The 144,179-nt window shown below is 42.9% G+C and overlaps 1 protein-coding gene across 1 annotated transcript; it reads right to left on the bottom strand.

Moving 5' to 3' along the window:
* Window positions 1–67,901: 67,901 nt before the first annotated feature.
* LOC126252694 (zinc carboxypeptidase-like) lies at window positions 67,902–133,788 on the bottom strand. The gene is made up of 10 exons (XM_049953598.1): window positions 133,613–133,788; window positions 118,931–119,090; window positions 112,415–112,551; window positions 110,722–110,797; window positions 99,955–100,099; window positions 90,769–90,929; window positions 88,267–88,351; window positions 80,827–81,029; window positions 75,265–75,349; window positions 67,902–68,148 (listed from the first exon to the last, which is right to left on the bottom strand). The coding sequence occupies exons 1-10, from the start codon at window positions 133,786–133,788 to the stop codon at window positions 67,946–67,948; spliced, it is 1,431 nt and encodes a 476-aa protein (XP_049809555.1). The 3' UTR covers window positions 67,902–67,945.
* Window positions 133,789–144,179: the final 10,391 nt, after the last annotated feature.

Raw genomic sequence — 144,179 nt, 5'->3', positions numbered from 1 at the left:
AGTTTTTTTGTTTGATGCTGCTTTCGTAAAATATTTGGCCCGGACACTATCACTGGACCACCCTGTATACATATAAAGCTAAATACTGTATATACAGGAACATTTAAACTATAGAAAGCAAGCAAGTATACACATAGTCAAAAATAAAATAGAGGTGCAAACATATGAGTATCTAATTGTTCAACTCACACCATCGCAGCTGGGAATAATCTGAGCAGGTTCACCATGTCACCTAGGCTCCTTTTCGGCACTCTAGATCAATATACCCCGACAGGTCGAAGAAACCCTCAGTATTTTGGTACACTCAATATCTCGTAGCGATTGCCATGACATACCATCCGCAAGCACTCTGTAACTGAAAGTCGGCGGCCTCCTAACACTCAGTAATTCCAGTTATTTTATCAGATGACCATATACATGTTTTGTCATTCAACTCTTCGCGACACCCTTTTGTTTTTTCAACAATACATGACTTATTAGACTGGACCTGCTGAATCAGTTGTAAAAATGAGTTTAAAGAAATACAACGTTTCACTTTCACAGATATAACAAATCCTGAGACGTAGAGTGAAAAAAAGTGGCAAATAGTTTCGGAATTCGTCGTCCACACCACATAGAGACAAGTTTCCTAAAAGGTATCATAAGGAGGGTAGAAGTGGGAAGATGAATTCCCGCATCTTGCAGAAAGCTTATTGAAATGACTTATTGTTAGTCAATCTATTTGACAAAACACATCCGTCGCTGTTTGTTTCGGCATTGATGAAATCGCCACTTGTTGAGGATGACTCGCTAGTTTAACAAAACGTTAAATTAGTTTTTATGACGTTTTGTGGAGAAAATGCGAGCTTTGTTGATACAGCTTGTACAGGACGGAAGAATGAAAGAAACCAAAATTTTTATTTGTATACTCGGAAATTTTCATATGTCCCTCGTTATTCCGTCTGTATGATACCATAACTACCAGTAAGTACTGTAGGGATTTTGATACGGTTTTCACCAGTAGTCATACTGGTTCACGAGGAAGATTTGTTTATGTAATTTAATGTTTATAGTAATGATTTACGTCTAACATACGTACTTCTATCAGTTCCATATGCATCTGGCATTTGAAGTGACGTGTGTAATATATGAACTGTTTCTGTCCCATATATAACCGGCATTTTGAGTGACATCTCGTGGCAGTGACGAGAACTATGATTAGATCAGCTAGAGAGAAGGCGGGAAAAGCAGCAAACATCAGCCGCAGCTCCAGACAGCAGCGTAGCTTGATAGAATCTACACGTTAGTTGAAATCCTTCTCCAGTTTTTCTGTCTTTATATGAAGGCTAATCCCAGAAACTACTGTGGGGATTTTGATGTGGTTTTCTGTAACTGACTGATCCATGAGGCAGTTCTGCGAATATTACTGTGTGCACAGTGGGACAAATAAAAGTTGACCGGAGAACAGCGTTCCAGGGTACAAAGAAACACAGAAGAGGAAAGGAAGAATGATACTAGCCTACCTATAGCAGATGTTGAATGTGACCATCATCATCTCTTGGTACTTTTGGGTCTTGATCAGCAAGTTGCTGAAGACGGATCGAAGCTGGACTGCTGGAACTGCTACAATCTTGTCCGAAATGTTCTACTGCAGCTCGTAAAGACTATGAGGGTTGTTGCGATACACCTTAGACTTGATGGCTCCTCCTAGAGAGTAATCGCACTCTGACAGATCAAGTGACCTGGGTGGCTAGCTAGGGCCGCAACCAGACTGATCTCTGTCAATAGTTCTGTCAGGCATGAAGACCCTCTAACTGGGCTCCAACGTTCGGCCGGCTGTATGGGCAGTTTCTCCATCATGTTTGAAGTAACTATAGGTTATTGTGCGAGGTTATGTGGAAACATTCACGTTCAATCGTATCGACTCGTCCAGGTCACTTTTATTCGCCCTGCCCTGAATTATAAACAAGTCGTCCAACCATGGTACTTACTGCTAGCGCTGGGAAGCTGGAACCGGTAGCTAGTTTTGAATACATAACTACCGTCATAGGCGTCCGCAAGGGGCGTCGAGAGTGGGCACTCTGACCCTATTGGACTCTGGAGCACAGAGATTTTATTCATTGTGGGATTCTTGTGAACATTTCATACATGTCAGTCCTCTGAGATACATTGAGTTTACTGTGTCACCCAAAAAATTTAGTTCTTGTGGCATGGCACGTCTGGCCAACTAATTTACATCAAAACTGAGTATTTTTCCCTACTCGCCTCTCTCCCCAACGCTACCTGTTGTATAAATACAACAATCATGAATTTATTTATTTACTTAGTACCCATTTTATCACATTCATGATATTGGAGTTGTCGACAAACAAACTGGTACAAAATTTTACATATTTCCATTTACATACAAAATAAAGTCACATACAACTAGTAATATTTCCTCAAGGATAGATGATTTCTTATCAACACATCTTCATGACTAAAGTGACATGAACAGTTTTGTACATAATATGGCATAAGAAAATATAATTTTGTACATACATGTAGAGAAAAGAGAGATATTGCTGAAAAATTACTGAAACACCTTATCACCGTGGTCGACTTTACTAAAGTATTAAATATTGTTGTTAAATAGGCATAATAACATGTAAGACAGGCACGTAATTACATACAAGAGTACATTAGTGAAAGGAGCTTAATTTTACATAGGAATACTTTGATAATTATACATTTTTGTTTAGATATATTCTGAGGCAGAACCTACAGATTTGAGAAAAATTCTAGACTGTTGAAGCTGCTATTTATTGGAGGATTATTTAGTTCTTTTTTAATTATATGAATGTTTGGTACTTTTTGGGCGTTATTTGGCAATGTGTTGCAAATATTTTTGGTCTGTAAATTACACTGTCCCGATAAATTCATTTTCTGTGTGCATCCCTATGACAGTCATCCCTATTTCTTGTTTGATAATCATGAATCTCACTGTACAATGCTGAAAACTCTCTGTGGCTCTTAATGAAAGCTATACATTCAAATATAAATATAAATGGTAGGGTCAGGATTTTTAATTCCTTAGAAATGCCTCTACATGGTTCTCTGTAAGCCACATCCTTTGGTAATCTAACAGCTTTCTTTTGAAGTTTAAAGGACTGTTTGAAAAAGAGGTATTTCTCCAAAATATTATGCCATACCTTAGCAGACTATGCACGTAGGTATAATAATCACTTAACTTTGTTCCAGCATTACAGCAATCTTTCAGGATTCTTAATATGTAACAACAATTACTTAGCTTTCTGTTGAGCATTTCTTCATGTTTCCATCTTAGATGTTCATCCACCCATAGTCCTAAAATTTTTATGTGGTTCTTTCACTGAATTTGGCTACTCCCTAATGTAAACTTTACATTGGTCCTATTTTTGTTCCTTATATGATTGAAGTTAATCCATATAGTTTTCTTGTGATTAACAATCAGACAGTTAGCTTTACATTTTCTATTTTCCAGCTGTTTCTACAGTTTTGTCAGTTTTTGTTGCAATTCATCATCCTTTTATTTTCTTTTATAAAAAAGCTGGGATTATCAGCAAATAATACAGTATCAGCAGTTGTAAATTGCTGTGATAGGTCATTAATAAAATTCAAGAACATTAAGGACATCCCACAATTAATGGTTTTATATTCGGTGTGGAACACATTACCACCAAGAAAAATTTGCACTCTTTGTTTCCTATCAGATAAATATGACTTGAACAACTCACAAGGAATATTAGATTTTTGAAAATTTTGAAAACATAGTCAGCAATCATAAGAGTAGTTAAAATTGAAGTTTAATTGTTTTAAATTTTAATTTCACAGGGTACAACTCAGAAATGACAACTGTATGGTTTTAAAGGTAAGGTTCAAAAACAACCCACAAATTAGTTCATGGTCCTACATAGGTTTGTAAACATGTTTTAGGAAATCGAAGAGAACTGTTTATGTTTATCTACCTTTTCTGGAACCATTCTGTGCATTTACAAGACCTTTGTTTTTGTTTAGGAATTCTAGGAGTTTACCATATTTTTTTCTTTCAATTATCTTTGAAAATACTGGTAATAATGACAATGGCCTAAAATTTCCAATATCAAACTTGTAACCACTTTCATAAACTGGTAATACTGTTGACAGCTTAAGTTTACTTGGAAACACCCCAGTTGTAAAGGAATTATTGATTATGTCCAAGTCTCAAACCCAGAAGAATTTTATTGATTGTGACAACAGCTGCAGAAGCCTACGTTTACACATGCTGGAGAGTAAATTATCGATTGCAAGTTCTGTATATGTGGATTTTATTACATCCATCACAGCTACTGGTTAGGAATGTTTGTGTTGATACATATCTGCTTCAGAAATCTATTTCTGCCATCTTCCCCTAAAACCTAAGCCTTTTGAGCGCAATCCATGTATTGGGTCCTCCTAGGTATCAAATTATGGAAATAAGTAACCCATACTACCTTGATCATCTTTTTTAGATTTCTAGTATTAGCCCTTAAGGCTAAGCCATAATACATCTGAAGCCTATCTCTTTCACCATCTGCTAGCCTTCCCTTTCCTTTGATTGTTTTCCCATCTGACAGCCTCTTTCCTGATAGCTCTTGTTGTAGTTTTTGCATTCCATCAAAAGCAGCAACAGCACCTTTACGCTTGTCATTAGGAGAAATGCATTCCTTTGCAGCTTTTATCATAGAATCATCAGAAACATCTTTCAGAACCTTTAAGATTATACTGTTATATATACAAAACTTAGCAAGAGGAACTTACCACTAACTGGTTATCAGTTCAGTAGTAGTTAAACATTTCAATAAACTTTACAGGCGGCAAAAGTAATCAATATATCTCCATTACATGTCATTTGACTCAGAAAAGAGTTCTCTGTAACACCGATCAAAATTGAAAATTCGTATTTTATGGCTATTTTCATGTCCTTCCCACCTTCCTATCAATTTTGGCGAGGAATCTTGAAGGATAAACACCAGGAATATTTCAAGGTATTTGCTATTCCTTCATCTCATCATGTTTAAAATTAAATACTGGTAAGGCTAGGTAGCCAATACTTTCAAGTCTCTGATATATCTAACGTGGCTTGTTAACTTTTGATTTATTATTACAGAATATTTTGTACATCCAAAAATCTTAAAATGCAGTGTTAATGTCAAATTTCGTTTACTGATTCCAAAATTATTTCATTTATTTATTTTTTTCGAAGAGCAGTCAAACAGATTCCATATTGCACTTTGCAAACTCTGAAAACATGTTTATGTTTGAGACTAATGCTCACGCCACCTGATGAATGAAGTTCTGTTTTATGGAGAATATGGAGCCAGCTTCGTGACAGGATTCTGGACTCCCTACTAGACAGAACTCAGCATCACATTCTTAACAAGGTGAAAGTTTCTTATATGAAAGTAGTTAGTTACTTAGTTTCATGTTCGATAGTTCATTTCTACATTTAATGATAATTATGTGAAATGAGTCATTTTATACTCACATTATACGAAGACCTCAGCTGTAAACAAAAGTAAGGGACAAGATGGTTGTTTTGATAAATTGCATAGTAAAGTTTCAATAATATCTCATAAATATGATATTTCAAGTATAGCTGTTGTGACTTTCTTATTCAGATAAGTAATTTTTTTAAATATTTTTAAAATTGTTAATTCTAAGCAGAACTGTATTCTTGAAAGTACGTCAATTTTTTGCATACTGATTATTCCTAACAGAGTTCCCATCGAGTTACAACTGTTTTGTTGCTGTACAAGTTAACTAAACATTGCAAAATCTCTCAAAAATACAAGTTTAAAAGTTCCAGATTGTTTTAGTTTATGCTACTAAGAGAGGTATTACCAAGTTTAGAAGTAATGAAGTAAAACATCCTGAGAAAGTGGTCTATGATATTGAGGCTGTACCTTAACATTTCTGCCATCACACTGTCACAGTAGTCAAATAAACAATGGAAAGGGATATTATTTATTTCCTTGATGATTTATTCACATTTAACTGATTAGCAACAGCTTCTGAAACGAATTTTTGTGCAGATCGTCCCTGAAAAGTATTCTCCTGGCATGAACCCCACACGTTACTATGATTAGCAGCCATATTTTTGGCACTAACAACTTTTTACATTCACATATCTGACAAAATTATTGTTAGTGAAATTATAATATCAGAGATGGAGCTGCCTTTTCTCGCTTCATCGCAAATTTGTCGACTTATATAAATAAAGCACATTACATACCATGTTTTACGTGCGATAACTCTGCTCCTCATTCGTTATCCCTTACCATTATTTACAGCTGAGGTCTTCATATATAAATATGGCTAAACGCTATTTTACCACAATTTACACATTACAAAAATACCCAAAACGGATTGTTGTAGGACCGTTACTGGTCCCATTGTGTATTGATGATTTGTGTACAATGCCAGAAAAACACAATGCTAAAGTTATAGCGAAATGCAGAATGATCTGAGGGGATCGATGCTTCGGGCAGGGGCCAGCTGTAGTCCGTCAACGTAACCAAATACCATTATTGTTCGATTAGGCACTTGGAAATAAATCGCTGAAAAAAGTATGTCATAAAGTATCGAATAACACGCGTCTAAAGTGACGTAAAATAGAACGACCCTATAAAATTAAATATAGGGAAAACAGATGCCGTGCTGATCTTATCAGAAATCCTTTTTACTTTTCTTATTTTTTTATCTGTCTTCCTCCGAATGGTTTGGTGTGGCCTGCCACGACTTCCTCTTTTCTGCACTTCAAAGTAGCAATTATAACCACTGTACCCGCTTATTTGATGGAATGTCCCAGATGAGGTCTTCTTCTACAGTTACTGCGATGTATAGCTCCCATTATTATTCGTATCTTGGAAGTTACTTCGTGATCTCTTAACAGATACTGTCACTCTGTCCATTTTTCTAGTTAGTCTTTTTCCGCATATTCAATTTCCCGCCTCCTCAGTTCTTATCAGTCCACTTAATTTTCAGTGTACTTCTGTAACGCCGTAATATAAACGCTCTAATTCGATTTACTGACAGTCCATGATTCACTTCCATAGAATACTGTGCTCTAAACATATATTTTCCGAAATTTCTTACTCAAATTAAGATCTATGTTTGATATTAGCGGACTCCTTTTAGCAAGGAATGTCCTTTTTGCCTAAGGTAGTCAGCTTTTTATATGTTTCTTGCTTTCCCCGTCATGCTTCATTTTGTTTTAATTTTTACTTGCAAGGTAGCAAATTTCCTTCGTCTACTTTGTGGTCCTTAATTTTGATATAAGGGTTATCGCTAGTCCTTCTGCTGTTAGTTCTCATTAGTCTACTATTGTCTTCCTTCGCTTTACTCTCAGTCCATAATGTGTGTCTACTAGAATGCTCATTCAATTGAACAGGGTCTGCAGTTCTTTCTCACTTTCACTGAACGCAGTAATGTCACCACCCAATCTTATCAGGATATCCTTTAACCCTGAGTTTTAAGCCTACTTATGAATTGTTTTTCTTTCTTTCGTCAATGGTTATTGGATGTACATTTATTCTTGTATGTATAGTTTATTACGTTTCATCTTCTGTAGCTTTTATCTATCTTTCTGAGCATTTCAGGCATCTAGCGCAATTTTACGATGACGAATGCTGGTTCTAGTTCTAAAAAGCCCACAAGGTGCCTTGATTTTTTTAAAAGTCTTATCTGTATTAATAACGTAAGAAATGCCTTCTTTCTTGTCAGCAACTTAATTAGCTGCTAAGCTAACTATGCAGTAGTTCTCGCACTGGTCTACCTTTGCTGTCTTTGTAATTATATGGCTGGTTTCAATGCTAAAGTCCGATGGTGTATCTGCAGTCTCTTGGATTCTACGCACTAACCTGAATGTTAATTTAGTCGTCATTTCCCAAAATTATTTTAGAAATTTCGATGTAATATTTGCATCCTTTCTTCTTTGTTAGTTCGCATGTATCCCCAAGCTCTGCCATATTGAGGTGCTAATACCGGTTCCCTTATGCCTTCTAAATCGACATCCACTTCTTCTTCTATCGCATCAGAGGCCAGTTTTATGGAATTGGAATCTACCCACGAAAGAAATACCTTACAAACCAGCTCGACCGATTGTTTCTATTTTACCGTGGCAGTGCTATGGTTACATTCAAATCAGCCGACGAGAATTCATTCACTTACATAAGCTGGATGCAAGCGTTCTGGAAATTACATCGCACTGGTGCGAAATTTAGAAAATTATTCTTTGATATGAAACGGGAATGCCAATCCACGGGACGATTTCACGCTTATCTGTATCCTTTCAGCCATACTTGGAACTTTCCTAATAGGTAGGCCATGGGTATCTCCATTGCAGGCACTTACCTGTTTACTTGTTATATGACGATACTTACAATAGCTCACTATGATGCGGCATACATTACTAGATGTATAAAAATTACGTATATTCTTATGTAATATATTAGGGAGCTTACCAGGAGTTGTGTCTAATTTCTATTTAGTTTTCTTTTCCGGGAATGACGATTGCACTTGGAGAAGAGCAGACGTATTGCGAGAGAAATTAAATCTTTTAGAGACATTGTTGAGCTGCTGTTGGGGACATCTTGTATCATTCTTAAAGCTACGAGTTATTGACTCATGTTATATTATCAGAGTTAGCGCTTCTATATGTTAATAGTTTCAAAATATAGATTGTCGTGTCAATTTTGAGTTGACGGAACTCAAGTACTTTTTAGTGGTATAGTTGGTAAGTCGTGTGGATTGATGGTGTGTGGATGCTACAAAAGAAACCGTATCACACGGTCCTGTGCTAATTTGCAGAAGAGCTTTTTTCCCGTTTTTCACCTCTTTATAAAGCACTAATTTACTGGATGACTATCATCCACAGTCTGTCGAAATACTCATCGTTTCATACGGATGATTCCATGTGGCGCGCAAACATCAGAAATAATTTCAGAGATAACCCCAGATAAGACGCTGCATCATCGCAAGGAAGTTGACCAGCACTGTAAATCTTCTGATTAACGTGACTCAAGATAGGTTTAATAATTTTACACTAAGCTATACATACGTGTGCCTACCTAAGATGCAAGTGATAGACATTACTCACAAGGTTAATGTAAATAAGAGTTTTATGTGATTCTGGACCATTCTAACAGGATTTATCTTCAATATTAATTAAAGACTATTGCTTTGTTACATCACTTGTTAATTGTCAGATGTGAAAAACATATACACGCTACACCCTTGGTAGCTTGGGAGTAACAGTTAATGAATACACACATTCTCAGAAACAGTGTCTCTGTTGCAACAGACGTATACCACATGCTGGTCGATAGAAAAGGTTCGTTACTACAGTGTACACACACATACATATTCTGTAATGTTTTACTAACTGTCCATCACAATGGGAACAGATAGATGGATATTAACAACAAAGCCACCCATAACGTCGCATTACGTTTTGACATAGCTATGTAGCCTCCTGCACACCATCTGAAGATGAGCCTGGAAAAGTTCAGAAACCAGTTCATAGAATAAATAACTATTTCAAAAACAAAAGTGGCAGTAGTGGAGCCAGGCAGTTTCTGGGACAGGTTGCATTGTTGACAGATTTCTCCAAGATGGCGGACCGAAGATGGCAGCCACAGATGTGGCAATGTTGCACTGATGTAATGGTGGGAAAATAAAATTTTGGTGGCAAAAAGGGCAACTGGGGTACCTCCATTCACTTATTTCCCTCCTGAACTGCCCCCACTCCTATGATGTCGCCAACCCCCTCTGCCCCTATGGAAATGGTAGGAATTTAAAAAAAGAGTGAGAATTTCAAATTTTGTGTGTTTACCTTGAGGTTCAGAGTCCAACTTAGTTCACAATCCTACCATGGAAGGACGCTGTTGGTCCTTCCCACTTCTTCTCTCTCCTTCCTCCTTCCTACACTCTCTATTCTGCACTTGTCAGGAAACTTCAATCTGCACTGAGCTGACAGACAGGATGGATGTAAGTATGATGTGTGATGTATTCAGTGGAAGAGATGTTGGTTTTGCACAAAGAAGAGGTCAACAGCTATATTACTTGTAATGAAGAAGCTGAGGACTGTGTTGATAGCTCCTGGCGCAATGCTTGGGAAGCAGAGATATTGGATTAGATTAAGAATACGTTTTATCAAATAATGAAGATGCAGTGGGATGGACTGAAGTTACATTTCGCAACTCATGCTGATAGATGCTTGTGCTGTAACTGTAGACCTTTCATGAAAAGCTCAGTTGGTCTTCCAAAGAACATGAGGCAAAACGCTCATCTGCTCTGGGGTAGGCATCTTGCTCTAAATGTGTTCAATTGAGGAGATGCTGGTGACAAGCAAGGAGGATTTTAATAAATGTACTACATGTAAGCACACAGTTGAGGACTGGATCCATAGCTCCCTACATGAGGACTGTATAACGGATGGGCATAAGAAGAACACCTTTCAGCAAATAACAGTGATGAATCACAATGGGTTGACGATGCATTTTGCAATCCATGCAGATAGCTGCATATGCTATAACTATCTACATTTTTTGAAATGCCCCATCAATATGTCTAAGAGATGAATGTGTGTGTGTTCTTCACCAACAATCCAAGGCCGAATGAGGTAGTTTACAAAACTCCTGCAGTGATTGCTTGAAGTGGGATATGCTCACCCAGTACTTCCTCTCAAGGAACTAATATGAATGGAGCATTCCCCTCTCCACACCTGAAAATTGCCGGGAGCCAATAGGAATGCAGGAATTCTACATCCAGTCACATAATCATGATGACAGGGATGATACAAGGCAAATGTGGCAGTCCACCAGTGTAGTAGTAGTAGCCATGAAATGTCAAAGTAGGATCCTCATTTGCCTCCATCTTGCAGAATAAATGGAATAGTGAGTACTCATTACATGTCTTTGCTACTATTACCACATGTAGTGATTCTCTGTTCAACTCCATGTCTTTGTCTGTGGAAGCTTACTGTTTATTTGACTTCTTTGTTCAGTGGGTTCCTGCATCTCCAGACCAGCACTAGCATACACCAGTTTGTTGAAACTTTTGGCAACCTCTGCTGTTGCCTGCCAGCAGTGGCAGCCAACAACTTGTCAGCCCCTGCAGCAACATCAGACCCTTTGGGATCTGCAGCTCCATGGGATGCTGTAGCGCACCTGGCTAGCATGTTACAGCAGGAGGAGTTGGTGTTATTCATCCCACTTGCTGATTTGTGTAATGGAGACACCCAGCAAGTCTCTGAATCTCTAAAAAAAAAAAAGTGTGCTGGTTGTCCTATTCTACACAGTGCAGATCACTATTGGTCTTCAACTTATGATCCATCCCAGAAGATTCCTGTGTTACTGCAAGGACAGGCTGTAGATGTGTTAGATGAGAAACTGCCAGTTCTTCCTAATGCTCTAATGCTATTCCATTCAAGTTATATTGTAACAGCCAGTGACTCAAAGCCCTTAAATATTGGTATAGAAGCATCAATTGATAGTGACTGGTGTGTTGTGTTAAGTATTGAAAATGCACTGAGAGGTGTTAAAGTGAGGTTTACCACAGAGTATGATCCATCTCACTCTCCCCTGGAGATTTGCTGTGGAGGCCTGATGCTATCCATAAACATCACTGTATGATAGCACTGCACTCAATTTGAGATCAGATAGTCAGTCCATTTATTTACAGTACTCTACCATGACAAACTTATTCAGCCTAGATATGGTGCTTTTCATTGTGTTGTGTTCAAAGTGCATATAAAAACATTATGAACTATCTCCATACATCTAGTGTGTGTGTAGATGATATAGAACACTGTATCAAAATGAGACCAAAAGAAAAAGCTAAAGTAATACCCATCAGTTTGAGGGAAACACACGCTGAATTCAGTGCATACAAGAAACCGCTTTTTGCTAAATACTCTACTAGTTTGAAGAAAAAGCCAGTGGATTTTGCTGATGCACTGCATCCTGTGTACAAGAACTGATGTGTAAATAAAATATATTATCATAAACCTCTTGATTTTCTTACTTCATTACCTTGTCATTATAATTTAGCCATTGGTTGGTAAGGTGCTGATTGCACTACAGTGTCTACATATATTATTACAAGCACTTTGTCTATAAAAACACATTTCCGCCAATAGCTGATGTAGCCAGTATCAGGGCAGGGTGGGTTAAGCATCAGAACTTCGTTGTAAGTGACTGGTCACATGTGATAGAAAACCAGAAGAAGAAGAAGAAGAAGAATGGGATACTCCTCTCTGATAATACACAAGCAATAATTGTAGATCCATCCAGTTGCATCAAGACAAATGTTATCATGTCACTGGAATCTGATTTGAGCATGTATGTACATTTTCAAAAACACTGTTTCATCACAGGTACCAGTTGCTGCAAAAGATAATACAAGTTGTTAGTCGTGTAACATACATGGCATTCAATCAAAGCAGTGAAATCCCTCCACCAGAAAAAGTAAAACCAAACACCTTTTTCAGATTTGATTATGTCGCTGTGGGAAACCAGGATTAAATTCTACGATTTTTCTGCTTTGGTCGTAATATGGGTGTTCACGTATTTTATTTGAGTGACACATGTTCCAGAATCCTGTCACAGTTTGTGAGGGATAATACGAGGGCTATCCACAAAGTACATTACGTTTTGGAATTAAAAATAAATAAAGTATTGGAAATTTTTTTTTATATACAGATGAAAACCACACTTAAATACTACTTTTCTACACAGTTGCCATTTAAATCAAGGCACTTATCGTAGCGATGGACTAGCTTGGAAATTCCTTCGTCGTAATATTCGGCCGCCTGCGCCTTCAACCACGTGGTTACCTCTTCTTGAAGCTGTGCGTCGTCATCAAAACGCTGCATAGCCAACCACTTCTTCATTGCTGGGAATAAGTGGAAGTCTCTCATTGCCAGGTCGGGACTGTACGGCGGATGAGGAAACAACTCCCACTTAAAAGATTCGAGAAATTCACGAGTGGCATTTGCCGTGTGGGCCCGGGCGTTGTCGTGAATCTGCAAGATCTTTGAGCACAACTTTCCCCTGCACTTGTTTTGTATTGCTCTTCTGAGGTCGTGCAGAGTTTGGCAATACCTTTGAGAGTTTATTGTAGTGCCTCTTTCCAGGAAATCCACAAAAATCACTCCTTTTCTGTCCCAAAAGACAGTCGCCATCACCTTCCTTGCCGACATTGTCTGCATGCATTTCTTGGGTTTTTGGGGGGAAGTGGTGTGCCCCCACTGCATTGACTGCAATTTTGTCTCGCAGTTCACATGCTTAACCCATGTTTCGTCACTAGTAACGATGCGATCGAGTAATGAGTCGCCATCTTTCTCGTAAGCGTCCAAAAACGTTAACGCTGCAGCCATTCGCTGATTTTTGTGAATCTCTGTCAAGATTTTTGGTATCCATCTTGCACAAAACTTGTGGTAACCAAGCTTTTCGGTAATGATTTCGTGCAACAAACTTCGTGAAATTTGTGGAAAACTCATAGAGAGTTCCGTTATTGTGAAATTACGGTTTTCACGGACCGCGGCATCGACTTTTTCGACAAGTTCGGCAGTCACTATGCTGGGTCTTCCACTTCGCTCTTCGTCGTGAACGTTAGTTCGGCCATTTTTAAATTTTATGACCCATTGACGCACTCCACCTTTAGTGATTATGTTGTCCCCATACACTTCACAAAGTTGCCGATAGATTTCTATCGGTGTACAGTTTTTTTGCAGTCAGAAACCTTATTACAGCACGCACTTCACACTTCGCAGCATTTTCAATGAACGCTGACATTTCAAACTGTCACAGTAACTCAACGGAGTACAGCACGAACCTCTCACTAGCACGGCAGGATGCCAACTGAGCGGCGGAATGCCATGACACCCAGATGGCCGCGCTAGCCCCGCCCCTAACGGACACAAACGAAAACGTAATGTACTTTGTGGATAGCCCTCGTACAAAGCTCGTACAAAGCTCATTATCACATTCAAAGAAGACAATTTGAATTTAAAGTACATTTATCAAACGTATGTACGAACTGATGTATCATTCATTGGATTTGTAAAGATATGTGGAGACTACTGGAATCACACACACTATGGGTTTATATAGCTATGAAAGAAGTCGTTGAATTAGTATACATCACCCCATGCACTAGTTTGCGTTCGTGCCAGGCATTCTACCTGAGATGATGAGTATACACAGACAGAGAATTCGTCTATACATAGAAGAAAAAAATCGAATATAAAGAAGGGACCTAGAGACATATGCCCAGACCCTTTTGATGCTGATTAACAACTTAGATGCTGAAGTTATTCCACTTGAAAAGTAAGTAAACGACGTTACTGTAAAGTCTGAAGTAACTGAAAAGAAAGTACATGACATAACTGTAAAGTTGATAGAATTGGGGAAATGTATATAAGGTCCAATCTCTGAAGCAGTCCACTCAGTGCATAACAAGATGTTGACTAAGCATAAGGTCGTCACTGCATAGAAAGCAGTTCGAGAGAAGTAAAGTCTGCTAAGGCTAGGGAAACTGGATCAGTAGCATACACTGATAGAAACCTATAAACCAGCTAAAAAATCTTTCGATGAACTCTCAGCAAAATTACATCCCCAAGTTTAAAAGAAAAACCAATACAGTTAGGTGATAGAGAATTTCAGAGAAAATTTTGGAAATTTGAGGTAAGTTCCTATGGGACCAAACTGGTCAAGGCCATTGGTCCCTAGGCTTACACACTACTTAATCTAACTTAAACTAAAGTACGCTATGGACAACAGACACACCCATGCCCGAGAGAGGATTTGAACCTCCGATGGGGGAGGATTTCAGAGAACAACTGGTCTAATGAACATCATTTTCCTGAATCCCCCGAAAACTGTAACTTATTCACCTAAAGATCTGGAGATGTATGGTGAAATGCTGCAAATGACTGGTGTACATAGGAAAGCAGGAAACTGACACAGTGCAAAATACAACACCAACATAAGACCTATATTAGATGCTGTATATAGCATTGGTGATGGTACTGACATCCAGCTTCAAAGAGTCAGCAGTCAATCCCCACAGTGTATATACTACGATGCTCTCAATGAGCTAATAGATCGATTACAACTGCTCATGGCGTCAGCTGCTGCTGATAATTCTGCTCATTTGAATGAGGTTATTTCAATAATTTTTGAGCTTAGAGAGAGAGGTATGATCGAATAAGAATGGAGACAGTATTTCGATAACTGCACAAAACAGCACATATAACACACCCTCAAAGACATGTTATGATTGAAAATTTGGATGACTTATGGCAGGCTGATCTTGTACATTTGAGGTAAATTGCACATGCCAGTAATTGATTCAAATACGTTATAATTGTCATTTATATATATATTCTAAGTTCTCATGGGAATTACATGTTAAAACAAAAGCAGGGAGGGATCCTGCACATGTGTTTGAGTGTTTGTTGCAGACAGAGACGAGTCGATGTCTGAACAGTCTTCAAACTGATCATGGTGGAACATTTTACAATAGGTATTTCAAGACCGTGATGCAGCAGTATGGAATACACCACTACTCAATATTCACTCACCTGAAGGCGAGCATCATGGAACGCCTGAACAGAACAATAAAAGATCAAATGTGGATGCATCTGAGTTGGTTAAAGCACCCAGGGTTTTGCCAATATCCAAGACATCAGGTGGAATTATCCCCCTTCCTCATTCCTGCCCTCTTATGGCTCTCAGAGATGGGCTCACTGGATGGTGGTGCTGCAGCTATTGCCAGAAGAGTCAAGAACACATAGAACACACAGGAGCAGCTAGGGGTGGCAAGGAAACAGAACTGCACGATGGAAGCAGCAGCCATCAGAAAAGGGCTGTGACTGAAACCATATAAGAAAGGATTAGGTGCCTTCATAAACAAAAAAAGAAAAAAAAGCCCGTAGCCATCCTGCCTGATGCACCGCTTACAAATACATATCTTCTCAAGTTCGTTGGGAAAAAATTCAGCATTACAAGATACCGCAGCATTCCAAGATTCAGCAGTGTGTTTATGTGGGACACATTACCAATGACTATGTAGAAATCCAGGGAGTGTGTGATTGTAAATTTCGGTGTTGCTTGAAGACCTGTAATTCACAGAGTGGCGTATGTTAAGAAAAATACACACAACGTCTACTATTTCGACTCATCTGGAGGCCTGCAACCACCAGACGAGTTGCAACGATACTTCAGCAATAGTAAATGCATGTTCTAGAATGTTCATTGCTACCAAAACTTTAATACTTACCTGTGCAGACATCTACTAATTATGTTCCTCGTAACATTTATGAACAAGGATATATAAGGAAGTTCATTAAGCATCCACTCATTAGTTGAGGTTCAAGTGCAATGTCGTATACTTTGACTGCAAAAGACAAATCGTCTGTATTAGGCGAAAAATTGCTTCTCACCGATTGATTTAAGCAATGGAGAGTGGAGTATTGCATTGATTGGACTTTGTGGAAATAGAGCCAGGTGCATACAATATTGATGATTTAAAGAGATTGTGTAGCATGTAAATATCAATACATTTAAAGCTGAAATAAAGACAGCGAATTCTACAATTGGCTTTAACTAGGGAGGTTTAGTAGGATGACTACTGGGTGTCACAAAAGGATAGGTTTTGAAGAAGGATCCTAATAAATTTTACAGAGATGCTCAGTTGGTAAAGTCAACAATAGACTGATTCATGCAATTTACGGATTCTTCCCATCAGTTGGATCTGGGTATAAGATTAGTAACAACCCTACCAACTATATATGGCTCCCAGTAACAGATCAGATATTGGTCTATCTGGAATTGTGTATTGTGGACCGGGGTAATCAGGTTGTCGACTTCCGCGGTGAGGAAACCATTGTATGACGACGTCTAAAGCAGAACTACCAGTGACATCGAATCAGCAGAGGCCAGGAGTGACCTTCAACTGGTTAGGACTTGCAGTGGACCCGTCCCCCAGCCCTTAGTGAGAACAAAGATACCACCTTGCCTGGGACACTGGAAGTGGCAAGTGATCTTCAACCAGCTGAGACTTGAGGTATGTCAGCGGTCAGAAACCAACGATGGGGGTAATATATAAAACCAACATGCGTATTCTACGTCATGAATACTTCTCACATGAACCTTATGCTTCAGTTCATTTAGCAAAAACGATGAAATTAGGATTGTCATCCAGTATCAAGACGCTTTAATCTTCCCACGAAGGAGTTTCATATATCTTGATGGTGCTGCTACAGTAGGATCAAAGCTTAAATGTAATATTTTAGAGTTCCTGTTTCAAGAGATACAGTACGAATTTAATGGGGTCGAGATCGAACATGCATGCAATTTAGGCACAGCGTCAACTCTTAAAACGTACGTCTCTGCTTCTCCCGCAGGTTTAAACGGCTTACAAAATGCCGGATGGTTCATAGATGGGCCAGTGGGTAGAACAGTTGAAGAGCCCGGGAGATTTACTGCATATATATGTCTAAAAATTCTGATTATGGGATACTTTGAAGATATGCAACGACTTATTTTGAATGCTAAACAGAAATGTATTCTGGTATGGGGTATGGAGTGCAATAGATAACAATTCGTACATTCAGGGAGCACAAGAGGAGTACGAGATTACCACCAACAAAGTAATATAAAAATGACACATATCACTATATTTGATGAGCAGCATTTGAAGCTTTTAAAAGTTCTGAATGCAGGTGTATTTCTATCGTTATCTTTCCATTCATGGCAGCTTTTTGAATACCCAGTTCTACCTACTGCAAGCAGACAAACATGGGCTATTAAAACCTCTGCTCAATTGGAGACGCCTAGATTCATCATACGTGCGTTCCAGACTAACAAAAGAGGGAATATAGTAAATGATTCCACCAAATTTGATAATTGTGGGTTAAGAAACGCAAGAGCCTACCTAAACTCTGAATTCTACGACTACAATAATTTACACCTGCTGTGGAAAGAAAATGTATACAAAATTGTTAAGGCTTTCGTGGCCACTTGTTGACAAACTGCCTATTGGCTTCTGTCTCGGGTTCTTCGGCCGACGTTCATCTAATGATTTTTCTGACGTTTCGCCAGCACGAGTGGCTGGCATTGTCAAAGCTTCACCCTCCATTGCCGGTGGTGAACTGGAGGCGAGCTCGCGGCCGCAGACTATATGTACCTGGCGCGCCAACGTCCGAGGGCTTCTCCGCGGTCATTTCCGGTGCGGTTCTCCTCTTGCTACCTGCGACGATCGTTCGCTGCAGTACGGGAAGCCAGGATCCGTTTACCTTAAGGCTTTCCTCTTTCTTGTTGAAACTGTTCGCGTGTTTTTGGATTTCTACAGCTTCTCTGAACAAGCGCGTGTGATAGTGCTTCTCTACAGCCAGAACTTCCGTGTCGGCGAATTTAATTACGTGGTCGGTCTCATTCAGTGCGTGCTCTGCCACGGCCGATTTCTCCACCTGCCCCAACCTGCAATGTCGCTTATGCTCTTTGATCCTGGTGTTAATGGATCGTCCAGTCATTCCGACATAAACTTTTCCGCATGTGCAAGGTATACGGTATATTCCCGACATTGCAAGTGGGTCTCTTTTCTCCTTCCTTGTCGGTTTGAAAATCGTCTTTACGCCGTGTTTGCGCAATATATGGCCGATTCTGTCCGTCACTCTGGGAATGTATGGCAGAAAGGCCGTACCCGACATTTCTTTTTCTGGTTCCTTACTTCGCCGAGTGTTTGGCTCTGTTACACTTCTAATGTAATTTGTGGAGTACCCATTGCTCCTCAGAACAGTTTCCAGGTGTTGCATTTCTCGTCTGAGGTGTTGAGGCTCACATATTCGTCCTGCTCTCGTTACGAGCGTACTAATCATGCCTCTTTTCTGGCTCGGGTGGTGGTTTGACAGTTTGTGCAGGTATCGGTCCGTGTGTGTCGGTTTTCGATACACGCTGTGTCCCAGGTTTTCACCGTCCCTTGTGACCAGCACATCTAGAAATGGCAGTTTCCTGTCCTTTTCTACCTCCATGGTAAATGTTATGTTGGCATGGAGGCTGTTCAAGTGTCTCAGGAATTCACCGAGCTGTTCTTCACCATGGCTCCACACCACGAAAGTATCATCGACGTACCTGTACCACACCTTAGGTTTGCAAGTCGCCGCGTCCAGTGCCTGTGCTTCGAATTGTTCCATGAAGAAGTTGGCAACCACTGGACTGAGAGGACTACCCATGGCGACGCCTTCCAGCTGTTCGTAGAAATCGCCATTCCACGTGAAATAGCTCGTGGTGAGACATGCATGGAAGAGCTTTTTGATGTCTTGCGGGAACATGGAACCGATGTGCTCCAGAGCGTCGCTGAGTGGCACTTTCGTAAATAAAGAAACAACATCAAAACTGACCAGGATGTCGTTTGGCGCAAGTTTCAGTTTCTTCAGCTTCTCAATGAAATGTCCTGAGTCCTTAATGTATGTGTCGGTCTTTCCCACGTGTGGCTGGAGCAGAGAGGCCAAGTGTTTCGCCAGTTTATACGTTGGTGAGCCAGGAGCGCTAACGATCGGTCTCAGTGGAACGTTGTTCTTATGGATCTTGGGTAATCCATACAGCCGAGGTGGTAGGGCTTCTGTGTTGCGCAGGTTTCTCTGTATGTCCGCCGGCAGAGAAGACGCCTTGATTAATCGATTCGTATTCCGAGTGATACGCTGCGTCGGATCTGCGCTTAGTTTTCGGTACGTCGTCGGATCTAATAGGTCTCGGATCTTTTGCACATAATCTTCGGTCTTCGTTACGCCGGTCGCATTCCCCTTATCGGCAGGCAGTACCAATATACTCTTGTCGGCGTTGAGATTCTTAATGGCTTGTACCTCTTCTTTCTTCAGGTTGCAAGCTGGTGGTTTTGCTCGGCGCAGTATCCTGGCTGTTTCAGTGCGTATTTCCTCTGCCCTTTCACAAGGAAGGGTACGAATGGCTGCTTCGGTGTTGGCAATGATGTCCTCCATAGGTATAGTTCTCGGGATGATAGCGAAATTCCCTCCTTTTTGAAGGACTGACACTTCCTCTTCGGTCAATTGTCGCATTCCACAGTGGCATCAAAAGGTGTGAACATCACTGCAGACGTTCAGCGTTTCCCTAATGAAAGGCATTGACAGTTCATATTTGAGGATGTTACATTCGTAGCATACACAGAAGATGCTGGCATAATAGAGACATACTCAGCACTTATTGCATCACTGAGGTATTTCAAAAATGTGAAGTGTTTTAAAACAAGGACGAGAGTAAAGTGACTAAACATTTCTGCCACGGAATTCACTGGGATGATCCTGGCATACCCTAAAAAGATATGGTGACACTGCTTCGATTATTTGACCATATGGATACCATTATCTACGTCAAAGGCGGGAAGAAGGTCACGTGGATACGTCGAATCTTCAACTTTGCTGCTATTCAGGACCTGGAACTCTACAGATGCCCAGCTTTCCATCGACTCAGGAAGAAGTCATTGTGTGAAATTAGTGCTGTGACTGCTTATGAAAATGTAAAATTACTTTCAAGCTGGAGGATAAATTAATGAATTTTTACCTCAGAATCTGTATGTACTTCATTTCTTTCACGCTTTACCCAGATACCATGTCTGTAGTTCTATTCAAGTACAGGAGATATAATTTTAGACATGTTTGCTATACTTCTTTCGAAGTGGACATGGTCATGTGCCACCTGCTTCCACACGAAACGTGAGCAGTGAGATAGGCCTAAACCCATGCAACCATCACACATACTTCGTTATTCTCCATCTTAAACTTCACCTCCTTAATAGGAGCCACGTTCATAATTAATGTCACTTCTCTTCTTTACATCCTTTATGCATACATGTAGGATACAACAAAGACATATGGTAAGTAATTTTTTTTTGCTTATTCCATCTTATAGATACAATTTGTTCTTGATATACAACTTAGTTCTTGAGATACAATTTGGTTCTTCTAGACATGGACATAGATGCATGTCAATGCTCAGTAATACAGTCTGGGTCTTTATAAACATTAGTTCCTGAGATACAATTCATAGACAGAATTAGTTTCATGTGATACAATTTAGTTCTTTTTTGGGAATAAGATACAGTTTTGATATTTTGTGAAACAGTAACAATTTGGTTCTTTTAGAAAACAGATACTTTCATTTTTTACAATCAAGCAGATGTATTTTTTCCCTGAAACGAGTACTATCATCAATAATAACTATAGCCTACAGTCCAGGCAGTTTCGAGCAATATGACAATTTTTTTTGATGGACTATTATATCCATGAATGTAATAGAAGCACTGGATGTATCCAAAACATATGTAAATTACATTGAACTGGGAAAAAGAAACACTAAGAATTGATCGGACTGGGATGGCTAGTAGCAGGTGAAACACAAAAACTAGACTAGTTATATATGTGCATGGAACACATTTTTATATGACGTGCTGTCAGACAGTTTACGAAAATGAAATACATTTCAGTTCTTTTTTTCATACAGGTATTTTTTTTACAATTTTTTTGCAGTTCTATTATTTTTTTCTGTATAGACACACCTGAACTATACACAAGGCACACATGGTGTGCAGGCAAAGTGTGACACATATGGTGTGCATGAAAAAAGAAATATTAACACTGTGCTGTGGACATGTAAAAAATTTTTGCAGTACAGCACACACATTGTACAATCTATTACTATTTACACATTACGGTAAACAGGTCATACTATTCAACAGACATTAATTTCTCTTACTGACGTGAACAGTACGAGTACAGGCGGGCTACATCTCCAGCCTAAAAAATGTCCCACTTATTGTCATGAGGCAATACGCCGATTTTAGACGGAAGCACAGAGTACATCTTGTGCCCTCGTAACTGAATACTAGTTTGCCACAGCTGTGGTGGAGCATCACAGGCACCACCATGTAAGAGGTCCATGATTAAGTAATTTGTTGCTAGCGCACTAGAGCAGATGTAATTTCGGTAGATTGCTCACGATCTGCCTGCGATATGTAAGCTATAAGAGAATCTCAGACCAAAGAGCAGTGTTGTCAGCAGTAGGAACTGTGTAGCAGTTGTAGTAGTAGTACTAGTAGTAGTAGCTAGCGAGCAGTCGTGTGTATGGAGTTGGCTGGGCCGGTGGTGGGGAGCGATGGCGGTGCCTGAGCGATGTAGTATAAGGTAAAAGCAGCCTCCCGCATACGTACAACCGTTACATCAAGTCCCATGTAAATGTTTTTTTTAATATCTTAATAATAATCTTTCTTATAAAAATTAACTTTTGACAATCATTGATCTCAATTTAAAGCATTTACTAATTTCTCCAATCCATGGTCATCCCGATTATTGTAAATAAAAATCAGTTGTTTCCTTTTATACATGACAAATCTATCGGCCAGCATTGCACCGGGCTGTGCCAGAAAAATTTCTTATGGGAGCAGATATATATGCGTTATCCGGCGACCTTATTGAGGTAAGAATTTTCATTTCATTCAGTATGATCTTTCAGGGCCATGACGCAGCACTGCTGACGTCCAAATTTACCAGTTTAAATTCACAGTCAATTATTGAAAGGTTAAATATGAGTCAAATTTTTTATTGGGAGGTTACGCTGAATGTGAATGATAATAATTTATTATTTTTACGGTGGGGAGGTTACAACCAGACAGGCATCTCAATTAATCTTCACTTATGAGGGCCCTTGACGCAACATGTGCGATACACATATATCTTGGATCTTAAACCTACAAATTCTGCAATCGGTGAACCATTTGCCTCGTCTTTCATTAGACTAATAACCTTCTTCTTCTGCAGAACAATACCATAAGGATTACCAGGCATGAATGATGATGTGTCAAGTTCATCGCCATAGTACCTAATTATCGCATATCGATTGCAGCTCAACACCCAATGGATGAAACTATCTGCATCCATATAAAGTAACTTTGGACTAGCGAAATGAGTTTTTGGAAACTCATAATGAAAGTGGTACATGTGTAGTTTCGATAGGTCTAGTGCACAAATCCCCACGTAGAGAGCTTTTGCGAACGTGACTGTAACCTTCGCCACCTCCACAGTGACAAAGTTCTTATTGAATATGGTGACCCACTTGAAATTTGGTCTGACAATGCATTTCAGTACGCCATAACGCCCATTCATTCGGTTCTAATATGAATATCGTTGCGGTTTCTTAAATTATATATACTTTTACCGAAAATCACATTATTTATTAATTTAAAAAACTTTTCAAAGTCACATGTCGGAGAAGCTCTCTGTCTTGTATTCAAATCAATGTACTCTTTCAACCAGGGGGACTGCTCGCAGGAGATAGCGCACATAATTCCAGAGAGAATCATCCATAACTGAAGACATACAGTTATGAATAAAGTACCTCTGCTTGCCTCCCAGAATTGTCATCAGCTTTGGGATGGAAGCTGTGCCTCACAAAGCTAGTCATACTGGACATAGCAGCAAATCAGCATGTGCACCATGTAAAGTAATAGGGTATGTGAAGTCCTACATCAGAATCATTTGTCATACCACTTTTTTTAAATACCTCACTTAATCTTTTGAGATTTTCTTTGGGCACCCATTGAAACCCACCAATTGGCAGTGACTGTTGCATGTCGTGCCCATATAAGTCATACACATCCAAGTACATGATATATCAAGACTCATTGGATGTGTTGAACATCTCACCCCCCTGCAGGTTATTTTCCTTGGTCTGTCTATGGACATACTGGCAAAGTCCCCCACAGATCCCTCGCTCAAAGAAAAGAAGCATGTCTACATCAGTCACTATCTCGATGGTTTTGTTCATTTTCTTGAGCATTGCGTCCAAAGACAATCCCGGTGCTGTGTAATAAACGGCAGGATCGAGTTTGTATATGGTCACACAGACAGTCTGGAATTTCTCTAAAACGTCCGCAAGGAAACGTACGTCCGTGTCCATGCACAGTTTTGCTTAATGGCCCAAAGTTTGGATATTAAATTCCTGCCAGAATATCACAGCAAGTTCATACTCAGCATCCGTCATGGGGTCGCCCGAGAGAGTACTGGAGAATGCAGCTATGTTGGTAAGTCTTGTTTCGTCGAGTTTTGCCATACTACCCAGATAATCATATGGGAAAATCCTCTTCCTGTTTACAAGCTGGTACATTTCCTTGTCAGAAAATGCATATTGGATAATATGCATATCCTTCGGAGGTAGAGTCTCTACAAGTTTCTGGAGTGGTTCTTGCATAACACGCAGCGAGTTGGACGAGTGAAGCGTAATTCTAGGCGTCATTCATTTAATTCAGTCACTTGCTCAACAAGAAGTTGAGCATCATACCTACTGAAATTATGAAGAAAGCGAGTAAGTGTTGTGGTGATTGATACTTCAAGTTGCATGTATTGTGAGCTGCACCGCGAAATTTCCCCATAAGATGACAGTGCTCCTAACGAGGAGTCTAACAGCAATCCGCAAATATGACAGTCAACCGTGTGTTGTATGTGTCAATATTCTCTTGCAATTCGGTCGTGGGAATGTTGGTGCTGTAAAGCGGGTCAACCTCCTATGACAGTTTCTCGAGCTCAGTGAGCAATCAAACCACAGGATTCCCCCGACATATGATCTGTGGCAGCTGAGATTGAAATCAAAGTTACATACTACCTGGTATGCCACCACATAGAGTACGTGTTTCTCAGTGAAGGTCACATGAGAGGCTGTAGGATCCCCTTCACATCGTGTCCCAAGAGTGAGTAGGCACTCAAAGTCAGCATACATTACAAAGGGACATCGCTCCTGGTGATGGTGGTTATTAAACTTTAAAAATTGGTTTTTTGCTATCGGTATTTGAACCCTTACCACGTCCACCGAAGAGCAACAACAGCATGTTCTGCTGACGACTCACTTGAGGAAAAGAAGTTGAGGCACCAGTAGCAAACATGCTTTTTATTCTTGTGTTTATTCTGTTGGGAGGAAAGGAGTCAGGACATCCTTGACTTACATACAGTGTTGACCTTCATTCTCATCTGAGATTAGCAGCATGTTAACATGCAGCTAATGCTGACCTGTAAAATCGGACAAATGGAGGGCTCTGACGACTTTTGTGGGTGACTACACTGTTGTTATCATGTGGCTTGTTTTTCAGGCCAAAATTGGTAACTGAAATAATCTCATTTTGATTCTTGAATCTGGATACATCCTAAAGTTTTATGGGGAAATCAGTACCACCAAAGTTGTAATACCCATGAACAGTATCAAATGCATTGTATGTTTTAGGATGCTCCAGATGTAGATTATAATTTATTTCACAAGCAAGGACTGGCCGCGTGAAACAGGCCTTGTCTGTTTTATTCTGAACATTAACACATGGCTTCTTGTCAGCTATATCTTTTGGTAACTTGATATAGCTGGACCCTCACGTATTGGGAGGTGTGTCACAGAACGACTTAGTGATTACGGTGCTCTGTGACATCCGCCATTTTCCCTCCAAAGATATGCAATATTTTTTTCTCTTAGAGGGCACCTTCCTCTTTGGGAGGATGTGATAGTTTCCAGCATAGTATGGCACCGCATTTCACGGAGGGATATCACGGATCATTTACGAGATCAATGATCTCTCTCTTCACTACAGGGCGGTACGCTACAGGAAACTTGTATCACCTTTTTTCCACCCCTCCTGATTCTTAATCCTTGTAAACAAGATGCTCTCATCAAATGCGTCCTCAATTACTGTGTAGTATAGCTGTGGCATGACTGTCTGGAATGACGTTTTTAATTGATGTCCTGTAATAAGGCAGTGGAGGGGACAGCTACTAGCCATATCACTATTAATACCACTACTACTACTAATACTACATCTAACCAAAGGCAATGGTGATGGCGATGGAGTAGGACGCTGGTGTGGAGAACTGGCACCCTAGCCTGGTCAGAGCAAACAGCCAGGTTGCAAAGATGCCGTCCATTGTGACTGCAGTTGTGGGCTGCAGCGTCACTGTTTCTCTGGCTGGTGGGGTGTGGACCAGTCCATGCTGGGTTCAGCAAGCTGCACACGCATCGCCCACACAGGGGTCTAATGCGGAGGTAGCCTGCTACCAGATACTGCTGGCTGACTAACTGTAGAATGAAAAAGTACATTAATTAAAAACATAGATGCATCGTCTGTAGAAGGAGGAAGAAAAATGCATTAATTAAAAAAAAAACACAGATACCACAAAGAGAGAACATGTGTGAATATAATAATTTACATGAGTCAGCAGCCCTCCTAATGTCATCGTTTCGGTGCCAGGAGGCGATCATCTCCCCCAAATCATCAGGCACTGCATGGCTCTAATCAGGTAGCAGCAACAGATAAAGTGGTGTTACTCTCTGCACATTGTTATTATCAGCAGCAGGTATGTGTAGTGCTAATTTTTAATATCACTGCAGTTCTCGTTTTTGTTTTAACACCCCATAATTTCGATGCATACATTACTTTAGAGGGTTCTTTCAGTTATAGTTTTAGATTGAGTCTTTTTTCCACCTATTCACAAGTGGAGCAGAGAGATTTATTTAGACCTGTAGGTGAAGGAAGCATCCTATGTACTGTTAGTATTTATTCTGAGTCTGCCTGCTACTATTTTCGAGTGGTATTATGTATTTTTTCCAGCAGGATAACACCAGTTATATAACATCATTAATTTTGAGCCATGTTACGATTTTAGGCACCCATTGTGTAGCACTATAGGTATAGACGTGTAATTAAGAGCGATCTTTACTTCAGTTTCTTATCAAAAACAAATAAAGTACACTAACCTAACTTCCTTTCCTACAGCTCAGCACAGTCTGACCGTTTGCCGCCATTTGCAGGGTAAGGGTGTTGTTGCAGGAGGGTGGCATTATAGGAGTGGGAGCAAGGGTAGGGGGAGTTATTTTAGTGGATGTACTCCAGTTGCCCCATTTCCCACCAAAAACAGAATTTCCCACCATGATGTCAGTGTGGCCTTTGCCACATTTACGACCGCCATCTTGTATCAGCCATATTGTGTAAATATCACAACAATGCAAGCTGTCCGAGAAACCACATATCCTCACTACTAGTGACCAGTTGTATTTCTCTGTATTTGTACATGTAAGTTATTCCCTGATGTCTTAGTAGAAGTTCTATCATACTGTCCCTTCTCCTTTTCAGTGTTTTCCATATACTCCTTCCTCACTTATTCTACAGAAAAGTTCCACATTACTTACATTATCAGTCCACCCAATTCTCATCATTTTATGTAGCACCACATCTCAAATGGTTCTTTCCCTTCTGATCCAGTTTTCCCACAGTCCATGTCTCACTACTACACAGTGATGTGCTCTAAATGTACATTTTCAGAAATGTCTCCTTCAAATTAAGACCTGTGTTTGATACTAGTAGAGTTCTCTCGCTCAGGTATTCCTAAACTTCATCTACTTCATGATCATCAATTACTATGTTAAGTTTTTCCCTGTTCTCATTTCTGCAATTTGTCATTACTTTCGTCTTTCTTCGATTTACTCACTCCATATTCTGTACTCGTTAAACTGTTCATTCCATTCAACAGATCCTGTGATTGTTCAAAAAGGGTTCAAATGGCTCTGAGCACTATGGGACTCAACTGCTGTGGTCATAAGTCCCCTAGAACTTAGAACTATTTAAACCTAACTAACCTAAGGACAGCACACAACACCCAGCCATCACGAGGCAGAGAAAATCCCTGACCCCGCCGGGAATCGAACCCGGGAACCCGGGCGTGGGAAGCGAGAACGCTACCGCACGACCACGAGATGCGGGCCTTGTGATTGTTCTTCACTTTCACCGAGAATAGCAATGCCACCAACAAACCTTAGTACTGATATCCTTTCCTCTTGAATTTTAGTGCCGCTCTTTAACCTTTCTTTTATTTCCGTCATTGCTTCTTCGATGTATGAATTGAACATTAGGGGCGAAAAACTACATTCCTGTCTTACATCCTTCTTAATGCGTGCTGTTCTTTCTTGGTCGTCCCCTCTTAATGATCCTTCTCGGTTCTTCTACATATTGTGTATTGCCCGTCTTTCCCAATAGCTTGTCCATATTTTTGTCAGGATTTCGAACATTTTGCGCCATTTTACATTGTCAGGAACTTTTTACAGGCCGACAAATCCTATGAATATGTCTTGATTTTTCTTAATTTCTGATTCCATTATCAACAACCTCTCTCGTGTCTTTATCTTTCCTAAAGCCAAAGTTGATCGTCATGCAACAGGTACTCAGTTTTCTTTTCTATTCCTCTGTATATTATTCTAGTCAGCAACTTGGATGCGTTAGCTGTTAAACTGATAAAGCGGTAATTCTCGCTCTTGCCGGCTGTTGCAACATTGTGAATTGTTTGTATAATTTTTTTCTGGAAGTCTGATGGTATATCGCCAGTCTCAAATTCCACACACCAACGTGAACAACCGTTTTGTTATCATTTCCCCCGATGATTTTAGAAATTCCGATGGAATGTTATGTATTCCTTCTGCCTTATTGGATCGTTAATCACCCAGAGCTCTTTTAAATTAATGATTCTAGTATCGGATCCCCTATCTCTTTCCTATAGATTCCTGTTTTTTCTTCTATCACATCACCATATAAGTCCTCCCCTCATAGAAGCCCTCAGCGTACTCTTTGCACCTATCCGCTCTCTCCTCTGCGTTTAACTGTGCACTTTAATGTTATCGCCCTAGCTTTTAATTTTACCAGAGTTGTTTTGACTTTTCTATTTGCTGAGTCAGTCCATCCAGCAATCATTTCTTTTCGGATTTCTTCGGGTATTTTACGTAGCATTTTCACCTTAGCTTTCCTGCAACTACTGTTTATTTCATTCCTAAGTGACTCGTATTTCTGTATTACTGAATTTCCCAGAATTTTATTGTACTTCCTTCTTTTGTCGATCAACTGGCTGTTGTTTCCTCGCAATTACCGTTCTTGTACCTACGTTTTTCTCTCCAACTTCGGTGATTTCTCTTAGTAGAGTTGTCCAATCCTCTTGAACTGAACTGCCTGCATCTACATCTACATTTATACTCCGCAAACCACCCAACGGCGTGTGGCGGAGGGCACTTTACGTGCCACTGTCATTACCTCCCTTTCCTGTTCCAGTCACGTATGGTTCGCGGGAAGAACGACTGCCGGAAAGCCTCCGTGCGCGCTCGAATCTCTCTAATTTTACATTCGTGATCTCCTCGGGAGGTATAAGTAGGGGGAAGCAGTATATTCGATACCTCATCCGGAAACGCACCCTCTCGAAACCTGGACACCGCGATGCAGAGCGCTTCTCTTGCAGTCTGCTACTTGAGTTTGCTAAACATCTCCGTAACGTTATCACGCTTACCAAATAACCCTGTGAGGAAACGCGCCGCTCTTATTTGGATCTTCTCTATCTCCTCTGTCAACCCGACCTGGTACGGATCCCACACTGACGAGCAATACTCAAGTATAGGACGAACGAGTGTTTTGTAAGCCACCTCCTTTGTTGATGGACTACCTTTTCTAAGGACTCTCCCAATGAATCTGAACCTGGCATCCGCCTTACCAACAATTAATTTTATATGATCATTCCATTTCAAATCGTTCCGCACACATACTCCCAGATATTTTACAGAAGTAACTGCTACCAGTGTTTGTTCCGCTATCATATGATCATACAACAAAGGATCCTTCATTCTATGTATGTTAAGGTTCAGTTGCTACTCCATGCACCATGTGACTGTCCGCTGCAGATCTTCCTGCATTTCGCTGCAATTTTCTAATGCTGCAACTTCTCTGTATACTACAGCATCATCCGCGAAAAGCCGCATGGAACTTGCGACACTATCTACTAGGTCATTTATATATATTGAAACTGCGTTAACCTCTTTTGATGCTAGACAATGTCAGGATGAGCATTACTGCAAAGGACATTTGATTCTAAAGCATTATGTCAGGGTGAGAAACACTAAATAAATTACTTTTTCTCTCTTAACAACATGTGAGCAGGGTGGGTTCTTCCTTGGCTCGGGTATGAGGTAGAATGAAACAGCATTTTTACATAAGATAACTTTTATTGAAAGATTTTTACAGTGGTTTCCTTACTGGATTGTTCTGGCTGGGAGAGCGGCAGCTGTGTCGTTTTCGAAGCCTTCTGCTGCGGCAGCGGCGGCGTCTGATTACGCCTGGCGGTGTGTATCTCGTGTCGCCGTTTCGTCCAGTAGACCTGGAGACGCGCCCCGTTCAGCTGCGTGTGTTGTGCGTCGGCCAGCGGAGCGGCGCAGCGGGGGAAGGCCAGTGTCCCGGACTCGAACAACGGACTCCAGCTTGCCAGTCTTCGGCTGTCCGATCTTCATCCCAGCTCACAGGTGACTGCTGATGTGAGGCCGTCTCCTTCCCGTCCCCACGAATCACCCAAGTACGTAAAAGTCAGTCCTCAAATACCTCCTAACTTCTGTCTTGCTCTTCCATTACAGCGGCGGACTTTGTGCTTCTGTGTACGATGTAGTCTCTTCCTGCATGATGGTCTTCAGCACCGAAACTGAACTGAAAACTACTACTGTCGGACCCACTGCGTCTCGCGTATTTATTCACTTCACTTCACTGGAGGTGAACAACTTCACGGTCATTGCCTCTTTTGTCACGTTGAAAAGCTTCTCGAAGAATCTTCTTAACGTCGGTCATTGGCTCTTGGAATGTAGGCGAGGGCCTTTGATCACATGTGACAATTGAGAAACACGTGAGCCAGTCGGGCGATGCCCTGGCGGCTGAATCGACAGTGTCCGCTTACGTGGGGAGGGCGATGGCTTCTCCTGGCTCTGAGAACTATGGGACTTAACATCTATGGTCATCAGTCCCCTAGAAATTAGAACTACTGAAACCTAACTAACCTAAGGACATCACACAACACCCAGTCATCACGAGGCAGAGAAAATCCCTGACCCCGCCGGGAATCGAACCCGGGAACCCGGGCGTGGGAAGCGAGAGCGCTACCGCACGACCGGCTTCTCCTGAACGTGCTGACTTGCAAGCGCCGGTCGTTGCACTGCTGCTCTGCCCGCTGTCTGCCAGTGTGTAATTCTTATAAATTAAACTAAGTTTGTCATTTATTTTCTGATTTCTACTTCACTTCACATTGATTTCTCTAATTTATTTACCTATCTTAAGTACCACTCAACAATATTGTGAAAAGCAATGGTCCCATAACACTCACCTGTGGCATGGCAGAGGTTACTTTAACGTCTGTAGACGTCTCTCCATTGAGAACAACATGTTGTGTTCTGTTTGCTAAAAACTCTTCAATCCAGCCACACAGCTGATCTGATATTCCGTAGGCTCCCACTTTATCAGGCGACAGTGCAGAACTGTATTGAACGCCTTCCGGAAGTCAAGGAAAATGGCATCTACCTGGGAGACTGTATCTAATATTTTCTGGGTCTCATGAACAAATAAAGTGAGTTGGGACTCACACGATCGCTGTTTCCGGAATCCATGTTGATTCCTACAGAGTAGATTCTGGGTTTCCAGAAATGACATGATACGCGAGCAAAACACATGCTCTAAAATTCTACAACAGATCTATGTCAGAGATATAGGTCTATAGTTTTGCGCATCTGCTCGACGACCCTTCTTGAAGACTGGGACTACCTGTGCTCTTTTCCAATGATTTGGAACCTTCCGTTCCTCTAGAGACTTGCGGTGCACGGCTGTTAGAAGGGGGGCAAGTTCTTTCGCGTACTCTGTGTAGAATCGAATTGGTATCCCGTCAGGTCCAGTGGACTTTCCTCTGTTGAGTGATTTCAGTTGCTTTTCTATTCCTTGGACACTTATTTCGATGCCAGCCATTTTTTCGTTTGTGCGAGGATTTAGAGAAGGGACTGCAGTGCGGTCTTCCTCTGTGAAACATGTAACAAGTCCGATTTACGTATCCCGCTCGATCGGGATCTGAATAGCAGCCCAAATAAATATTAATTAATGTGACCGTGTACCTAAGGGGGCTGGCAATCGGATTTGACTGCTACGGAGTTGTTACATTCCATTTTGTCCTTCTCAAATGCTGTAATAATGAAATGTCTGGTGACAAGAAGAACGCCAACACAGCTTCAGTAATCAGGACCTATATTCGTCTCAAAAACACAAGAAAAAGGAGACAGCCACTGCCTTCGTCATACATAATTAATTACGGCTAATCTCAGCACAGGCCTCTTCGTTATTCATTATTGTCACACGCAAATTCAATCACTGCAATGCAACACTGCAATCCAACACTGCAATCCAACACTGCAATCCAAATGATGCCGGCGCGGTAGACGCGAAACCAAAAATATCGGCACAAAAATATCACTGATCACTCTAGTAATTATACATCTTCACTTTCCCGTATTATTCTAACACAAAGGGGTTAAACCGCGGCGATGGCCACTCCCTTTGCCGGTCAGCCTTGTATTACCGCAACAGGCCTCCGCACGGCTCGGCCCGCAACCTGGGAACTGACTCAACTTTACACTCGCTCTCGCAACACGACACACTATCGATTGTTTGCCCCATCGACCTGTACCGAGTGCAAACTTATAGTAAGGGCCTACGGACCCCTTACATACAGCTTTGGAAAAAGGTGTTCAGTATTTCAGCTTTACTCGTGTCATCCTCTGTTTCAATGCCATCATCGTCCCATTGTGTCTGGATATGCTGTTTCGAGCCACTTACTGATTTAACGTAAGACCAGAACTTCCTAGTATTTTCTGTCAAGTCGGTACATAGAATTTTACTTTCGAATTCACTGAACGTTTCACGCATAGCCCTCCTTACGCTAACTTTGACATGGTTTAGCTCCTGTTTGTCTGAGAGGTTTTGGCTGCGTTTAAACTTGCAGTGAAGCTCTCTTTGCTTTCGCAGTAGTTTCCTAACTTTGTTGTTGAACCACGGTGGGTTTTTCCCGCCCCTCACAGTTTTACTCGGCACGTACCTGTCTAAAACGCATTTTACGATTGCCTTGAACTTTTTCCATAAACACTCAACATTATCAGTGTCGGAACAGAAATTTTCGTTTTGATCTGTTAGGTAGTCTGAAATCTGCCTTCTATTACTCTTGCTAACCAGATAAACCTCCCTCCCTTTTTTTATTTTCCTATTTACTTCCATATTCAGGGAAGCTGCAACAGCCTTATGATCACTGATTCCCTGTTCTGCACATACAGAGTCGAAAAGTTCGGGTCTGTTTGTTATCAGTAGGTCCAAGATGTTATCTCCACGAGTCGGTTCTCTGTTTAATGGCTCGAGGTAATTTTCGGATAGTGCACTCAGTATAATGTCACTCGATGCTCTGTCGCTACCACCCGTCCTAAACATCTGAGTGTCCCAGTCTATATCTGGTAAATTAAAATTTCCACCTAAGACTACAACATGCTGAGAAAATTTATGTGAAATGTACTCCAGATTTTCTCTCAGTTGTTCTGCCACTAATGCTGCTGAGTTGGGAGGTCGGTAAAAGGAGCCAATTATTAACCTAGCTCGGCTGTTGAGTGTAACCTCCACCCATAATAATTCATAGGAACTATCCACTTCTACTTCACTACAGGATAAACTACTACTAACAGCGACAAACACGCCACCACTGGTTGCATGCAATCTATCCTTTCTATACACCGTCTGTGCCTTTGTAAAAATTTCGGCAGAATTTATCTCTGGCTTCAACCAGCCTTCCGTACCTATAACGATTTCAGCTTTGGTGCTTTCTATTAGCGCTTGAAGCTCCGGTACTTTACCAACGCAGCTTCGACAGTTTACAATTACAATACCGATTGCTGTTTGGTCCCCGCATGTCCTGACTTTGCCCCACACGCTTTGAGGCTGTTGCCCTTTCTGTACTTGCCCGAGGCCATCTAACCTAAAAAAACCGCCCAGTCCACGCCACACAACCCCTGCTACTCGTGTAGCCGCCTGCTGTGTGTAGTGGACTCCTGACCTATCCAGCGGAATCCGAAACCCCACCACCCAATGGCGCAAGTGAAGGAATCTGCAGCCCACACGGTCGCATAACCGTCTCAGCCTCTGATTCAGACCCTCCACTGGGCTCTGTACCAAAGGTCCGCAGTCAGTCCTGTCGACGATGCTGCAGATGGTGAGCTCTGCTTTCATCCTGCTAGCGAGACTGGCGGTCTTCACCAAATCAGATAGCCGACGGAAACCAGAGAGGATTTCCTCTGATCCATAGCGACACACATCATTGGTGCCGACATGAGCGACCACCTGCAGATGGGTGCACCCTTTACCCTTCATGGCATCCGGAAGGACCCTTTCCACATCTGGAATGACTCCCCCCCCCCCCCCCCCCCCCCGGTATGGACACAGAGTGCAAATCGGTATTCTTCCCCTCCCTTGCAGCCATATCCCTAAGAGGCCCCATTACGCTCCTGACGTTGGAGCTCCCAACTACCAGTAAGCCCACCATCTGCGACCGCCCGGCTCTTGCAGACTGAGGGGCAACCTCTGGATCAGGACAAGCAGCCATGTCCAGCTGAAGATCAGTATCAGCAGGAGACCCTGAAACCGGTTCGTCAGACAAACTGGAGAGGCCTTCCGTTCAGCCCTCCAGAATGTCTTTCGCCCCCTGCCACACCTCGAGACGACCTCCCACTCTACCACCAGTGAGGGATCAGCCTCAATGTGGGCAGTATCCCGGGCAGCCACAGTCGTAGTCCGATTGGGGGATGGGTGGGACGAGCTGGCCGTCCCCGACAAACCCCCACCCGGACCCCCACAGTGACGCCCCTTGGCAACAGCCTCAAGCTGTGTGACTGAAGCCAACACTTCCTGAAGCTGGTAGCAAAGGGATGCCAACACAGCCCGCATCCGAACACAGCAGTCGCAGTCCCTATCCATTGTTGTGCAAAGAACGTCTGAACTAATCGACAGAGAGCACAAACAATTCGACACAAAATTTAAACGGTTATTAAAATACAAGATTGCCTAGTAAATGTAGTAATGCTGCTACTTGCGCATTGCTGACACACTGCTCGGCGGCAGAAGCAGACTACACGATTTTCACTATTCAGGTACTAAAACGCGATGCTACAACTTTCAAATACTATAATACTCCCGAAATTTATGAATTAAACAATGCAGTGTACGACTTGCTGCTGGCAGCTGCTTATCCAACAGCGGCAGGGAGCACACTGACTGTGACCAACCGACACTGGCCGTTCAAAACAAAAACAGAAGACAGACGACTACGCGAATTTACACTATCAGGTACTAAAGCGCGATGCTACAACTCTCAAATACTATAATACGCTCGAAATTTATGAATTAAACAATGCAAGTACCCAAAAACACGCAAAGAAATTAAGAATTATACTATGTAACATATAAGTGAGCTAAGAGTATACGACTTGCTGCTGGCAGCTGCTTATCCAACGGCGGCTGGGAGCATTGAGCTTCTCACTTCTATAGTCTCAGAGAACTCATTCTTTAGTACTTGCGTATCCCACTTCTTTGCATATTTATTCTTCCTGACTACTGTCTTAAATTTCAGCTTGCTGTTTATAGAGCCGAGTCTCTATCTGCCCCCAGATTAATCTTACAGTTCAATATTTTATTTCTGAATCTCAGCCTATGATGTAATATAACTTAAATCTTTTCTAAGTATTCCGCCTTCTCTTGTGATTCATGAACAGAGTATTCGCTATTACAATCTGAAATTTATTGCAGAACTCAATTAGTCTTTCTCCTCTCTCATTCCTACCATCAGTCGCATACTTTCCCGTAACCCTTTCTTCTATTCCTTCTCCTACAACCACATTCCAGTCCTCCATGACAATTAGATTTTTATCTCCATTTGCATACTGAATTACTTCGTCAGTATCGCCAAACACTTTCTCTATCTCTTCGTATTCTGCCTGCGACGTCGGCATGTGTACTTGAGCTACCGTTGTCGTTCTTGGTTTGTTCTCGAGTCTGATGAGGACATCCCTTCACTATACTGTCCACCGTACCTCATTCTCTGTGTTACCTTCCGAATTCCACCCCCGTTATAGGATTTCCTGCTGTTGTTAATATTACCTTACACACATCTGACCAGAAATCTTCGTCATCTTTCAATTTCACTTTAATGACTCTCGCTATAGATCGACCCTTAGCACTGCCGTTTTCAGATTTTCCGTCTTCCCTAGCACGTTCAAATTTCTGACATTCCAGGCCCCAACTCGTAGAACGTTATCCTTTCGTTGCTTATTCAATATTTCTCTCACGGTCATCTCCCCCTTGGCTGTCCCCCCCAGAGATCCGAATGGGGGACTAGCCCTGAATCGTTTGCCGGAGGAGAGATCATCATGACACTTTTTCAATTAGAGACCGCCTGTCTGTGGATGCAAAGTACGTGTCTTCAATACAGTGGATTTCATTGCCTTCTGAATACTCATGCCGTCGATCATCGCTGATTCTTCCACCTTTTGGGATAGTTTTCCAGTTTCTCAGTCAAAATATATCCTTGTAACACGGCCGTTTACATTACACGTTGATACAGAACGCGTCTTTATATCAATTAACTACAATGTGCACTTAAACACACACACACACACACACACACACACACACACATATATATATATATATATATATATATATATATATATATATATATATATATACCAGGTGTCCCTTCTTAGAGTCGTCAGGAACATTTTCAATCTTTGTTTTGTTTCCCTTTACAGGCAAAATGATTTTTAAAGCAAGATTTTATGTGCTCATTGGATAGGGCGGTCTCAATTTAATCTAGTGCGACATTTGTTTTATCTATATGTATTGACAGGGACAGTAAACCACGAAGAATAACCAGTATTCTAGCATCGACTGAGCAGCACTGCTGCATGTTGATCAGCGAGGGCCAGGGCTATACTGTCGCTACTGGAGTGGTCTTTATTCTTCGTGTTTCGCTGTCCCTGTTAATTAATATTGATTAAACGAATATAGAACTATACCAATTCTGGACCGTTCAATCTAGTGGGTCCATAGAAATCCTTTTGTTTGTAGTGGGAAACAAACCGACACTTCCCGTCGACGCCAGGCGTCGCATGAATGACTGATCAGCAGCATTTGTTTATGCTGACTCCAGCTGCACGTTACAAATAGGAAATTTTCTATGTTGCAAAAACATTTATTACGCAAAATTAATATCAATTTAATCATCTCATTTTAATCATAACAGTTTAAAGCCGTTCTTGTTATCACTCACTACCGGTACAGAATGTGTCGAATATTTTTTATAGAAATAAGTTATGCAACAGCTACTAATCACTAAACTCATGATTGTTGAACGCTAGATTACGAAACTCTCGTGAAATTTACCATCGCAGCACGGTATAAGACAGGACAGTTTGTACTTAATTTGGTTTGTAAACATACCATTGGAGACCTAACTGCTCTTTGTCATCAGTTCAGTAGTTTCTGGTTGTTTCACAGATAAACTTACTACATAGACGCCGTACCCTCAACGTATTGTCTACTGACGAAATAGCTGGATGTTGTTATGCCTGCTTTGAATGATGTACACCGCATATAATCCATACTGCACAATAAAGTCTAAGAGTAGATCTGCGCACAAATATTATTGTAAAGAATGTTACCGAATGGTGTTTCATGAAATATCGTCCTGAATAGCAGAGCAGGCATTGCCTGCAGGCGGAACGACTGTTAATTCAAAGTTTTTGAAAAAAGCCACTAGCAGCACTTAGTATTTTTTATTTACCGGTTACGCTCATCAAATGAATGACAGCATTATCAGAAAATCCAGTTGAAAGTTGACTGTAATTTAATCTTTTGCGCTGTGTATGTTATCATTTAATATTGTACTTTAAACGTACTTTAAACGCAAGTTTAATAACTATTGTACAGCCAGTTTAATCTTTACAGCCGTCAGCCAACATTAAATGTAGTCTTTAGTGCTGTCAACCTACTTTAAACTGTGTGTTCTAATGATGCTATCTCCCATTTGAAGAGCGAAACCGGTAAATAAAAAGAACTAAGTGCGATTTGTGGCTCTTTTCAAAAACTTAGCGTTCTGTAGTTCTTCTTCGTAGGAGTATTATCTCATTTCAGTTGCGACATTCGGAGCTTCACTAACCGGAAGTTGAATTTCAGTAGTCATTTACTGCATCTTGTTTCAATTAGTTTCTCTAATCCAGAACGTAAGATATGAATATGACTAATTTCATCTTTAAATGATATAAAACTGGTTTTATATCAATTACTCCAGGATTTTTAATCCTTATTCCTATGGCCAAGATGTACATTTTTTTTCTGTTGGCACATTGTGAGGATGTCAGCTGATGCTAGGCTTCTTTGATGGTGTTTCATTCTGGATCAGGTGATAAACCAATGAGTGTTTATGCGACAATGTGTTCACTGAGTAGATTAAACAAAAGTTTCTAATCGCCCGTAAAGGAAATATTCATTTTCAAAGCCCAAGACCATGTCTTCAAATTCGCCGTGTGATGAAGAGTTCCGTAAAGCCGGTGTAAGGTTATCACATCTCCTTCCCTCCCCAACGCGCATACACGATTTGTGAAAGACTGTAAAAGAACATACTGCAACAACCTATCATCAAGCTTGGTACACACATCTGGCCATCACTGTCAGTATGGTAACACTACAAGGAAAAAGAATTCGAATTGTAGTCGCGGCGCGGTTCCGCGACGGTTTTTCATCGGTTGATGCAGAACAGTTTGTATGTACAGGATGCTATCTATGCTGACTACGTAGCCGGTCTCTGTGGAAACAAAATGTATAAACACAGGTAAGCATTATTTAAACTTTTATAGGTTTGTTGTCGATTTTTCGACCACAAAACGTAGGGCGCAATTTCTCATTGATTTACATTTTGATTTAGCCCTTATGGCTCCAGCACATCAGTGAGATGGTTTTGTGATTGGAAAAGTAGCCACAATGTAGTTAGCTAAATTCTCAACAGATAGTAGGATCACATTGTCATTGTGGTTGAAAAATCGACCACAGAATGTTGCCGACCGCGTCAGAGGCATTTAATAGCCTTTGTTACTTTGCAGGCAAGCTTGTTGTTATTACGTAAATTGTACCCACTGCAGTCATTCTCTAGAGATTTGTCTTTGGAAAAGTGTCAATAGTGTCTTGAAACCGAAAGTTAGTAGTCTTGAAATAATCGATTTGCAGTTACACTGTTTAGCTAGCGTTTCATTACAGGCTGTCTGTTTTTTTAAACTGTGATCCAGGAAGGTGTAGTCATCATTTTCATAGTTACTTTTTGGTAAGTGAAATGTTGAAAGCACATCATAGAACTTGACATACAGCCAGTAACTTTTCCGCTTTTCGAGTAGTATGCACATTTGGCATGCTGCAGTACAGAATTGGACATCCAACATTTTCTTCTGCTTGGCGTCAAGACGATTTGCTTTGAAGTAATTCGTACTTACGAAATATCTATCGCAGCTGCATCTACTATGTACTATATGAGCGTTCAATGTTTTATGGTTATTATTTTCTTTTGTGGCCTGTAAAGAGTGCATTAGCGTAATTTCTTTTTTAGTGAAATGGCTAGACAAAGACTGAACGAAGCAGAGATACTGCAGATTCTTCAAGATTTATGTGTCATGTTTCTTGGGATGATTCTAAGTATGGGGGTGATACAGATGCAGAAGATTCACGGATTCATCCTGAACCCAGGACCAGTCAGTGCCTCTCTGACACAGTTCATCCTGTGCAAGGTGGCAGTTCGGCAGAGGAATTAGACTTCAGTGACAGTACCTGTGATAAACGTGAAGAACCTGCAGTTATTACTCAGCCTCCACATTCTTCGACAAGTTCTGCTACTCATTCAGATAGTGACTGAGAGACTGATGGTACAGCAATAACACAGGGAAATATCAGCTCAGTAACTGCGGAGGTGAACCAAGGAAATTCAGTGACAGTGTTTATAATGAATGTTTTGGGCCAAATGTTCCAGTAAATTTAAGTTCTCCATCTGAGATATATTCACTGTTTTTTTTCTGACACTTCTCTCAGTTTCATAGTTGCTCAATCCAACATGTATGCAATTCAGAGAAGAGCAGCTCTCAATCTGAACTTAGAGGAGCTGAAAGCTTTTAGTGGTATACTAAATATAATGTGATTCCATTCTCTTCCAAGCATTCGCCAGTATTGATCAACTCACACCAACTTTCACGGACCGAGAATTGCAAATATAATGTCACTCAAACGATGTCTAAAAATTATTCGTTATTTGCATCTAAATGACGATGGAAAGATGCGCAGAAAGGCGCTCCAGGCTATGACAAACTTTGTAAAGCAAGACCACTTTTGAATCTTGTGAATGAAGTTTTGAGAGCATCATTCAGTCCAAGTAAATTCCTTTCAGCAGATGAAAGTAAGATAGCATTCAAAGGCAGGACCTCTCTCAAGCAGTACATGCCGCTCAAACCAATAAAGCGTGGCTACAAAGTTTTTGCTATACGCTGCTCTGTAACAGGATACATGTTGAACTTTCAGACTTATGAAAGAAAGACTGATGAACTTAATACACCCTGGGAGAGAAAGTTGTATTGTCACTTTCATCATCATTCCAACATCATGGATACTGTTTGTTTTACGATCGTTTTTTCTTTAGCTTCCCTCTCCTACCGAAGTTGTTGCAGAAAGGTATTTTTTCGGGTGTGGGACGATTTTATCTTCGAGGAGATATCTCCCAAAGTGAATTCTTTCAACCGATAAAGAATTTAGTATGAGGAAATCTGACTTCGCTATGTCAGGAGATGTGTCTGTAACAAAATGGAAAGACAGGTGTACTAAGTCAGTCATTGCTGCAAGCAGTAATGCACAATCCTACTGAGAAAACGTTTGTTACACGTCGTGACAAGAAGCGGAGGAAGCAAATGATCCCTTGCCCTCAAGCCATTGCTGATAACAACCGCTATATGGGGGGTGTAGAAGGATTTGACCAGCATCATGTATCCTACAATGTAGCATAGGAGTCTAGGCGTGGCTAGATGAAAATTTTTTATTACTTTATAGATGCGGCAATAGTGAATGCCTATGTTCTGTACAAGGAAACTAGCCATGCACAGCAAACAGCAGTTACATTTAATATTCCGGAGCATATTGGCAAATGATCTAAAAGGTAGTTTTTGTTCCAAATCAATGACGGCAACTATATCACATCCAAAAGTCCTTATTAGTAAGAATAAATCACACATCACTTCCAAGGTCAGCTTGTCTCCTACCACTGCAGCACACATACCTGTGAAACATACTTCAAGGAGGTGCGCAATGTTCAGTACCCGAGCAAAACCAAAAAGAAGTTCTCTTAATTGTAGTTCCTGCACGGTAGTACTTTTGCAAGCAATGCTTTGCATCATTTCACGGTATGAAATGATTGAGTGTTATTGGATGCACTTTGCTTCGTTATCAAAATAATTTTGAAAGATGGATATGCTTACACAATTTAGTTAGAAAGGTAAAATTTTTATTTTCAATAGAAAAATTGTTTTGAAAATGTGAAGTTTGTTCGAAGTATTTGTTTTAACGTCAAACCCAGGAATAAAATTGTTTACCTCCTTCAAGATATGAATTTTTCTATATATGAGCTAAATTTATGAGTCTAAAGATTGTGGTCGCAAAATCAACCACAAAAAATTCAGGTAATGTATGTGACCTTAAATGGATCGTAGCCTACTTTTAGCCAAGCAAAGAAATTCGTAAAAATTTCTTTTTTGTTTCTCAGTGCAGAAAGCTATATTTCCTGTTTCCATGTGTAAATAGAAGCTTCGTAATGTTCGTGTCTGCTGCTTTGAAGGAAAAAATTGCTGTGTTCTGTAAAGGGTTAAGGAAGCCCGTGGAAAATATAATTAGATACTGAGCATTCTGTTGTTCTCAGCCCAAACTTTCCGCAAAATTTAGTCTGTTGTCGGGTTAACATTCTTCTTTACAACAACGTAGCTAGAGCAAAAATTCATTCGAAAGGTTTTTTTTTCTCTTTATTTCTTTTTGCTGTTGACAGACGACGTTGAAATACAGGGTGACCGAACACAGACTGAAAGCACAGTAGTTATTAACACGTAGTCGTGATCTGCTCCTCTGCCACCAGCCACCGATGCGGAGTACAGCGCCTCGCCGCGGCCGCGGATGATATTAACTCCACGGCAACACATCTCGGTAGACGCTTGCCGCGCCACATATTGACAGTTTTTGTAACTAATTGCGTACGCCATTTCAGCTTAGCGTATACAAACCGCAGATAATTTTTTAATTCTTCGAATGCCACTGTTACAGGTCATTTATTGATTATCAGGTCTGGAACATCGCCAGTAGTTTCCTGTTTTCATAACGACGTCGGGCCTTAGGTGGTAGTAATTAATTCAAATTCTAAAATTCTACCTTAAATCTAATGATGGTTCTACAAAATTGACATATTTCTTTGACTTTCTTCGTCGAAAATCTAATGATTTATAAAAATATACATATCTAGAAATAAACTGTAAGTTGTAAAACTTTAAGTTGTAATGAGGTCGATAAGAATGTCTCGCTACCAGCCCATTGCTACAGTATTCTCCATCGGTTACAGTGACAGACTGTCCCATTTTCTTCATCTTTCTCATAATTCAGTGATTTTGTTATTGTTGTAATTGTGACCAATATACAGGGAAGTCATTCTTCACGTTGACTATTGAGTCATTCTCATGTTTGTTTCCTGCACTGAAGGTATTTTTATATTATTTTTTCCTCTACTATCACCCTGTAAATAGCGATCATTGAGTCTGACTGATAAGTTGCGCTTCCTATTTAGCTAGATTTTTGGTGCCATATTCTGTCCCAACCTCTGATATACTAGATGTGAGATAATACCGAGTTATATGTCACTGCAACAAAATGGTTCAAATGACCCAGAGCACTATGGGACTTAACACCTGAGGTCATCAGTCCCCTAGAAAATAGAACTACTTAAACCCAGCTAACGTAAGGACATCACACACATCCATGCCCGAGGCAGGATTCGAACCTGCGACCGTAGCGGTGCCGCGGTTCCAGGCAGAAGCGCCTAGAACCGCTCGGCCACACCGGCGGGCCAATGCAACAGGAAATGTTATTTACAAATGGAAAAACTGGTAATATAAACCAACTACTTTCGCTAAAGCACAACTTAACAGTTTTATAATGTGAAGGTCCTTACTTAACAACCGAAGCTCTGATGATGAAGTTGTGACTTTGAAATGTAGGAGAACTCGGGGCGGAACGGGATACTTTATGTTTAACAATTTGTATAAAATAAGGAAACACAAGGAAACACTTCTTAAAGTTATAAAAAAACACCTTGTAGTGTAACCTAATGTACCTTATTTTAAAATCACTTAAAACAATACATTTTGCATTTTTTTACAATTTTTCAAAGAAAGTCTTGCATACTTCCCGTTCCGCCCCACCCACGGGGCAGAATGGGATAACGTTATTTTTTGTTAAATTATTGCATAAACGTTGAATTTGAATTACGAATATCGTATTAAACTATGACAAAATGTTGTGTAAAAAGCAATTCAGACTAAGGAATGTGTAATTTAAACAATTAAAAAGTCATTCTTCCAAATAAGAAAATATTTTAATGTCATTCTGAAAATTGTACAATGGTTCATGGTGTGGGTTCCTGTAGTCATGTCCTAGTTCATGAACCACGGGCAACGAATGAGTGGCCAAGTAAGTGGTCCCGACAGTCGGGATACCTGTTACTTTTGAATAAGGCTGGGCATCTCGGACATATTCTGAGTCGTGGTCACCTTTGTGCTCATTCGGCAAAGACTACCAAATCCACCGGTTAGTCCCTCAACCGTTAGGGGTAAAACCCAATGGGACTCGGGGCAAGTAAGGCTAGCAACCTGCTTCCCTGGTACTTTAAAGATGATGCTGGCAACAATCAGAGCAAAATGCCTCGGACCTTTGGAGGTGACGGAGTCCCACCTCTAACTGACAAACCAGGAACTCCTAAGATACGACTTGGCAGACAAATGGTAATGAGATGGGGAGCTATTAATATCAATGGGGGCTACTAAGTAAGATGGGGCTGGACGTTTTAGCTGTTAGTGACATTCGGGTAAGGGGTGAGAAAGAAGAGGAAGTGGGAGAATACAAGGTCTACCTGTCAGGAGTCAAAGCATGAATAGCACAATGGGGTGTAGGGCTTTACATCAGGAAAGAAATGGAACCCAGCGTAGCTGCAATAAGGTATGTAAACGAACGACTGATGTGGATAGATTTGACAGTGTCTAGCAAGAAAATTAGGATTGTGTCAGTATATTCGCAATGTGAAGGGACAGATTAATATAAGATGGATAGTTTTTATGAGGCACTCAATGATGTAGATGTTAGAATAAAAGACAAGGACAGTGTTCTGCTCGTGGGTGATTTTAACGCCAGGATTGGAAATCGAACAGAAGGGTATGAAAAGGTTATGGGTAAATTTGGAGAGGATATGGAGGCCAACAGGAACGGGAAACAACTCTTGGATTTCTGTGCCAGTATGGGCTTAGTAATCACAAACTCCTTTTTTAAACATAAGAACATTCACCGGTATACTTGGGAAGGCAGGGGAACCAGATCTGTCATTGACTATATAATAACAAATCAGGAATTCAGAAAGGCTGTGAGGGACACACGTGTATTCAGGGGATTCTTTGATGACACTGATCATCATTTAATCTGCAGTGAAATTGGGATTGTGAGGCCGAAAGTGCAGGAGGTCAGGTCCATATGTAGGAGGATAAGAGTGGAGAAACTTCAGGCACAAGTACATAACAGCGATCTCAGAAAGGTACCAGTTAGTTGATTGTAGTCAATTACAGTCATTGGAAAAGGAATGGACAAGGTACAGGGACACAGTACTAGAAGTGGCTAAAGAATGTCTTGGAAGAGTAGTGTGTAAAAGTAGGATGAAGCAAACAGCTTGGTGGAATGACACAGTCAAGGCAGCCTGTAAAAGGAAAAAGAAGGCGTATCAAAAATGGCTACATACTAGAACTCAGGTAGACAGAGAAAGTTATGTTGAAGAAAGAAACAAAGCCAAACAGATAATTGCAGCATGCAAGAAGAAATCTTGGGAAGACTTTGGAAACAGGTTGGAGACTATGGGTCAAGCTGCTGGAAAACCATTCTGGAGTGTAATTAGCAGTCTTCGAAAGGGAGGTAAGAAGGAAATGACAAGTATTTTGGACAGGTCAGGAAAACTGCTGGTGAATCCTGTGGATGCCCTGGGCAGATGGAGGGAATATTTTGAAGAGTTGCTCAATGTAGGTGAAAATACGATCAGTAATGTTTCAGATTTCGAGGTAGAATGGGATAGGAATGATGATGGAAATAGGATCACATTTGAGGAAGTGGAGAAAATGGTCAATAGATTGCAGTGCAATAAAGCAGCTGGGGTGGATGAAATTAAGTCGGAACTTATCAAATAAAGTGGAATGTCAGGTCTTAAATGGTTACACAGGATAACTGAAATGGCGTGGGAGTCGGGACAGGTTCCATCAGACTGGACAAAAGCAGTAATCACACCAATCTTTAAACATGGAAACAGAAAAGATTGTAACAACTACAGAGGTATCTCTCTAATCAGCGTTGTGGGTAAAATCTTCTCAGGTATTGTTGAAAGGAAAGTGCGAATATTAGTTGAGGACCAGTTGGATGAAAATCAGTGTGGGTTTAGGCCTCTTAGAGGTTGTCAGGACCAGATCTTTAGCTTACGGCAAATAATGGAGAAGTGTTATGAGTGGAACAGGGAATTGTATCTATGCCTTATAGATATAGAAAAGGCATATGACCGGGTTACTAGGAGGAAGTTATTGTCTGTTCTACGAGATTATGGAATAGGAGGCAAACTTTTGCAAGCAATTAAAGGTCTTTACATGGATAGTCAGGCAGCAGTTAGAGTTGACGGTAAATTGTATTCATGGTTCAGAGTAGTTTCAGGGGTAAGACAAGGCTGCAACCTGTCTCCACTGTTGTTCATATTATTTAAGGATCATATGTTGAAAACAATAGACTGGCTGGGTGAGATTAAGATATGTGAACACAAAATAAGCAGTCTTGCATATGCGGATGTGATGGCAGATTCGATTGAAAGTTTGCAAAGTAATATTTCAGAGCTAGATCAGAAATGTAAGGACTATGGTATGAAGATTAGTATCTTCAAAACGAAAGTAGTGTCAGTGGGAAAGAAATATAAACGGATTGAGTGCCAAATAGGAGGAATAAAGTTAGAACAGGTGGACGGTTTCAAGTACTTAGGATGCATATTCTCACAGGATGGCAACATAGTGAAAGAACTGGAAGCGAGGTGTAGCAAAGCTAATGCAGTGAGCGCTCAGCTACGATCTACTCTCTTCTGCAAGAAGGAAGTCAGTACCAAGACTAAGTTATCTGTGCACCGTTCAATCTTTCGACCAACTTTGTTGTATGGAAGCGAAAGCTGGGTGGATTCAGGTTACCTTATCAACAAGGTTGAGGTTACGGATATGAAAGTAGCTAGGATGATTGCAGGTACTAGTAGATGGGAACAATGGCAGGAGGGTGTCCACAATGAGGAAGTCAAATAAAAACTGGGAATGAACTCTATAGATGTAGCAGTCAGGGCGAACAGGCTTAGATGGTGGGGTCATGTTACACGCATGGGAGAAGCAAGGTTGCACAAGAGACTCATGGGTTCAGCAGTAGAGGGTAGGAGGAGTCGGGGTAGACCAAGGAGAAGGTACCTGGATTCGGTTAAGAACGATTTTGAAGTAATAGGCTTAACATCAGACGAGGCACCAATGTTAGCACTGAATAGGGGATCATGGAGGAATTTTATAAGGGGGCTATGCTCCAGACTGAACGCTGAAAGGCATAGTCAGTCTTAAATGATGATGATGATGATGGAAATAACCACCAAACCACTAACTACTAATCCTTTCGACAATAGTCGCAAATGAGTATTTCCTCTTCATCTTCGCTGTCTATGCCAGCACATGAATTGCGTGCCCACTTGAAACATCTCTGGCATGCGACCCAGCCCTCATTAGAAACGGAGTAGAAGTCCCCACAGTAGAGACACTCAGCATCCTCTCTCTCCGATTCTCTCTTCTCCATCAGCTTCTTCCTTTCATTTTTATTAAGGTCTTCTTTGATTTCCTCTGTTTTTTTTTTTTTTTTTTGGTGTACAGTTTGATATTTTTGCCTTATGTTGCATTCCACCTGACGTCTCTGTCCTGACATTGCCGTCATATTTGTGCACTCTCCTTCTTTCTGTAGGCCTACTCCACGTGCGACAGCATTCAGCAGTTCCTCTTATAAGGAGAATCTGTTAATACGACGGTTTTTCCTTTTCGTCTTGTAGTCCGCCGAGTATTTTGGCAGATTAATGGGATTGGAATGACAGCCTCGGGCGATATCTGGAAAGCTGACTTGTTCGGCGAACATAGCTGGTTGGGAGAGTCTGGCATCCATGAACATCCAGCCTGGGGGTCAGTGATTGAGCCTTGGTCAGTCTTAGTCGTAGGCTTATTAATGGCAAGTTCAGTAGACACTGGAGAGCCTGTAATCAATGTTTTAGATTGCCTATCTGTAGAGTTTGTAGTCGGACTTTCGCGGTTGTTGAAGTGAATATCTGTTGGCGCTGATGAGAGGTCTGCGTCTGAAAACACATTCAGGTTAGACGGCCATATTCCAGTTCTCTTAAAGCCATTTACAGCCGTCGGCATCGTTGCAGCACGTAAAAACGCGGCCCCAAATAGCGATGATATTTGGAAAAGAGTGACAACTTTTCCTGGATGGCTCCGTAGCCATTATTTTATCTCTTCACTGTAATAACAACTCAGGAGCTTGAAAAACGTTACGTTCAGGGGTTGTAATTTATGTGAAGTGTGTGGCGGTAAACAAAGGAAGACTACACCACTGTCTCTAGCCATATCAAGCAGCTCCAGGTTTTTAGTGCGAGTTGAATGTCCATCAACAATTAGAAGCACAGGTGATTCTTTCGTGGCCTTAGAAAATACTAGAAATAATTCGCTAGTGATCCACGCTTAGGGGTGAACTTCAGACCAGCCTCCTGGAGGCAATCCAAGCTCAAATTCTTGTTTCTTCTTCTTCCTTGAAAAGATAAGCATGGGCGGCATGTATAACACAGATGCAGACATACAGATGACTGCTGTAACGGTTTCTCCACTTTCTGAAGATGTTATTGTTCGTAGTTGCCTTTTTCTCTTCAGTGTTATTATTTTCGACTGACTTTTAGGATTAACTGTCAAGCCACTTTCATCACAGTTGAACATTTTGTCAGCAGTAAGCTTTTACTTATCAATAACATTATTGAGAAGAGAGTTAAACTGTGAAACTGCTACTTTGTTGAATCCCATTGCTCGAGTACCAGAAGTATTTTCTGGCTTGCGAAAAGACAGTGTAGGATGCCTCGTAATAAATCCTTTAACCCAGACTTGTACAGCTTGACAAGTTTGTTCGTCAAATCTGTGTGGTAAGCCATTTCTTTTGGCTAGTTGATAGGCTAGTGATCTGAGATCTTTCATTGTTAGACCAAAACGTCTGCTTTCCATTGACTTGAGATATGTTACCAGCTCATGTTCTTGTTCTGCAGTGAACACCTTTTTAAATTTCCCATCTGATTTGTCAATTATGTAGTCAGGATTATTCGTAGCTTTACGCACATATTTACAATGTTGATTTCAGTACGCTGAACTGCTTAGATGCTTTTAAAAATCCCATTTGCGAAGATGAAACGGCTGAAACTGCCATTTCCATCGCTTTTACGTCCCATTGCTGTCTATCAGTCTTTTTCACGTACGTTCGCACCATCTGGAACAGCAAGGGGGAAAGAAAAAAGAACATAGTTTGCTTTCTACTTGCATCAAAATATGACGGGGCAGAACGGGACACTATCCCATTCTGCTCTGTCCTGTTCTGCCCGAAGAGCACTTTTGACGTTAACAACTTTTATTGAGTGTAATAAATAACGTATTTAAAGGCATTAAATAACTAAAGTATAACAAATGTCATGCACTTTTTAAGGGAATGTTTCGTTTTAGGGTATACAATTAACAGCTTACCTGGTGTTGAAATTCACCAAACGTTAGAACAACGCAAGCGGTAATGTGTCGGACAACAGTTCACTTAGATCTCGCACTTCAAAGTAAATCAAAAAGGCTCTCTGACTTCCCTTCCATTCGGAGAAATAGTTACATGCCCATACAACAGGTTGCAGCACTGTCCAGTGTAGAAAAGAGCAATTTCCCATTGTGCCCCACTATCCCGTTCTCCCCCGAGTTCCTCTACTTTGACGTAAAACCGCTATTAAGAAGACAATACTGTAGACGGTTTTCATTATTATCTTTTAACTTTTCCATTCATTTCACTGTCTACATTTGCTCAATAGTAGCCTCTGTGGTTGTCGTGAAAAATTATTTATGAATTCTTGAAATTTCGTTCAGAAAAAGAAACTTTTTTATTTTGAATTTCAGACGATAGTTTCGATTCCGTTACAGGCAATGGTATACACTGATCTCTACACACTTTCTCTGACATCCAAGGTAATTCTTTAAGGAGAGATCATACTTCGGAAGCTGATGCATTGACATACTCCAAACACGAAGTATTTTTTTATTTCGCAAACATTAAAAATAATTTGTTTGATGCAAATTTTTCTCACTGTCTATGGATTCAGTATTCCACTGAACACTCAGGTCGACCTTTTCTATATCTAATTGGAGAATAAATCTATCACACTGGGGACCGTAATTCAAAGAACTGAAATATCCACTGAGAAGTGTAGCAGTAACTTCTGAACACCCTATGCTTTTGTTGATTTAAACTTTTCTGTGGTAAGGTGTTTTATGTGCCTACAGACTCTGTTTTTTAATGAGAGAAGTTTCAATTTCCTTTCTAGCCTCCAGGTTTTTTAAAATCGGTATTGCACCATTATTGTTGGAAGTGGAAAGAGAACGAAACGCTTTTTCTCTCCATCCACAGAATCGTGTGTAGAGATGGCGTGTTAGTTCACCTGAAACTTTCTCTTTTGCGATATGCGGAATGATGTTAGATACTGCACCACGGAATTATGAATGAGATGCAATTACTGCGTGATCAAGAACCCCCGATTTTGTTCTACTAGTGGGAAAATGGGTTCTAGATTCCAGATTTTGAGGCCATTATGTTCCATCTGTTTGCGACATTCTATATACTTCTGATATACTCAATTATTATTATGGAAATATTGTTTACGGACTTGTAAACAAGAAGCTGTCAGACTTGACTTCCTCCTGAGATGCTCATCTTGTGGCTATCGCTCACTTTTTGTGCGTGTTTGCTTCCTAACACACTGAGGTGACAAAAGTCATAGGATATCTCCTAACATCATGTCGGACCCCCTTTTTCTCGGCCTAGAGTGACAACTCGGCATAGCATGCACTCAACAAGTCATTGGGAGTCCTCTGTGGAAATACTGAACCATGCTGCCTCTAAAGCCGTCCATAACTGCGGAAGTGTTGACAGTGCAGGATTATGTGCATGAAATGACCTCTCTATTATGTCCCGTAAATGTTCAGTGGGTTTCATATCGGGCGATATGCGTCGCCAGATCATTCGCTCGAATTGTCCAGAATGTTCTTCAAACCAAAGGCTAAGAGTTGTGGCCCGGTGACAATTCCATCGTAGTTTGGGAACTTGAAGTCCATAAATAGCTGCAAATGGTCTCCAAGTAGCCGAACGTAACCATTCACAGTCAATCGGTTCAACTGGACCAGAGGACTCAGTCCATTCCATGTAAACACAGCCCACACCGTTATGGAGCACCTCCTGCTTGCAGGATGCCTTGTTGACAAATTACGCCCATGGTTTCGTGGGCTCTGCGCCACACTCGAACTCTACCATCAACGATGTGAATCTTCAGGTTTTGGCGGCGCAAAGACTGTTCCATTTAGTTTCGGGTGTGCAGCCGCAAGAAATCTCCTTCTTCTTCTAATATTTCGGCTGTATAACGTTCAGCCATCTTCAGAGTGAGCCGCAAGACTGCCGCTCCAGTGCTCGCTTCGTCCCTTTATACTGTTGTACCGCGCGACTGCGCATGCGGCCACAGATGCAAATGCGCCAGAGACGTTGGTCGGCGGCAGAGACGTGCATAATGCGCGAGTTGTATCCATGACTCCGCAGTTGATCCGTGTTGGCATATCGATATATCATTGTGAGCTGCACTGTGACGACGTCTTTCCGAGTTTATTTACAGCAAGTGCCGGATTCCATGATTTATCAAGATTGAAACCACTATCTCTATTAATTGAATTCGCCGTCAAGCGGATTTCAATTGCCTCCTTCACTATCGAGTCGCAAAAGGATGATGTAGTTGCCAAAATTTCGACGTTGTCATACAACATACTGTGACCATTATCAATACAGTGCTCTGCCACTGCCGACTTGTTAGGTTGTAAAAGTCGTGTGTACCTCCGGTGTTGTGTACATCTTTCTTGGACTGTACGAGTTGTTTGTCCGATGTAAGAAAGGCCACATTCACATGGAATTTTGTAAACTCCAGATTTTCGGAGCAGCAAATCATCTTTGACGGAGCCCACGAGTGCAGCTGTCTTGGGTGGAGGACGAAAAATCACTTTTGCTTTGTGTCTGCCGAGAATGCGTCCTATTTTTTATTAGAGGCTACCCACATATGGCAGGAAGGCCATCGATTTAAAGGTTTCTTCATCTTCTTCTGCTTCCTTTGTGGCTTCTTTCGGTTTCATTTTCAGTGCCCTCTGTATTTGTTGTGGAGAGTACCCATTGTCTTCAAACACTCTTTGCAAGTGGGAAAGTTCATCTTGCAGACTGCTTTCGTCAGATATAATATGCGCTCTGTGAGTCAAAGTTCGGAGAACACTCATTGTCTGGGCAGGATGGTGGCAGCTATTTGCACGTAAATACAGATCGGTGTGCGTCGGCTTTCCATACAATATAAAGGGACGAAGCGAGCACTGGAGCGGCAGTCTTGCGGCTCACTCTGAAGATGGATGAACGTTATACAGCCGAAATATTAGAAGAAGAAGGAGATTTCTTGCGGCTGCACACCCGAAACTTAATGGTATCTACCATCAGCTCTTACCAACTGAAATCGGGACTCATCTGACGAGGCTACGGTTTTTCAGTGGCCTAGGGCCCAACCGATATGGTCACGAGTCCAGGAGAAGCGCTGCGGGCGATGTGCTGTTTAGCAAAGGCTCTCTGCCCCCATAAACCATTAACGGCAAATTTTGTCCACTGTCTTAACCGATACGTTTGTCGTACGTCCCACGTTTATTCCTGCAGTTATTTCAAGCAGTGTTGCTTGTCTTAGCACTGACAAAAACCATTGGTCTCGGCCGTTAAATAACTTGTCCGTGGTGAGAGGTAATGCCTAAAATCTGGTCTGCTCGGCTGGGCACTGTGTATCTCGGAATATTGAATTCCCTAACAAAGATTTCCGAAATGGAATGTGCCATACGTCTGTCTCCAACTAACATTCCGTGTTCAGAGTCCGTTAGTTTCCCTCGTGAGGCCATAATCACACTGTAAACCTTTATGCATGAATTACGTGAGTACAAAGGACAGCTCCGACAATGCACAGCCGTTTCATACCCTGCGCACACGATATTACCACCATCTGTATACGAACATATCGCTATTCCGTCACTTTCGTCAGCAAAGATAAATTCTTCTAGTGAAAATGAATGACGTGTAGAGAGGGCCTCCCAGCGGGTTGACAAGATCGTATAGTGCAAATCTTTTGAGGTGACGCCACTTCGATGACTTGTGCGTCGATGAGGATGAAATGATGATGATGACGACGACGACATAAACCCCAGCCCCTAAGCGGAGACAATCTCCAACCCAGTCGGAAATCGAACCCGGGCGCACGGCATGACAAACTGGCGCGCTGTCCACTCAGCTACGGTGCAACATCCGAATACGTTTCTGTGAAGTTTCAACATCGTCAGGAGATTCATTTCCCTTCTGTCAAATAACATGTAAAGAAATTTTGCATCATAATACACGCAGTTATTAAGGCTATAGTGTTTACAATTATAATAAACAGAAAAATACTAAGAGAATAAATAGGTATCTTACTACCATATACTGACGTTTGTATGCCTGTCTGAAATTTATAACATAGCTGATTTTTTGTTCTAGCTTGTTATCTGCAATTAATGAGGATTTTTCAATGGTGTGTTACATATATTTACCAAACCGTTGGGTTCAAAATGGTTCTGAGCACTATGGGACTTAACATCTATGGTCATCAGTCCCCTAGAACTTAGAACTACTCAAACCTAACTAACCTAAGGACATCACACAACACCCAGTCATCACGAGGCAGAGAAAATCCCTGACCCCGCCGGGAATCGAACCCGGGAACCCGGGCGCGGGAAGCGAGAACGCTACCGTACGACCACGAGCTGCGGACCAAACCGTTGGGCCCAAAATGAAAAAGAATAGCTTCTTTTCCTGCTTTACTAATGTTAGGCTACATTACTGTTATTATATTACATGCTAGTGTCAACGATGGCTTGCCTTTTATTCGTTAACTATCGTTTGTTAGGTTAAACTAATATTTCTCGAAAATTTTCATTATGAATGATATTTGTAAATCGGCGAGTGCTCCTAAGAGGTTGTGTCCCTTTAAATAATTACGTTAAAATATTTAATTTCCGCTTTACGGTAACAATACCACATTGTTGTGACAGACTACTATCTTCCGAAACATTTTACCAGTAGTTAGTGGCTTCTGCGACTTTTTGAGTTCACATATATTTTAGTCTCGCGCAGCGACGTTTTTAAGTGTAATTGTTGTGAGAAGCTATATTTTACAAAAATCTTAGGCAGTTCGAGAGTTAAAAAAGCACTTTGTGTTAACCTTTTTTTTTTTTAAATATAGGATGGGGCCCCTCCACGCCCGCACCAACGTGGTGACCAACACAAAAGTTTTACTGTCACCTCCGTAAGCATGTTAGTTTTGAATCAGGCGTCACAGGATGCAGGCTGTGATGTTATCCATGCGTCTGGGTAAGACTACTCATTAACATGGTCCATCAGGAGATAGTAGTGGTCGAAAACGATCGAAGGGTAGCGGTTTTAAGAGCAGAGGAAAAAAAGTGCCAAGGCCAGCGCCAAGGGAAAAAAACCTCTGCGACAGTAGGACGGGTGGTAAGGGCAGTAGCGGCTTGCTAGCTGCGACAGAGCATGCAAGGTGAGGGGGGTTAGCGTGAGGTATCGTGCAACGTTACCTATGTACTGCGTGGTTGTTAGCTGGGGCAGTCCGGTGCTGCGGCTGGGCTCGCTTGTAGTCTCCTGGGCCGGCCGCGGTGGCTTACTCCCTGTAACATAAAAACTCGGCGCGGCAGGGCGGCGACGCTTCTGCGATGAAGACCGGCCTACTGGCTCCTCGACCCCTTGCGGGGCCCGGTCCCGTAGCAGTCGGCGTCGCCAGCGGCTCCTCTGCGACGGCGGTTGTCTTCTTCTTCTTTGCGCCTCTCACCCGCGCTGCTGCTGGAACAAGAGCTGGGATAGGCGCGCGAACGTCCTTCTGCGAGGTCGCAGGAGTGTTCGCAGGTACGACTGCGCTGAGGCCTTGGGCGAAAACTGCTCGCAGTTGCCTCAAGGCCTCTTCCTTCTCTGCAGCCACGGCGGCTGCGAAGGCAGCCCTCTCCGCCGCCATGACGGCTTTGAGGGCTGCTGTGGCCTCCTTCACGGCGGTGCCGAGTTGGAGGTCACATCTCTTCGCAGGAAGGCGAGCTGCGTCCTGGCTGCCCGTTTCCGAGCGGCCGTCCCTGCCCCTGGCAGGTGGAACTGCTGCTGCGCCGTCCCTTAGCTGCGCCGGGCTGTTCTGCGCCCTACGCCGTTTCCGGCGTCGTCTTCTCTTCTGCTGCTGCGTCGGTGCGGCCGCGGCCGCTTCGCCGCCCCCGGCACGGCTGCGGCTTGAGAAAGCCGAACAGCCGCGCCAACTGGCGACGTGCGGGCCGCCACACCGGACACATGTCGGCAGAGCGTTGCTGCCGCGGTCGCAGGCGCGGCTGTCGTGCTCACCTGAGCACTTGACGCACCGCGCCGCGTTGCGGCAATACTTCGCAACATGGCCCTCGCCCTGGCACCTGAAGCACTGGGGCTGAGGATCCATGGCGGTCGGGAGAGCCTCCGTCGTAACCGGGAAGCCCAGCAACTTCCGCAAGTCGAAGATGTCACTCCCGCCGTCGACCGTTTGCACGGTCACGGCATAGAGCGGCGCCCTCTTCCTGTTGGTTCGGTTGTGCAACCTTGCGGCTGCACTACCAAACCCGGCTCGCAGCAGCCCTTCCCGGACCGCTGCCTCATCACAGCACCAAGGCAACCCCCTGAGGAGTGCCTTAGTCGTCTTCACCCTTCCTACGGAAGGTGCCTTCTCACGCGCCGGCGGCGCGTCGACGATGTGGTCGGCCACTGCGACCTTGATCGCCCTGTGGTCGGCCACGTTTGCGGCTCGAACGCAGATCAGCGAGTCTGTATCGACAGACTCGTAGACCACCTCGTTCTGAGCGCAGCTCGTCATGGTGTCGAACAGCGCTGTCCACCCGCCTTTGCACTTGACGTACAAAGGGGGGACAGGCCGCGACTCGTCTTCTCTGGAGTTCCTTGCACGGTCGGCAGACTCAGTGAGTTGCACAACCGAAGGACCCATCGTAGCGGCAGGTTTCCTCTGCGTACGCTTCTTTCCCATGCTGCGAGGCGCGGAACACGACAATTTGCACGCGTTGTCAAAACAACGCACGACAATTTGCTCTCCGCAGCGCCCACAGCACAGAAAACCTCTTCTCGAGCTCTCAACGGCCGAGTAAGCGAAGCGCGCAACACCAGCGATGCGCTCACCTCGCCAGCTCAGGCCGCTCTCACGGGGGTTGTGTTAACCTTATAATTCGTAACTTTAATATAGTTGTTATCGTGCAGATCAGCGTCTGTGTAAACGGCCGCACACATGAGCGACAGATCGCAGCTATTTGTCGCAAGCAGTGTCGCGTGCAGTCGGGCGCTCGCTTCGACACCGCAACACACGAGTGACTTGCCAAGCAATTTCTGCCAGTGTTACCAACACTGCTGTGGCGAGAAGTGCTGCATGGAACATGAACTGGTATTTTTAGCAGCAGCGGTAGTTGATCTCCGCAAATGCCTGCCACAATACTTTTTCCTTAAAAAAAAGGCGAAATGTAATTTATTAAACTTGTTTTGAAATGCTTTTCTTGGGATCTGCATGCTACTTTACAGAACATATTACATTTTTCACTGACGCCAAGTGGCTTGCGTACGTCTTTCCAGTGTGCTAATTCAATTCATTTTTCATTTATTAGTCCTTAATTCGTTTTTAATTCATTAGTTTTATAGTTTACCAACAAATATTTACATAATTCGTTTTGTAATCTCGATCTACCTTTAGAAATGTTGTCAATATCAGCACTGCTGATTACAATAACTCTTGTCTGTATGCGGGATAGATGGTTTATATGAAATGACAAGGGACGTGAGTGTAGATTATAATAAATTTACTTAAAATGCGAACATTTTAGGTTAGGCTTTACCGCGACTGTTATTGACATTACATGAAACATCAGTCACTGTTTATTTATCTCCAAAAAGCATTTCAAACGTTTAAACCTCCATCATCAGGTGGATTTACGTTTGTTAGTATGATATTTGTGCGTGTGTTGTATTACGACTTTTTGAAGGAACTTCTGGCACTGTCTAGTGGAGAACACAAACCACTGTTTTGTCAACCATGTTCTGGAATAGTGTTTTGTTTTCTCCACTAGACAGTGCCAGAAGTTCCTCCAAAAAATCGTAACACAACGCACACACTAATGTCACACTAACAAATGTAAATCCTCCTGATGATGGAGGTTTAAACCTTTGAAACGCGTCGTGGAGGTAAATAAACAGTGACTGGTAGCAGCAAACTTGTTGTTTCATTTAATAATAATAAATTTGCCTTAAACATTTAGATTAAAATCTCCACTTAATGTTGCGGAACATCGTTCTGTTTAGAAATTATAAACCTTGATAATGCGTGTAGTTGTTTCACGAATAACCCTAATCATCAGATGGATGATTCAGTGTATCGTTAATACTGCTTTGAACTTCCCATCACTTCCACTTCTACATCACGAGCACCAAAATGCTAATCACTGCACAGTCGGAGGATGTTAACGTTTTTATATTTGTATTACTTCTTAACACAAATTGCAACTCCGGCCTCCACTTGTCACAGTGGTTCGTGCTCCCTGAACATAAATTATAATTTAAAATTCATACTCAACGTGGGCAGCACGAAGCGAAGCAAAGCTACACAACCACACTTAGTGATTTGACAAATGAGTCGCGGTCAGGCAGCCATATTGCTACACATCGCATGTGATTCTTCAGATCGCAAGAGAATCCTGAGAGATCAGCGATCGATCACTGGGGTCTACATCTTGCCCACACACGTGAGACTTCCGGACAAATCGGTACACAGCGCGTAATCTTTTAAATGTCTCATCCCCAAACCACAACAACTAGAGAACATTCCACTGACGGGTGCAGAACCCATTTATTGCGTTTTTCAAGATTACTTTCTGTGTGGAATTACATTTTCTACACGCATTTCTCCCAATATTTGGATGTAACCTCTGAAGATAAATAATACTAGTCTTGAGAATTCTGTTAGTCTACAGAAAGTTCAGTTTAAATAGAAACAATTTCATTGCGTTTTTCCAACTCGATAATTTATTACACTACATTACCAGATACTAACATATGAAAAAAGTCACAGTCAGTGATTAGGAGACCTTCGGCAGCCCTGCATCAGATGGCTAATTACAGTGTGTTTGTTGTTGAGTCTTTCAATGAGTCAGAAATCGAACTGAGTCAAAAATTGAATTTTCCAGCTAAGTGTATGACCGTTCAAGATCCAGCTAGCTGAGCTCAATGTGATATTCAATACTCGGCATATCTACTGCACGTATTATTCACTCCTGAAACCCTAACAGTTGTCACAAACTTAAAAATTATCCGTTTCTCGAGTGTGACGTAGCGATTATTATCCATTATCAGCAATAATTATTTGCATTCAAACACACTGATAGTACTCTTCAGATGGTTGACTGCAAATAATTATTACTGGAGCCAGATAAACACATGGAATTACGAGTATAACAATATGGGGCAGTTATTTTTAACTTGTCAAATACGATTGTATTAGCCAAAATGGCGATCTACGCGGTGGTACCCGAAATTTTTCGAAATTTGAATTTTGCGTGCAATATCTTACGACTACACTGATATACGACTGTTTGTTTCCCCAAACATTCATCTTGAACCGGTGTGGGAGGTGGCTTCCAACAGAGTGGTTTGCTTAGTTGACCGTCGTGTTTCCGTGAGTTGGCGATTTTGCTGTGGTTTACGTCAAAAAGCAGTGCGTTTCTATAAAGTTTTATTTGGAACTTGGAAAACCCGCTGCAGAAAGGCACCAAATTTCGAAGCAAGCATGTCAAGACAACGTCCTAGGTCACTTCCAAATACGGGCCAACAGCAACTGATGACGACCGTTCTGGTAAACCGCCAACTGATACCACACTAGAAAAGAGTTAGAAAGTGAGGGATCCGACTCTGCAAGATCGTAGAAGACTGTCCAAGACTTCTGCAACAAGTCTGTGATCCTGAGGCAACAATCGTCGTAATGCAAGAGTCTTTATTCACCTCGGCCAAAGACAGCTCTACAAATCGAGAGTAACTTTAAGTCCATGTTATTTTTTTTTCATCTTCAACGTATATACCGATGGGGCTGCTTGCAAAGATTTCGTTCCCTCTCATCAGACAGTCAATAAAGAGTTATAGCGCGACATTCTAAGACATTTGAAGTAGCAGATGAGGATAAAAAGTCTGAGAAGTGGGATGGGGGCAACTGAGTTCTCAGTGATGACAATGCATGATTGCATATAGCCTACATTATACATGAATTTATGATTAAAAACAAGGTAACAGTTTTTCCTCCTCGCTTTACTCATTAGAATTCTGCTCCTTTGATCTCTTCCGCTTACCAGTGATGGAAATCAAGTTGAAGTGGGAAGGTCCAGGCGGAATCGCTGAATTCACTACATACCGTAAGAAAGAAAATCTTCCATGATGGCAGAAGTGTTGGATAGGTGTATTTGCTTCCAAGGGGGACTGCTTTGAAGTTGATGATGAAGAATAAGAGATGTAATAATTTTAATTAATATATATCTGGAACTTCTGGATACTACCTCGTGGTAAGAGAGTCTTCACTATTTCCGATCTGATTATGTAAGTGCAGAAAAGTTGTGGAATGTTTTTAAAGAGATAGTATCGACAACAATTGAGAGATATACCACATAAATTAATAAGTGATGGTACTGATCCCCCACGGTACACAAAACGGGTCAGATCGTTGTTGTAGAAGAAAGCATGCCAAGTTTAAAAGAACGCAAAATCCCCAAGATTGGCAAAGTTTTACAGAAGTTCGAAATATGGCGCGTACTTCAATGCGAGATGCTTTTAATAATTTCCACAACGAAATTCTGTCTCGAAATCTGGCAGAAAACCCAAAGAGATTCTGGTCATACATAAAGCACACCAGTCGCAAGACGCAATCAATACCTTGACTGCGCGATAACAACGGTGAAGTCACTGATGACAGTGCCACTAAAGCAGAGTTATTAAACACGGTTTTCCGAAACTCCTTCACCAAAGAAGACGAAGTAAATATTCCCGAATTCCAATCAAGAACAACTGCCAAGATGAGAAACATAGAAGTAGATATTCTCAGTGTAACAAAGTAGCTTAAATCACTTAATAAAGGCAAGGTCTCCGGTCCAGATCGTATACCAGCCAGGTTCCTCTCAGAGTATGCTGATGCAATAGCTCCATATTTAGCAATTATATACAACCACTCGCTCACAGAAAGATACGTACCTAAAGACTGGAAAATTGCTCAAGTCACACCAATACCCAAAAAGGGAAGTAGGAGTAATCCGCTGAATTACAGGCCTATATCACTAACGTCGATTTGCAGTAGGGTTTTAGAATATATACTGCATTCGAACATTATGAAGTACCTCGAAGAAAACGATTTATTGACATATAGTCAGCAAGGATTCCGAAAATATCGTTCTTGTGAAACACAACTAGCTCTTTATACTCATGAAGTAATAAATGCTATCGACAGGGGATGTCAAATTGATTCCATATTTTTAGATTTCCAGAAGGCTTTCGACACCGTTCCTCACAAGCGTCTTCTAACCAAACTGCGTGCCTACGGAGTATGGCCTCAGTTGTGCGACTGGATTCGTGATTTCCTGTCAGAATGGTCACAGTTCGTAGTAACAGACGGAAAGTCGTCGAGTAAAACAGAAGTAATATCCGGCGTTCCCCAAGGAAGTGTTATAGGACCTCTATTGTTCCTGATCTATATTAACGACATAGGAGCCAATCTGAGTAGCCGTCTTAGATTGTCTGCTGATGATGCTATCATTTACCGTCTTGTAAAGACATCAGATGATCAAAACGACTTGCAAAATGATTTAGATAAGATATATGTATGGTGCGAAAAGTGGCAATTGACCCTGAATAAAGAAAAATGCGAAGTTATTCATATGAGTACTAAAAGAAATCAGCTAAATTTCGATTACGCGATAAGTCACACAAATCTGAGGGCTGTAAATTCAACTAAATACTTAGGGATTACAATTACAAATAATCTAAATTGGAACGATTACATAGATAATATTGTGGGTAGAGCAAACCAAAGACTGCGATTCATTGGCAGAACACTTAGAAGGGGCAACAGGTCTACCAAAGAGGCTCCTTACACTGCGCTTGTCTGCCCTATTCTGGAGTATTGCTGTGCGGTGTGGGATCCGCATCAGGTGGGACTGACGGATGACATCGAAAAAGTACAAAGAAGGGCAGCTCGTTTTGTATTATCGCGAAATAGGAGAGATAGTGTCACAGGCACTATACTTAAATTGGAGCAGCAATCATTAAAACAAAGGCGTTTTTCGTTGTGACGGGATCATCTCATGAAATTTCAATCACCAGTTTTCTCCTCCGATTGCGAAAACGTTCTGTTGGCACCCACCTACATAGGGAGAAATGATCATCACGATAAAATAAGAGAAATCAGGGCTCGCACGGATAAATTTAAGTGCTCGTTTTTCCCGCTTGCCGTTCGAGAGTGGAACGGTAGAGAGACAGCATGAAGGTGGTTCATTGAACCCTCTGCCAGGCACTTTATTGTGAATAGCAGAGTAATCACGTAGATTTAGATGTAGATGGTACTCCAACGGGCACCAATTGTAACTAGAAAGAAACAATAATGGAATTTTAGAAAACAGCTGTTGCTGCTATCTACCTATACCGAAATTAGCACTATGCAATAAACGAAGAATCCATACTGTAGAAGTAAGATTTTTAGTTTAGTTTTGTGTACACAAGAAGAGGAAGAGTGAAAAAAACGTGAGACGGACGCAGTTGAACATCCTGAGCTGAGGAGAAAATATTGTAAATTATTAAACAACTCATGGAACGGCGCACGGCGGACGGAAGATTATGCACATGGCCACCAAAGTGAAAAAAGCGTTGCCAGAGCAAATGGCACACAAATGCAACTGCTGTAAAACTGTGCTTGCAACGAAACTTTTGTCTCTATTGCAACGGACCTTTCGTGTTTGTACTTGATGGAAGAACAAAAATAGGAAGAAGACGCTATAATGGCGTCATTCTGTTGTAGATTTTCTTTGGTTTCTTTTAATCACTCAACCTAATGTAAAAACGGTTACCAGGAGGCACTATCGTGTAAAAATCTATATGTTATTTCGAAATGTTACAGACAGCTCCACCGTGAAAGGACTGCACTCACTGCAGGATACACTACAACTGTTGGGGAGTACATAAACTAATGTTCTAGTTGAAAGCATGTCCGTTGATCAGACGAGGTAAATTAATCTGAAGAATGGTGATTTCTAACGATAATTTTTAACATTTTTATGCAGCGACAGCAACTGATATTGTTTATATAAGAATATACATAAGAATATATTTCTAATGAACCTAACTAGGTACACAATGGGAATGAGTTTACTGCGTCATAGTGAAAAGTGCAGCATGTGTTTGTACTAACCTCATAACCTGGCCGGATTAGTTTGCCAGCCTAAAATCAGGTCAGACCTACAGTTACGGCTGGGTCAGCCCCATGCACTGAGCTATGGGCCGCGTACATCGCAGTACGCACTGAATGAATGGGAAGGTCATTTCTGTAGCCGTGCTCTGTTCAGTAAATAACTGAACGCTGCCTCCTGAGAATACGTGGTGGCTGACTCACAGATAACAAAATTTTAACTGTGCTTTCGAAATTCTGTTCGGGGATCTTTGCCTGCTGATGATACATTTCTGATCTCGACAGCGAAATGCCATTGTCGGCCAAAGAGATGGACAGTAAAACCGACTTCTAAAAGTACATCTACGGCTACGTCCATGCTCTGCAAACCACGTTTTCTTACCGTTCCACTCTTGTATTGAGAGAAGGGAGAGTAGCTGCTTAAACGAATTATGCGTGCTTTAATTAGTCTTACCTTGTCTTCGCGGTCCCTACGGGAGTGGTACGAATGAAATTGTAATGTATTCTTAGTGTCCTCACGTAATATGAATTGGACTGTCATGTATTCCTAGTGTCCTCACGCACTGCGGGCTGCTAAAACGCAGAGCGTAGGCTGTTACTGGGTAAATATTTTATGGAACATTGTCCTAGGGTAAACAGCGTTCTAAGGTATGTCAATAAAATTTTCTAAAAACAGTCTTGAACGTATAAATATTTTATGTAAACTGATATTGGTTTCGATGTATTATACTTAGCTCGTCTTCAGACCTTGTACTCCATGTTGGTGGCAGGAGCTAGGCTGGCTGGGCAGGCTGCTCTAGAAAGCAGTCGATTACATGACGAAATAAATCTCGGGTGAACAGACTGGTATTAGTGTGCATACAGACTTCCAAATACTGGGACTGTGTCATCAAAGAAGCCATAGAGATCAGAGTAAGAGAGCCACAACTAAATGGTGACAGCGGTTACATCCTTAGCAAGGCGTGGGAAGCCGCGATCACCCGGATTAGGAAGAAAAAGGATATTTCCCAGAGTGTACCGACTTCGGGGGAGGAGGGAATAATTACGAGAGCGGTGCCGGCAGACCCTCCTGAACGAGAAGACCTAGGACGCAGCGCCCAGACGGCGGGAGAACGGACGCTGTACCTGGACCGCGCCGACTCATAGGAAGCGTCTGAGGGAGGAGCGGGAGGGAGACTGTCCTATATATACCTGGCGCCGGCCCACCGCCGGTCAGTACATCAGCGCACCTGATGATGGCAACGTGGTCGATTGCCGAAATATTGTGTCCTATGCACACTCATACCAGGCTGTTCACCCGAGATTTATTTCGTAGTAAAATACGCCTGGAGAAATTGAAGAATCACAGTCGATTACATCTCTCTAGAGCAACCTGCTCAGTCAGCCCATCTTCTGTCACCATCATGGAGTACAAGGTCTGAAGACGATCAAAGTATAACAGATCGAAACCTGTCGCCAGTTTCAATATAATATTTATGCGATCAAGAGTGTTTGTAGCAAAATTTTATTGTTATTGGGTAGTTGGACTCAATATTCAAGCGTCTGCCAATTCATCTTCTTCAACAATTCTGTGACGCTCTACCACTGATTAAAGAAACGTGTGATTATTAATGTTGCTAAAGGTCTTTCCGCAATGGTAACTTCGGTTCTTGTCTGATCAACGAAGTTAAGCGCTGAGCGGCTCGGCTATAACTTGGATGGATGGTCGTCCGAATCTGCCGTGCTCTGTTGCCAACCGAAGTGCACTCAGCTCTTGTGAGGCCAACTGAGGAGCCAGTTGACTGTGAAGTAGCGGCTCAGTTCAAGAGAACTGACAACGGCCGGATGCGCGGTGTGCCGGCCGCTGTAGCCGAGCGGTTCTAGGCGCTTCAGTCCGGAACCGCGCTGCTGCTACGGTCGCAGATTCGAATCCCGCCTCAGGCATGGATGTGTGATATCCTTAGGTTAGTTAGGTTTCAGTAGTTCTAAGCCTAGGGGACTGATGATCTCAGATGTTAAGTCTCATAGTGCTTAGAGTCATTTGAACCATTTGATTTGAAGCGCGGTGTATGACCACATGCCCATCTGTTTCCGCATCCAATGATGCCGATCGGCTTCGGATGACAATGTGGTCGGTCGGTACCGTTGGGAATTCCGAGGCCTGTTCGGACGGAAAGAGAGAGAGATTACTAAAGCTGACCATCGTTGTATACGTTCCTGCTAGTCCTGTGCCTTATGGGTCCCATACGGTTGTGCAAAATTCTAGGGTAGGCCGTAGGAGTGTTTTGTAAGCAACCTCATTTATAGGCTGAATGCAGTTTCCCAACATCCTAGCAATGGACCGAAGTCTGCCATGTGTTCCCTATATGATCATTCCATACAATACGCTCATAATTTGTTACATTCGATTATTTGCATGGTTTGACTAATTCCAGTTATGACTCACTGTTTTTTTAGTTATAGGATAAATACTACATTTCTGTATTTACATGCACGAACATTAAATCAATTCTCGATTTTTAGCAACACTTTGCACTATCATCAAAGTCTGCTACGACATTTGTGGAGCCTTTTTTCAGATAGTACTTCAGTATAGATAACTCTATCATTTTCAAAAAGCCAGAGGTTGACGTTACTATAGTCTGCCAGCTCATTAATATACAGCATGAGCATCAAGGGGTCCGAAACACATCCCTGTGGCACGCCTGAAGTTACTTCAACATCGTCAAAGACTTTCCACCCAAGATAAAATGCCACGCCCTCCCTATCTAGAAATCGTCAATCCAGCAACAAATTCCGCTTGATAGCCTATACGATCATAATAAGCGTAGGAATGGTACTGAGTCAAATGTTTTTCGAAATAAATAGTGCCTCCTTCTGATTGCCTTGATCCGTGGCTCTTATGATGACATGGGAGAAATGAACAATGAACAACGGTTCCGGAATCCACGCTGGTTGCCATGAAGGAGAAGGAGGTAATTCTGTCCGAGGTACCTCTCCACATTTCAACTCAGAATATACTCAAAGACTGTAGGGTAGTTTGGCGAGTCAATACTGCTACGTAACTTGAAGAAATTTACGAACCGTATGTTCTTTATTTACCGCCAAAATAATTATCCCGTAAAGAATGTCACACATTGTTCGACCATCTTGATAACAAGAGAATTTATCACTTCTTTCAGCTTTGCCATATTTCAGACTGTTCACGTTGTACCCGAACCCAGAAGCAGGTTACAACTAACATTCTAGAAAAACGTCAAAAGCGTGTCCTTATGTCGTCCTGAGTTGTAGACAGCCGCTTGTAGTCGGTCTTCCGTCACTTTGGTAGTCAATCAGTCTGTCGAAAGTTGTGTCTGAGGTGAAATTAGTATGGGAGTTGTTCCGTCTTTTGCGACACTATGCAGTTTTATTTTGAGCAGACGCGTGTTGCATTACCTAAAGCATATTTAGTGGCCGCTGTAAAATTGTGGTTTTGTTTTCAAATCGGTTTAACGAGATCATAAACAGATCTCACGTTTAAAATTACTTTTATTATTCACATTTTACTGCCCCTGCAATATGTTTAAGCGTTCTTCTATACACAAGCGTTAGATCTTTAGCACAATGCACTCAACTGACGCAAAATGTTTTCTCGCTAGCATGTTTTTATATACCCACATTAACATCGTGTGGATCGCGCGGAATGTCTGCTGTGTATTTCTATGTTTTCAACTCGTGTTTGTGTGTGTGTGTGTGTGTGTGTGTGTGTGTGACCGATCTGTAAGCAATAACGCAGTTGCCACAGTATCCACTGATGATGCTTCAATTAGAGCAACACGCGTCTGCTTCGAATAAGACTATATACAGTCGCAAAAGATGGAATAACTCCCATATTACTAGTAAAACTGCGCCTGGAGAAAAAAGGTCACAAAAACAGAACGACAACATGGATGTGTCTGGGGGAACCTACAGCTAATTCTGCACTCCCCTTCACAAACTGTGATTTGAATAACTTTGTGATTTACATTTCATCGAGTCGAGTGGTGGGGGCCAGCCACCAGCCAATCACAGTCTTTCTACAGCGGTAGGAGCTTCCTGTATTAAAGGACGTCAGGTTTGCGACCCATCGACAACGATATCGTTAGAACCAAAGTGCTCTCTCAGATTATGGAAACGGCAAGAAGGGATCAAAATATGTCGTTTTCAAAGCAACCAGCGCCTTCAGGGAAGTACCGGGAAACCCAAATACGAACCATTGTCCTGGCGAATAAGAGCCCACAGTGGTAACTGGCTCGGCTCCTGTCAAGAGGAGCATCTTTAGTTACTGGTCGGTAGTATCCACTGGGAACGACACGGAGATAGCTCTGTCAGAATATCCGTTATCACAGAGTTTGGGCCGCTATCTGATAGACTCAGTCGTGCAGTGACTCGTTGATCAGGTGAGAGTAGGTACCCGCTGGGGAAGTCGTCTAAAATGTGAAGCAATCTAGTACCACGGTTCCTTTAGGAATACAATGCAACTCCTTGGCAGATACACGCTGGTTATTCCTAGAACTGTGTCAAACTGCCATGCCTCAAGTTCCTAGGATGATGGGCAATCTCAGGCAGTGTAACATGTGTGGTACGGGCAGAGTCCAAGCGTCCTCGTCGGTTACGCGTCCATCATGGTGAGAGAAGCCATACTAACGTGAGAAATAATATATTCATGGGTTTGACGGCTAATTTCTCGAGGAAACTTGGATATAACTGGACTAAATCCTGGCGAGCCAGAGAGAACAAGGCTTCGACAGTTGGCAGGTCTGGTCAACTACATTCTGTAGCCATTTAAAGGACAAAAATGGTTCAAATTGCTCTGAGCACTATGGGACTTAACATCTGAGTTCATCAGTCCCACAGAACTTATAACTACTTAAACCTAACTAACCTATGGACATCATACACAGCTATGCCCGAGGCAGGATTCGAACCTGCGACCGTAGCAGTCGCGCGGTTCCGGACTGAAGCGCCGAGTGCCGCTCGGCCACCGCGGCCGGCATTTAAAGTGCACAGTGCGACAGCTATAGAAGCTGAGTTACATAAACGCAAAGGGGCAGTTTGACTTGGCAGAAGTGGGGACCTCTCCACGCTGGGTCCACACAGGCACCGGCTACGGTGTATCCAGGCGGCTGTGGCTAAGTGGGCTCCTCCAACTGGAGTGTCAATCTCATTTTTAGGGATAGTTTCCATATTGGTAGCTGATGAAGCTGCCAGTAGATGAAAGCATAGACCTAACACCAGGCCAGAGAACTAAAGACAAGTAATGTGTTGTGCACGCCATGCAATAGCGAATACCAGGTCTGTGTAGTAACTGAAACAGACCTTAAGCCCATAAACCTATTTATACGTTCGAACATCCACACCACTAGGGTGGGCTCAAGTTCCAGACTGACCAGCCATATTCACTGTCGGGTGTAGGCTAAACCAGGTTATTAGGCAGTTATTATGACGCCCATGTAATATTACGATTATTTATATATTAGTTATATATTGGCGAGATTATTCCCACCACTTCTGAGGAGTTGCCGGCGAGGATGCTTGTCCACATGTTGCAAAGTCAGACTTGTGCAGTTGAGAACTGGTTTAGCATGCCATCAGTCCTCAACACTCTCGAGTATTTGTCATTATACAGAGCCTGTCGTAAGAGATAAGGGCGTCAGAAATGCCAAACACAAGTGTGCTTAAGAAAGACCGTTTATTGTACAAAGTTCACACGTAGACGGAAAGCTGCTACGAGCGGTCACGCTGGACGAGCGCGAGCACGTCGTTGAGGACGGAGAGGACGCTGTCGAAGGTCTCCTCGCTGGTGGGGACGATCTGGTCTGCGGGCAGCAGGTGGCCGAACTCGCCCGTGTCTCGCAGCTCCCACGCGAACGGGAACCGCTTGCCCTGCACCCCCATCAGCCAGTCGATGCTGCTGCCGGCAGCCGGGTCTGAGGCAGAAGAGCGTCTCTCACTCACTTTACAAGTTTCTCTACGGTATCATGTTCAAGTAAACCGTCAGGAAGAATTCATTAGTATAGAAGTTTACACACGAAAAGCACAAAATTTCATCATTAGACTACTGCTGACTGTATCCATAAAAGACCAAACAGTACTGGGACCAGCTTCGACAGGATATTATACGTGGAGACTGAGGTGCAAGACCATAGAAAATGACATCTTTGACAGTGCAATTGTAACATAATTGAAAGCATAGAAGCCAAACAGTAAACAAGTGTGAAAGAGACATACCATAAAACAATAAGCCTAAACTTAGACAAAACAGTGCTCTGTGTGTGTGTGGGGGGGGGGGGGGGGTGAGAGAGAGAGAGAGAGAGAGAGATTCAAATGGTTCAAATGGCTCTGAGCACTATGGGACTCAACATCTTAGGTCATAAGTCCCCTAGAACTTAGAACTACTTAAACCTAACTAACCTAAGGACATCACACACACCCATGCCCGAGGCAGGAATCGAACCTGCGACCGTAGCAGTCCCGCGGTTCCGGACTGCAGCGCCAGAACCGCTAGACCATTGCGGCCGGCAGAGAGAGATTGTTGAGGAGAAAGAAGAGGACGACAATATGGGGAAATAATTATATTCAACAAAGAGCAGAGGTACATGTGGACAAAATAACAGAACAGCCCATACAAAAATTCAAATTAAATTGTTAATATCATTAAAACAAAGTAAAATAAATACAAGAATATTGGAGAAAAGCCTGAAAAGGAATAACACATGGAAGGTGATGCAAAAACAGAGTAAACGGTAACACTAATAACTATTACACGTTAATATTGTATGCACAATGTTTAGACGACCGAATCAGTCGTCTTCTTCAGGTACTGCGAGATTTGCTGTTATGTATACTCGCTGTCTGGACTCCAACAGATGTAGCACTTGAAGAAGGCTATTGGGTCGGTCGTCGAAGTATTGTGCATAAGTTTTAAAAAACAACTTGGCAGAACACCCGGAAGATCATTTATCAGTCAAGCTGAGAAAACTTGACGTGACATGGACACAACAAGTCTTTAGAAGTCCCCTGCAGAAATACTGAACCATGCTGCCCCTATAGCCTCCCATAAGTGCGAAAGTGCTGCCGGAACAGGATTTTCTACATGAACTGACCTCTCGATTATGTAGCATAAATGTTCTATGGGATTCACGACTGGCGACCTGAGTGGCCAAATCATTCGCTCGAACAGTCCAAAATGACCTTCAAACCAATCGCCAACAATTGTGGCCCGCTGACAATTCCATCGTTGTTTGGGAACATGAAGTACATGAATAGCTGCAAATGGTCTCCAAGTAGTCGAACATAACCATTTTCAGTCAATGATCGTTTCAGTCCGTCAGGGGACCCATTTCATTCCATATAAACACAGCCCACACCATTATGGTGCCACCATCACGTTGCAAAGTGCTTTGTTAAAAATTTGGGTCCATGGCTTCGTGGCGTCTTCGGCACTCTCTATCTCTCCCATTAGCTCTTACCAACTCAAATCGGACCACGGTTTTCTAGTCGTCTAGTGTCCAACCGATGTGGTCACAAGCACAGGAGAGGCGCTGCAGACAATGTCGTGATGTTAACAAAAGCACTCGCGTCTATAGTCTGCTGCCATAGCCCATCAACGCCAGATTTCACCGCACTGTCCTAACGGATACTTTCGTCGTACGTCACACGTTCATTTCTGCGGTTATTTCATTCAGTGTTGCTTGTCTGTTAGCACTGACAAATTTACGCAAACGCCGTTGCTCTCGGTCATTAAGTGAAAGCCGTCGGCCACTGCGTTGTCCACGGTGAAATGTAATGCCAGACATTTGGTATTTTCGGCACACTCTTGATGCTGTAGATCTCGGAATACTGAATTCCGTAACGATTTCCGAAAGCGAATGTCCCGTACGTCTACCTCCGACGACTGTTCCGCGTCCAAATCTGTTTACTCTCTGTCGCGCAGTCACAATCCCGTCGGAAACCTTTTCACTTGAATCGTCTGAGTGCAAATGACAGCTCCAGCAATGCACTGCCCTTTTATACCTCGTGTACACGATACTACTGCCATCTGTATATGTACATATCGCTATCCTATGACTTTTATCACCCCAGTTTATAACGATTTGGAATACACTGACGGCCGGCCGGAGTGGCCGAGCGGCTCTAGGCGCTACAGTCTGGAACCGCGCGAACGCTACGGTCGCAGGTTCGAATCCTGCCTCGGGCATGGATGTGTGTGATGTATTTAGGTTAGTTAGGTTTAAGTAGTTCTAAGTTCTAGGGGACTGATGACCTCAGAAGTTAAGTCCCATAGTGCTCATAACCATTTGAACCATTTTGAATACATTGACGTGCCGGGCGGAGTGACCGAGCGGTTCTAGGCGCTTCAGTCTGGAACCGCACGACCGCTACGGTCGCAGGTTCGAATCCCGCCTCGGGCATGGATGTGTGTGGTGTCCTTAGGTTAGTTAGGTTTAAGTAGTTCTAAGGTCTAGGGGACCGATGACCTTAGATATTAAGTCCCATAGTGCTCAGAGCCATTTGAACCATTTGAATGCATTGACAGTTGCAATAAAATAAATAAATACAAGGTGAAATGGAGGCATAGAATTTGACACAAAGCGTGGGAAGAATTGAAGACATGTTGGGCTTAAGTGATGTTGAGACAGGGGAAGAATTAAGCTATGTTTGGTCATGTAACATTAAATGAGGGTTGCGTGTGTCAGATGTTTATTGATCTCCAGGGCTTCGTATAGAATCAGTTTTCACCCTTTGCTCGCCAGGAAGAGGACAATGGACTGTGGCTAACAGCTGCGGCTGTCACTCAGTGCATGCTCGGCACAGGTGTAGTCAGAATTAACGACCCCGAACTACGTCCACGGTCAGCCGTTCTTTCTGCTCTGACGCATGTAAAACGTATTACAGTCAAGATGAACAATTTTATATGCGCCACTGTCCTGTATTAATTGGTTCTTTTTTGTTGAAAATATACTGGGCTGTTGTTTTTCCCAAATAGTAGGAATCTTCAAACACGCATGATTGCAGTGTTTTAGCTACAATCTGTGACACTTTTAGGTATGAGCTAATACATCACCTTTTAAAAACACTGAAAGAAACAGCTGAGGAAGCATAAAGGAAGACTGTCGCTTAGTTTTCGCTTCTTGTGTTACGTGTGGCCAATCATGGCTAGTTTATAGCCCACGGTTGTCAAAAAGATGGCTCTGAGCACTATGGGACTTAACATCTGAGGTCATCAGTCCCCTAGAAGCAGGTCGCTTGCAAGGCCTCAATAACCAGTGTGTCCGTCTTTGATACGGATAGCAGTGGGGAACCATAGTGGCGTGAAAACAATGAGGTCTTGGTAGGTCTCTGGAGGGAGCTGACACCACATCTGCACACACACACACACACACACACACACACACACACACACACACACACACACGTCACCTAATTCCTGTAAACTCGGTGGGGGGGATGAGGTCTGACGTCATGCACAATCACATCTCAGATGTGATCGCCCCAGATCAAATCTGGCGAGTTGGGGGGCCAGAACGTCAATGGGAACTCGGCACTGTATTCGTTGAACCACCCCCATGACACTCCCGGCCTTGTTACATGGCGCATTGCCACCTTGAAAAATACCACTGGCGTCTGGTTCAAATGGTTCAAATGGCTCTATGCACAATGGGACTTAACATCTGAGATCATCAGTCCCCTGGACTTAGAACTACTTAAACCTAACTAACCTAAGGACATCACACACATCCATGCCCGAGGCAGGATTCGAACCTGCGACCGTAGCGGTCACGCGGTTCCAAACTGAAGCACCACGGTTGTCGGAATAAATTTCATACTGTCTAGTTCTCCTTGGAAATCTTCTTAGGACACGAACTGACATGAGATGGTGCACCAGTGAATGGAGTGCTGCTTGTTTGTGAATGACTGGGTGTTGAGGGCAAGAAAGTATTAGACAAAGCTGTCAGCAGTTACAGTTTTCCTATATATTTTGCCTTTGGCGCCTCTGTTCCATTCACTGACAACTTTGTGAAATCTAAATTAAACAGTCAATATCTGCATCGGACGCTTCAGATGTTTCGCTAAAGTGTTTCACTTTTCTAAGACTGTTATTACAGTTATAATTATTACCATTATTACTATTATTATATTTATTTTCAAATCAATTTTTTTTTTCATTTGTTGGATATGAGATGCACTCCGGGATTTTTCCAGTTCAGACACAGACATCTTGGAACAACGAAAAGACGCTGTAATGAGTACTATGTAGAAGAAGAATGGGTAGCTTTGAGGGATGAAGTAGTGAAGGCAGCAGAGGATCAAGTACGTAAAAAGACGAGGGCTAGTAGAAACCCTTGGGTAACAGAAGAAATATTGAATTTAATTGATGAAAGGAGAAAATATAAAAATGCGGTAAATGAAGCAGGCAAAAGGGAATACAAACGTCTCAAAAATGAGATCGACAGGAAGTGCAAAATGGCTAAGCAGGGATGGCTAGAGGACAAATGTAAGGATGTGGAGGCTTATCTCACTAGGGGTAAGATAGATACTGCCTACAGGAAAATTAAGAGACCTTTGGAGATAAGAGAACCACTTGTATGAACATCAAGAGCTCAGATGGAAACCCAGTTCTAAGCAAAGAAGGGAAAGCAGAAAGGTGGAAGGAGTATATAGAGGGTCTATACAAGGGCGATGTACTTAAGGACAATATTATGGAAATGGAAGAGGATGTAGATGAAGATGAAATGGGAGATACGATACTGCATGAAGGGTTTGACAGAGCACTGAAAGACCTGAGTCGAAACAAGGCCCCCGGAGTAGACAACATTCCATCGGAACTACTGACGGCCTTGGGAGAGCCAGTCCTGACAAAACTCTACAATCTGGTGAGCAAGATGTATGAAACAGGCGAAATACCCTCAGACTTCAAGAAGAATATAATAATTCCAATCCCAAAGAAAGCAGGTGTTGACAGATGTGAGAATTACCGAACAATCAGTTTAATAAGCCACAGCTGCAAAATACTAACACGAATTCTTTACAGACGAATGGAAAAACTAGTAGAAGCCGACCTCGGGGAAGATCAGTTTGGATTCCGTAGAAATACTTGAACACGTGAGGCAATACTGACCTTACGAATTATCTTAGAACAAAGATTAAGGAAAGGCAAACCTACGTTTCTAGCATTTGTAGACTTAGAGAAAGCTTTTGACAATGTTGACTGGAATACTCTCTTTCAAATTCTAAAGGTGGCAGGGGTAAAATACAGGGAGCGAAAGGCTATTTACAATTTGTACAGAAACCAGATGGCAGTTATAAGAGTCGAGGGACATGAAAGGGAAGCAGTGGTTGGGAAGGGAGTAAGACAGGGTTGTAGCCTCTCCCCGATGTTATTCAATGTGTATATTGAGCAAGCAGTAAAGGAAACAAAAGAAAAATTCGGAGTAGGTATTAAAATCCATGGAGAAGAAATAAAAACTTTGAGGTTCGCCGATGATATTGTAATTCTGTCAGAGACAGCAAAGGACTTGGAAGAGCAGTTGAACGGAATGGATGGTGTCTTGAAGGGAGGATATAAGATGAACATCAACAAAAGCAAAACGAGGATAATGGAATGTTGTCGAAGTAAGTCGGGTGATGCTGAGGGTATTAGATTAGGAAATGAGACACTTAAAGTAGTAAAGGGGTTTTGCTATTTGGGGAGCAAAATAACTGATGATGGTCGAAGTAGAGAAGATATAAAATGTAGACTGGCAATGGCAAGGAAAGCGTTTCTGAACAAGAGAAATTTGTTAACATCGAGTATAGATTTAAGTGTCAGGAAGTCATTTCTGAAAGTATTTGTATGGAGTGTAGCCATGTATGGAAGTGAAACATGGACGGAAAATAGTTTGGACAAGAAGAGAATAGAAGCTTTCGAAATGTGGTGCTACAGAAGAATGCTGAAGATTAGATGGGTAGATCACATAACTAATGAGGAGGTACTGAATAGGATTGGGGAGAAGAGGAGTTTGTGGCACAACTTGACCAGAAGAAGGGATCGGTTGGTAGGACATGTTCTGAGGCATCAAAGGATCACCAGTTTAGTATTGGAGGGCAGCGTGGAGGGTAAAAATCGTAGGGGGAGACCAAGAGATGAATACACTAAGCAGATTCAGAAGGATGTAGGTTGCAGTAGGTACTGGGAGATGAAGAAGCTTGCACAGGATAGGGTAGCATGGAGAGCTGCATCAAACCAGTCTCAGGACTGAAGACCACAACAACAACAACAAATGAGTACTGATTTAAAGACAACTAATTTCCGTCAAGCGACCATCTTCAAGACATGGTTTAACCCTACACAAGCTCAAGGAAAATTCCTTGGCGTAAATTATGTGTTTATTTGGTTGCAGCATCTGACACATAAACTAGCTACCAGTCTCCTCAGATGTAGTTCCAGTGATTTAAATAAATACGTAATACTTTTTCTCATGAGACGTGCAATTCCAAAGAATAATACGCCTGCATTTTCATTGCCGAATAATAATTCATATTAATCTAATTTTTAATCTTATGGTATTGCGAATTTCAGTATTGAGGAGAGATGGAAAGAAGAAGCCTGCTGTCCAGTCACGGGCTATGTTGCCGCGTTTCTTGCAGGCACTGAATGATTCTGGAGTGAGGAGTATCGCATATACGTCTTCTTAGCCGATTATGTACAATAGGTTGTGTTTCAGGAACAGTGAATAGCACTTAAATATTACAGGAAGGTTAAATGTCTTTCAAAGATGCTGTAAGGAGACGGGTGACTATGTGTCGCATCTTTCTCAAATTAAACCTGTAAGTATGTGAATGACTATATGTATGAATTATATAATTTTTGTTGTTCCTAAGTTGTAATACTACGACATATCCGATATCCCTGTAAAAGTGATCTACGGATGAATAAAACTGCTTCTGCTAAAACTATTATTAAAGCTACTACTTATCTTTTTGAACTGATATCTTTTTAGTTGCAATGGCTTTTGTTATTGGTACGCAGTATATTGTTGCATCAGAATGGTGTTGGTACTCACAGATAGTGTCCACAATGCTGCCGTATGTGAACTGGGTGCCGTATCTTGAAGCCAGAACCTCTGCAGCCCTACCCGCTATTTCAAGCTGGAAGAAAGCGGAAACATTGGTATGAATCATTTTTACTTTAGAAGACAGACTGAAGAAAGGTAAACCTACGTTTACAGCATCTGTAGATTTTGCTAGTGTATACTGGAATACTCTCTTTGCAACTTTGAGCACAGTATGGCTAAAACAAAGAGAGCGGAAGATTATCTACAACTTGCCCAGAAACCAGACTGGTATTATACGAATCGAAGGGCACGAAATAAAAGAGTTAGTTGGGAGTGAGACAAGGCTGTAGCCTCTGCCCGATGTTAACTAAACTGTACAGCTAGCAAACAATACAAGAAACCACGCAGGAAATTGGAAAAAGAATTGAAGTTCAGGAAAAAATAAATAAAAACTTCACAGTTTGCCAATAATACTGTAATTCTATCAGAGACGGCAAAGGATTTGCAATAGCATTGTAAATGGAAGCACAGTGCGTTGTAAATAAGGTATAAAATGAGTATCAATGAAAGAAAAACGAGAGTTGTGTAGTCGAATTATAAGGGCGATCAAAAAGTTCCCGTTCGAGGGCGTTGCTGCACCGTACATGCAACGTAGTGCTACTCCGATGCGCGTGTATAAGCAACAACACTTAGGCAAAAGGTTAGTGCAGCATTTGTGCCCCCGGCCGAGCGGTTCTAGGCACTTCAGTCTGGAAGCCCGCGACCCTACGGTCACAGGTTCGAATCCTACCTCGAGCATGGATGTGTGTGATGTCCTTCGGTTAGTTAGGTTTAAGTAGTTCGAAGTTCTAGGGGACTGATGACCTCAGATGTTAAGTCCCATAGTGCTTAGAGCCATTTTAACCATTTTTTTGCAGCATTTGTGCCTTTCATACGTGCGTGCAGTAAATGTGGAATCGTGATTATGCCGAAGTTATTACCAAATGCATCCAAAGAGAACCAACGACGTGTTATTTTTTATGGGCTGCCAAAGGACAAACACCGGCAGACATCCATCAGAGAAAGAAGAATGTGTACGGGGCAGCATGTCCGTAGAAAACGGCCGTTGTGGAAATGTGCGGCAAGTACCGTGCTGGATGTTGCTGCTGCGTGATAACGCACGTTCCCGTACCGCAAAGTTAAGCCAACTCGTTGGAGGCACTGGAACACCTGCTCTATAGCCCTGGTCTCTCCCAGGCAATTATCACCCCTTCGGTCCGTTAAAGGTCTTGAAGGATCGGCTACTCCTTGCGGAAGAGGATGTACAGCAAGCAGGTCGCTTGCAAGGCCTCAATAACCAGTGTGTCCGTCTTTGACACGGATAACAGTGGGGAACCATAGTGGCGTGAAAACAATGAGGTCTTGGTAGGTCTCTGGAGGGAGCTGACACCACATCTGCACACACACACACACACACACACGTCACCCAATTCCTGTAAACTCGGGGGGGGGGGGGGGGGGATGAGGTCTGACGTCATGCACAATCACATCTCAGACTCAGATGTGTTCGTCCCAGATCAAATCTGGCGAGTTGGGGGGCCAGAACGTCAATGGGAACTCGGCACTGTATTCGTTGAACCACCCCCATCACACTCCCGGCCTTGTTACATGGCGCATTGCCACCTTGAAAAATACCACTGGCGTCTGGTTCAAATGGTTCAAATGGCTCTAAGCACAATGGGACTTAACATCTGAGGTCATCAGTCCCCTGGACTTAAAACTACTTAAACCTAACTAACCTAAGGACATCACACACATCCATGCCCGAGCCCGGATTCGAACCTGGGACCGTAGCAACAGCGCGGTTCCGGACTGAAGCGCCTAGAACAGCTCGGCCACAGCGGCCGACTGCTGTCGGGAAACACGATCGTCACGAAGGGATATATGTGGTCTGCAACCGATGTACGATACTCCTCGGCCGTCATGGTGCCTAGCACGAGCTCCGCCGTAATCAAATTGCGTGCATATGGAGTATCGTCTCAGTTGTGTGACTGTATTCGTGATTTCCTCCAAGAGAGGTCAGTTCGCAGTGATAGACGGTAAATCATCGAGTAGAAAAGAAGTGATATCTGGCGTTCCGCAAGGTAGTTTCATAGGCCCTCTGCTGTTCTCGATTTACAGAAATGATCTAGGTGATAATCTGAGCAGCCCCCTTAGAGTGTTTGCAGATGACGCTGTAATTTACCGTCAGTAAAAACATCAGACGATCAATTCCAATTAAAAAATGATCTAGAGAGAATTTCTATATGGTGCGAAAAGTGGCAATTGGCACTAACCAATGAAAAGTGCGAGTTCATCAACATCGTTACTAAAAGAAAACCGATAAACTTTGGTCCGCAGCTCGTGGTCGTGCGGTAGCGTTCTCGCTTCCCACGCCCGGGTTCCCGGGTTCGATTCCCGGCGGGGTGAGGGATTTTCTCTGCCTCGTGATGACTGGGTGTTGTGTGATGTCCTTAGGTTAGTTAGGTTTAGGTAGTTCTTAGTTCTAGGGGACTGATGACCATAGATGTTAAGTGCCATAGTGCTCAGAGCCATTTGAACCATTTGATAAATTTTGGGTATACGATAAATCGCACAAATCTAAGGGCTGTCAATTCGACTAAATACCTAGGAAATACAATTACGAGCAACTTAAATTGGGAATACCACATAGATAACATCGTGGGGAAGGCGAAAGAAAGACTGAGCTTTGTTGGCAGAACACTTAGAAGATGCGACAAACCCACTAAAGGGACAGCCTATATTACATTTGTCCGTCCTCTGCTGGAATATTGCTGCGCGGTGTGGGATCCTTACCAGGTAGGATTGACGGAGGACATCGAAAAAGTGCAAAGAAGGGCAGCTCGTTTCGTGTTATCACGCAATAGGTGTGAGAGTGTAACAGATACGATACGCGAGTTTGGGGTGGCAGTCACTGAAACAAAGGCGGTCTTCTTTGCGTCGAGATCTATTTACAAAATTTCAATCACCAACTTTCTCTTCCGAATGCAAAAATATTTTGTTGACACCCACCTAAGTAGGGAAAAATGATCATCATAATAAAATAAGAGAAATCAGAGCTCGAACAGAAAGATTTAGGTGTTCCTTTTTCCCACGCGCCCTTCGGGAGTGGAATGGTAGAGAAGTAATATGAAAATGGCTCGATGAACCCTCTGCCAGTGTGAATTGCAGAGTAACCATGTGGATGTAGATGTAGACATGAATATTCCCCAGAGCATAATGGAGCCGCCGCCAGCTTGTGTGTGCCGAGCAATACAGGTGACAAGGAGCCGTATCCCTGGAAGACGGCGGTTACGCTCCCTCCCATCGGCTGATGAAAAAGGCATCGGGATTCACCAGACCGTGCAACGCTCTGCCACTGCGCCCAAAGTCCAGTGCCGATGGTCACGTGCCCGTTTCAGCAGTAGTTGCTGATGTCGTGGTGTTAACATTGGCACCTGCATGGGTCATCGGCTGCGGAGGCGCGTCGTTAGGAGTGTTCGGTGCACTGTGTGTTCAGACACACTTGTACTCTACCTACCATTAGCGTCTGCTGATAGTTCCGCTACAGTTCGCCGCCTGTCCTTTTTTACCACTCTGCCCAGCCTACGACGTCCGACATTTGTAGTGAGGGATTGACACCCAACCCCACGACGTCTATACATCGTTTCACCTTGGTTTCGCCTCGTGTTGGAGCACTCCTCCAACACCCGACAAGTTGTGCAGTTTTGGAAATGCTCGTGCCGAGCCTGGGGCCATCACAATCTGCCCTCGGTCGAAGTTAGATCGCATGCCTTCCCTATTCTACACACGTACAGCGCGCTCATATTACATGCACCGTGCGTGTCTCGGACTAGCAGTCATTCCTCGCCAGGTGACGCTGCTATCACCCGGACGGGTTTATATCGATTGTAAGTCGATGGTGATAATGTTCTGGCTGATCAGTGTAGTATTAGCTGCCTTCTCAGTGTTAAAGAGAACTTAAATAATTTTAACCTTATAATGACTATACACTAGACAATCAGTTCATATACCCGGAAGTGGGGTAGCTAGTGTTAACAACAGCCACAAATGTCCAGGCAGAAGGTTTTTCAACATATTTCCAAAGCTGCCCATTCAGTTCCCTACAGTATATCAGAAAGTTGTTTTAGCAGAATGGTTTAAGAAAAAAGCGTGCTACTTCAAAAAGAGTATGAGGGATTAGACTGAAGTGACATGAAGTTCTCACTAATTACTGTAATACTAACTTGTAAGTTGTTACAAGTCGTCGGTTAGTATATTCCTGTATATATGATTTTCACGTTATGTGTAACAATGTGCCACTGATATATCGTGAAATATTATGTGCCTCTTGTATCTTAGCTTTATATATAAATATTTACACCAACAACATGTAAAATGTTCGAAGATATACAAACTCTGTACTACTCTATTCTTCTTCACCCAGCAGGAGACGCTGTTTTAGCAAAAAGATATTTTCCACCTGGTACATCGGTGGGATGGTTGCCTCAGTGCCCATAGCGGTTTTTCCTGATTGGCGTACCAAGTCTGGATTGTATGGCGTTCGAACAGAAAATTTTTGATTGTCCCTTATAAATTTGGTGATACAGATAGGACAAGATTATTAAATGAGATCCTTCATCCATTCACTGAATTTTGCTATTCTGGCAGTAAAATAATTGGCAATGGCCGAACTGGAGAGGATCTAAAACACAACCTAGCAATTGTAATAAAAGGGTTTTTCAATAAGATAAATTTCCTAACGTCGAATAAAAATTTAAGTGGCAAAAAGTCGATTCTGGAGTAATTTGCCTGGACTGGAGCCTTGTATGGAAGTCGAAAAAAAATGGTTCAAATGGCTCTGAGCACTATGGGACTTAACATCTATGGTCATCAGTCCCCTAGAACTTAGAACTACTTAAACCTAACTAACCTAAGGACATCACACAACACCCAGTCATCACGAGGCAGAGAAAATGGAAGTCGAACATGGACGATAAAGAATTCTGGCAAGAAGAGAATAGAAGATTTTGAAATGTAGTATTATAGAAGAATTTTGAAAATTAGGTGGGTAAATCGAATAACGAATGAATGAATGCTGAATAGACTTAAGGAAAAAAGAAATTTGTGGTCCATTTGGATTAAGAGAAGGGATCGATTGGTAGCTCACATCCTGAGACATCAAAGAATCGTAGTTCCTTAATGGAAGGAAGTATGTGTGTTGGGGGGGGGGGGAGGAAGGGGGGGGGATCGTAGAGGGAGGCCAAGACTTGAATACAATAAGTAGATTTAGGTTGCAATTGTTATTCAGAGATGAAGAGCTTCGCACAGGACTGAATAACGTAAAGAGCTCCATCGAACCAGACTTCTGATTGAAGACCACAATGACAAAGATTCATTTTGCAAGGCTGTTTCTTAAGACACACGGACAGCAAACACTATGAGAAGTTTGTTATTTATCCCTGCTTAGATTGGGGAAGATGGTGGTATTATCAAACAGAGTGAAGTATGAGTGCACTGCAACAGACTGGAATGGTGCTTCAGTTGCCTCACCAGCTCGTCGTAGTTGGGTGCGACCAGACTGGAGAGTCCGTAGGGGAACATGAGCATCTGGCCATAACTGTGGAAGTCCAGGTAGAGCTGGAAGTCGTCGCCGAGGCTGGCCAGGAACTGCGAGTAGGTCCTCGTCTCCACCTCCGAGAACGGCGCGGGCCCGGCAAAGTAGTTGGTGCAGCCGGTCGTGTTGGCGCCTTCCTCTGTCGGCACCAAGGTAAATTCCATTGTTACTGAGTAACTAAAAAAACTACAACTGAAATAATACAATGTAAAATGGACATGTTTCAAAATCTGTCCTACTCATCGTTTCGATTCCGCTGCTAAGATCTCCTTCAGGATCATCACTGCTCAATGATTGAATTTACTCAAGAAGGGTTGCCCTAAAGCAAATTTCAGAAGTGAGAACAGACGGCGAGGTGGAGAAAAAACGTGTGCCCAACAATATGCAAATGACTTTGCAGTGGGGTTATCCGGCGCTGTCAAATCTTGTTCTAAACACGAAAAACTTTAGAGTACGTCACCAATCAGTTCAGTAAGTCCGTCTGCTATGGATCCGACACTAATATCGTCCATTTTGGATTTTCTTATGCCTTCTGTAAGCGTAGAATTGTGTCGTTGACCATCGATAGCCGCCTCTCTGCCGAGCGCAGAGCAACAGTTGCGAGTCGTGGCGTAGCTTTCGTGGAGCGCGGGCGGAGTATTGTGTTGATGCCGTGGCTGCAGTACGTATCTTACAAGCTTTGGTGAAGTAATTGAAAATGTTTACCACATAAGTTTTACGTTTAATTTCAATGTTCACGACGCAGTGCCAATGTTTATCCGAAAGGTGATGTTTCTCGGTTTCGGGTGTCGTGTCGGGAGAACAACAATCAACCGCGTCGCGACGGTTACGGAAAAATAATGTGAACTGGTACGATCATAATTGCAAGTTATAAGTGAAATAAAGACATATCGTTTTGACTGGCTGAATATCACGAGCGCAGGTACTTTCGCGTTCGTGTCGTACCCGAAATTTTATGGAGCATTCGCGTAGCGATTCTGTCGCGCGCATGCTCACGTTATAAGCTAATAAACTGCTCAGTACTGTTGGAAGAACTGTGCCACTCGTCGACTGATAAAACATCCGTTGAACAGTGATTATCTTGTGTTCTATGCATCGTGTTTTTGCATTGGATGTCATCATTTAGACAGCAACCTTATACGGCGCAACGGACACGTACTTGGAGTACAAATACTGTTCACGTCCATTGTGGAATAATGTTGGTTGTGGACAATGCAGCCCCACCCGGTGCGAGTGTTTAACGGAATACAGTGAATTCTACCAGATCAACTTGGTGTTGTTGGTGTGAGTGGCTCCTCTCCCTGCTAGATAATACTTATTAAAGGACGCATCATAGCAGGCAGTGTAGAGAGCAGCAGATCAACTGCTGCGGGAACGACCAGGTATGTGTGTTTAGGCACACGGTCGTTAAATATCCAGCCCCGTTCCTGTGTCTAAGGAGTGCTGTACAGTATCGAGTGCTGAAGGCTAGCTTTTATTAGTACTGCATATGTACCCCCTTTCCTCCCGGGCGCGTTACACTACCCCTACACACACTGACCACATCCCTTCATCTACATCTATACTCTACATACCACTGTGAAGTGCAAGGTGTACAGTATTTCCCACTGTATCATTTCTCGTTGTTTCTTCCTGTTTGATTCGCGTATGGAGTGTGGGAAGATTGCGTGCTTAAATCCCTCAGCTAATCTTGTCTTCGCTGTCTGTGCGAGAGCAGTATGAAGGATTGGTTCAAATGGTTCTAAGCACTATGGGACTTAATGTTGTGTCGATTCCCTAAAGTCTCGACACAATGAGTGGCTAGAAGCACGCGAAACTAACGCAGACGGGCGTAAATTCTGAAACAGGAGACTGGATGAAAAACTATAAAGAAAAGAAGAGAGATTGTCATATACTTAACTTTAATGTAGTCTTGTTCTTGTTGAAATACATCTCGTGCATAGTAGTAAGCAATTAGCACTAATACAAATGGCGCCTTGCTAGGTAGTAGCGATGGACTAGCTGAAGGCTATTTAATCTGTCTCTCGGCAAATGAGAGAATGACGTGATACGTCTTGTCGCAAGCTATGTCGTCCGTACAACTGGGGCGAGGTCAAGTCCGTGTCTTGTGACCTGCCATGTGGTGGCGCTAGGATTGCGATTACACAGTGGCGACACGCGGGTCCGACATGTACTACAGGACCGCGGCCGATTTAAGTTACCACCTAGCAAGTGTGGTGTCTAGCGGTGACACCACATTTAACATCTGAGGTTATCAGTCCTCTAGACTTAGAATTACTTAAACCTAACTAACCTAAGGACATCACACACATCCATGCCCGAGGCAGGATTCGAACCTGCGACCGTAGCAGCAGCGCGGTTCCGGACTGAAGCGCCTAGAACCGCTCGGTCACGGCGACCGGCATTATGAAGGGGTTCGTAGAAAACATCCAGAAACGCATTGCAGAGAGTATTTGGGCTGTTTCCCGTGATGTTACGGTTACACTTCTTGTTTGGAGTGTTTCAATTTTATGTAACTTTATGACGTTCATATCAATGAACTTGTGGGAGTCGCTGCAGTCAGAGAAAATAAATGCACAGCGAATCAAAATGTTGTGTTTTGGAGGGAGTAGAGCGACATCATTATTACTCTTTGTTTTTTATAACACTTGAATGTTTTTTAAGACGGCCGGGAAAGCGGTGTGTTGACCACATACTTCATATCCGCATCCAGTGACGCCAATCGGCCAAGGATGATGCGGCGGTCGGTCGGTACGTTGGGCCTTCCGAGGCCTGTTCAGATGGAGATGATTGTTAAGAATTTGTTATTCTCGATTTGTTATCGCATAGCTGCATAAAGAGTTACTTCACAGCTTTATGTCGGTGCGTGTTATTTGCATAGTATTTAATAGCGAGCATGGCCGTCAACTGTTATTTGTTTATTATGTTTATTTATTTATCAAACACAAGAAAGCCATTTAACTGGGGCTTGAATGCTTGAGGTTTAGCACTCCGTTCTTTCCGTTCTGCTGAATGCCTACTAAAAATGAAACCTGCTAAAAAGTGCGCACCTATCTCTACAACGCTTAAGCACTTGTTATACAAGAGCACATCGTCTCGACTGAATGAACGTAGCAGTTCACTCTGAATGATTCAGTATTGTCAACAACAAATCCCATAAAGGAATAGATGCAGAAGGATAGCAGTGTTAAAGTCCGCTGCACGTGAACAACGGCCTACACGAAGTTCGCAAACTGACACTGCAGGTTGCTCTGGCCGCACTATTATAAGCTAAGAATATCCCTGTTGTGCACACTGAACTGCCCCAAATATGATACCATCGGCTATACTAGAGTGAATGTAAGGAAAGTAAATAAGTCTTCTTCTTGTTTCAGTGTCAGAGGCGCTGGAGATCATTTTTATAGTGAAGATAGTAGCACTAAGTTTCTACACAAGTTTTTGAGCGTGGTTCTTCCGAGCAGACTTTCTGTCTGTCCTCAGTCCTATGAATTTAAAATGGTATTCATTGATTGTCTAACCACCTGGGCCGGCCGGGTGGCCGAGCGGTTCTAGGCGCTACAGTCTGGAACCGCGCGACCGCTACGTCGCGGGTTCGAATCCTGCCTCCGGCATGGATATGTGTGATGTACTTGGGTTAGTTAGGTTTAAGTAGTTCTAAGTTCTAGGGGACTGATGACTTCAGAAGTTAAGTCCCGTAGTGCTCAGAGCCATTTGCGCCATTTGACCACCTGGTGACAGAAAAATTTTACTTTTACAGTATTCCATGTAATAAACAGTATGCGTCGCAGTTTGCGACACAGTTAATCAATAATCTGTTCTCTGATAGTCACTTGCTGATGTACCTGACTAACTTATTAGCTACAAGATTTACATTATGTTCCACCTCTTTGACAATAACGTTTGTGTCGTCTGCAAAGAGTAGCTGTTCTGAGTCAGTTGTCATGGGAGAATAAAGCTCGTAAATACGGCAAATGTCGTTTAAGACCAGTCCTTAACGACGTTGTCCAGTTTGAATGGGCAATAATGTAAATTTAAAGAAGTTAATAACAATACCCTAGCTACCTGAGTGGAGATGTTTAAAACAACGTTCTCCAGGCAATTTCGCAATTTCCTCAGTCTCCTTGGTTAATCTGTAACGAATGCTCTATTTGGACGACAATTCGGGGAGCGGGTTCAAGAAACGAAAATGCTGGTATAATTATAAAACAAGGCGATAACAATGTTCGAAAAAGTCAAGAGAATGTTTGCAGGAACGAGCAGCTAAAATGATGAGACTACCATCAATCAGATTTCCACCAATTGATAAAAAAAACAACTGTACGTGTTCCCCTATCAGATATGGACTGTGTTCGAGGATCTTCCCGAAATCTACTTTCTATGGCCGCAGGAATTAAAAATGGGATGTATGAGCACCCTTCTACAACGGGTATAGCTCTACAACACTCTCGATAGATTTTCCGACAGTAGTAATTAAAATAAATATGGTAGCCTAAAGTTAGTTCGTGGCCGTGGGCTGATGGATAAGGGTAGTAGGGTCGGAAGGGCAGATGTTGCAACAATATCACAGAGCTACTTTATAATATTGACATTAATTTAGGTTCCACTGTACTCAAAATCATTGTAGGCTTTTAACATGCAAAAATGTATTCTTTTTAACACAAATATGATGCTGTCACCCATTCGTCACACAAGCTAATGATTGTTAATTTCTGCAAGGTCAAAAATGAAGTAGTAGTCGTCACGTGCCACTTCGATGACATATGTGCAGGATGGTCAGAAACAGTTGAAAACCTTGTAAGGATGATGCAGGGGAGGTTCTGCTGAGAAATAACTGTTAAGAAAAAATTCGTAACGTAGCTCCGTTTCCGAGTTAAGTTGCATGTTCATTTTATCATACCTCTTTTATTTTACACGGCAGTGACTAAGTAATATACTGTACTTAAGTTTATATGACACTCTATACGACCATGCTGCTAGAAGTAAGAAAAAGTTAAAAAAAGTTAAAAAAAAACATAAATTTTATGCCGACGAAGTCATTCAACTCTTCAGGACTTACCCAATTGGACCGGCCTCCCGCAGTTCAGCTAAATGGTGGAGCCGGCCGCGGTGGTCTAGCGGTTCTGGCGCTGCAGTCCGGAACCGCGGGACTGCTACGGTCGCAGGTTCGAATCCTGCCTCGGGCGTGGGTGTGTGTGATGTCCTTAGGTTAGTTAGGTTTAAGTAGTTCTAAGTTCTAGGGGACTTATGACCTAAGATGTTGAGTCCCATAGTGCTCAGAGCCATTTGAACCATTTGAAGCTAAATGGTGGTCGTCTGATCCAGCGCTGATGTGTCAAAGGCACACTTCCAAGCATGACCTGTGTTTCATAATACCCTTTGGAAGGGAAACTTGTCACAAGACTGGCAGAAAGCAACAACTTTCAACTACTATGAGCATTAGCACGGAAGTACCAATTGAAGTGCCTAGATTCTTCTCTGGAGGCTGGTTAACCGAAAGGCCTGTATGTTAAAATAATATCGTGGTGCGGTTTAGGTTATCGGGAGTCAATCGGCAGTCCTCGCGACGGTAGAACGGGAGTCGTGAGCCATGTGGGGCGAAGCTGACGTTTTAAAAGTGTTAGGTGCGTAAAGTCAACATTCAGTCATCCTCGGCGAACAACGATGTTGTTTTCCGGTTTTTAGGAAAAGGGTATCGACTTAATGAGGGAGCATTTGCTAGATGGTCAGAGATCTCATATAATAATGTAAAGACATTGATTAGTGGTATGGAAAAATGACCTTTTTGACCCTGTTTCACCGGTCAAAGCGTGGCTGCCCGCCCTTATTTTGCTTGACAGTATGTGTATGGAAGTGCACAGAAATAGTACGGCTCCGTCAATAAATGTTTCGGAGGACGTCTACAGAGCAATACATCACGTGATTTGTCTCGTGCACCGCATGGCACTGTTAGTGCGTGGATTCGCCGCAGTGGCGAGTAGGACTTCGCCAGATGCTACGTAAGCTCCGAGACGACAGATAAGAGGCAACGTCTATTACAACTTGGCCAATAGCAGGGAGTATCTTAGGTAACAGCCCACTAGAGCAGAGGTAGCATTTTCACAACGAGGGTTGTTGCAATCCGTCTGCTGCAACAAACGAAAAGAATCCCATGCACATGAGGACGACTTTACGAACAATGCGTTATTTGACGAAGTATAAATAGACAAGTCTCAAATTTAATAGTCATTGTGTCCTTTAAAAGTGCAAATTCCGGAATCATCACGACCTACTTGTGGTCAAACAATCTAATGGCGTTCACTGCCGTGAAAGGGACGATAACAGCTATGCGTCGACTGAAATTTGTACATAATCATCTCTTAAAGTATTATACCTATTTTCTGTGTTGAAAATTTAGTGTAACATCGGGCCTATAAATGACATAGTGATTTTATAGCTGAAATGCTGACTGTTCGTGTTTACAATAAATTCTAACAAATAAGAGTTACTTCTATTCAAAATAAACTCTTCTCGACACTGCATTGCTTTCAAAGTAATACATGCCGAATGTTTCCTCGTTTTTCGCGGATATTACAACGTTTTTTTTTTCACGTGGTGGAATTAAAAAAGTGTTATTTGGTTCAGATGCATGTTGAATGAAATTTGTTGACGTGTTACTTATCAAAATGTTTTACAAGGAAAATTTCAGTGCTACCGACACATGTTCAAGTACGAAATGTTAGTATTACACCGTTACTGACCAAATATATGAATGCGTTTAGAACATAACAGTGACAGACTTCTGGTGCTTCATCATTATCACTTAGAAAACATACTTAACACCCATAGACTTCCTCCAGACTCAACATGATAAACTAAGCATTCGACAAGGCAATCTGTAATACTTGCTTTTAAAATTACACCTCAACAGACTCTGAATTCTGTCATGAATTGCTATATCTTCAAGATGTATACTGCCCTTTTTAAATCAGAAGATATAGTGGGCACCAGTGAGTTACTCTTCTTGCTTATAATCGTCAACTCTGCTATTTCTCCAAATAACGCGGAGGTTTCTCGAAGCTGACTCGTATGCGGGAGGACAACGGTTCAAATCCCAGCCCGGCCATCCAGATTTACGTTTTCCGTGTCTTCCCTAAATCGCTCCAGGTAAATGGCGGATGGTTCCTCTGAAAAAGGCACGGGCGATTTTCTTCCCCATTATTGCGTAATCCGAGCTTGTACTCCGTCTCTAAGGACCGCCCTGTTACGCGGACGTTGAAATTGACTCTTCCTTCCTTCTCTCGAAGCTCTTCGTAATTACGCAAAATGTATTCGAAAAAGTCGCCAATGTTACCAATAAGTGTGTTTTAGGAGACGCAGGGAACCGGCAGGTGCCTTACCTGCCCAGTGGAAATCCCAGTTGCGGTTTGGATCAGCGCCGTAGCACGGCGAGTAGGGGGTGCGGGTCCTGCGCCAGTTACGATCCTGCGAACAGAAGTCCGTCACATCAGACGCGCAGTAACAGCTGGGAAGCACTCTAGTTGTGATAATTTGACGAGGCATTAGGTATCCGAACGTCAGATCGTGTAATGTCTCCGTAACCGCTCATTGTAACAAACTGTTAACAAAATTCAGGAATCCGAGTTGCACGTCAAAGTACCTAATATTTACTATGAAATACTTGACTCATTGACACCGACGAGGATGTCAAATGTCTGCTTCATCACATTCAATGGTCTATAGTAAACCATATCCTTACTCTCTTGTTTTATTGTTACAATGTGTATTGATTCACCCTCTAGTTTTGTGTAGTGAGCTCTAGAATGTCGATTTTGGATATATCAGATTACTGTGAATAGTCAATAGTCCAGACTTTACTACTAGCAACTCTTTCCAATAAAAATGTGTGAATTTTTAATAATCATTTACTTTTCCATCTCGGCTGCACATGTGCAACTGTAACGGAAAAATAAGTAGTGTATAATTTTTTTTAATGTCGACAAAGTTGCTGAATTCTCTCGTGACGAATATTTCGTTTATAGTGACAACTGTATTTTTATTCATTGGTTGAAAGGTGCCTATTGTAAAGACAACACTATGTATCTAATAAAACATCTTTCCACATGTCATATGCGTCAGCTAAAATACGACCTTTAGTCGTTGCAACGGACACAATGTAAAAAAACAGCCATGTTGTTACAGAACATAATGCAAAGGACATCAAATTTTATGCTGTATTTCAAAAATACATCCCCTCTCTTAAGCTTTCGCATTTTTGTCTGTGAGTATTTAATAACTGCAGTTAATATAACTCTATCACGCACAGGTAAACCAATGCACAAAAGAAAAGAAAACTTCAACTTGTTCGCTACGCCGCTGAGGCCTTTGAAAGCACGCTGTTCGTTTGTATCAGCTGTGATCAACGTGGAACACCCAGCTGAATGAGTGTCAGCCAGATGACTTAAATAAAGAGAGTGAAACTGAATAAAGACTACCTCAAAGAAAACATTACGAACCAAGACATTTTCTGATAGCCAGCATGTGGTTACAACACTTCTGGGGGAGCAGCAGCTGTTGAAACACCAACATTTTAAGAGAAACTACACTGGTGTCCAAATTAAAGCGACAAACCTTTATTTCCCAGTTCTGTGTCTAATTCAGGTTATAATCATACTGTCAACCAGATCTCCGTACGATCTTGTTCTGCACGGAAGTTGGCATTATGGTCAATGGACAACCATGCGAACGATGACGTCAGGGCACCTATGAAACGAGGTAGTGTTTGCCGGGTAGTCTCACATCCACAGTCGCTGTGTACACAGTCCAGGCGGTGCTGTATGGCACAGAGAATATGCCTACTAGACTCTCAGCCATGGAGGGCCATGGAGGGCCTTCATAGAAGGGAACGTCTAGAGTGAAATCATCAACATGCCACCTGGGCAGTCGAAGAGTGAGCCAATGTTGTTTTCAAAGATGAGTCCCGATTTAGTATTGAGAATGATTCTCGATGGATTCGCATCTGGAGGGAACGCGGAACGCAATTTCGGGACGCAAACATTGTGGAAACAGATCGATATCGAGGAGGATCCGTAATGCTGTGGGCAGGGATTATGTTTGCCACTCGATTCCCTTTTCATGAAATTTTGCGGGTGACTCGGCAAGATTGAACTGCTGACAGGTATTGTGACGAGATCTTGGGACCTCGTGTACGGTTGCTGCGAGGTGCTGTGCGCCCAGACTTCGCATTGATGGACGATGATGCTCGACCTCATAGAGCACGAGTGGTTGATGTTTTCTTGGGAACGGAAAATACTGCACCCATGGAGTGGACTGCTCGCTCTCCCGATTTGAATCCCATAGAGTATTTCTGGGACGCAGTAGGGAGATGGCTTGCACCGCGTCAGAATCCACCAACCACTCTCGAAGACTGCGAGCAGCTCTGCAGGAAGAATGGGCGCTATAGCCTCAACATGAGACTGATGACATCGTTCACAGCATGCCGGTCGTTCTCAGGCCTGTTTTGCAGCCAGAGGGGGTCAAGCCATACTGAGCACATTAACAAGTTATCGCAATGTGTGTACAAATCTGTTAAGTTGGGAAAAAAGAAGAACATTCTTGTCTACCGTTATGCAGGTTGCAGTTGTTGACGTTCTGAATTCTTTGTATTGTTTCTACTTTACAATCACCTGTTTATACTATTTTGTGGCAAAATAAAAGCACCTTGTGAAATTTTCTTTTGTTGCTTTAATTTTGTACACCAGTGTAGATGCTAAAGTAGACATGTACTCACGAAACCCAGGTGAGTTGGTTTAGGTCATGGCGTTGTGCAGAATGATAACTTGTCGCAACTATTCGACACATCTTGAAAAAAATTCAAGGTCAAAATTCGGAAAGCTTCTCACCGTAGTCCAGGTGTACTCGTAGCCGTCGGGGTTGAGGTTGGGGAAGACGTAGAAGTTGAACTGCCTCACGACGTTGCTGATCGCCGTGTCGTTGGTGGTTAGCATCTGGTTGACAAACCACGTGACGCTGGCGGGACCGATCCACTCATTCGCATGGATACCTGACGGGTCAGAATTCCGCAAATTATACTTTCGGTTAGAAGACGTTCACATGACTGAGACTGAATACTGTCATGAAATGTTACCATACTTGTTCTCAGTGTACAATCTAATACACTGATACTTTTTTCGTATACTTAGAATTTATGGACGAAGAAATGATAGTGCCCACAGGAAACTGTTGAAAACAAAAAAAATGGCTCTGAGCACTATGGGACTTAACATCTATGGTCATCAGTCCCCTAGAACAGAACTACTTAAACCTAACTAACCTAAGGACAGCACACAACACCCAGTCATCACGAGGCAGAGAAAATCCATGACCCCGCCGGGAATCGAACCCGGGCGCGGATAGCGAGAACGCTACCGCACGACCACGAGCTGCGGACTGTTGAAAACATACTTAATTTGTTTCACCCTGGAGATGTGTGATTTAAGTCACAAACCAATATAACAGTCAAATGTTTTTTTATTCCAGTCTTTGATCACAATATCAACTCTTTTGAAACTTCCTGGCAGATTAAAACTGTGTGCCCGACAGAGACTCGAACTCGGGACCTTTGCCTTTCGCGGGCAAGTGGTAGAGCACTTGCCCGCGAAAGGCAAAGGTCCCGAGTTCGAGTCTCGGTCGGGCACACAGTTTTAATCTGCCAGGAAGTTTCATATCAGCGCACACTCCGCTGCAGAGTGAAAATCTCATTCTGGAAACATCCCCCAGGCTGTGGCTAAGCCATGTCTCCGCAATATCCTTTCTTTCAGGAGTGCTAGTTCTCCAGGTTCGCAGGAGAGCTTCTGTAAAGTTTGGAAGGTAGGAGACGAGGTACTGGCAGAAGTAAAGCTGTGAGTACCGGGCGTGAGTCGTGCTTCGGTAGCTCAGATGGTAGAGCACTTGCCCGCGAAAGGCAAAGGTCCCGAGTTCGAGTCTCGGTCGGGCACACAGTTTTAATCTGCCAGGAAGTTTCATATCAGCGCACACTCCGCTGCAGAGTGAAAATCTCATTCTGGAAACATCCCCCAGGCTGTGGCTAAGCCATGTCTCCGCAATATCCTTTCTTTCAGGAGTGCTAGTTCTCCAGGTTCGCAGGAGAGCTTCTGTAAAGTTTGGAAGGTAGGAGACGAGGTACTGGCAGAAGTAAAGCTGTGAGTACCGGGCGTGAGTCGTGCTTCGGTAGCTCAGATGGTAGAGCACTTGCCCGCGAAAGGCAAAGGTCCCGAGTTCGAGTCTCGGTCGGGCACACAGTTTTAATCTGCCAGGAAGTTTCATATCAGCGCACACTCCGCTGCAGAGTGAAAATCTCATTCTGGAAACATCCCCCAGGCTGTGGCTAAGCCATGTCTCCGCAATATCCTTTCTTTCAGGAGTGCTAGTTCTCCAGGTTCGCAGGAGAGCTTCTGTAAAGTTTGGAAGGTAGGAGACGAGGTACTGGCAGAAGTAAAGCTGTGAGTACCGGGCGTGAGTCGTGCTTCGGTAGCTCAGATGGTAGAGCACTTGCCCGCGAAAGGCAAAGGTCCCGAGTTCGAGTCTCGGTCGGGCACACAGTTTTAATCTGCCAGGAAGTTTCATATCAGCGCACACTCCGCTGCAGAGTGAAAATCTCATTCTGGATCAATTCTTTTGACGATGACCGTTTCAGTCAGTAACGACCATCCTCAGATCTTTTCTACATCATGTCCTAAAGTGATAAGGCCGTAATGGCATCGTCAAAACATATAAATATATTCAGCATAGCTTCGTCAAAACATATAAACATATAACACTGTCATTTCGTAATCTAGTTTTGAGACACTACACAACTTCAGTTGAATCTATCTATGCTCTAAATATCATAATTCATTCTACATGATTTTCACCAGCAGAATACAAGACCTACTTGAATGGATCAAGTAATTCAATTATACCGCCCTTTGAAGAAAACTTCCAAATTTCAGCTAACACTTAAAGTCCCCCTCTTTTCTTTTTTTGTTGAAATATAGGACTACAGTTTTTCCGACATATTCTAATAACTTTTTGCACTGCAATTCACCACACATACTAATTACAGTTGGGGTATAAGCCAGTAATAGCGATGTTGCCCAACGCACGCGCCACCGAACCAGTTGGCACATCTGTTAAGAGACTGGCCTCACATATGGAAGAAACGAAATTCAAATCGCGTTCCGACTATCTAGATTTCCCAAGTCATAAATCCTTTAAAAGTTTACGTCGGTTTTTAGCCTTCCCACCCTGCTCCTCACACTCTCTTAACACATTTACTGTCCAACAAGCATTTTTTTACCGGAGAGCAGAAAATGATCATCCCTGACTTGCCCCTGTGATATCGTCATGTCTACTTATACAGTAACAGTTCACTCGACAACTGGCCGTTTAATAATTCTCAGAAATAAGTGACAGTTGCAAATAAAAATTTTAACAAAATATTTAACCAAGAAAATTGTTGGAAAATTGTTGGAATAAATGATAACAAAATGTTGAAATGCGTGGCTTTTTAAAATGTATTGAATTAATGAGATTAATTTTTCGGCTTGAATGACAAGCACAACAAGCTGAGCTACGTATTAGTTCATATCATTTTGCAGGGGGGAAGTAGTTTCTTTCTCCGCTGTAGATTTGTGCTTACCCTTCTTTATAATGTCACCTTTGGTCGCCGTGTTCACCTTCGTAGTCTTGACCGTGTTCCCATTGAACTTATCGGATCTTCGTAATTTTGCAAAGTATACAGGTGGGCTTCAGTTCTTGTAATTATCGTACTATTTGAAATAACAACTCACACGACCTTTCTGTTAATAAAGCAGTACTGTATTTTTCTAAACGGTGCATATATGAAATACATACTCCTCACTTATTCATAGCAACCATAAAATGGCGGTCTACAATTACTCGCTTAAAAATGGCGTACTTCTCCCTCGTACACTAGCTGAGCGCGAATCCCTCCTTCCTACTACTCGTACAAGAAAAACTCCTCTGTTTTTTAACCATTGAAATTCAAAAATACATGACGATAGGCATAGGCTCTATACTAGGCTACCGCTTCATCTTTTCTCTTTGCCTTTAAAGAAGACAAAAACATAAAAGGAATGCCAAAGGTTTATCACAACTTCCCAGTAGACATTACGCTAATACCGCGTAACATTGCACATTTATGGCCTCAATTTGGTGAGGAAGAGAATCCCAAACTTTCATCAGATACGCTGTATCAATCTGAAGACGCACACTGAGTTAGAGCTACCAATTTACGGGGCTGTTGATCGTTATGTTTCCGCCATTATCCCACATAATTCTGGGGATAGCTGTGGGTTGAGATCGGTTGATTTAACAGACAAGTCGATATACGACAGGGTGTTTGAGGATTCGTCAGACCAGAAAAGTGTGCGTGCAGCCTTTGATGTCGGCTGTTGTCATCTCGGAAGACGAGAGTGTTTACTGCATACTAATCGTCAAGGTGTAGAAGAAAGGCCAACTTGAAATAAACATCCGGGTTTTTGTTCAGGTTAACCCCAATGCTAAGGAGAAAAACCTCAAAACGTCACGGAAGTATCCAATGCTTACATCCTCCACACTGCGGGTAAGCATGACATTGGGCCGTCGATGTATTCGACGCCTTTCGACATCCGAAAAGGCAAAATCGCTACTCATCGGAGCGTAACAACACGTTGCGTCAGAGTTGTGCTCGACTGAAGACTGTTTCAAAATCGTGCAATGATCTTATCTGGCAAGCTGCTGAACTCAACGAACCCTCTGCCTTTAACTACATCGCAATGAATGTCTTGAAACAGGGCAATAATATACAGGGTGATTTTTTCCACCGTGTACAAACTCTTGGGATTGATCGATGAGAGGATACGAAGCAAAAAGGTCTAATGAACTTATGACCGGAAATGTGTCGTTTTCATGCTAGAGACCGTTTATGGAATCATATTTTGTTACAGACACCGCAGTTTCAAAAGCGCTGTACCACGCAGCCACAGTTACAGTATGAATGGTTCCCTCCTAGAGGATGGCATTGTTCCTCATACGTCATGCTCTAGCACCCTCTCCTGCCACAGTAATTGGTAATGTTGTGCCCGATTCACTTCTCTTACTGACTCAACTTGTAGTGGATATGATACAGTGTTGTACACAATAGATCTGTATTCGAATCGAGAGCTTGCCGATAAGGTGTTTTCTTACGGAAAGGCAAATGGCAACGGCCGGTGTGCAGCAAGGTTGTGTCAGGACATCTATCTCCGGCGACAACAACCACAGCATTCAACATCTGCAACATTGTTTCACCGTTTCTCTGAGACAGGATCGTTTCAAGAAGCAGGAAATCATGAAAGATGTACCCGTAACGGTAGGCACCAGACTAGCAGGAAAACGTGATTAACACTGTGGGAGGTGATCGCCGTGTCAGTACCAGTCAACTGGCGCGCCAGTACAGGGTAACCCAGACGACCTCGTGGAATATTCCCCATGACAATTGTTACTACTCTTATTACTTACATCTACATCTACATCTACATTTATACTCCGCAAGCCACCCAACGGTGTGTGGCGGAGGGCACTTTACGTGCCACTGTCATTGCCTCCCTTTCCTGTTCGAGTCGCGTCTAGTTCACGGGAAGAACGACTGCCGGAAAGCCTCCGTGCGCGCTCGAATCTCTCTAATTTTACATTCGTGATCTCCTCAGCAGGTATACGTAGGAGGAAGCAATATATTCGATACCTCATCCACAAACGCACCCTCTCGAAACCTGGACAGCAAGCTACACCGCGATGCAGAGCGCCTCTCTTGCAGAGTCTGCCACTTGAGTTTGCTAAACATCTCCGTAACGCTATCACGCTTACCAAATAAACCTGTGACGAAACGCGCCGCTCTTCTTTGGATCTTCTCTATCTCCTCTGTCAACCCGACCTGGTACGGATCCCACACTGATGAGCAATACTCAAGTATAGGTCGAACGAGTGTTTTGTAAGCCACCTCCTTTGTTGATGGACTACATTTTCTAAGGACTCTCCCAATGAAACTCAACCTGGCACCCGCCTTACCAACAATTAATTTTATATGACTATTCCACTTCGAATCGTTCCGCACGCATACTCCCAGATATTTTACAGAAGTAACTGCTACCAGTGTTTGTTCCGCTATCATATAATCATACAATAAATGATCCTTCTTTCTATGTATTCGCAATACATTACATTTGTCTATGTTAAGGGTCAGTTGCTACTCCCTGCACCAAGTGCCTAACCGCTACACATCTTCCTGCATTTCGCTGCAATTTTCTAATGCTGCAACTTCTCTGTATACTACAGCATCATCCGCGAAAAGCCGCATGGAATTTCCGTCACTATCTGCTGGGTCATTTATATATATTGTGAAAAGCAGTGGTCCCATAACACTCCTCTGTGGCACGCCAGAGGTTACATTAACGTCTGTAGACGTCTCTCCATTGAGAACAACATGCTGTGTTCTGTTAGCTAAAAACTCTTCAACCCAGCCACACAGCTGGTCTGATATTCCGTAGGCTCTTACTTTGTTTATCAGCCGACAGTGCGGGACTGTATCGAACGCCTTCCGGAAGTCAAGGAAAATGGCACACTTACAGCGTGTGCAGGACTTACTAGCGACAGACTTTCCGCATCGGGAGCAGTTTTGTCACTGTTTTCTTCACTAGGCAACCACGAACTCGTGTTATCCACCCAATTCACAGATGAGGCCACATTTACGCGGAGTGATATCTTCAACTTTCATGACAGTCATCTGTGAGATAATATGCAGGACGCCCCATGATATCGTGACAGCGAATCATCAGCAACGGTGCGGCTGGAATGTGTGGACCGGGATAATTGGTGACCGTATTTTGGGGCCAGTCTTCCTTCAACGTCGCCTAACGGGCCGGAACTACCGGAGTTTCTTGCGGGTGACTTTACCTCCCCTGGTGGAAGAAGTGCCTGTGACAATTCGAGGCGTTATGTGACTGCTACATTAAGGTAGGAGATCCAGCTGCATGGCCTGCTCGTTCACCGGTTTTCAATCTGTGAGATTTATGGTAATGGGGCCATCTCAAAAGTACCGTGTACGCAGAGCCCATTTCACATATGGAGATAGTGGAGCAGCATATTCATGCTGCCTTTTGTCACTGCTCATATGCAGCCTGGCCGGTGTGAACGTGTGAGACAGAACATGCTCCGGCGGGTACGCGCATGCGTTGGGGCACGTGGAAATCATTTCCAACACTTACTGTAACCGTGGCTGTGTAGTACAGTGTGTATCAGACTGCAGTCTCTGTAACAGTGTATGACTGAATAAATGAACTCTAGCATGGAAACCATGGATTTCTGGACATAAGTTCATTGCACCTTTTTTGCTCCGCATACTCTCATCGATCAGTCCCACCTACACGGTGGTAAAAATCACCCTGTATAGAACTATAAATTCCTGTCATTAATATATAGAAAAAAGAACTGAAGCTTCCATTTTAATGTATTTTTCGTTCTACGAAAAATGCTTTAATTAGTTAGTATTAACTCGTGTAGCGACAACAGTTCTTAATAAAAACAATTCACCTGTTAAGTGAACCTTGAAAATCAAGGGTTCTTTGTTAATATTCAACATCACACTACCCGTAAGGATCATGACCATACCCGGACACCATCTACCAGAAACATATCATATGAACGGATTTTGTGTACGATGTAGTATACAAGATTCAAGCATCGTATTGGAAAGGAATATGCAGTGTGTTTGTCATCCTTTGAAGGAAAGGAGAGTTCTAAGCAGTAATATTTTAATGCAGCGCGAAACGTAATACTGCATAATGAAGAAATCTAAGTAAAGCAGAATATACGGAACATGAATTTACCAGAAATATAATATCGTGTAGAAAGTAAGCATCAAAGGAAGTTTGTAGTACGTTTCAGAGAAGAAATACCATGTCGACAAGAAAAATGCATATCACAATGACATGCGTAACATCTGAATGTTGAAAGCATATTAAGGATGATTAATGCATGAGATCTAAGCAGAAGTTCCTTCCAAAAATTTTATCTGCAATAGAATAAGCATTCCTGAGTGGAACCGACCATATACAGTCAAACAGGGCGAATTTCCACCAGTCAGGGCATCTTTGTACTATTTCCTACTTTTGTTTCAAATGTCTGCTGCTCCACCTGCTTTCATTATTTTGCACTAAAAGCAAGGGTTTTATTGCCTGTGTGATTTCTAGTTAGTATTGCAGTTGTGTTCTCACGTTCATATAAGCTCTAAGGCTTTTGATTATCCTTTAACTGCATTGGCTGTGAAGAGAGCTTCTGGCGATAGTGATTTAAGCTGGCCAGTGACAGCTCGATGCAAATAGCTTGATATTTGAAAGTAAACCTACACTATTGAATTAGCACTATTTTTTTACTTCTTATTAATACCTGTTTTCTTTATGGAGTGATGTCAAATTATCCAGAGCATTAGACATAGGAAAAATACTATACTTTTTAGGACAGGTCTAAAGTTACCATTATTACAGGGTAAAAGTATTAACTGTATTAAATTAACAGCATTAAATTTGAAATTTTACTCTACTAGGTCACAGTTAGTATACATTTTCATTTTCCCAAACACTCAGTAACTATAGATGTAAAATATTACAGTGTTTGCTCTGATGTGTATTTGTTTTGTGTCCAGCATCCTCAAAAAAATGGAAAAAGTGGTACAGGATAACCTCGATTGACTGTACAATCCCGAAGAGTGTATCCCCATGAGGGCTGTTCTAAAAATAAGATATGTAGCAAAATACAAACCCCGCTGCATGGTAACTGTTAGCCAGAATCATTGAGTTCAACTCTCTGGGAAAATCAGGCCGTCGGTGGTAATGCGTGTATTTCCTTAACCGCCGTTATCAGACTGAGTATTCTTCCATACATTTCTGTCCCATTTCGGCAGGACGTTAAGAAATGTAGCTTTAGTTTTACCCTTTACTAGTGATTATGACCTTAAAAATTATGCTACTGGCCCCTGCACACGTGGAATGATGTGATATAAGTCTTATTCAGAACGATGTAGGTTGCAATAGCTACTGGGAGATGAAGAAGCTTGCACAGGATAGAGTAGCATGGAGAGCTGCATCAAACCAGTCTCAGGACTGAAGACCACAACAACAACAAGTCTTATTACTCCTTCTTAACTCGTTTACGGAAGAGTAATGTAGAAACAGTCCAGATGACGGCACGACTGTCGTCAGCCATATTGAATAGCAGTCATCTTGAATAGTCATTGTGGTCCGATAGAGAAATCTGTCAAGACGAGAAGACGAGATGGTAAGATCTTTTCTATGTTAAAATTTTGGTAAACTAGTGCTGGTTTACTACGCAATAACTGAACAGTATAATTACTAAACGTATTTGAGATATTTAGAACACTAGATTAAGCCAGTAAATTATAATTAAGGTGTATGTCGGATGATAAAGCAGAAGGTGTAACAGGGATTTCACAAATTAATTTATTGTTATTGTCTAACCGCTTCTCCTATACAAAAAATAGAAGTCAATAGTAGGTTTGCATACGTGTGAAGCAAACTATTTCAAATATCATCTTCTTCTCCTCAAAGCATTCACTCTGAATTTATTAAATACAAATTAATTATAATTTTCAGATTCCTAAGAGTAGGCTAATTGTTTACGACAGTAATTAAATTCATTTCATGTTATTTCGACCAGCTTTTATCAGTGCCTCCTGGTTTTTCAGATGTTAGATATAGACTTACAATTTAACTGTCTCATGGATAAACAAGAAAAAAGGAAATTGAACGTTTGGTGTGAGAATTTTATGCATCAAATTGTGAATATAAGATCTGTGAATGAACGCAGGGCTACAGTGCTGAAGATTGCTATTAACTTTCATCGTTAGAAGGTCTCATAAATTCTTTAAAGATATGTTATCCACTATCATTATGATTCTGCACCTGTTGTGATTTTTTGACAATACTTTAAAGGGACTAACGACCGCATAGAGATTTTTAGGTTTGGGTACTGATAGGAAGCTTTTTTTTACTCACCTCCCTCAATGACTACGATGGGATTTCCCGGTGCGAAGGTTATGTTCACACCCAGGATCTCTCGACCTTCGTAACTGGATCCTCCGACAACGAGTGTCACAGTGTCAGGGTATGTCTCCGACAGAGAGTTCAGCCAGGCATGAATCTGTAAATCAGGGATTTGGTCAGAACTGGCCTATTACAAAGGAACGGCTCTGGCAGTAGTCTGAGGATTTGGATGAAACACATAGAAGATATAGTACTTGGTACATACTTTAACCCCTCTGCTCTGCAATACGTGTTGGTTGTCTTTGTGCGTGTTTTGGTTTGCATTTCGCAGGTAAGCTCTTTGAACCGCTTCGTTTTCTTGATGAGCCAATAAACTGACGATGATAAATGGAGATCACTCAGAGCGGAAACCATGAATTCACATCAAAGCTTGGGAACATACGGGCCAATCTTTTGATGATAATTATAGCTGAAGTTCAAGACATTAGTCAGGAAGAATCAATACGCAAAGAAGTGGGATACGGAAGTACTAAGGAACGACGAGATACGTTTGAAGTTCTCTAACGCTATAGATACAGCAATAAGAAATAGCGCATTAGGCAGTACAGTTGAAGAGGAATGGACATCTCTAAAAAGGGCCATCACAGAAGTTGGGAAGGAAAACATAGGTATAAAGAAGGTAGCTGCGAAGAAACCATGGGTAACAGAAGAAATACACTCCTGGAAATGGAAAAAAGAACACATTGACACCGGTGTGTCAGACCCACCATACTTGCTCCGGACACTGCGAGAGGGCTGTACAAGCAATGATCACACGCACGGCACAGCGGACACACCAGGAACCGCGGTGTTGGCCGTCGAATGGCGCTAGCTGCGCAGCATTTGTGCACCGCCGCCGTCAGTGTCAGCCAGTTTGCCGTGGCATACGGAGCTCCATCGCAGTCTTTAACACTGGTAGCATGCCGCGACAGCGTGGACGTGAACCGTATGTGCAGTTGACGGACTTTGAGCGAGGGCGTATAGTGGGCATGCGGGAAGCCGGGTGGACGTACCGCCGAATTGCTCAACACGTGGGGCGTGAGGTCTCCACAGTACATCGATGTTGTCGCCAGTGGTCGGCGGAAGGTGCACGTGCCCGTCGACCTGGGACCGGACCGCAGCGACGCACGGATGCACGCCAAGACCGTAGGATTGTACGCAGTGCCGTAGGGGACCGCACCGCCACTTCCCAGCAAATTAGGGACACTGTTGCTCCTGGGGTATCGGCGAGGACCATTCGCAACCGTCTCCATGAAGCTGGGCTACGGTCCCGCACACCGTTAGGCCGTCTTCCGCTCACGCCCCAACATCGTGCAGCCCGCCTCCTGTGGTGTCGCGACAGGCGTGAATGGAGGGACGAATGGAGACGTGTCGTCTTCAGCGATGAGAGTAGCTTCTGCCTTGGTGCCAATGATGGTCGTATGCGTGTTTGGCGCCGTGCAGGTGAGCGCCACAATCAGGACTGCATACGACCGAGGCACACAGGGCCAACACCCGGCATCATGGTGTGGGGAGCGATCTCCTACACTGGCCGTACACCACTGGTGATCGTCGAGGGGACACTGAATAGTGCACGGTACATCCAAACCGTCATCGAACCCATCGTTCTACCATTCCTAGACCGGCAAGGGAACTTGCTGTTCCAACAGGACAATGCACGTCCGCATGTATCCCGTGCCACCCAACGTGCTCTAGAAGGTGTAAGTCAACTACCCTGGCCAGCAAGATCTCCGGATCTGTCCCCCATTGAGCATGTTTGGGACTGGATGAAGCGTCGTCTCACGCGGTCTGCACGTCCAGCACGAACGCTGGTCCAACTGAGGCGCCAGGTGGAAATGGCATGGCAAGCCGTTCCACAGGACTACATCCAGCATCTCTACGATCGTCTCCATGGGAGAATAGCAGCCTGCATTGCTGCGAAAGGTGGATATACACTGTACTAGTGCCGACATTGTGCATGCTCTGTTGCCTGTGTCTATGTGCCTGTGGTTCTGTCAGTGTGATCATGTGATGTATCTGACCCCAGGAATGTGTCAATAAAGTTTCCCCTTCCTGGGACAATGAATTCACGGTGTTCTTATTTCAATTTCCAGCAGTGTACTTTAGTTGATTGATGAAAGGAGGAAGTACAAACATGTTCCGGGAAAATCAGGAATACAGAAATACAAGTCGCTGAGGAATGAAATAAATAGGAAGTGCAGGGAAGCTAAGACGAAATGGCTGCAGGAAAAATGTGAAGACATCGAAAAAGATAAGATTGTCGGAAGGACAGACTCAGCATACAGGAAAGTCAAAACAACCTTTGGTGACATTAAAATCAACGGTGGTAACATTAAGAGTGCAACGGGAATTCCACTGTTAAATGCAGAGGAGAGAGCAGATAGGTGGAAAGAATACATTGAAAGCCTCTATGAGGGTGAAGATTTGTCTGATGTGATAGAAGAAGAAACAGGAGTCGATTTAGAAGAGATAGGGGATCCAGTATTAGAATCTGAATTTAAAAGAGCTTTGGAGGACTTACGGTCAAATAAGGCAGAAGGGATAGATAACATTCCATCAGAATTTCTAAAATCGTTGGGGGAAGTGGCAACAAAACGACTATTCACGTTGGTGTGTAGAATATATGAGTCTGGCGACATACCATCTGACTTTCGGAAAAGCATCATCCACACAATTCCGAAAACGGCAAGAGCTGACAAGTGCGAGAATTATCGCACAATCAGCTTAACAGCTCATGCATCGAAGCTGCTTACAAGAATAATATACAGAAGAATGGAAAAGAAAATTGAGAATGCGCTAGGTGACGATCAGTTTGGCTTTAGGAAAAGTAAAGGGACGAGAGAGGCAATTCTGACGTTACGGCTAGTAATGGAAGCAAGGCTAAAGAAAAATCAAGACACTTTCATAGGATTTGTCGACCTGGAAAAAGCGTTCGACAATATAAAATGGTGCAAGCTGTTCGAGATTCTGAAAAAAGTATGGGTAAGCTATAGGGAGAGACGGGTCATATACGATATGTACAACAACCAAGAGGGAATAATAAGAGTGGACGATCAAGAACAAGTGCTCGTATTAAGAAGGGTGTAAGACAAGGCTGTAGCCTTTCGCCCCTACTCTTCAATCTGTACATCGAGGAAGCAATGATGGAAATAAACGAAAGGTTCAGGAGTGGAATTAAAATACAAGGTGAAAGGATATCAATGATACGACTCGCTGATGACATTGCTATCCTGAGTGAAAGTGAAGAAGAATTAAATGATCTGCTGAACGCAATGAACAGTCTAATGAGTACACAGTATGGTTTGAGAGTAAATCGGAGAAAGACGAAGGTAATGAGAAGTAGTAGAAATGAGAACAGCAAGAAACTTAACATCAGGATTGATGGTCACGAAATCAATGAAGTTAAGGAATTCTGCTACCTAGGCAGTAAAATAACCAATGACGGACGGAGCAAGGAGGACATCAAAAGCAGACTCGCTATGGCAAAAAAGGCATTTCTGGCCAAGAGAAGTCTACTAATATCAAATACCGGCTTTAATTTGAGGAAGAAATTTCTGAGGATGTACGTCTGGAGTACAGCATTGTATGGTAGTGAAACATGGACTGTGGGAAAACCGGAACAGAAGAGAATCGAAGTATTTGAGATGTGGTGCCATAGACGAATGTTGAAAATTAGGTGGACTGATAAGGTAAGGAATGAGGAGGTTCTATGCAAAATCGGAGAGGAAAGGAATATGTGGAAAACACTGATAAAGAGAAGGGACAGGATGATAGGACATCTGCTAAGACGTGAGGGAATGACTTCCATGGTACTAAAGGGAGCTGTAGAGGGCAAAAACTGTAGAGGAAGACAGAGATTGGAATACGTCAAGCAAATAATTGAGGACGTAGGTTGCAAGTGCTACTCTGAGATGAAGAGGTTTGCACAGGAAAGGAATTCGTGGCGGGCCGCATCAAACCAGTCAGTAGACTGATGACCAAAAAAATAATTTAAAAAAAAGCTATGGGTAGTTTGTCGCAGAAGTACTGACGTATTTCTTGAGAAACTTTCTGGTAGATCGAAAGTGTGTACCGGACCGGGGCTCGAACATAGGGATATTTCCTGTGAGTTGCCACTGATAACTTCGCATGGAACTGACAGCCATTCGACCAATATATCGTACCCAATTTTACTAACAGTTCGTCCACGCCGGTTCTCTTGTTTCATGTATATCACTGAAACTGAAAATTACAACATTCATGCACTTCAAAACATCGAAAGAAAAATTTAACAGTGTCATCTATTTCACTAAAGTAGACATTAAAACAAGCACTTTAACCATAGTCCAAAATTTATTTCCGACAAAGAACCTGATGCAACTTGTAAGAGTGATCTGAAATAGTACTGTAGAACGTAGCGAATCACAGTGGGGCTAACAGCTTTGAACTGCTTGTGTGGACCAGTATTGTACAATGTCTGTGAGTTTAAGTAATACTGTAGTAGGTTCTCCCAGTGCCATAAGCTGTTCCTAAAGTCGGCACTCGATGCACAGCTTTCTGTCGTGACCGTAGCCGGGACATCAGCTCCTTCTCGTAGTTACGTCGACCTCTAGCTTATTAACTGTTATTGTGTTCTAACTACCAATAGAAATTATGAACAGGTGGGGAGATTACAGAGATACAGAAATAATGTTGGCAGACAGACTGAAAGGAACGTTTCTCGAATATAACCTTCACATACAGGTAAAAGAAAACAATTTCAAAATGGTTCAAATTGCTCTGAGCGCTATAGGACTTAACATCTGAGGTCATCAATCCCCTAGAACTTAGAACTACTTAAACCTAACTAACCTAAGGACATCACACACATCCATGCTCGAGGCGGGATTCGAACCTGCGACCGTAGCGGTCGTGCGGGACCAGAATGAAGCGCCTGAAACAGCTCGGCCACTCCGGCAGGCGAAAACAATTTCACCAAATGAAATGAGAGCATTAAAATGAATGGTGAAGTATGCTTAAACTGTTCAATTTGTACCGCTTATTGAATTGGCAGACACACTCCAGTCAAAAGGAGAAAATCACACACAATCAATCCTAAAATACTGGTGAGAAACATAGGTAATCCAGAGAGATTCTGTCAAACGATGCTGTGGCGCCAGAAGACTGTTAACGTTACCTAAACGGCAGCGTAGATGGCTCCGACACTCGGTTACGCTCGCTCTTTGGAGATATCATCGTAATGTTTATTAATCAAGCTGTTGCGCCATACGGGCAACGAGCTCGTTGAAAACCGCAAGTCATGGCTAAACATAGGACGCTTCAGCACTCAGGAACCTACAACAACATGGCGTCTGCGTGTGACCCACAGGCTGACTGTCTGACTGTTCTTAGCGATGAAAAACTTCTTGACGTCATCGAGGAGGTCCAAACGTGCTTGACTGAGGGTTACTGCTCGCTCTGAGTGATTTTTAAAACCTAAGCTCACAAGGATGACAATCGACTCAGAAAAGTAGCATTACTTTTTATGATCAGCCTGTGTCTTTTGCAGCTGGACCACTGGAAGTACCACTAAGTGACCTTACTTTGTCATTCACAAACGTTCCTTAGTTACGGTTCTGCGCTAACCCGGATGACCATCTTCAGCAAGTATGTTGACGACTTGGGAAGAGCTCCCACTCTTCCAGTCTGGAGAGGCGCAGCAGTTTTACTCTTGGCGTCATAGTGCGGGGAGCCATCGAGAATGACGTCAGGTGACGGTGGTAGTGTTTTAGGGAACTCTGACTGCACAGCGACATGTCACTGACACCCTGCGTCCTTACATGTCACCTATCATGCAACAATACCGGTGTGCGATTTTTCAACAGGACAATGCTCATCTATACATGCCACATGTCTCTATGAAATGTCTGCTTGATGTTGCGGTACTCGAGCGGTCACAACTACCCCCAGATCTGTCCCTGATAGCACATGTGCTGAGACCACTTTGAACATCAACTTTGTCTCAGTGTCAGTGTCCAGGAAATGAAGGACCAGTTATAACAACTGAGGGTCAGTTTGTCTCACGAAAGGAAACAACGGCTTTATGACATCCTTCCTAACCGAATAAGGACATGCATCCAGTCCAGAGAAGCTGCAACGTCACACTGACAAGTGGCTCATACTGCCAAGTTCTTTGTAAATTTTTCTCGATTTTGAAATCATTGAAATAACATCAAATGACCTCTCAAGCCGTAAAATTTCATTTCGTGTCCTTCTCCTATTCTGCATGCTTCATTTTTTCTGTCAGGCAGTGGATTTATCATCTGACCAGTCCAGATAGCCGCGCACGTTAGCACGTTCTTTGCAGGAAAAAATTTGGAAATTTGTGGTAAGGACTATGGGACCAAACTGCTGAGGTCATCGGTCCCTAGGCTCCTAGGCTTATGCACTACTTCATCTAACTTACACTAACTTACGCTTAGGAGAACACACATACCCATGCCCGAGGGAGGATTCGAGCCGGTCGCGGTGGTTGAGCGGTTCTAGGCGCTTCAGTCCGGAACAGCGCGACTGCTACGGTCGCAGGTTCGAATCCTGCTTCGGGCATGGATGTGTGTGATGTCCTTACGTTAGTTAGGTTTAAGTAGTTCTAAGTTCTAGGGGACTGATGACCTCAGATGTTAAGTCCCATAGTGCTCAGAGCCATTTGAGGATTCGAACCTCCGACGGGGGGAGCCGCGCGAACGGTGACAAGACGCCCTAGACCGCACGGCTACCCGCGCGGCTTCTTTTCAGGACTCGGGTAAATTTTCCGTCCTTTTGTAGAATCCGCCAGGCAGGTTAACAACGAGGGCTGGTGTCCGGGCCAACCAGGATGTAGTTTTTAGGCGGTACCCCACTTCCGATTAGGTGAATATCGGGCTAGTACCCAAGTCCTGTCTCAGTTACACGATTCGTAAAAATGTCCAAAATTTTCTCACGCTTTCACGTGGAATAACAATAGACGCAGAAAGATGTTGTACACAGATTCCGTCCCAGGGAGAAGCGGTGGCGACAGAAAGGGCATCCGTCCATGCTCTACCACTAACATCACAAAATACAGATTAACATGCCGATCTGTGAAGACACGGCATAAAGCCAAGAGAAGGAAGAAGGGTGTAATAGTAATGCAACATTTTTTTTCTGAAATCAGGTTGGTTTTGTCCAGGATTCTAATGCACCATATTATTGTGCACTCTTTTGGCTACAAAACCTTATTTTTCAAAATAATATCTGTCGAATGCGACGGCCTTGCTGCACCTTACTGGGTAAGGCCACGTACGAATGTAATCCCAAAAGTAAGGTCTCCTACTTTCTTATAAGTACGTAGACCTGTTTATTTCTACAATGGTTTAGATCAGTTTACAGCTTGAACATTTAGCTATTTTTCGACATGATCACCATTTCTGTCGATGCATTGACGCAGTGGCAGTTTTTGTATGCCCATGTCATACCAGCTCGCCGCCATGTTGTTCAGAAAGTTATGAACCTCTTCTTTCACCTCGTCGTCGGAGCTGAATCGCTTTCCGGCCAAATGTTAACTTAGGGAGTAGTAAGTGATATTCACTGGGCGCCAAGTCAGGACTATAGGGTGGGTCGGTGATTATGTTCCACTGAAACTCTTGCAGGAGAGCAACGGTTTGCCGAGCGATGTGTGGGCAAGCGTTGTCATGGAGAATGTGTATGCCCTTGCTCAACATTCCTCTCCTCCGGTTCTGAAATGCCCGTTTGAGCTTCTTCAGAGTCTCACAGTACCTGTCAGCATTAATTGTGGTCCCAGTGGGCATAAAGTCGACCAACAATACCCCTTTCCAGTCCCAAAAAACCCGTGTCGTGACTTCACCAGCAGACTATGTTTGAATTTCCGCGGCTTTGGCGAAGAAGGATGCCGCCACTGGCGTGATTGTTGCTTGGTCTCAGGTGTAGAGCGGTATGGCCAGGTTTAGTCATCCGTGACAATTGAGTCCAGAAAGTTCTCCTGTTCGGCTGCAACGTGGTGAAGAAATGCACAGGAAGCATCAACTCGTTGCCGCATGTGGTCCTCGGTCAGCATGCGTGGCACACATCTTGCGCACACCTTCCCGTGGTTCAATGTTTCCGTTAAAATTCTGTGATCGGTGCTTCGGGAAACCTCAGGAACCAAGGTGCAGAGATCATCCAGGGTGACCCGCCGATCTTCACGCTTGCTTTGCTCGACCTTAAACACTGTCTCCTCATAAATTGACGGTCTCCCACTCCTTTTTTCGTCGTGAATTTCGGCCCGACCAGCTGCAAACTCTCTACACCACTTACGAAAACTTTTGACATCCATGCACGACTCACCATACACTTCCGTCAATTGGCGATGGATTTCATTCGGCGCAGTGCCCTTTGCGTTCAACAACCGAATAACTGCGCGCAATTCGCACTTGGCGGTAACATCCAACGTCAGCTCCGTTCTCAACGGCTGCCTAGCCAAGACTGAGCGCCTCAGCGCGGCGTGCGCACGTTTACACACAGCGCGTGAAGCACTCTTCATAACAGTGTGACCAACTGCCACACAAACAGAGTTCTGTACTTATAAAAAAATAGGAGTCCTTACTTTCGGGATTACGCTTGTGGTACCACCCTACTGATCGATATCGGAGCCAACATTGTGCTGTAGCAAAAACCTCCCTGTCATTCACGTACTGCTTTCGTTCATTGGGCTAAACAAATGGTAATCGAAGGTGCGAGATCTAGGCTGCAGCGTGAATGAGCAAGAAGAATCCAGTGAAGTTTCGTGAGCTTTTCTCGCATGCGCCGACTCGTGTAGGGCTTTGCGTTGTCACGGAGAAGCAGACGTTCGTTTGCATTTTTGCGGTGACGAACACGCTGAAGTCATTTCTTATGTTTCCTAAGGATGTGTGCGGTCGGCCGACCCGCAGCAGATCGGACAGGTTTGTGCAGCCTTGTTACGACGATGTTAGACGCCTCGCCCAACGATTCATCGTGCTTTTGTTCACTGTCAGGTCTCCGTGGACATTCTGCAAGTGCCTATGAATACCTGCGATGTTCTGGTTTTCTACGAAAGGAACTCAGTAACAGCTCTCTATTTGGAACGCTTCTCCATTACAGACGCCATTTTGGATCCTACGGATAGCGTCGCCACCTTTCGGATGTTCATGAAACCACAGGGGTTGAAGCGAGAATATTCCACGAAGTCATACAACAAATTCAGTATTGGCCGAGTAAGAAATGTGTTGCTTTACTTACTGAACGCTCCTCGTATCATCAATCACTCACCATCGCATCACAAATAAAATTAAAATCCAAATCTTTCCACTCTTTAATTCCTGAAGTTTCTGAATTACAATTCCTGTCTTAAGCGCTTCATTTTTTTTAGTCTAGCTGGTTCTAAGGTTTTGTCGCCATCTGTCGTGAGTGTGGCTTCACAGTACCATGGCTCACGTTTGGAGATTTAAGTAAGTTTTTGTGTAAATAAATGGACAGGAATAGTTGCGTTGCTGATACTGAGTCACAATTAATTGACAGCTGTGTGAAGTTTCTCATAATGAGAAATGAGAAAGAACGATCTGTATCTACTTTACAGAAATTTTTACAGTCAAGGTCGTGCTCAAAACTATTTTTTATTGAACGGTTTCGACAGGTACAGCTCTCATCTTCAGATCTTCAAAAACGTTTTTGGTTGTACGTCATGTTCCATTGTGCGTTCATTACTCGTGCCATGCTAACATGTATATTTTACATTCCGCACAGGTCTATCACAAATAAAATTTAAACAGGTTTGTCACAAGTAAATATCCAAATACAGAGCAGTCGTTTGATGCTTGTCAGTTCTTAAACGTCACAGTATATAGTGAAAGAGCACCTTTATGCCAATGTTTATATTTACATGACGAATGAAGCACATTTTAGGACCATCTCATTCGAAATACGTAGTGCATAGAGCAAGTTTTTGAAAATATGAAGATGACTGTTTCTACCTTCAAAACTGGTCAATAAAAGATAGTTTTGAGCGCTATCTTGAACATTTGTTTAACACGAATCTCCAGGATGCTGGAATAGCTGTGGGTCAGAAATTTCTCTTAATCGTTACAACAAAAAAGAAGCCAATACAGATGCGCTGTAACTGTTCATTCGCATATTTTTGACATGTTTTTTGCATTTTCGAAAATACTATTTTTGACTATGTTACGATGATTTGAAAATGGGTCCTGGTCCGAAACTAGTCATCGAGTGAATAAAAAAATGTGAAATTTGCAACCTGAGCTGGTTTCTCGTTGCACTGTTTTCTTTAACAGTTAGTTGTATGTGTCACTTCCTTGCCCTGAGGATTGGCATCGATTATTATCACTTTGGATCCAACGGCTTTGTTATGTTGATAAGTCCGGTTCCCGGTCTATCACTGAAGTTAAGCAACGTTGGGCTCGGCTAATACTTGAATGGGTGACCGTATCAGAAAATACCTTGTTACGAAAAGTATAAATAGAATATTCGTAGCAAGAAAGCGACTCCTCGCTACAACAGTCACCATTGTCAGAGAATGTTAACGTTGCTGAAAACATTTAATATAGAAATCCGTTAAGAGGGAGGATCACATGTTCAATACGCTGTGTGTGTGTTTACTTAATAAATCCACTATACCGTTCTGAAGAGCACTTGGTATCTAGCATCATATAGTCAGTCACTAGTGCCTCCCTCACGTCTGCATTATCCACCTTGACAACCATACATAGCATGTACGCGATGTAAAGAACGTACCTCCGTGAGGTTGTAGTAGTCGTCCCATCCAAAGGATTCTCCTTGTCTCCTGAATCCCCTCTCGTTGTCTATAAGTCTGGAAGAAGAGATACGTGATTAGATGTGCCCAGCAGATATATTCAAGAAATAACACAAAGATAGACAAGATGTAGAAAGTAGGGCTAGTCTTGTGTTTCAGTCTCTGCTTCGGAGGTCAAACCAAAACACCATGAACAGATGAGTTACCTTCTTAGTTATATAGCAACTACGTGTTTATTGAATCTGTTATTCAAAAGTTAACATGGAGTGTGTCAAACCTTCACCTACAGCTCTGCTGGGGACCCTTCCATTGGGGTTTCTGGATGTATCTACAGGAGCGGCAGACCAATCTTCCTCAAGAGCCGACAATGAGGCCATTAGAGACGGACCACAAACTCGGATTAGGGAAGGGTGGGGAAGAAAATCGGCCGTGCCCTTTCAAAGCAACCATCCCGGCATTTGCCTGAAGTGATCTAGGGAAATCATGGAAAACGTAAATCAGGATGGCCGGACGCGGGATTGAACCGTCGTCCTCCCGAATGCGAGTCCAGTGTGCTAACCACTGCGCCACCTCGCTCGGTTCCAGAGAAGATAGTGATGTTGGACGATGGAGCCTCAAGCGGAGTCGACATTCTAACTCATTCTAAAGGAGTTCTGGGCTCAGGTCAGTACTCTGGGCAAGGCAGTTCATTTCATGAATGTTTCTGTCCACAAAGCACTGCCTCACAGTTGCTGCTTTATAACAGAGTGAATTGTCATGCCTATGCAAACAATCATCGTCTCCGAACAGTTGCTCTACTATACACTGTACACAATGCTGCAAAATGTGTCCATATCCTTCCAGATTTAGCTTTTTCGTAAGTAAGGACCACACCCTAATCACGAGAAACGTCCCCATACCGTAAGCACCACCTCCTTCGCACTTCATTGTTAGCACTACACATGATTTCAGATAACATTCTCCAGGAATTTTCCAAATGCAAATCTTTCCCGTTTCCGCTTCACAATCACATCACCAACAGTCGAACAGCTTTAGAAGGGTAGAAATATCCCTGCTGGATTTGTTACTCAAGTGACATCCAACGACTAGCCCACGTACAAACTCACTGAACTCTCCTGACCGACCACGCATTCTACTGTTAATACTTCTCCATTGACAATACAGTATTCCCCGCCTCCCTTTATACTGGCAGGTCCGCCTAACGTGGAATGTAATGGTCAATTCAGCTTTGCATAGGATTGTCGAAATACTTTTTATCAGATAGTGTATTTGCAAAATCATAGATGGAACACTGGGAGAGGCCTTGGGAGCCTTCTGTATACCAGCTCCTACAAGCCCTTGGAGGAGAACTGTGTATATCTAAGTAATCAGTCAGTTCGTTAGTTATATTCCTCATGGGTTAACTTTGTTTCATGTATTGTAGTGTCGTGGAACGACTTGGTTTAGATAATGTTACCTTAATTTTTGTTTAAACATGGCTACATGCCGACCATTTTTCAAAGGAGTCCACGTAACGGAGAACAATATTTAGTTTAATAACGTGTTTATGTATGTACATATTTCAATTACAAACGACAAAATATTCGAAATATGTAGTCCTGTTAACAGTGTTCTATATTTCACTCCGCAGGTCGTAGAAAATAAATATGGTATTACTCAGTACTATGCACATACTTTTGCACGTTGTCTACGTAGACAGCCGCCTCCATGCCATAAATTTGGATCATCTCCAGGAAAGCATCCTGTATCCGCGGTGATACCATGACATCCACCGGTTTGTTCACGGCCTTGGCTTCCTTCCAGAATTGTATCTGCAATATAGTGTTAGATTTACAAATAACGCTGAATGAATTTGCAAATGTCACTAAAATAATTTTTAAGTGATTGATTACTGGGAGCATCTCCGCTATTTCTTCAGCTCAGTCTTCTATTACTCAGTAAGAAAATCAGATAGATATGGAGTGTAAAATCAAGACAAGTTTTTGTGACTTTTTAAGAGTACAAGTTAATTATTAGTTGTAACACTTACGCTGATGAGCCAAAGCATTATGCCCATCTGCTTAATACCTTGTTATTCCGTCTTTGGAACGAAACACGTCGCTGGTTCAGCGTTTCAGGGATTCGACAGTATGTTGGTAGGTTTGTGGAGGCATGTGGCATCAATTGTCTACGCACAGGACATGTAATTCGCGTCAATAACCGGCCGCTGATTTGCGTACGTGGTAATGGCGCCCGATAGCGACCCAGATGGGTTCCATAGGATTTACATCAGACGAATTTGGTTGTCAAGAAATCAATGTGAGTTCACTATAATGCTTCTCAAACCGCTGAAGCATGGTTCTGGCTCCGAGACACTGACAGTTATACGAGGGTTATTCGGAAAGCAAGGAACGATCGGTCGCGAAATGGAAACCACAGTGAAAATCCGATGAAGTTTTGGACAGGTGTGTTGGGCAGTGTCTCTAATATGCCCGTCGATCGCGTTACGTCGTTCTTTTTAGTTCTGAGCACAAATGGATCACATAAAGATACCTAGAACAATAGTGTTTCTCGCCAAGTACGAGGGCCTAGTGAGAAATTTCGCCTGAAGCTATGCAGCCAACATTACATAACTGCGTGCGTTTTCTCCTTCAAGACAATTCTCAGCCGCATTCTGCAGGGGCAATGAAGATGCTCCTGCATCATTTTCAGTCGGAAATTTTTGATTACCCACAATACAGCCCGTAATTATCTCCGTCTATCTCTGTTCACATGATCCACTGACTATGAAGACAACATTTTGGCACGGACAACGGGCTGTAGACCAGCGTATAGAATTGGCGGAAAGCACTGGCAGCTGCCTTCTATAACGAGTGTATTGGAAATTTGGTACAACACTACGAGAAACGTCTAAGCCGGATCGGTGACTATGGACATAAGTAGCTGGAAAAGGTAGCTGACTGTTGCAAATAAAGTAGTTTTGATTTTCACTGTGGTTACCATTTCGCGACCTATCGTTCCTTGCTTTCCGAATAGCCCTCGTACTTCTGAAGGATGACATCGCCATCGGGGAAGACATCAAACATGAAGGGATGCAGGTGGCTGTCAGCTGTCAGTGTGTCTTCGATTACTACCAAAAGTCGCATGCAAGCACAGGAGGATGTCTCCCTATCATAATACCGCTCCTACCAGGCTGTATCCGTGACGTGCTGCACCTTTCGAGCCACCGTTCACCTCGATGACGGCGTTTGTGGAGACGACCAGCGACCTAGCGTACCAAAAATGTGACTCACCCCAAGACCCGACTCGTTTCCATTGATCGACGGTCGAATCCAGATGGTCCCGTGCCCACTGCAATCGTAACTGACGATGTTGTTGGGTCAACATGTGTACGCGTAGGGGTGGTCTGCTGCGGAGCTCCATGTTCAACAATACACGATGAAACGTGTGCTCCAAAGCGCTCCTGCGTGGACCAGAATTGTGCTCTCTCGGCAGAGATGCCACAGATCACCATCTGTCTTACATTACAGAGCAGACAAGCCTGCAAACCCCGCGTTCTGTGAGGAGTCGTGGACGTCCAACCATTTAGCGCCTATTGGTAGTTCCACCGTCGTTCTACGTCTTTCCATAGATGCTCACGACAGTAGCACGTGAACATTCGATCAGCTTTGCCGTTTTCGAGATACTCGTTCACAGGCTCTGCGTAATAATAATATGCCCTCTGTCAAAGCCGCTTATCTCAATGAATTTCTCCATTTGCAGCCCGTATCTTCGTTTGGATGATACACCGTCCGTGTCTGCTATGGTTACATACGGTATTTTTCGTACCGCATCATGTGCCCGCAACGGTAGCAGGCGGCATCCAACGTCGCGGAGAGCAGCGGTCATGATGTTTTGTCTCCTCAGTGTATATGGCTGTTAGCTGTATGTTTAGAACTCTGACGTTAACATTGTAAGTATCACTATAGCAAGTTGTTGTTTTGAACCAAACAGTAGCTACCGAGATACGTTGCAAGTCTTCCGAAGTAAGAGTGATTTCAGGTGTGCCGCAGGGGAGTGTCGTAGGACCGTTGCTATTCACAATATATATAAATGACCTTGTGGATAACATCAGAAGTTCACTGAGGCTTTTTGCGGATTAACTGTAGTATATCGAGAAGTTGTAACAATGGAAAATTGTACTGAAATGCAGGCGGATCTGCAACGAATTAACGCATGGTGCAGGGAATGGCAATTGAATCTCAATGTAGACAAGTGTAATATGCTGCGAATAGATAGAAAGAAAGATCCTTTATCATTTAGCTACAATATAGCAGGTCAGCAACTGGAAACAGTTAATTCCATAAATTATCTGGGAGTAGGCATTAGGAGTGATTTAAAATGGAATGACCATATAAAATTAATCGTCAGTAAAGCAGATGCCAGACTGAGATTCATTGGAAGAATCCTAAGGAAATACAGTCCGAAAGCAAAGGAAGTAGGTTACAGTACACTTGTTCGCCCACTGCTTGAATATTGCTCACCGGTGTGGGATCCAGACCAGATAGGGTTGTAGAAGAGAGGTGTGTGTGTGTGTGTGTGTGTGTGTGTGTGTGTGTGTGTGAAATCTTATGGGACTTAACTGCTAAGGTCATCAGTCCCTAAGCTTACACACTACTTAACCTAAATTATCCTAAGGACAAACACACACACCCATGCCCGAGGGAGGACTCGAACCTCCGCCGGGACCAGCCGTTAGAAGAGATAGAGAAGATCCAACGGAGAGCAGCGCGCTTCGTTACAGGATCATTTAGTAATCGCGAAAGCGTTACGGAGATGATAGATAAACTCCAGTGAAACACTCTGCAAGAGAGACGATCAGTAGCTCGGTACGGACTTTTGTTGATGTTGAAGTTTTGAGAACATACCTTCACCGAGGAGTCAAGCAGTATATTACTCCCTCCTACATATATCTCGCGAAGAGGAGGATAAAATCAGAGAGATTAGAGCCCATACAGAGGCATACCGACAACCTTTCTTTCCACGAACAATACGAGACTGGAATAGAGGGGAGAACCGATAGAGGTACTCAAGGTACCCTCCGCCACACACCTTCAGGTGGCTCGCGGAATATGGATGTAGATGCAGATGTAAATGTAGATGTAGGTTTGTACACAGGACTCGGATTCGGGAGGAAGATGGTTGAAATGTCCGGCCATTCAGATTTAAGTTTTCGGGAAATGCCGGGATGGTTCCTTGGAAAAGGAAACTACAGATTGCCTCCCCATCCTTTCGTAACCCGAGCTGTATGTGTTTTTATTTGTCTTTCCGTTGCTCTACTGATCATGGGAAATCACTACGTACAGCTACCTATGTAATTTAGGACGGCTGAATTTCCAGTATAGCTCAGCAGATTGCCATGTGACTCGAACGGTAAATGCGCCAACGCGGCGCACATATGCTGTTGGATCTGTCAAAGTGTCTCTAAGAGTCATTTCAAGCGTAGTCCAGACGCGCGTTGCTATGTTATGGCAAGAAAGGTTGCCCATAAGAATTGGCGCACACGACTGGGATGTCATTCAGACATTCAGCCGCTGTCGCCGCACACAAAAGCTAGAAGATATGTCGCCCGTTGTGAACACTATCACCTAAGGACCAAAACGTACAGGTTATGGCTCGTGCTGTAGCGAATCTTAAACACTGTAGGACGTGAGTCGCGTTGTGACCCCAGGTGTGCCAGCCCTCGCACTATCTTGTAGACTGACGGCATCGTCCTGCTGTGCACCACGGTTCGTGTTAAAGACATATGAAAAGCCAAACACTAATACATGGCAACGCTAATGGTCAGCCTGCAGACCTCGCCTGAAAATCTCAACATCCGTAATATATATACGCTGGATACTACAAGTATAATTAAAATGCTTGCTGTGATTCAGTAGTTTATTCTGTCGACCTTATAACAGGCAAGTAAAATAACTGATCGTATATTTATGGTTCCAAACTCAAGATTCATCACTGCACTAGATGTGGGTACTGTGAACTACTAGCTCAACTTGTTTGAACCACCATATACGAGGGTGAGTCAAATGAAAATCTTAAATTTGTAATAACAAATCGAAATTTAGCGTCGTTATCCTGTAAGTTGGTAAGCGTGCTACATACAGCGTGCAGAATGGCCTGTAGGTGGCAGCATAGTGCAGATGCACACATACCGTCGCAGTATCAGTATAAAGATGGCCGCCCCACTTGCGACTTGTACGAGGGAAGAACAGCGTTCTGTTATTCAGATTTTGCGAAGTGAAGGTGTGAAACCTATTCAAATTCATCGACGAATGAAGGTTCAGTACGGTGATTCATGTTTGTCACATCAGCAAGTCTACGAATGAAGTTCGCAAATGGTGCGGCTTCAGTGGAAGATGCTCCTCGTCCAGGTCAGGCACTACGAGTTGTGACTCCACAGAACATTGCAGCAGTTGAAGCCATAGTGAAGGAAAACCGCCGAGTGACACTGAATGACATTGCAGCATGTTTACAGATTAGTCATGGATCAGCACACCACATTGTGCATGATGTGCTCCAGTTTCACAAAGTGTCTGCAAGATGGGTGCCACGGCAGCTGACTCCTGAAATGAGAGAACGTCGTGTTGATTCTTCGGCTGTTTGAACGAGAAGGTGATGGCTTCTTTGCAAGAATCGTTACTGGGGACGAAACCTGGGTTCACTTCCACCAACCGGAAACGAAGAGAGCGAGCAAGGGATGGTGCCAAAGAAGTTTCGAAAAGAAACATCAGCAGGGAAGGTTATGCTGACTCTCTTTTGGGACGAAAAACGCGTCATTTTGGAGCATTAGATGCCTAGAGGAACCACTGTCACCATTGCATCATACACAGATCTAATAAAATATCATCTGCGGTCTGCAATAAAATCAAAGCGACGTGGATTGCTGTCAGCAGGTGTCCTTTTGCAACATGACAATGCAAGGCCGCACACTGCCGGTACAACAGTTGCAACAATCTCAGACCTGCATTTTGAGTGCCTTCCTCATCCAGCATACTCACCAGACCTTGTCCGAAGTGATTTCCATATGTTTGAACCACTCAAAGGCGCAATGGGAGGAAAGAAGTTCCGTTCTGATTAAGAGGTTGCGCGGACTACCAAAAGAATTCTTTTCTAAAGGAATTTATGCAGCCGGCCGGAGTCGCCGAGCGGTTCTAGGCGCTACAGTCTGGAACCGCGCGACAGCTACCGTCGCAGGTTCGAATCTTGGCTCGGGCATGGATGTGTGTGATGTCCTTAGGTTAGTTAGGTTTAAGTAGTTCTAAGTTCTAGGGGACTTATGACCTCAGCAGTTGAGTCCCATAGTGCAGTTCTAAGTTCTAGGGGACTTATGACCTCAGCAGTTGAGTCCCATAGTGCTCAGAGCCATTTGAACCATTTTTTTGAATTTATGCAGTTTGCAAGCGCTGGAGGACTTGCAATGAGTGTGGTGGAGATTATGTTGAAAAGTGATACAGCTTTGTACCACTTCTGCCAATAAATAATATTAAAAAAAAAGTTGCCGGCCGGGGTGGCCAAGCTGCTCTAGGCGCTACAGTCTGGAACCGCGCGACCGCTACGGTCGCAGGTTCGAATCCTACCTCGGGCATGGATGTTTGTGATGTCCTCAGGTTAGTTAGGTTTAAGTAGTTCTAAGTTCTAGCGGACTGATGACCCCAGATGTTAAGTCCCATAGTGCTCAGAGCCATTTGAACCATTTTTGAATTTAAAAAAATATTTAAGGTTTTCATTGGACTCACCCTCGTACGTTACCGGTGTGCACTACTGGAGCAGGTCCACCTCCTAGTTTGGTCCGTCACAAAGTGGCCGAATTTATCACTGCTTTCACGCTCGTCTTAACAGTGGTACAAAAGTATTCTGGTGAGTGCTGAGCCTAGCATTCTGGCGATCGTTTGAACTTCGAGAATGGAGCGTTTTCACACTCACGCGGTAGTTGGCACGCCCAGTATGTTGGAGCACCCAGCAGGGCTGAGTCCCGCTATGTTCCGGGAGGAGTCCAACTTTTATTATTACGTAGATTAATTTGTTTACATAATTTCATTCGTGCAATGTCTGTGGATACAAAGGAAACAGTGAGGAATGGAATAAACTAGATGTTCGACTGGATCATTATGCCTGTAAAATAGAGATCATTTTTCACGAAAATGGGAAGTAGTGGTCGGAGGGAATACTCACGTCTTCGTGGAACTGGTCAAGCCCGGCCAACAAGTGCAGCTGCTCCTCGTCCGCGGGCAAGAGCCGGTAGACGCGGTAGCCGTCGTAGCGGACCACGTGACCGCACGCCGCCGCCGCGGCAGTCGCCAGCAGAAACGCAGCCCTCCACAGCATGCTGAAACTTTAGTTCAGGCCACTTGTGACTTTTGGTATCAGCTGCATCGAGCTGCCGTGACAAATGGAACGAACCTAAATGCAATGAAGATAGCATTAATCACTGTTCTGCGAGATACGAATTTACTGTCGGCAATATTTTAATGTAAGTACGATGTATTTAATTTCTGTGGCCTTGCTGCACATCCTAGCATTTATCTCTATAACTCAGGAAGTACGGCAAATCACATGAAGAACAGGTTGAGATTAAACTTTGTCGAGTAATGCTTACGTATCTCCACTTGGACATGCACAGTAGCATTCAATCAGAACAGAGAGTTTATAACAGTTCAATACAGGCTTTAACAGCTGATATTTGCGTCCTTGATGATTTTTGTTTTATGGTCACCTGAAAGTGTTCCATGGCATATTTCTCCATCCAATGTCCCACCTGACGGCGTGGCTATGCGGAAACCACCCAGCTGTGTTGTAGCGAATCTTTATACGGAAAAATTTGACGAAACTGCCCTTCAGATGGCGAAGAAGAAACCTTGGCTTCGCTACGTTGATATTTTCGCTATATGGGCTCAGGGAGAAAAGGAACCCTCTGAATTTTCAAATTTTCTTAATGATATTAATTCTAATATAAAGTTTACCATGGAAAAAGAGAACGAAGGTTAAATTTATTTTCTGGTCCTACATATAATTAGAAAACCATAATCAGCTTTAGGGTATAAAGTTTACATATACCCCACTCACGTGGGTAGACGCTTACACAAAATTTCAGTCACTTTCCCAAGCAGAAAAGCGGAGTGGATCGAGCTACAAAATCTGTGAACCACAGCTCGATCATTTAAGAACTGCTTTCAGGCGAAACGACTGCTCTGACAAAGAGATAAATAGGACACTATTGCCTAAAACATCTGGAGCTTCTAGTAATAAACAACCCACTATGGGATAGCTTTCCTCTCATTCACAAAAGCAGTAAAAAAATTGCAGCAGCAGATATTAGTGATACGGTTAACCAACAAGAGAAGGACGCGAATAGTTGAACACTGCAAAGCACCTTCACCCGACGCCTGTCACGAGAGTACTGTACAAAATTCCATTAAGTCAAGTGTAAAATTGGAACTACAAAAAGAAGTATTACGACCCGACGTAAGAACCAAAGAGCCATTTTCGTCCGGGAAACAGGAATGAATCAGCAGCAGCAGATCATGTAGTGGGACCAGGAACAAACAAACTCGTTTCTCCGATACTATGGTTTTATCAAGAACCAATCGTTACTATGCAAGGATATACAGAGGGGCCATAGAAATTCAAAAGCTCAAAAATAACTTTAACAGAAAATAAGAAAGGTTGAAGTTACACAAGTTGTTGGCCTTAGTGCCAAATAAAGCAAACAGCACCAACTCCTCGCCACTGCCAAGTCCTTTAACCCACATCGCCGTGACTCTGCGATCTTAGGCTGGGGCCTGATGACGTCACAAATCGACCGTTTCGTAGATACATAAAAACAGGTCAGTTTATTGAACTTGATTAAAGTTTGAAACTGCTATCTGAGACTTCATACCGTCTGATAATGCCTCCAGTAGTGGGAGACGAAACGTTGGGAAGAGAAAAAGGCATTGGACCTTGATATCACGTTCACAAAACCAAAACCACCAAGGTTTCATATTAATTGTTTTTATTTTTGGTTTTCTAAATATACATTAGTTTTCAGTACATATCAGATGTAAAGAGAAATTTTTAATCAACAAGTAACAGTAAAACGCAAAAATAACGTTATTTGTAACGAAGAAGTTCAGGCTGTTTCAGGAGAATCGTTGCTGTGTTTTGTTGGCAACATCACTGACGGCCATGCAGCACACTTCATCAGGTTAACGGCTTTGTACAACCTAATGTACGACAGACGGTGGTGTAGCAAGATGCAAGTGTGGTAAATGCACATAAAATTCTGCAGCTTCCGCTAACCTAGAGCCGACACCAACGTTTCGACAGCAAATACACTACAGGCCATTAAAATTGCTACACCACGAAGATGACGTGCTACAGACGCGAAATTTAACCGACAGGAAGAAGATGCTGCGATATGCAAATGATTAGTTTTGAGAGCTTTCACACAAGGTTGGCGCCGGTGGCGACACCTACAACGTGCTGACATGAGGAACGTTTCCAACCGATTTCTCATACACAAACAGCAGTTGGCCGGCGTTATCTGGTGAAATGTTGTTGTGATGCCTCGTGTAAGGAGGAGAAATGCGTACCATCACGTTACCTTGATAAATGTCGGATTGTAGCGTACCGCGACTGCGGTTTATCGTATGGCGACATTGCTGCTCGCGTTGGTCGAGATCCAATGACTGTTAGCAGAATATGGAATCGGTGGGTTCAGGAGGGTAATACGGAACGCCGTGCTGGAACCCAACGGCCTCGTATCACTAGTAGTCGAGATAACAGGCATCTTATCTGCAGGGCTGTAACTGATCGTGCAGCCACGTCTCGATGCCTGAGTCGACAGATGGGGACGTTTGCGAGACAACAACCATCTGAACGAACAGTTCTACGACGTTTGCAGCAGCATAGACTATCAGCTCGGAGACCAAGGCTGCGGTTACCCTTGACGTTGCATCACAGACAGGAGTGCACGAATGGCAAAACGTCATTTTTTCGGATGAATCCACGTTCTGTTTACAGCATCATGAAGGTCGCATCCTTGTTTCGCCATACTGGCGTACCACCCGACGTGATGGTATGGGATGCCATTGGTTGCACATCTCGATCACCTCTTGTTCGCATTGACGGCACTTTGAACAGTGGACGTAACATTTCAGATGTGTTACGACCCGTGGCTCTACCCTTCATTCGATCCCTGCGAAACCCTACATTTCAGCAGGATAATGCACGACCGCATGTTGCAAGTCCTGCACGGGTCTTTCTGGATACAGAAAATATTCGACTGCTACTCTAGCCAGCACATTCTCCAGATCTCTCACCTATTGAAAATGTCTGGTCAATGGTGGCCTGGCAACTGGCTCGTCACAATACGCCAATCACTACTCTTGATGAACTGTGGTATCGTGTTGAAGCTGCACGGGCAGCTGTACCTGTACACGCCATCCAAGCTCTGTTTGACTCAATGCCCAGGCGTATCAAGGCCATTATTACGGCCAGAGGTGGTTGTTCCGGGTACTGATTTCTCAGGATCAATGGACCCAAATTGCTTGAAAATGTAATAACATGTCAGTTTAGTATAATATATTTGTCCAATGAATACCCGTTTATCATTTGCATTTCTTCTTGGTGTAGCAATTTTAATGGCGAGTGGTGTATTTACGTAGGTAACCATCCATACCTGTGCGTCTCGCGACTGACCGCTCACTCCAAAACCCTAACTTCTCAACACCTAAGGTATTTCACTAACGCGTATTAACATTTACGGTCGAACCATAATTACAAAACAATATTTCTAATAAGATATCTTCTCTTTTATTTCACAAGGCATTGCAATCATTATTTGCTTCACATCCGTTATGGTTAGGCGCAGCGAAAATATAGGATCAATCTCTCATGAAGAAACCTAAATTATTTACTTTCAAATAAAGAATATTAAGTTTTTCTTTTATCTTCCTAACATCGTTACTAATAATACAAAAACGTTCAATGAGTGAATTTTCGCATTCGAAGAAGAAATTTGGTGATTGAAATTTCGTTAAATACATGTCCACAAAGAGAAACGCCTTTGTTTTAATAATTGCCGCTGCAATTAGCTTATCGTACCCGTGACACCTCTCCTATTTCGCGATAATACAAAACGAGCTGCCGTTCTTTGTACTTTTCCGATGGCCTCCATCAATCCTATCTAATGCGGATCCCGCACCCCACAGCAGTAGTTCCGAAGAGGGCAGGTGTATCGTAGGCAGACTCTTTAGTACACCTACTTATCTAATTGTTACTCCAGTAAATAGCAGTCTCTGATTTGCTTCCCCCACAAATTATATCTTTGTGATCGTTCGAATTAAAGTCATTCGTAATTGTAATCACTAAGCATTTATTTGAATTGACAGTTTAGTTATGTGTGATTCATCGTGTAACTGAAACTTAGCGGGTTCCTTTTGGTAGTCACGTGGATGACTTCACATTTTTCATTATTTTGAGTCAACTGCCACTTCTCGCATCATACAGATATCTTGTGTAAGTCTCTTTGCAACTGGTTTTGATTACCTGATAAATTTTCAAGATGGTAAATGACAGCATCCTCTGTAAAGAGTCTAAGAGGTCTGCTCAGATTGTCACGAAAATTGTTTATGTAGATGAGGAGCAGGAGAGCGCCTACAACATTTACCTAGGGAACGCCAGATGCTACTTCTGTTTTACTCGATGACTTTCCGGCAGGAAATCACGAATCCAGTCACACTACTGAGACGATACTCCGCAGTCAAGCTCTTTCACTAGGAGTTGCTTGTGAGGAACTATGTAAAAACAGTTCTAGAAATCAATATGGAATCAACTTGACACCCACTGCCGATAGCACCCCTTTCACCGTGTGAACACTGGCCTTGCTGCAAGCAAGCCCATTTCCTTACGCAAGGTCCATGACGTGGCTGTGCGATGTTGTATAACCGAGCGAACAGTATGTCTGTCTTCCCGGGCACTAGGCACACGCGGACCCTGTGGTGCTGCATGGATCTGAATATGGCCTTTCTGAACCCACGGAGCCAATAATAGCTCGACAGTCGCGGAAACCCGACCAGTTGAGAGTTTATGTCTGACGAGAAGCGTGCTAGGGTAGTCCGCGCAGTTGTTGTGCTCACTGTGTCTGGATGGCGTAGTGGTCAGCGCATCTGACTATTGGGTTCGAGCCCCCTCCATCACAAATTTTCAGCATTCCCCCTTGATGAAAATCAATGCCCACTGGCAGCTAATGTCTTTAATTCCTTTGTGTCTTGCCACTAAAAAGATCGCGGGATGATAAACCGTAGTCTGTAAGGACGACGAGGCTACCGCTGTCGAATTGCGACACGTGCTGGTAACCGTCTCTCTTTCTCACACGAGGCATAACAGAATCCTCTCACAGACAACACTGAAACACTATTTCTGCTTAAGAAGTCCGCTACAAAAACTTCTTTTATACACAGAGTGTAGATGCCGTTATACCTGTCTCCTTTGTGTGGTTGATGTGAAACGCAGATGGTACGCATTTAATGCATTTCATATCAATTTGACGTTTTTGCTTTTCCCCTTTATGGTGCTCTCACTTTAATGACCAGTGGCGTACAAGATCAACGCTAGCTCTATAAACCATTGGTAGGCTTTCGAGTTTCCTACAGCAGTCGCTCACCGGTGTCCTTGTAAAGGTCATGCTGATTTCTTTACGTCACCGAATGTGAGCAAGATGCAGTAAAGCATTCACACGTTTTCTGAAACGGAACTTACGTGTTCTGAAGCTCCAATATCATCACACACAGCATTAACTACGCTTCGTGCCAGTTGTATGGATACGAACAGATTATTTAATTCGTTATCTCGCAGTTATCAAACTATTCTGGACTAGTCCAACGCGAACAGATTGAAGAAATTTCTCGTGTAAGAAGGAGAAACGTCTGCCGGCATGTTGTATTCATCGTTAACTTAAAGTTAGCAGGAAGCGAACCCCCGCTACAGACTTCAGTGGCTATAGGACAGTTCCATAGCTACACGCGTACTACTGTCACGTCATAGAGTAGCTGAAATAAGAATAAATAATGTATTAAAATAACTAGCTGTACCTGGCTACGCTCTGCTGTGGCTCAGACTGCTTAAATGGAAATGAAAGAAAATATGTATGGGAATTGGATATACGTCCTAATATCCTTCTGTCCACCGTCTCTGTCAATCCCTCCCTTCGCTTTTCTTTGTCCATCTCCTCCTCTTTCCTCCTCTCTCTGTCCATCACGTCCTCCCCATCCTCTCTCTCTCCCCTTCTCTCAGTCCACCAACTCCTCCCCCCCTCCCATCTACCCATCTCTCACCATCTCCTCATACAGTCTCTCTTTTTGTTCATCTCCTTCTCGTTTTGTATGTCCATTTTCTCTCAACCACATGTCCATCTTTTCTTCCCCCTCTGTCTGAATTTATGTTTGTAAATATATATATACGAGGGTAATCTCAAAAGTAAGGTCTCCTATTTTTTCATTTCTGTCGATGCATTTTTGTAGACGCTTAGGCAGTTTTTGCATGCCCATGTCATACCAGCTCGCCGCCATGCTGTTCAGAAAGTTATGAACCTCTTCTTTCACCTCGTCATCGGAGCTGAATCGCTTTCCGGCCAAATGTTCGTTTAACTTAGGGAACAGGTGATAGTCACTGGGTGCGAAGTCAGGACTATAGGGTGGGTGGGTGATTATGTTCCACTGAAATTGTTGCAGGAGACAACGGTGTGCGGAGCGATGTGTAGGCGAGCGTTGTGATGGAGAATGTGTACATCCTTGCTCAACATTCCTCTTCTCCGGTTCTGAAATGCCCGTTTCAGTTTTTTCAGAGTCTCACAGTACTTGTCAGCGTTAATTGTGGTTCCAGTGGGCATACAGTCTGAATTGCAACAATACCATAACGATGTGGCTTATGGTCTGAGGCACGTCTGCACAGTCGCAGAAAGTATCAGCAATCTTCCACTTGTGCTTACAAAACTGACGTCTGCCGCGTTGGGTTCTTATCCAGATAAGTGATGTCCAGATTTTCCTGGGATGGTAGAAACCAGGGGGTTGATTGGTTGGGTCCGAGATCAGTCCAGATCTGTCTGGGTTTGAAGACAGACAGTCGCTGTGCAAAGCTTGACTTACTGTAAACTTATCCTGAACCAGCTTCTTTCCTAGAATCCAAGAAGGGTCCCGAGATTTCAGCGTGAGGTCTTCATGTAGACAGTCTTCATGTATTTGTAACAGAGGGCTGTCACAGCACTTATGCCATTCTTTCTTCAGTGCTAATGCTCTTCGGCAAAGAGGTGGTGGAATGTTAGAAGGTGCCGGTAGCCACTTCTGAAGTGTAGACTGGATGGTGCCTGATATAATCCTCATTGTGTCATTCAGCTGCCGGCAGTGGTGGCCGAGCGGTTGTAGGCGCTTCAGTCTGGAACCACGCGACCGTTACGGTCACAGGTTCGAATCCTGCTCGGGCATGGATGTGTGTGATGTCCTTTGGTTGGTTAGGTTTAAGTAGTTCTATGTTCTAGGGGACTGATGACCTCAGATGTTAAGTCCCATAGTGCTCAGAGCCACTTGAACCATTTTTTTGTCATTCATCTGGACATCTATTTGTATGGGTACTGCTAAGCAGACACTCAGGAGGGCAATAGGCCTATAATCTTCTGCATTTCTCCACTTTTCCCAGGTTTCAGTATTGCGACAATTTTAGCTCTTTTGAGTATTGGTGGTAGCTCTCCATTGCGTAAGATGTGTAAAATTTAGCAAGCCATTCAGTTGTTCGAGGGCCACAGTCTAATAGAAATTCTGGATGACTCAAGCTCAAAATGGCCCTTCTCTCTGACCTTGAGCCTTGTCTATTGTTACTGCAAATTCAGATTCTGTAGTAGTATTCTAATTGTAAACCAATAAGCCATAAATACAACTTTCCTGTTTGATAACAACCATTAATTATTGTTTTATGACGTTTTCCTATTATTAAATGTATATAAATTTGTGTAGTACATATGTTTAAAAAATAGGTAAATAAAAACACGAACTTATGCCAATGGAACATTGTGCCAAAATTCCGAAGCAATCGGACAAGAACTTCCGGAAATACGTGATTTTGAACAAATGGATTTTTACATTTTTGTTTATGTAGATGTACTCATACACCACAATATGCTGACATTTTACTTTGTTAAGAAGGCCTGGGGCTGAGGTAAAGTTCTGAGGCTAATCCAACCTAACGCAGTAGAAGGTTATGAACTTACTGTAGTTCGGTTTGGACTGCAGTTAAAGACTACAGCCTCTCAATAGGTAAACACTTTGATTATCACTTCGACAAAACTTCGACACTCGGCGTTAACTGTCCGACGACTGGATCTGGTTGGCAACCGAGGCTGCAGAAGAGGAATGTTTGATTGCTGTACGGAGCTGTAACTGTAGACAACTATATCTAACAGAATGTCAGCGTGCAGACGCTTAAACCTTGTATTCTGCGTATCAGTTTGCAACTTCGGTCTGTCTGGTGGTTGCATGATATAGTTTCGGGTTTTAGCGCTCTATATGGTGACAGACGTAGCTATTGACGGACGAATGGGCTATATGAATGTCTATTAGCGGAATTATAAAGTAGTTCCTGGTATACGAGCGTGGTTTGGTAAGTCCGGTAAACATCCGAAAAAGAATGGAACATTTTTGTTGCACCTTCATGGTCGGCAAGCTTGATTATTACAAGGATCGTGTAATTAATTTCAACAATGTACAGCGTACAGCTCATTGTTGACAGCTGTGCGAGTTGGTCAGCGTGTCGACAGCGACTGAAAAAGGAGAAAAGCGAGTTTTATGCTGTTATTAAACATTTTTATTTGAAACGTTGGACTGCCGCACTAATCACAGGGTGGAGTTCACGCAGACTCTGCACCATCAATGAAGGCCATTTACATTTGGATTAATAAATTTAAACGTGGTCGGAAAAGCACCTAAGACGAAGTGCGTCCCGGCCGTCAAATTGATGTCACCACAAAGGAAACGACTGACAAAATCTATGATAAGGTAATGCAAAATCGTCGAATAAAAAATCGTGAGATTGCTGAGACTGTAGATAACTCAGCTGAGCGAGTACATAATATCCAGCGCGGAGAATTGGCTATGAAGAAGCTGTGTTGAGGTGGGTGCCGCAACCACTCACAGTCGACCAAAAGGCCATCCGGCACAACTTTTTAACATAATGTCTGGCGATGTGTAATCACAATCCACAAACTTTTTGCGCCGATTTGTGACTGTTGATGAAACCTCAAACCATCATTACGCACCAGAGTCAAAACGGGTCAAAACAATGGACAAAGACTAATGAAAGTGCACTGAAGAAGACAAAGACCATTTTGTCAGCTGGTAAACTGATGACCACTGCTTTTTGGGACTCCCAGGAATAATCCTCATAGAATCGTAACTGGACACTATTACGCTTTACTGTTCGTTTGAAACTTGCGATGGCCGAAAAAAGACCAAGGTTGGCACCCAAAAACGTTCTCTTTCATCAAGAAATTACATCATCCCACACATCAACGACAACAATGGTGAAAGTGCATGAATTTGGCTTGAAATGGTTCCTCATTCATCCTATTCACCAGACTTAACCTCATGTGACTTCTTCCTGTTCCCTAACTTGCATCTTTGGGTTGCCGGGAAGAAATTTTCATCAAATGAGGAAGTGATAGTGGCTGTCATTGAGTATTTTACAGTGTCTGAAGGAACCAACTTTTCCGACGGGTTGAAAAAGCTGGAGGCTCGCTGTACCAAGTGTATATCCCTCAAAGGAGGCTACATCGAGAAGTAAAGTGAGTTTTTTACGAATCAAACATTCTTTCTTTTTTTTTGTATCAGACTTATGAAACCACCCTCGTATATGCCATCTAGCAGACCCCGCCCATGTTATGTGTGAAACCACGCTCCGACTGCATGAAGTGTGGCGCCCTCAGAAGTCTAGCACTGTTTACCGCATCTGGCGGAGACAAAGACGACATGTGCCGGAATTCGACAGCGACAGCATTATGGCCTGTCGAAACTGTTTTTTACAGTTCCGAGATGGTCCGGATCCCACGACTGTATGAATGTAGAATCAATGAATTCAGCAGGGTCATAGCGCCATGCAGCATTTCAGCTGGCCCACGCGTCTAGTGTTCGAGAGGACAGATAAGTTTTTCACTCAGCCTTGCAGCCACGACACGTACCTCGATTCAGGAAATGGACTTGTTGGTAACTAGACAAGTACCCGCAACAGATTGCGGCGACGTCTGGAGCATGAAGACTCTCCGCACGACGACCATTGTTGCGCCTTTCCTTGATGCAGCAGAAGACATAAGCGTACGTAGTGGGGTACCTGACAGGCGCATAGGACACAGGAGTGGCAAAACGTCGTCTTTTCAGACGAATCTTGGTTCCACATACAGCATGACAATAGACGTATCTGTGTGTTAAGGCACCGAGTTGAACGAATGTTCCCATATCGTGTTCAACATCGTCATACAGATTCGGCACCTGGCGTGATGGTATGGAGCGCCACTTGTTACACAATACAATCATCTGTGAAGTTAGGAAAATAATGGCGGAAGTAAAGTTTTTAGGGTAGTAGTCAGTCGTGCCTCAGCCCAATCAGTAAGATAACTAGAATGAGATTTTCACTCTGCAGCGGAGTGTGCGCTGATATGAAACTTCCTGGCAGATCAACACTGTGTGCCGGACCGAGACTCGAGCTCGGGACCTTTGCCTTTTGCGGGCAAGTGCTCCACCATCTGAGCTACCCAAGCACGACTCACGCCCCGTCCTCACAGCTTTACTTCTGCCAGTACCTCGTCTCCTACCTTCCAGACTTTACAGAAGCTCTCCTGCGAAACTTGCAGAACTAGCACTCCTGAAAGAAAGGATATTGCGGAGACATGGCTTAGCCAAAGCCCGGGGGATATTTCCAGAATGAGATTTTCACTCTGCAGTGGAGTGTGCGCTGATATGAAACTTCCCGGCAGAACAAAACTGTGTGCCGGACCGGGACTCGAAGCCGGGATCTTTGCCTTTACCTTGGATAGGAAAAGGTCCCGAGTTCGAGTCTCGGTCCGGCACACAGTTTTGATCTGCCAGGAAGTTTCAGTAAGATAACTGTTTGCGAGAGGCATAGTTCTCAGTTCTCGGTTTGAACACTGCTCCGGCACACAGTGTTAATCTGCCAGGGAATTTCAACAATTAATTCTCTCAGTTCAATAAAATCCGTCTTTTGTACACCCATAAAAACATTGCTTGTTTTCTGTTGTAACTACTGTTATGCACACCTTTGCCTCATTGCAGTCAAGTATCCTTCTTCCCCACCAAACCATCTTAGTTCCCGATACCCCCAGTTGTGTGCAGTCTTTCTGAATTTCTCTTCTTCGGCACTCTCTGTGTCATAAAATCCGACGTTTGTACACCCATAAAAATATTTCTTATTTTCTGTTGTAACTATTGTTATCAAATTTTTAACCGTAGTAGTACAATGAGGTAACAAAAGTTGTGCCATACCTCATAATATGGTGCCAGACCTCCTTTTGCCTGACGTAGTGCAGCAGCTCGACATGGCATGGACTCAACACGTTCCCTGCCAAAATACTGAGCCAAGCTGCCTCTATAGCCATCGATAACTGCGAAATAGATACCGGCGCAGGATGTTGCGCACGAACTGATCTATCGATTAAGTCGCATAAATGTTCGATGGGATTCACAGAGGTCGATAAGGGTGGCCAAGACTTATCTCGAACTGTTCAGCAAGTTCCTCAGACCAGTCATAAACGGTTGTGTCATCCACAAAAATTCCAACGTTGTCTGGGAACATGAAGACCATGAATTCCTGCACATGGTCTCCAAGTAGCCGAACATAACCATTTCCAGTCAATGATCGGTGCAGTTGGACCAGAGGACATAATCAATTCCAAGTAAACACAGCCCACGCTATTATGGAGCCACCATCAGCTTGCACAGTGTCTTGTTGACAATTTGGGAACACGGGTTCGTGGGTTGCGCCACACTCGAATCCTGCCATCAGCATTTACCAGCTGAAATCCTGACTCATCTGAAAGAGCCACGGTTTTCCAGTCGTCTACGGTCCAACCGATATGTTCATGAACACAGGAGAGGGGGTGCAGGCGGTGTCGAGTTGTTAACTAAGGCGGTCGTCTGCTGCCATAGTTCATCAACGCCAAATTTCGTCGCACTATCCTAATCGGTACGTTCGTCGTACGGCACACTTTGATTTCTGCAGTTATTTCAAGCAGTGTTGCTTGTCTTTTAGCACTGGCAAATATACGAAAACGCTACTGCACTCGGTCGTTAACTGAAGCCGTCGGCAACTGCGTTGTCCGTGGTGAGAGGTAAAGACTGAAATTTAGTATTCTCGGCACACTCTTGGCACGGTGGATCTCTGCTATTCAATTCCCCAACGATTTCCGAAATGGAATGTCCCATACGACTAGCTCCAACTACTATTCCGGATACAGAGTCTTAATTCCCGTCTAGCGTCCATAATGACGTCGGAAACTTCTTCACATCCATCACATAAGTACAAATGGCAGCTCCGCTAATGCACTGCCATTTTATGCCACCTGTAAGCGATACTGTTGCCGTCTGTATATGAGCATATCGCTACCCGAGTCTTTTGTCGCCTCATTGTAAGTAGTATCGCTAATATTATTGCTATTCGTTTTTAGTCAGTATTGTTGAACAAAATGGCATAGGATAATTTCAGATATCGCTCCAAATAATTCTTAAATATACTGTTATTACCGTGTATCATATCAAAGTTATTAACGTTCTTTAAGTAACCATAATGTAAAACGTACTGTGTCCACAAAATTTTGGTCTTATGCAACAGAGAACCTGAAGGCCTTAATCCGATCCGGTTAAATAAATAAATAAAATATTACGATAAATTAAGATGTGACATTCAGTACTACGCTTTAAAGATAATCTGTAATTTACGCAACTCCCGTTCGACAGTTACTTGAGTGGTGCTCTTCAGTCTGTAACCCTTACGAAGGAAACAGGTAAGATCCAAAAAAGCTACACGGAGATCATCTACCAACTCAAGTGGCAGTCATTACAAAAGAGGCGCTGTGTGTCAAGCTGTGGTTTACTGTTAAAATTCTGAAACTGTGACCCACTGTTTAATTTCAGAGGAAGTACGTTCCTATAAGAGCCAAAATTCATACTGCGTCCTCCTACATATATCTGCGTAAGGATCATGAAGATACAATTAGATTCGAAATAACTGGAAGCTTATCATCAGTCGTTTTCTCTGCGCGCTTTTCGGTACTGAAACAGGGAAGAGAGAAAGGGACAGAGGTACACGCAGTGCATTCCGCCACACACCGTAATGTGGTTTTTGTACTATATATATCTAGATGAAGGTGCAGACTTTGCATCAAAAAAATATGAATTATGCTGCGTCATAAATTTCCAATGACTTGCCCGGTGACTTAAAATACCTAACAGACACTAAAACTAACTAACCGTGCTATGAACGTTGATAAGCTCTCCTAATCTCGAGAAGAATTTTATTTTTTTTAAGCAAAAAGTTGAGCAGTACGTTCAAAAGGAGGCTACACTTGGAGCAAATATTTTTTTTTCCTTGTGGAGTAGTATGCAACGTATTTTGAGATGTTAAAACAGTCCTACGAACGGGAACTTGAATCTGGCTTTCCCTACTTTCTGCCTAGCACACTTGTTTAACTAATCACACATGATCAGCAGCGTATATGTCTGTTGCTGTTCGTGAGTACGCTCCTCTGTTGGTTCTACTCATTTGTAAAGAGCGCTAAACAGTTATGGATAATAATGAAAAGTATTGATAGTATGAAAAGTGAAACGTTCAACATCATTACAGTTAGATTTACTTATACAGCTGCATGTCTACTCTGAAATTCATACTTAAGTGCCTGACAGAGGGTTCGTCGAACGACCTTCAAACTTGTTCTATCCAGTTCCACACTAGAAAAGCACCCGGGAAAAACGAAGACTTAAATATTTCTGTGCGAGCTCTGAATTCTTTTACTTCATTGCATGATCATTTCTCCATATTTAAGTGGTCTTCAACAGAATATTTTCACATTCGGAGGAGAAGTTTGATGATTGAAAGTTAGTGGAAAGACCTCGCCGCAACTAAAAACGCCTTTCTTTTAATGATTGCCATCCCAACCGGCGGATCATATCCGCGACACTCTTTCCCTTTTCTCGAGTTGCCCTTCTTTGAAACTTTTCAATGTCCTCTGTGAAGGTAACAATCCCACACTGCACAGCAATACTCTAGAAGAGGATGGTCAAACGTAGTGAATGCAGTCTCCTTAGCAGATATGCTGCATCTTCTGAGTGTCCCGCAGATAAAACGCAGTCTTTGGTTCGCCTTTCTCGCAACATTGTATGTGATCGTTCAAATTTAACTTTAAGTTGTTCGTAATTGTAATTGTTACGTATATTGTTGAACTGACAGCTTTTAAATTTTTGCGATTTATTATGTAGCCGAAATTTAACTGATTGCTTTTAGTGTTCATGCGGACGATCTCATACTTTTCATTATTTAGAGTTAATTGGCACTTTTTGAACCTTATATATATCTTGTCTAAATGATTTTGCAATTGATTTTGATCTTCTGATGATATTACTATACAGTAAAAGACAGCATTACTTGCAAACAATCCTCTCAAGGTGTCTCCTAATTCGTTTATATAGATTAGAGTAAATATACCAAGGCATACCATGGGAAAGTACACGGTTTCACTCTCGACATATTGCAATACGTGATACGAAACGCCTATTGTATTTATAAAAAACCATGAAATCTTTACAACTAAGGAATAATACTTACAGATGTATGACACTTGTGTGGTCACAAAATCTGAACCGTGAGTTTCTTTTATAGCGCCTCCAACCTTCGAGGACGTTTGTAATGTGTGCCCGCAAATCTTCCATTAACAAATTATCAATATCTGATAAGATGGTGCCCAGCACTTCAGGCGACTCACTTGGTAACGAGGAAGGCATCAAACTTTGTTACATAACGATAGACTGTAGCTGCCTTTGAACTCTAAATCATAGACTGAAAATTAAATCTTCAGTTACAAATTTATAGATTAATACGTTGGATAGGTACGGCTAAGAGTCGTTGTGTCTTCCTTTTTAGTAAGATTTAATCGGTGGCTTACTTTAGGTTTAATAAAGCTCCGAATCAGTTATTATAGTATACTTTTACTAAAAGTGTCACTTGATTATGACGACCAAGACGGAAAATATACAGCACAAGAGTGTTCCAGCTGAATAACAGTGCATTAATGAAAATGTCTTATATGTTCCTAGATATGCTATTATGACAATAATAAAGCAATCAGCCAAAATGATATACAGCTAACATTTTAAATGTTGCGGAGTCGCAGAAATTATGTCAGTTTCAATAATGGTCCAGTAGCAATTTAGTCCATTATTAACGAATCCAGAGACTCCATACGATTTCTATCAATTGTGCACGACGTATTGAAAAGTCCTATACAAAATAAGTGAAGTCGTTATATTATGATACTCTCTCGAGAGTTTTTCAAATCGTTTGCACCACTCCTGTTGTAAGCATTGTAATAGTAAAATGTTATCAAAATTTATCTAAATTTCAGCAGCTGGACTGTTTAATTACTATCAGAACTCTCATTTTTTGGTCGAATTCGATTTTAACAATGCCTACACGCCGTAACCAATATGAGACAGTTAAAGCCAATTTGCTTAGGACACCACAGTTTTTATTTCAAAAGATTTGCTCAGCTGATAATGCCAATTATGCATTTACTCACCAAATATTGCATACTTTAAATAATACAATATAACGAGTTAACTGTTTCCCAAGTAATTTGTTTGTGATGATCGTGGCAGTCTTGAATTAATCGTGTTACAAACAACTTGTTTGAACAGTATTTATCAAAAAGATTGAACAATTAGTGCTGAATAATTCCAACAATGGTGGAAGGATGAACATTGCAGTAGCTCAGATATCATGAATCGACTCAATCAAGATTTAAATTTCGGCCAATTTTCATTATTTATATGTGTGACTGACTTTATACTTATCACAGATAAAGGAGAGATCATGTATTTTACAGATGACACGAGTATTAGAATTAATCTGTTTAATGTAATTGGATAGATAAAAAATCTAACCAAGTGGCGGCAGGAGAACACACATGTAAAAAAAGGTTTTACGTATGCATGCTTTCAGAGCCACTGACTCATTTTTCTGGCAGAAGGGTTGAAAGGGAGGGAAGAGGATTGACGGTAAAGGACTGGAGAGGTTCAGGAAAAGGGGTAGAATTCGGAAAAGTCACCAGGAACACCGGGTCGGGGGAGACGTACCAGACGGGATGAGAAGAAAAAACATTGTTGGCTACTGCACCGAACGAGATCTGAAAACCTGAGAGCGTAAAAGTGGAACACAGGGTAATAAGCAAGACGGAGATTACTGCAAAACATCATGCACAAGTTAATAAGAGTGAAAAGCTAAGTCCATTGTACGTAACAGAGATGGGAGGGGGACGGTGAAAAATATACAGGTCAGAATATGAAAGACGTGGAAAACTAAAACAGACTGAAGAAAGGAGTAGTCACTGTGAAGAAATGCTGAGAAAGAAGAAATTAACGTAAATTAAGACCAAGTGAGTTGCCAGAACCAAGGACATGTTCTAGCGTTAGTTCCCACCTGCAGAGTTCTGAGATACTGGCGTCTGAGGGAAGAATCCAGATGGCACGTGTGGTGAAACAGGCACCGAGGTGCTCTGCATCAGGACAATCTGTGTTGCCGGTATACACCATCTGCCTATGCCCATTCGTACTAACTGATAACTTGATGGTAGTCATGCCGATGTAAAATGCAGAATAGTGTTTACATAACAGCTGGTACGTGACGTGTCGTTTCACTTTGATAGTATATGTTTTTCCAGTGACGAAGCTGATATAGGTGTTGATAGCAGGGTACATAGGGGAAGTCTTCCAGCGGGGATGGTTACATGCGTAGGAACCATGGGGTAGGGAGATGGGTGCAGAAGCAGCATAGGATCTGACTAGCAGATCGTGGAGACTGGGAGGGCGGCGAAAAGTTATTGTAGATGTGGTGGGCAAAATCTCACACTAAAGGTATCTCATTTCAGGGCATGTTCGTTGTTAAATTAATATGTTTAGGAAAATAGCAATCAATAAAACTATTAATAAAAATCTTCAGGGACTTAATAAGTTGTTCTGTACAAATGTATTCTCCCTTAATTTTGAAAAACTATAATATATATTTATACAGCAAACAGTTAACTGAACATGTGAGCAGTAGTCAGCGAGTGGAGTAGAATGGTTCAGAGTTTTTGGTGCATATGTATTGACAAAAAATTAGACTCAAAGAAAGAAATTATTGAGTGTCACAAACGGCTAAGTCAAGCTAATTTCGCTCCTTGTGTAATTGCTAGTTTTGGAAATGCGAGAATAATATTTTGCGTTTTTCCATTTATAAACGCAGTTCAGCTTAATATCGCCAACATTTGCAAAAAAAGTATTGATTTAAAAAATTTGAACACTGAAAATACAAAGTTCCACCAATTCGCATTCACCTCGTAAGCGCCTCTTCAAGGAGTCTGGCTTTCTAAGAACATCTTCAGATGATTCTTATGTCATTCTCCACGTATTTTCACTTCGCAATGTCGCGTCAGGCCTACAAAAGATATATCTCACTGAATTTCTCATATGTCATAGCTTCTTTTAAGGAGTTGATGCCTTTGTCACGGTGGTTAATACAATTTCGAAAAGGCTCATATATTTGTTTCCTGAACTCCTCGTCACTGTTAGTCTAAATGAAAGAGATTACAAACGTGTTTTATGAGCCAAAGGCTCTTTGAGGTTAAAAAAGTAGACAGCTCGACATGCAGCGTTAGTTTTCAAATAAATTCGTTGTAAGTAGTCCAACACAAATTGAGAAGAGTGGTATGCACTACACTAGAAGAAGAAATACTACTTCATTAACAGGACTGTCAGTGGGTCAGAAAGGTATACAGTATACAGATGCAAACATCTTTCACTATTTGACGTATTTCCTGTTGACTTTAGTCTCGGGATCTTTGGCGGACCGTTATTTAATGAGTATTCTGACTTTTTGCCAACGTGAGTGGTTGGCATTCTTAAAGATTCGCCCACCATTGCTGGTAGCTGCCTGAAGTAAGCCCGTGGTCAGCACTCTCCACGAGGGCCGTTTCTTGAGTCATTATCGCTGTATCTCCTCCTTTGTACTTGCAAAGGTCGTTCGTTGTAGCACGGAAATCCAGGGTCTGTTCATCTTGAAGCTTCCTTCTTTCTTGTGAAAATTATTGCTGTATTTATGAATTGCAGTGGCTTCCCTGAACAAACGGGCTTGTTAGGTTTTCTTCACAGAGGGAACATGCATGTCAGGGGAATTTTCTTATGCAGTCCGTCTCATACAGCGCGTGCTCCTTTACGGCCCACTTCTCCACCTGTCCTAGCCTGCAATACCGTTTATGTTCGATGATCCTCGTACTGATACAAGGTCCAGTCATTCCATTACAGACTTTCTGCACTTACACCGTAAGCAGTATCTTCCGATATTGCGAGCGGACCTACTTCTCTTTGGCGATTTGAGACAAACTGATTTTGTTGATCGGTTTGTATATACAGGGTGGAGAAAAATTGTGTTACGAAATTTTAAACCTGGATAGCTGATGACAGTAGGAACCAAAATTACTAATGTTCTGTATGTCGACAATGCACAATTTTTAAACTACGGAAACTTGGCGCCATGCGCTCCAATTGGCAGCAGGATTACCCTGTTGCCGGATGCTCTGGACACCGCATGACCGCGAATACTTTGTCCGCGATGTATCCAAGGAAGCCCCACGTTCGGTGGTAGCGCGCCAGCCTTCCACTCTGGGGGCCTGGGGGCGAATCCGCCTGGGTCCTGACACATCCGTTCCGGAAACAAACCCGTCAACAGCGGTTAGTTTGCGTCCAGAAAGCCTTTTACATATTGTGTCGCCCTGAAAGTGGCCTTTTTTGTAGCTAGGAAATTGTTTACTTGAAGCAGGTGCTCGAACTGGGGACCCTCTGACGCGACACAGGCTTGGTAACTTCGAACGGATTTTTTCCGAACTTTTTCAAAGATTCCTGGCATTGCCCTGATGTAATTGGCGGCATGTTGAATGCGATCCACTAATTCCCCTTCGTGGTGGTTCGCGTCTGTGTGCGTGAACTAGAACCTTGAAGAATCCCCACAGGAAAAAGTCCGGTGGCGTGAGGTATGGTGATCGCGGCGGCCGTGTCCTACCAGAACCTCTACCAATTACCCAGCCGTCGAAGAGTTCATGTGAATATCCGCGCACAGCACGACTGTTATGTGCGGCGCCCCATCATGCTGCACCCATATGCGTAGCCGTATGTCCAAGGGAACGTCTTCCAGCAGGCCAGGTAGAGTTTCTTGCAAAAAGTGATGGTAATTTGTGCTCGTAAGTCGAGGAGGTAGACAGACCGGCTCAATCAGATGGTCACCCATAAGGCGTGCCAAAATGTTGAGCGAAAATCGTTCCTGGTGTCCGTGGACGTACATGACGTGAGAATTTCCCGTCGCCAGTAATGACCGTTTAAGTGTTGTAAAGGCCATCCCGGTGGTAGGTGCATTCATCAGTAAACAACATAATGGCGGGGAAGTCGGGATCTCGTGCAAAACGTCGCAGAAACCACCGGCAAAACCCTAGCCTGTGTTCATAGTCCGCCACAGGATTTAGGTCTTGGACAGCGTGGAAACTAAATGGATGCTGGCCGTCATCTCTCAAAACCTCCCAGACCAACTGATCAGTGATCCCCGTGTCGTGTCCAACCGCTCGAGTACTTGTTGTAGGTGCTTCCTCGAAGCGCTCGACAACAGTCTCTTCAAACGCAGCATCCCGTCGTCTTCGAGGTCTTCGAGCTTCACCATGATATCCCACTAACTAGTCTATTTCGCCAAGTCGCCGGTGAACTGCTGTTAACATTTGTGGGTGTGGGTGGCGTCTTGCTGGGTACTCCTCCTCATACAACCGTCGAGCTTCATGCGCATTACCGTCAGCTAGTCCATAAACAAAAACCATATCTCGTTGTTCTCCAAACGAATACTGTGCCGCCATGCTTACTGTATGACTAAATCGCAGGTGACGTGTGTGTGCTCCGAAGCGAAGCTAACGTGTGAATGCCTCTGACGTGAGGTGGAGACAAACAGCAAGACCTATTTGACACGTGTACGTATCACAGGGCGAGGGACGTTTGTATGTGTGATCTGGTTACCACAGCGCTTCCCATCAACCGACGAACGGCTACAGGGAAATCCCACGGCCAATAGGAGCGCGTGGCGCCAAGTTTCCGTAGTTTAAAAATTGTGCGTTGTCGACCTACACAACATTACTAATTTTGGTCCCTACTGGCACCAGATATCCAGGGTTAAAATTTCGTAACACAATTTTTCTACACCCTGTATTTCTAGACCGTGTCTGCGCAAGATACAGCCGATTCTGTCCTTCACCCTGGAGATGAATGGCATAAAAGCTTCTTCTTTTGATATCTCACTTCGCCACGATTTTCCCGATTGGTTAAGGAGATGCTACAGTAAATAATAACAGTTATCGATATTCGTTATCCCCATAGAAAAGGAAGGAATGATAGGTTTCGTAACACTTCTTACGTAACTGTTGGAGTCCTCAGTCTCCCTTAGCACGCATTCCAGGCGTTGCATCTCGCACTCGATATGCTGCGTCTGAGCGTGAAACGAATGTGTGACAGCCTAGCGGAATGTGGATAAATAACGTTACAACAGAAGAACACTGGTGTGTTTATTGGTGAAATCCGTAGTAGGTGGAAAAGTTTTTAGGATTCCTTAGACCCAGTGGACGCTCGAACAGGTGAAACAGAGGTGGCTAAGGCAATGGTGAAGCACTTGACTCACGTTCGGGAGGACGTCAGTTCAAATCTCTGTCCGGCAATCCAGATTTCACTACATTGTTTAAGGCAGATGTAGAGATGTTTTCCTTTAAAAAGGAAAGGCCACTGCCGGCCGGAGTATCCGAGCGGTTCTAGGCACTACAGTCTGGAATCGCGTGACCGCTACGGTCGCAGGTTCGAATCCTGCCTCGGGCATGGATGTGTGTGAAGTCCTTAGGTTAGTTAGGTTTAAGTAGTTCTAAGTTTTAGGGGGCTGATGACCACAGCAGTTAAGTCCCATAGTGCTCAGAGCCATTTTTTGAAAGGCCTCTTTTCTTCCCTGTCCTTCCATCGCCAAGAACCCTCTGCCAGGCAGAATTGTAGGACGCTGAATTCTAATCTCATCTCTTGAATCCGATAATGGTGAGTGTGAATAACCGTTTTTATTTACTGTAGCAGCTACACAACCCACTGCGACAATCCTTCGCCGCCGCACCCTATGACCATTTCTATAGAGTCTGCACGATTCACATTTTCAGGTCATGCTTAAACCGTGCACTAGTCATTCGCACTTGAGCCTATCACATGGTTGTCTCCCAGGGAAACCACTTTACTCAAAAACTCTGAATCGGGCCTAATCTTTAAGCTGCGTCCTTTTTTCTTTAATGTCCAACACCAAGACAAAGGAAAGCCTTCACTACATTGTCAGTTGAAAATATTAAGCTGCACCTTCGTAGACCTGACAGGTACAGTTAATAATTTTGAGATTTTGTATATATAAATCTTTGGAAACCGACAGTATTTATAGATTTTACAAGTACGGATATTTGGCAAAAAGGCTTTGACAAAACAAGAAGAACTGTTTCAGGAAGATCGTATTCGATACACCTTTACTTTTTTAAAAAAGAAGTTTCCGTCATTTGAGTGTTGATTGTTCATTTATTTTACAAATCATGATTTTGGCTTTACAGCCATTCTCAAGTGCTTACTGAAAAGTTAAATATTGTCTGACTGCCTACGACGTCGTCGTCGAAACATTTCAAATTTCAACTAGTTATATGGTTGTTGTTGTTGTTGTTGTTGTTGTTGTTGTTGTGGTCTTCAGTCCAGATACTGGTTTGATGCAGCTCTCCGTGTTACTCTATCCTGTGCAAGCTTCTTCATCTCCCAGTACCTACTGCAACCTACATCCTTCTGAATCTGCTTAGTGTATTCATCTCTTGGCCTCCCTCTACGATTTTTGCCCTCCACGCTTCCCTCCAATACGTAATTGGTGATCCCTTGATGCCTCAGAACATGTTCTACCAACCGATCCCTTCCTCTAGTGAAGTTGTGCCACAAATTCCTCTTCTCTTCAGTTCTATTCAGCACCTCCTTATTTGTTACGTGGTATACCCATATGCTTATAAAGCCGAAATCATGATTGTGTAAAACAAAGGTCCCGAGTTCGAGTCTCGGTCGGGCACACAGTTTTAATCTGCCAGGAAGTTTCATATCAGCGCACACTCCGCTGCAGAGTGAAAATCTCATTATAAATGAATAATTATCAGTCAAATGGCGGAAATTTCTTTCAAAAATTCTATGTGACCGTTGTCACACACATAGGAAAGCATTTGATAGAGTAATTCTAGTCATGTAGTGGAACTTGGAGTGAGCGTTACCGCATAAATCTCTGTGAAAAAGAAATAGTCTTATCAAATGGCGGTGAAATTTTTGTCGTAACCGTCTGGTAATTTGTGTACATAATGAGTCATAGTTCTATTCAATATTCTAAATACTATAACAAAATAGTATGCTTGTTTCATATCAGTAAGGTATGACTGTCAACGGCCTTGTCGCAGAGGTAACACCGGTTCCCGTCGTCTCACCGAAGTTAAACGCTGTCGGGCTGGGCTAGCACTTGGATGGGTGACCATCCGGTCTGCCGAGTGCTGTTGGCAAGCGGGGTGCACTCAGCCCTTGTGAGGCAAACTGAGGAGCTACTTGACTGACATACGGCCGGGAGAGCGGTGTGCTGACCACATGCCCCTCCATATCAGCATCCAGTGACGCTTATGGGCTGAGGATGACAAGGCGGCCGGTCGGTACCGTTGGGCCTTCCACGGCCTTTTCGGGCGGAGTAAGGTACGATTAAAATCAAAGATACATTTGAAAATTATATGATCGTTGCTTACAATGTGATCAACGCCAGAGTTCCTCTTCTGAAACGAATAAATTAGACATTAAATGCATATTACTGTGAAATAAAGTGAGGTCGTATGAGCGTGAGGCTTGTGTAACTTCAACGAAGGTTACATCAGCCGTACAGTTTCCATCAAATATTGGAAATACAACATATCTCCGAAATATAATTCCATCGAATTGAAGCGAACTTCGAGTGCCGCTCGAGTGACAGAGATAAAAAACGCAAACAAACTGTTCAGATAAAGCATTACGAAACAGTTTATAAACAGTCTCGTTTCATTCACCTTTGTCACCAGTATACATCCGCCGACACTAAAGCAGTCGGTACATTCAGCGATAAAACCGATGATGAATTTCTTAAAGATGTATGGGTGTTACAGTCTTTCTGAACGTAGTTTTGACGCTGGATTTCTAATGCCAGTTTGAATCAGTGTCAAAACGATCATTCAGACTTATTCGGAGCGTAAAATGTATGAATAGGCTGCCTAGATATTACAGTTACGAGCAATTTAAATTGGAGCAATCACAAAGATAATTTTGTGGGGAAGGCGAATCAACGATTGCGTTTTACTGGCGGAGGCACTTAGGAGATGCAAAAGATACAGTAAACAGGCTGCCTACACTACGCTTGTTCGTCCTCTTCTGGAGTATTGCTGCGCGGTATGTTGGCGGAGGACCTGAAAAGATTAAATATTGATGGCTCGTTTCGCATTATTGCCAACTAGGGGAGAGAGTGTCACGTATATGACACGCGAGTTGGGGTGGCAATCATTAACACAAAGGCGTTTTTCTTTTCACAAAATTTCAACCACCAAATTTCTCCTCCGGATGAGAAAATATTCCATTGACGCCCATCATCATAGCGAGAATGATCATCGTAATAAAAGAAGAGAAATCGGAGCTCACACGGAAACATTTAAGTGTTCGTTTTTACAGCGTGATGTTTGAGAGTGGAACGGTGAAGAAATAGTCTGAAAGTGGTACGATGAATCCTCTGACAGGCACATCACTGCGAATTGTGTGCAAATTACAGAGTCGTCATGTGGATGTGGATGTCAGTGTGTCGATATGTAGACAGATACACGGGTGACCAAATGGAGATATTACTTAATTTTTAAAACTTCATTTATCGGTTTAAAATCAAGTAAAGCTTCATAATATTTGAAAGTCCGACGTATTCTCAATACAAAGCCTCCAATATTTTCAAAATGTGTGAATATGATATTGTTCGTCGCCACTTGCCGTGTTTCGTCATAAAGGAGCGCATTTATTTGTGGGACCACTCTGAAAGTTGGGAGAGGAATGGATTTGAGATTCAATACGTTATGGCGAATCTTCGTTGGTCGAAGACGTTTTGATCCAAAAAGAAGCTTTGAAGTTCTATGTTGCAAAATTACACGCTGTAGACAGCACGTAGCCTTCGATTTGATTGCAGGTCGAAAACGATTGTTCTAGAGAGTGACATTGAAGGTAGTAATCTTCGCTGGTGTTACATCATCGAAGATAACGTTTCATCCATCTCAAAAGAACATCAGCATAGCATCCCGGAAAACGGATGCGACAGAAATTCAATTTTGAATTAAAGGAAATCTGTGTTCGCTCTTTCTGTTTACGCTTTTGTGGTATTAACTATACAATGCCAGTCACTGTTTACTAATAGTACATAGCAGACTCTTATGCCAACATAATAGCAACCTCTCATGACCTGTAAGTAAGCGTCATTGACTTCTTCAATGAATTACTGAATTGGAAGTGTCCAGCATGCTCCAGACACTGTGCCGCAGTGAATAGGACAGCTGGACGAGGCACCTTGCCGTCTTCGCTTTGTTTTCCAACGTCTAAGCAAGAAATGGAACGAGTCATTGAAATATTTTAGATTGAAGATCATCGGAGTTACGCACTTGATACGGGGAAATTTCTGCCATCACTGGGTTTCTTATGGGGTTGGTGTCTCAATTCAGATAAAATCGTCAGCCTCCCATAATTAACTGCCGTGGTCAGCAGCTTATTGCCAATACAACGCTTTAAGATGCCTCTCTCCTACCTGATGTGCAGACACCACCGTTCCATGTTAGTTTGTTTTCAGAAAAACGACAAGCCACAGAAATTGCCGGCCGTTGTGGCCGAGCGGTTCTAGGCGCTTCAGTCTGGAACCGCGCGACCGCTACGGTCGCAGGTTCGAATCCTGCCTTAGGCATGGATGTGTGTGATATCCCTAGGTTAGTTAGGATTAAGTAGTTCTAAGTTCTAGGGGACTGATGATCTCAAATATTAAG

This window comes from Schistocerca nitens, chromosome 4 (assembly GCF_023898315.1).
Source record: "Schistocerca nitens isolate TAMUIC-IGC-003100 chromosome 4, iqSchNite1.1, whole genome shotgun sequence".
NCBI classification, from domain to species: Eukaryota; Metazoa; Arthropoda; class Insecta; order Orthoptera; family Acrididae; genus Schistocerca; species Schistocerca nitens.
The sequence above is the reverse complement of the archived record's forward strand: the minus strand, read 5'-3'. Positions and strand labels throughout refer to the sequence as shown.

Excerpts from the sequence above, each read along its gene's own strand:
- LOC126252694 (XM_049953598.1), bottom strand. The coding sequence starts at position 133,788 with ATGCCTTCCTCGTTACCAAGTGAGTCGCCTGAAGTGCTGGGCACCATC. Across the intron at positions 90,930-99,954 it reads CATCGTAGTCATTGAGGGAG|GTATCCATGCGAATGAGTGG; the intron begins GTGAGTAAAAAA and ends CTGACCCGTCAG. Across the intron at positions 88,352-90,768 it reads ACGAGTACACCTGGACTACG|GATCGTAACTGGCGCAGGAC; the intron begins GTGAGAAGCTTT and ends TTCTGTTCGCAG.